The sequence below is a fragment of the Trichosurus vulpecula genome, chromosome 1, assembly GCF_011100635.1.
Source record: "Trichosurus vulpecula isolate mTriVul1 chromosome 1, mTriVul1.pri, whole genome shotgun sequence".
Lineage (NCBI taxonomy): Eukaryota > Metazoa > Chordata > Mammalia > Diprotodontia > Phalangeridae > Trichosurus > Trichosurus vulpecula.
In genome coordinates this window covers 111,225,067-111,367,539 of record NC_050573.1, presented here as the reverse complement: position 1 = coordinate 111,367,539, position 142,473 = coordinate 111,225,067, and the positions used below count along the sequence as shown (strand labels likewise).

General features: G+C 38.5%; 1 pseudogene; it reads right to left on the bottom strand.

The window, feature by feature from the left end:
- Positions 1-30,920: 30,920 nt before the first annotated feature.
- Positions 30,921-80,977, bottom strand: LOC118834336 (annotated as a pseudogene).
- Positions 80,978-142,473: the final 61,496 nt, after the last annotated feature.

Here is a 142,473-nt window from a genome sequence, read left to right as displayed (position 1 = left end):
ATCATTACAACTCCCTCCTAATCTGCTCCTTTCTTCCAATCTCTCCCTTCTTCAATCCATTTTCAACACAGCTGTCAAATGTATATTCCTTAAGCAGGGGCCTGATCATGTTTCTCCTCTACTCAAGAAGCTTCATTGGCTCCCTCTTGCCTCTAAGATAAAAAGTAAACTTCTTTCTTTTACCTTTAAAGTCCTTCGGAGTCTAGCTCAAATCTATATTTCCAGGCTGTTATCATTCCTCCCTCTTATTTACTTTAGATTCCAGTCCAACTGCTTTCCCATCATTTCCATGTACACAACATCCCATCTCCTTCCATGATGCATTTTTTTTTTTTTGCAGGGGGGAAGGCAGGGCATTTGGGGTTAAGCGACATGCCCAAGGTCACATAGCTAGTAAGTGTGTCAAGTGTCTGAGGCTGGATTTGAACTCAGGTCCTCCCAACTCCAGGGCCAGCACTCTACTCACTGCACCACCTAGCTGCCCCTCCATGATGCATTTGTACATGGTGTCCCATATCTGCAGTCCTTCCTCACCACAGCCTCTTGGAATCCCTGTCTCTCTTAGAGGCTTAGTTCAAATTATATCTTCTACATGAGGAATCAAATTCCTCGTAGTTATTGGTGTCTATCTGCTGCCCCCAAATTACTCTGCCTTTACTTTATATACGTAGTACCCCCTCTGGGGTTAAACCCTCAGCTCACACTTGTGTCAGCACGATGGGTCCCCAGAGGGCAGTATACGACTATGACCATCAGGGTTGTAGGAGTAATCCTGAGTGTTTCTATGCTGTCACTCATGAGCCCAGACTAGTGTGATTCTCACTGATCATATTACCACTAGCTACAGTAGTTTTTTAGTAAAGGGCATTTATCAAGCAAGCATAATAAGGCATAAAGCGTGAAGCACCAGTAGAGTTGTTGAAAATATCTTCACACCAACAACAACAGAGTATGTACTAACTCTTTATACATTCAATGTTCTTGGGGAGAGTATGCTACGTGGTACAATGTTAATGAGATCCACATGCAGAGCATACATGTGACAAAGGACCATCTCGTAGCTACTAGTTACTGGGACGATCCTCGGGAGGTTCCCTTTAGAAATAAGTCTCTGAAATTCTCCTTTGCCAAATCCATAACCACCCCTTCTTTCTGACAGAGTGGGATCTCTGAAGTTGCTACCACCCTTAGGTGACTGTCTTTCCACATAAGTCTTCATATATTATGTTATCATCCATTAACACCCCGATGGCCACTGTTACTTAGTTCACATGGACTTTGCTACTGTGGCCAGGCACCAGTTGGACTCCTGGTGGCTCTCATGGATCTCCCAACCCAAACAATAGCCTAAAAACCATGGAGGAAAAAGGAAAAAAAAACCCTTCAGTAGTTTGGAAGCTCCCTTAGAGCAGGGAATATTTTAAATTTATTTTTGTGTTACAGCATCTTGTACAGTGCTTTGCACATAGTAGGTATTTAATAAATGTGTTTTGAATTAATGAATAGACAGATGAGACTTAAAGTGGCCTAATTTCTGATAGAACCCTCCCCCATCTTGTTACATCACTACACAAAACAGCTTACTAAACTAACACTCCCTTTGCTCTGTCGGACAGCATATTTTAAGCCAGGCAAAGCTCAGAGCTTTGCTATATCTAGCCGTCTTATTCTGAGGTTGATTCAGGATGGATAACCATTTTCAGATTGCAAGAGGCTTCTTGTTAGCAATCATTGGTTGTGTTAATTCTCACTCTTTCTTGGACAACGACCTCTTGGTGAATCAGTTATTTGAGGGTGGGAAAGAATTTATGTAAACTAAAACTTCTAGTTGATGCATACATTTACTGGTTTTATTTAACAATGTTAGCTCAGCCCTACTCTCACCTCCTCTACTCTCAAACTTTTCCTTATCTCCTAACAAGTTAGGAAGACATAATTTCAAATTTTTCCTCCTTCCCTTGCCCCAACTTAAGACAAAGGTATTTTGAGCTTCACTGTCACCATAATAGTTCTTTGTAGTGGGAGTCCTTTTTTGTTTGTTTACTGATTTTTCCAGATATACTTCCCAAATTTCAACTTTGTGTGTATGCCAGGCTCTGAACGCTCCTAGAGGTTATGTCTGGGCTTTGTTTAGTTCTGTTTTGTGTTTTCTTGGGCCCTGCTTCTGTTTTTTCTGGATATTAAGTGCTATGCTTTTTAAGGATCTCAGGACTGACTCAGGTTGGGGCCCTAAAACTATCTAATCTAGAGTGAAGTCTGATCGCCACCCTCTTATTCTGAGCTTTGCAGTATCATGACCTTAGTTTGGGCCTAGGTGACACAATTGTAAGCATGTCCTTGGTTGGAGCCCTAGTTTACTATTGGTCTCAGCACCTGCAGATAGTTGGAAAGCTCTACAGCAATGGAACTATAGGATCCCTCTTGGTCTAAGCTTCCTTCCTGGTAGTTCAGCTGTGGGCCTTAGTATAGGCTGGGAGCTAAATCAAAGACACAAGCTGCTTACAGCTTCAGACTTGCCATTACTCCTTGTCCTAGCCCACCACTCTTAAATATGGGGATACTTTCCTCAGTTTACACTGAATCTGTGACCCAGTACTGGGGTATGAGCAAAAGAATTGTCAGCTGGTAACTGTTCCTGCTCTTTGCACAATGTCAGGCCTATCTTTGTTGAATCTGGGACCTTTCTTGCCCTAGTGAACAGCAGAAGGCCCCGTTCAGTCCATGGACTGTAAGGCTCCACATGATGCTATTGGACATACCCCCTTTCTATTGTCTTCAGACTTTAATTTGTTTCTCTATGCTGGCCTGGGCTGTAAAAATTACTGTGATTTTTCCTCGGGTTTTCCACATACAGCTCAGTCTGGTGCCCTCTTTTATGTCTTTACTGGGGTAGTTGTGAGAGAGAACTTGGCTGTATTTTCTCTCATTCCAACATAATTTCTAGCTTAACTCAGATTTTTAAGATGTATCAGATGGGAAAAAAGGGTTGCTCTTGAAGATGACTTAAAAAGCATACCTGTGGTGAGTGTTGAGAGTAATAAAACTCAGAATGAGCTGAAACTGTTGATGAAAGCTAAGGAAAACAAAAAGGATTGTGGACTTATTGTTGTGGTTATGGTTGTTGTTACACTTTATGGGAACAAAGGATCAAAGATGCGATAGAGCCACTGCTCTAGGTAGATGTAATGATGGTAATGGATGATAGAGAGAGGGCAGACTGCTTGACTTTTACTTTGTGTTTATTTTCTCCGCCAAAGAGAATGATATATAGATGAGAAAGGACAGAGGCTAGACGTGTGGTTTCATTGAACTGAATTTGGATTGAATTGGATTCATCGAACTGAAATCCTGAAAGAAGAGCCTCTACCAATGCAAGGGGGGGACCTTCTGTGCAACTTAAAATCTTAGAGTTTTCTAAAACATAGAGGTTAAGTGACGATTCAAGGTCACACAGCTAGTATGTGTCAGAGCCAAGACTTGAACCTGGGTCTTGCTGACTCTAAGGCAGACAACTTGCCAATATGGCAGGTGGATTTAAAAAGACATTGCAAAAATCCTAATAAAGAACTGATAACCAAGATAATAATAAGAAGGAATAATGGAGATAGTATGAGAACACGTAATAGCAGTGGGTTTAAGTCTTCAGGTCCAGAAAAATTGCTTCCCAGAGTATGGAAAGAAATGTTGGTTGTAATTATTTAAACTCCTATAGTGACCTTTGAGTGATCTTAAAGAGAAGTTGCCAAGAGCCTAGAGAAGGAAATGTCCTGACTTCTGAAAAAAAAGAAAGAAAAGGAAAAAAAAGAAGAAGAGGGTGGCAGGTGTTGGGAGAAGAAAGTGTGGTCTCCAAACTATAAGTCAGTGAGTCAGTAACCATAGTCCACATGATCCTATCTATCTCGTCCTCTTTCCGAGTAAGGAAACAGCTATGTTTCATAGAGACACATAGGAATGGTAAACCTTCCCTGGAAGACTCCAAGTTCAGCCCTAATACCAATGCTCAGCTGTCCATTCTCCTATTATTTACTGACACTTGTCATTAGAGTCTAATTTCAGAACATATAAAGTGAAGCTAGGCTACATTGTAGGTGACTTGAAAATCATCTTTTCAGGATAGAGCCAAAGTCGTAATTAAGGAGAGGTTGTATGCATTCATTCATACTTTTTACTAGACCCTTAGGTTATCTATCTCCTTTTATAGGAAAAATATTAAAAACTCATGTTTTATGGTCTACCCATACCAGATCTTAAGCTATATTATAAAGTGGCAATCATCAAAACAATCTGCTACTAGCTAAGAAACAGAGTGGTGGATCAGTGGAATAGATTAGGTACACAATACTCAGTAGTGAACAACCATAGTAATCTAGTGTTTGACAAACTCCAAAACCCAAGCTTTTCTTCACATTTTAATTTTATTTGTTTATTTTTAGTTTACAACATTCAGTTCCACAAGCTTTTTAAATTTTCTCCCCTTCCCTCTCCTCCCCCTCCCTAAGACAGCATGCAATCTGATATAGGCTCTACATATGCATTCATATTAAACATATTTTCACATTAGTCATGTAAAGAAGAATTATAACCAATGGAATGAACCAAAATAAAGAAGATATAAAACAAGACAAAAACAGAGAGAGAACAAATAATATGCTTTGATCTGCATTTGGACTCCATAATTCTTTCTCCAGATGTGGACAGCATTTTCCATCATGAGCCTTTTGGAACTGTCTCAGAACATTGCATTGCTAAAAATAACCAAATCTATCAAAGTTAGTCATCACACAATGTGGCTGTAACTATGTACAATGTTCTCTTGGTTCTGCTCCCCTCACTCAGCATCAGTTCATATAGGTCTTTCCAGGTTTCTCTGAAGTTCACCCGCTCATCATTTTTAATAGCACAATAGTATTCCATTAAATTCATATACCTCAACTTGATCAGCCATTCCCCAATTGATGGGCATCCCCTCAATTTCCAGTTCTTGGCCACCATAAAAGAGGTGCTATAAATATTTTTGTACATATGGGTCCTTTCCCCATTTTTATGAGCTCTTTGGGATACAGCCCTAGAAGTGGTATTGCTGGGTCAAAGAGTATGCAAAACCCAAGTTTTTGAAACAAGAACTCACTATTTGACAAAAACTGCTGGGAAAACTGGCAGAAACTAGGTATAGACTAACATTTTGCACCATATACCATGATAAGGTAAAAATGAGTAGATGATTTAGACATAAAATGCAATACCATAAGCAACTTAGGGGAGCATGGGATAGTTTGCCTAACAGATATGTGGAAAGGGGGAAAAATTAGGACCAAACAAAATACAAAAAGTATTGTGAGATATACAATGAATAATTTTGATTACATTAAATTAAAAAGGGGTTGCACAAATAAAGTCAGTGCAATTCAAATTAGAAGGAAAGCAGAAAACTGGGGGAAATTTGTTAAAGCAAGTATCTCTGATAAAGGCCTCATTTGTCAAATATGTAGAAAACTGAATTAAATTTACAAGACTATAATTCATTCCCCAATTGATAAATGGTCAAAGGATATGAAAAAATAGTTTTCAGACAAAGAAATCAAAGTTATGTATAGTTATATGAAAAAGTGCTCTAAGTCACTATTGATTAGAAAAATTGAAATTAAAACAACTCTGAGATAGCACCTCACACCTATCAGATAGGTTAATATGACAGAAAAGGAAATAATCAATGATAGAGAGGATGTGGGAAAATTGGAATGCTAATTCACTGTTGGTAGAGTTGTGAACTGATCCAACCATTCTGGAGTAATTTAGAACTATGCCTGGGGCTATAAAACTGTTTATACCCTTTGATCTAACAGTACTACTGCTGGGTCTATATCCCATGGATATTTTTTTTAAAAGGGAAAAGGACCTATGTGCACAAAATTATTTATAACACCTCTTTTTTTTGTGGTGGCTAAGAAATGGAAATTGAGTAGATGTCCATCAATTATGGGATGGCTGAATAAAGTTGTGTCATATGATTGTAATGGAACATCATTGTGCTATAAGAGATGACAAGCAGGATAATTTCGGAAAAACCTGGAAAGACTTACATGAACTGATGCCAAGTGAAGTGAGTAGAACCAAGAGAATATTGCATATGGTAACAGCAATATTGTATGATGAACAACTGTGAATACTTAGCTATTCTCAGCAATACAATAATTCAAGATAATCCCAAAGGACTCATAATGGAAAATGATATCTGCCTCCAGAGAAAGAATGGATGTTGTCTGAATACAGATTGAAGCATAATATTTTTCACTTTTTAAATTTTTTTCATGTTGTTGTTGTTTTTGGTCCATGTTTTCCTTCACATGACTAATACATGTTTCACATGATTGTTCATGTATAACCTATATTAAGTTGAATAACATCTCAGGGAGAGGGGAAGAGAGGAAAGGAAGGAGAGAATTTGAAATTCAAAAAATTTTTAAAAAGAATGTTCAAATAGTTTTTACATAAAGTTGGGAAAATAATAAAATAGTATTTTAAAAAATTCATATTTTTCAAAATCTTAGTGGATAGAGTTCCATACTTGGAATCAGGAAGACCTGGATGCAAATGCCACCTCCAGCACTTGCTAGCTATATGACTCTGGGCAACTCACTTAAATCTTTTGAGTCTTAATTTTCTTATCTATAAAATGGATTTAAAAACTGCCAGTAATGCCACCCTCTCATAGGGTTGTTTTAAACCTAAAAAAAGACAATGTATGTAAATCCCTTAGCAAACTTTTTCTGTGTCCCAACACTTAGCAAAGGATCTTGTGTATAGGAAATGCTTAATAATGTTTGTTGAATGAATGAACAAATAAATACTTTGTCCCTGTTTTATTTAGAATGGGCTCCTGACAAGAATTTCTTTGGAAGTGCAGCCAATTGAATGATAATCCTATCAAACAGCCTCTAGTTTTAAGTGGCAGTGGGTGGTTTTGTAATTATGAAGCAGGACCAGATAGACCTCTTAGTCTTCTTATTAAAACTCAGCCTCTTATCGGTCAAAGCACAGTGTTGAACAAGCCTGCATTTCCAAGTTTTTGATTGAAGTGGCTACAAAAACCTCCCTCCTATCAGATTCTGCTACTTATTTCCATTGCTTTCTGTCACCCTCTGGTATCCAAACTCTTGAGTAATGTGGTACATTAACAGAATACTAATTAATGACAGAACAGTGTAACCAGCTGTCCATTCTCCTCTTCTCATATCCCCTGATGCTTGTCATTATGGTCTGTCGTTTCAGAACACATCAGGTAGGTCTAGGCTCCATTGTATCTCTGAGAAGGTGACCTGAAATTCACCTTTTCAGAGTGGAACCAAAATTATAATGAGCAAATGGGAGATATCTTGCATCTATTGAAAATAATGAAATTGGCCACATCAAGGAGGGATTTCTGATCTGGAATCAGGTAATGGCAGATTTCAGATAAAGAAGTCTCAACTTTAAAAGAAATCTCAATGGCAGGAGATTGCTGGCCGTGTGCCCTCCAATGAGTCCCTTCTATTCAACACCATCACTAAATTGAGGTGCTTGGACTAAGTGATCTTTCATGTCTGTGCCATCCCTAATCTTCTGTGTCTGTGATCCTGAACTGAAAGAATAATCAGTAAAAAGGCATAGATGAAAGATTAAGGTACCATGCTGCCTTTCCCTTACCTGGAATCTTTCTCTTCACAGACCATATCCGTGGCCACCTTTCCTCTGATCCTTGAGACACGGAGTGGGAAAAAAAGAAAAAACACTAGACTTAGAGACAGGAGAATGATGAGTTTTAATCTTGTCTTAACAACTATGGGATCATGGAAAAGTCAATTAACTTCTCTGAGCCTCGGTTTACTCATCTGTAAAATGGGGATAATAATGCTGTTAGAATTTACAAACAGGTTATGTGTGGGGATCAGATAAGTTAATGTACGCCAAGAAATCACTTGAAAATTTAAAAGTTTATAAATGCTAGAAATTATTTCCCCTTTTTCCTCCCATCTGGAAAGGATCTCTTTAACCTTACCATTTGTACTTTAATACTGTCTGCTGGATCTCGAATGGATTGCCTTCTCTCTTCAGCCTCTTAGAACCCCTAGCTGACTTCAAAGCTCAGCTCAATAGAAAACTTCAGAAGACCTTTCTTGAATCCATCTCCAGGTGCTAGTGAATTCCTCCTATCCTCCACCAGAAATTATCTTGTATTGACTTTGTGTGTGTGTGTGTGTACACACACCACATATGCATCCATCATGTATATGATGTAGACACACATGTACATACACATGTGCACATATATAATATAGATGTATACATTACATGATATTTGCCCCAATACAATGTAAAAAGAATGTAAGCTACTTGAGTTCAGGGGCTGTTTTGTTTTTGTCTTTTTATTGCCTGGGTCTAGCTCAGTGCCTAGAACAGGATGGGAGTGCGATAACTGCACGTGAATCAATTGATTGACTCATCATTCCTCAGTGTAGGTTTTCGCTAGAATACTATAGCTAATAGATTCTCCATGTTTTAGCAAATGCCTTCATGATTTTCTGGACCTTACTAAAAGCCTTGCAATACTGGTGGAACCTTGCATATATGATCATGTTGGTATAGTCTTTGAAAACGAATTAAGAGTTACCTCAAAGTCATGAAGAGGCACAGGAGTGCGGTTTTGGTAGAGGAATTTGTACTGACCATTTTGTAAATTGGGTTACAATTATTTGTATGCGTATCTTTTCTTTCTCCTTCTCTACCAATCTCCAAAGATGACAAATTCCTTGAGGGGAAGAATTATGTCTCATTTCATCTCTCTATCCCTGAAACTGAGTAAATTTCCTTGAAAATAGGTGGTATTTAATAGATTTTTATTTGTTTTTGAATTAAGCTGATGACAGATTCTATCAACATATGCTATGTTCTAAACTTGAGTTAATTTCTGTAAACAGAAAACATAGGGATAGGCAAGATGGTATGGTGCAAAATATACTGGATTTGAGTTCAAATCCTGGATTGTCCTCTTCCTACCCACATGACCATGGAAATGTTCATTCACTTCTTTGAGCCTTAGTTTCCCTGTATGTAAAATGAGGTGGTTGGATTAGATAAGCTATTAGGTTCCTTTCAACTTAAAATCTAAGATCATTAGTAAACTAATTAGGGTCTTGTAGTGTTTTAGTAAAGGGCAATCTTTTATTATCCACAGCAAAATTCTGTCACTTTCCGAGAGCTGTCATTCTGTGGAAAAGATCGTTAGGAATTTATCTGGTCATGTGACTTCTTGAAACTCTTCAGTGGCTCCTTCTCTGCAGCCTAAGAAGTCAAGCTCCAATCCCTTTGTTGGCATACAAATAACACCACAATAAGGTACCATCTGAACTTTCCAATCAACCTCACATTGCTTCACTTCAGATACACTACATCTAGCCAAACTGACTTCTTTTTCTTTTTTGGTGTTATCTCTTTTTTATTTTTATTAATTAAATTTTTATTTTTAGTTTACAATATTTAGTTTTACATATTCTTGAGTTTCAAATTTTATTCCCTTCCCTCCCGTCCCCCCTCCTCCCCAAGATGGCATGCAGTCCGATGTAGATTCTACATAGACCTTTGCATTAAACTTATTTACACAATAGTCAAGTTGCAAAGAAGAATTATGACCAAGGGAATGAATCATGGGAGAGAAGAAAAAAAAAAACCCAAAAAAAGAGGAAAAAAAAAGAAAGCAAATAGTTTGCCTCAAACTGCATTCAGACTCCACAGTTCTTTCTCTGGATGTAGCTGGCTTTTTCCATCATGATTCCTTTGGAGCTGTCTTTGAGCCTTGTATTGCTGAGGAGAGCCAAGTTTATCAAACTTAGTCATCACAGAATCAATATGTCTGTGGTTGTGCATAATGTTCTCCTGGTTCTGTTCCTCTCACTTAGCATCAGATCATGTAGGTCTTTCCAGGTTATTATGCTCCTGGGCCCTCTTTCTCTTTTCTGGTGATCTCATCAGCTCCCATGGATTTTGTTACCATCTCTATGCTGAAGATTCTCAAATTTACCTATCCTGCCTGAAACTCTCTTTTGACCTCCAATATTGCATCTCCAACTGCCTTTCAGATATCTTGACCTGGATAGCCAGTAGACATTTTAAACTCAATATGTCCAAAATGGAGCACATTACCTTTCCTTCTAAACCTTCTCCTCCTCCTACCTTCTCCATTACTGTAGAGGAAACATCATCCTTCCAGTCCCTCAGGTTCACAGCCTAGGCCTAATCCTAGTCCTAGTACTAGTCCTAGTCCACAGCCTAGGCCTAATTTCTCACTGCCTTTCACCTCCCATAACCAAGCTGTTGCCAAAGCTTGTTGATTTTACCTTTGAAACATCTCTCAAATATGCCCCCTTCTCTTCTCTGACACTGCCACCACTCTATTACCGATCTTCATCACCTCATGCCTTGAAAATTGCAATAGCCTGCTGGTGGCTCCACCTGCCTCAAGTCTCTCCCCATTTCAATCTATCCTCCATTTATTCATTAAAGTGATTTTCCTAAGCACAGGTCCAACTATGCCACTCCCCTGTTCAATAAACCCCAGTGAGTCTTATTGCTTCCAGGATCAAATATAAAAGTCCTTCATGACCTAGCCCCCTCCTGCCTCCCCAATATTCTTACACTTTATTCCCTAGTATCTGCTCTTCAGTGCAGTTATACTGGCCTTCTGCTATTCTATAAACAAGGTAAACAATATATAAACAATATATAAACAATATATAAACAAGATAAACCATCTCTCAGCTCTGGGCATTTTCTCTTTCTGTTTTCCATGTTTAGAGCACTCTCTCTCTTCTACTCTGACTACTGACCTCCCTGGCTTCCTTTAAGTCTTAACTGAAATTTCTTAATTTTAATGCCTTCCCTCTGTTAATTATTTACTATTTATCCTGTATGTTTCTTGCTCTGTGTGTATACACACACTACACATATGCATACAAATATGTGTATACATACAGGTACATACATGTGTACACATACATACATATATATGCATGTATATGTCTATATACTTGCATGTTATCTCTTCCCATTAGATTGTGAGCTCCTTAAGGGCAGGGATTGTCTTTTGCTTCTTTTTGTATCTCCAGAGCTTAACATATTGCCTACCTCATAGTAGGCACTAAATCAATGTTTATTGATTGAGGAAGACCTACCTTCAAATCTTGCCTTAGATACTTATTAGCTGTGTGAACCTGGCCAAGCCCCTTGTTTTTAGTTTCCTTATTTGTTAAATAGGATAATAGTACCAACTGCTTGACCTGGTTTATTGTGAGGATCAAATGAGGTAATATATGTAAAGTGCTTTGCAAACCATAAAGTACTTTTTCAAGGGAGTCCTCTATGACTGAAATGCATTTCTTCTTCACCCTTGCCTCTCAAAATTTCTACTTTCTTTCTAGGCTTCACTTAGTTAACTCCTGCACATAAATACTCTTCATCACCCTTAGCATTCTTTCCTTTAAATGACTTTGATTTACTTGGTATTTTCTAACTGTGAACTAGTATTCCCATTCTCCACCTCAAGGTAAGCTCCTTGAGGGCAAAAGTTATTTCATTTTTGTCACTATAATGGTGGTTACACAAGGCATGTGCAGAAAATCTCGGCCTGTTTCTGACCAACCCTTTGTGTCATTCAATGCAGAGAATAGTTGATGCTTCAAGATGATGAGGTCTGCTATTTTTGGTCTGAGTAAGTCTGCACTGAAGGGCAGGAAAAGACTAGGACTAAACAGACTTTTAAAAAAGGGAGTGATTCTACCCCTATAGCTTTGTTCCAGCTGATACCCTGAGATTTCCAGAGAGGGGTGTTGGGAGGCTGGCGCTTCTTCACCCTGGTTCCATGGTGGATTTAATTAGGTAAGCTTGTTTCTGAGCTTCTGGCTGCTACATTTGGTATGTGTTTCCTTTCCTGAGGAGGTGACAAAACATTATTTTAGGGATAGATATGTCCAGACTTGAAACCCACCCATACCTCTAGAGGTATGGAGGTCCTGGATTCATGGGGGCTAGCTGACTGGCAGGAGAAATTGCTGCATCAGAGAAGATGCCACCAGTAAGAGAAGGAGCTCAAACTCTGGCCTAGCTTGCTAGAAGACATGGAATTTGAGGGACAGTGCAGAACCAAGGTGAAATGTAAAAGAACTTAATGTATGTGTGTATGTTACAATGAATCTAAAAAGAAATTCTAATAAAATGACCAGAATTTTATAAGATCATTCACCTCTAAAGAAGTTGCTGATTCTGATCTCATCCAACCTTCTCACTTTTCAAGGAGGGTATCTCAGAAAGGTAGTAATAATATTATATAATGCTTACTATATGCTGGACACAATGCTAAGCATTTTATAGATATTATCTCATTTGATCCTCACAATGACCCTATGACATAGGTACTATTATGATCCCTATCTTACAGTGGAGAAAACTCAGACAGACAGAGGTTAAGTGACTTGCCCAAGGTCATACAGCTAGTCAGTGTCTGATGTTGGATTTTAGGTCAGGTCTTCCTGGTTTCAGGGCCAGTGTTCTGTCCAGTGCACGGGGTAGCTTCCAGATCTCCTGATGCTCAGATTAGTATACTAGGCTGCTACTTTTTGTAAGTGTCCTTTTCAACAGCACAGCTTTGTTTTGCACTATCAAAATATAGAGAAAGAAAGGACCTTAGATACCACCTCATCTAACCCACTGTTTATAGATGAGGAAACTGAAACTCAGAGAATGCATTTGCTTAGAGTCACAGAGGTAAGTAATAGAGCCAGGGGTGTGCTGGAGCCAGCTCAAACTTGCTTGCAAGAGACAACTGTTCAATTTTCATGTGTGAATATTTACACTTTGGAAATTGACAAACTATAAATCAAGGGTTGATTTATTGTTTTGTTGAATGTCTGGACTGAAGAAAACAAGGGTTAAGATGTTAGTAATAAAAGATAGATTTGGAAGTGTGTCATGTGTACAGTTTGTGGAAAACTGGTTGTTAAATATTTAATACTTATACTGTACACCACTGAGGAGATCCAAGATTTAAACCCAGGTTCTCTGACTCTGGAGACGATGTTCTTTACATTCATTTACATTCATTGTAACTCCACCCTAAAGAGTGGAGGTAGGTGGATCTGACGCATTCTGACTGGTGAGTGAGGGAGAAAAAACTCAGTTTACCCATTATTATCTAGACAGCTCCACACCACTCTCCACATCCCATCCAGTCATCCATGAGGAAACTAGGGCCTACCTAGATGTCTTGTGAGGGATGAATTGCAAATGTTTAACAACTTGCTCCCCCTCACCAAAGAAAAATATCTGACACACTTTTAAGTTTAATTTGCATATTAACATTCTATCCATTACTTTCTTAAGTCTAGACAATAAACAAAATAATAAATCAAGGTCCAATATGTAGCATTTGTCTGTCTCTGGGCTGTAAATGCTTACATTGACACCCCTACATCTTTCCACTGGTCCTACACTTTATATGATTCTTAATACCCCACTTCCCCAGGGAAAAGTAATCAAATTAATACAATCTTTGGTTCTACAAAGGGTGCAATAATTGATTATCTTGTGGCTCTATTTGCCATCCCTGTTTCTCCACCCCCCCCAAAAAAATCCACCTTCCTTTACCTGGATGCCACTGTCCTGTATCTATTGTCCCTCTTATTTAAATGCAATTCTATGAGTGCAGAGACTGCCTCCCTTTCATATTTGTATTGCTGGTTTCCAGCATAGTCCCTGCTTGGCACATAATAGGTATTCATTGATTCATTCATTCCACCATACTTTTTCTATTCACTTACCATAGGAGTGATCTCTGGTCCAATACCATCCCTTCTACTCTGAGACTATAACCAAAAGTCTGCCCAGGTGGTAAGGAAGAGATAGCTTTCCTTGCAGTTAAGGGCTATGGGTACTTTGCACTCTGACATTAGTGGCAATCAATTGATTTACTGAAGAAGGTTCCCAGGTTGACCTGGGAAGAAGGGATCCGTGAGCTTCCTAATCCACTTGGCTGTGGTTGGTATTCAAATGAAGCTGGGGGCTGGATTAATGGGAAACAAAAACACCTAGCAAACAGGGCAGCATTATCCCATTTTGAGTCAATGGATTGCAGTTCTCATTTACTAGCTTTGGGACTTGGCTGAGAACTACCATCTGAAGATATATGTATATGAAAAGAAAGAGTGGGGAGTGAGAAAGAGGGAGCAGACAGGATTGTAAAGAAGAAATAATAAGATTTGTTTGTTGTTTCAAGGCTGGCTTTTAAATTCCAGCATAGCAGCACTGGCAATAGCTTGCAGATAGGTTTCAGACTGGATGGGGATAATACTGTATGATACATTGATAGAGTTGAAGAACTTTGCCACTGGGAATCCACCCACTTAAGTGACTGCTGCTTGGCTATGGCAAGCCTTATCTATTCTCTCAGGGGGTGAAGTGGTTTTGAGAGAAACTGTACCTATTTTCCATCAAGTATTCAATATAAGGGGAACTATTTCTTTAAAAGATAGCTCTAAATTAAGCATCAACATGATGCATCTTTTCAGTGGAATGCTTAGGGAATTTTCAACATAGCTATGGCTCTTTCTAACACAATTCAACAGAGGAATTCATTTTCTTTTGAAGAGCAACATAGGCTGGGAAGAAAACCATACTCCCCAGAAATGGATAAGGAAAGGAATAATTTAGAAAAGGAGACAGCATGGTATATGGGAAAATAGTGGAGATGGAGCCATGAGACTTGAGTTTGAACCCTATCTATGTTACTTACTGAGTAAACTTGGCCAAGCCACTCAAAGAAGTTAAGAAATATGTCCATGGTCAAATAATCAATAAGTGCCAGAGAGATCATGTTCCTGGAAGATTGATGAGGGTAGGGACTATTTTGTGTTTGTCATTGTAATCCCTGTGCCTAGCACAATATCTGGTATATAGTAGGTACTTAATAAATGTTTACTGAATTTGAATCTGTATCAAAACATAAAGGAGGTCTGCTTCCAGGCTTGGCTGTGGTATTTAAATCTATTCTAGTTTCTGAGTTCCAGTTTTCTTATCTATGAATTAAAGAGCTTGTACTAAATAATCAGCCTCCTTCCAGCATTTCAACAAATGCTTCCTGAAGCTCCAACCTCGACATCATTTTCATTAGAGGTACCTAAAGGGCGCAATTAGCAGAGTGTTAGGTCTGGAATAGGGAAAAATCTGAATTCATAATTTAAAATCAGACACTTAGCAGTTATGACTTTAGGCGAGTCACTTACTGTCTATCTAAGTTTCCTTAACTATAAAATGGTGATAGTAGCATCTACCTCACAAGGCTGTTGTGAGTCTCAAATGAGATAATATTTGTGAAGTGCTTAGCACAGTGCCTGGCACATAGTAAACATTTAATAAATGCTTGTTCCCTTCCTCTTCTCTCCTTTACTTGGACTCTTCCCTCTGTGTCCCTGAGCTTTCACTTTATTTAGTCCTGGTCCCAGGTCCAACAAGTCTCTTTTTAGCCATCTAACACATTTTCAACATCTGGTACCTCCTTCCTTTCCAACTTTAGGTGGATTTGTTGTCTTCTTTATTTGAATGTAATTTCCTTGAGAGCAGAGATTGTCTTGCTTGCTTATATTTGTATTCCTAGTATAGTTTTTGGCACATAGTAATCATTTAACAAATTATTTTCTATTCATTAAATGTCTAAAATTCTATGATTCATTTATCTTAACACAGCCAGCTCAGTTTATTGGGGGAAAAATAGATTTAGATTCAGAAGATCTAATGAAATTTAAGCAATTTAATTTCAAAGTAAGGAAGTAAACAAGTCATAAATGAACTTCCAAAGGAAAAAATTCCAGGACTGTATGGATTCATAAGTAAATTCTACCAAACATTCAAAGAACAAACGCTTTTTATAATATTGGAATAAATTATTTTTTGAATGTTTTATGGTATAAGACATTGCCAGTTTTTGTAAATATGCCATATGTGGTTGAGAAATATGTATACTTTTTTCCACTAAATAATTGGCAACAGTCTGTCATATCTAATTTTTCTAAAATTCTACTTAAGTCTTTAACTTCTGCCCTGTTTATTTTTAAAATTAGACTTATTTATGACTCATAAGGTAAAGTGAGTTTCCCCATTATTATAGTTTTGTTATTGGTCTATTGTCCTTGTAATTCTTTTACCTTTTTTTAAATAAATATTTAGGTGCTATTCCATTTGGGCATATATGTTAAATATTAAAATTATTTGTATATGTTAGCTTTCAGCAAAAATACATTTTCTTTGTTCATCTCTTTCAATCAAGTTTACTTTTGCTGTTGCCTTGTCTCAAATCATAATTACTACTCCTGCTTTTTTGGTGTTCAACTGAGGTGTGACATATTTTGGTGTTTTATTTAATTTGTTTTATTTCTGAGTTGTTATGTCTCAAGTGTGTTTCTTGTAAACAACATATTGTTGGATTTTGGTTTTTAATCCATTTTACTATCCTCTTTCATTTTATGGTTGATTTCATTCCATTCACATTCAGGCATGAAAGTTAATTGTTTATTTCCAGCCATTCTATTTACTTATACATTTTCTCCCTCATTCACTTAGTCCTCATTTACTGTTTATTTCAGGTTGTTGCTTGTTGGGTGTTTTCTCTCCTCAATTTATCATCTCTGTGAGCACAAGGTTTGTTTTGCTTATGACTAATCACCCCACCCCCTTACTTTCTTCTTAGTCTCTCCTTTCCCCTTTTCTTATTCTTATGTGTATGTATTCTTATGTATATGTGTTGAATTGAATGTATCTTTATGCCAGATTTTTTGTATGTATTCTATTGTCTTTAGAAAAGTTTGGGTAAAAGTGAAGTTCAAGATGAATGAGAGATAATAACAAAGCACCTCCCTATTAATAAAAAGAAATGCAAGGGAAGGTGGCCTAGCCACACCAGATCTTAAATTGCATTATGAAGCAGCAATCAGTGAAACTACTTGGTACTGGCTAAGAAATAGAGTGGTAGATCAGTGAAATAGGTTAGGTATACAAGACACAGTAGTCAATGAGTATAGTAATCTACTGTTTGAGGAACTCAAAGACTGTAGCTTCTGGGATAAAACACTATTTAACAAAAACTGTTGGGAAAACTGGAAAATAGTATGGCTGAAACTAGGCATAGACCAACATCTTATACCATATGCCAAGGTAAAGTCAAAATGAGTACACAATTTATATATAAAAACTTATTCTATAAGCAAATTAGGAGAGCAACCTGTCAGATTTTTGGACAGCAGAAGAATTTATGACCAAACAAGAGATATAGAATATTATGAAATGCAAAATGTATAATTTTGATTACATCAAATCGAAAATTTTTGGCAAAAAAAAGCCAATGCAACCAAGGGAAGCAAAAAACTGGGAAATAATTTTTACAACCAATCTTTGATAAAAGGCTCATTTCTAAAATATATAGAGAACTGAGTCAAATAAATAAGAATACAAATCCTTTCCCAATTTATAAATGGTCAAAGGATATGAGCAAGCAGTTTTCAGATGAAGAAAACAAAGCTATCTATAGTCATATGAAAAAATGTTCTAAATCACTATTAATTAGAGAAATGCAAATCAAAACAACCCTGAGGTACCACATCACACTTGTCAGATTGGCTAACATGGCAAAATAAGAAAATGATAAATGTTGGAGATGTGGGAAAATTGGAATACTAATGCATTGTTGATTGGGCTGTGAACTGATCTTACCATTCTGGAGAGCAATTTGGAACTATGCCCAAAGGGCTATAAAATGGTGCATACCCTTTGACCTAGTAATGCCACTTCTAGGGCTGTATCCCAAAGAGATCATAAAAATGGGGAAAGTACCCACATGTACAAAAATATTTATAACAGCTCTTTTTTTTGTGATGGCCAAGAATTGAAAATTGAAGGGATGCCCATCAATTGAGGAATGGCTGAACAAGTTGTGGTATATGAATGAAATAGAATACTGTTGTTCAATGAGAAATGATGAGCAGGCAGACTTCAGAAAAACCTGGAAGGACTTACAAGAACTGATGCTGAGCGAAGTAAGCAGAACCTAGAGAATATTGTACATAGTAACAGCAACATTGTGCAATGAATGACTAACTTTGACAGACTTACCTCTTCTTAGCAATCAAGGATCTAAGATAACTCCAAAAGACTCATGATGGAAAATGCTAATCCACATCCAGAAAAAGAACTATGGAGTATGAATTCAGAGTGAGGCATATTATTTTCTCTCTCTTTTTTTGTTTGCTTTTTCTTTCTTGTTCCTTTCATTAGTTCTAATTCTTCTTTATGACATGACTAATGTGAAAATATGATTAATATGAATGTGTATATAGGGCCTATATCAGATTGCATGCCATCTTGGGGTGGAGGAAGGGGAGGCAGTTGGAGAAAATTTGGAACTCAAAATCTAATGGAGGTGAATGAATGTTGAAAACTAAAAATAAATTAATTAATATAAAAAAAACCAGAAAGCACCTCCCTACACATAGTGAGTTCAAGTCACCAAATCTATATAAAATACAATCAAGAGCATCAATCCTCTCCTTCCCCCAAACACAAAGACACACAAAACTGGTACATACAACTCCTAAACTGCTATTAGTGGTCAAAGACAAAGTTACAGAGAACAAGAAAGTTGCCACCAGATTGGAAAAGAGCAAATATTGTCATGATTTTCAAGACAAGAAAGAATTTAGTCTGTAAATTATAGGACAATGAGTTTTACTTTTATTCCTTGAAAGATTGTATTGTGCAGTATTATTAATTGGATGATTCATGAACATTTAGAAAAGAAGGTGTTGATCACTAGCAGCAAGCAGTGGTTCATCAAATTTAGGTCATGCCTTGCATTACTGGTAGGTCAAGGAAATACCAAAAACATATATAATAGAAGCAAGTTGCCTTTAATGGAAGCTCTCTAATGCATTTGTGATGCCAATCAGTGATTAAAGGTCTTTCCTGCCCATTCAATAGACTTCAGGTGGGACCAACAAAGAGAAGCTTGATTAGAGGCAGGCCCACACCTTTGTCATGCCAATCAGTGATTAAAGACCTTTCCCACCCACTCAATAAACCTCAGGCGGAGCCAGTTAAGGGAAGTTTGATTGAAGTTTGTTTGTAGGCAGGCCTTTCCATACTAGGCACTAAGCCTCAGGCCCACATCCTTTTGCTGATTAGGTGTGAAGCCCTCAGGTCCTAAAATGAGTACATACACCCAGAAGGTAGCCATTGAGAACTGAGAACTCAGAAGTCAGAAGTGAGAATTCAGAATCCAGCCCAAGGAGGAGAAGTAAGAACTTGGAGACAACAGAGCTGCAGAAAGAGTACAGAGTGGAGAGTGGAAACCAGGAAGCTGCAGAGACCAGAGAACTGAGGCGGTGGGGAGAGAACACAAGTAAGCAGACAGTTAGGATTCGTGAGGGTTTAAGGGGAAGTCCCAGCAGGGAGGAAGGTTATAGGATGACTTGGTTCCTTGCTATAATACTATATTATAATTTTTTTGTTGCCTCATTGAGGTGGGCTTACTGGTTTTGGAATATAATCACTGCTACATCGAATTGCAATTATTGGTTTTGGGATTTGATATTCTGGTGTCTAAATAAATGTTATCTCCCTTATACCTAGAGCGTTTTTCATACTTTCTGATTCTGAACCATACAGGCATGTTCATGGTCATTCTTGAGGTCATAAATCTTGCCTTACTGATACAGCATCTTCAATTGCTATAGAGTTGTGAGATAAAGGAGTCGCTTCTAACTAGAGAAAGTTCCATGGCATGAAACTCTCAGGTTCTATATGTTTAGATGCAGGTAGGGAGGTGGAATAGCAATTGAGCTTATTGGGATATTTCTGAACAGTTGAAAGTAGAGAGCTGGCCATAGAGATACAAATTAGAAATGTAGAACTACCAAATCTGTAGAAGTAAATAGAGACAGAGAGACACCCTGGAAGAATCCTAATGATCTTGAAGGCAAACCTAAAAGTATCACAGATCTCTAGTCTTTCTTGACTTACGAACTGATCTTCATGCTAGAATCTGAGATAATAATGAGAAAAGTTGGGGAATGGTAGAAGTTAGTGAATTCTTTGCCCCATTTGCCCATTTACTGAAGGTCATTGTTTCCACATCTTTATAAGTTTTCTATGTGTGGTCTACATTCTACCACTTCTTCCCAACCTGGGAAAGTATAGAATATTGCACACATTTTTACATCTATCATAGAGTGACTCTATTATAGGATTAATTATTGTTATCTTAATTAAATGCTTTTACTATTTGATTTATGTACCTGGTGTATTGTACAGTAATAGAGAATCATACTGGATAGGAGCCCAGAATGAATAATTTATAACTCAGAGCAGCAATACTGAACCTGAAGTAATGAGGAGTTCCAGAATTACATGAGAGCTGTACTATACTTGGCATTAGGTTTTAACAAGACATTTGACAAAGCCTCTCATTTTATCTTTGTGGAGAAGATGAAGAGATGTGGGCTAAACAACTGTACTGTTAGATAGATTCAGAACAGATTGAATGGCTGGAGCCAAAGTGTCCTCATTAGAGGGCCAATGTCAAATTGGAGGAAGATCTCTAACAGAGTCTCATTTTAGGGATCTGAACTTAGCCCTGTATTTCTCAATATGTTTATTAATGACTTGGATTAAGGACAATGTTATAATTCCTTTCTTAAGTCAAGGGAAAGATATGCAGTTTATGTTCATGATCTCAACAGAACTATATTCCAAAGTCATATGCTAGTCTGTGGCATAGTCACCTTAGGTCTCTTTTGTCCAAATTCCAGGATATGCCATGGAACACGTGAAGTTCAGAGAAACTTGTCAACTCTACAAGGATTGGATTTGACCATAAGTAAGTCACTGCCCTCTCAGAGATGCCTTTACACTAGAGAGTAAGCAAAATGTGCAAGTATTTTTACAAATTCACCAATCTAGTCTAGGAAAAACTTGTATCTATGAACATAGGAAATCAGAAATAAGTCAGATAAGAAGAAACAATTTGGTCAGGACAACTTCTTTGGTCTATAGAACTACTATTCACTCTGCCTCTTTACATTAATGTGTCTCTGCTTTTCCCTTCCTCCACTTTGGGAGAAAGGACAGAATCTTGATTGTCCCTAGGGCATGCTTATTAAATTTGTAAATGACAAGAAGTTGGAAGGGATAACTAATTGATTGAACTTGTTTTATTTTTTTTCAAAATGAAACAAAACAACAACAAAAAGAACTTGCCCAGATAAAACAATGGGCATGATGATGAACACTTGAGTTCCAAAAGTCAACTGCAACAGTGCAAAGATATATGGGGAAAGGTCTAGTGAGACAGCAGTTTTTATGGAAAAGATCTGGGGCTTTAGTGGACTGCAAGCTTACTGTGAGATTCAGGGCAAGATGATAGTGAAAAAAATAACCAAAAAACTCATCACGATTGACTGGATTGAGTGATAACATTCTAGAAGAAGTGGGACACTGGCCCTGATGAAATTTTACCTAGTTCAGCCCAAATGTAAAATACTGTTTTCAGTTTTTGTGGCTACCACTTAGGAAGGACTTTGACAAGCTGTATCATGTCTAGAGGAGAACAACTAGGATAGTAAGGGGACTGAAGACTATGCTATGTGAAATTTGTTTGAAGAATCTTGGGATATTAACCTTGGAGAAGTAAAAACTTAGGGGAGGAGAGAGTATGTTAACTATCTTCGGGCCTTTGAAAGACAGTAATACAGAATTGAGATTAGATTTCTTTTGCTTCCTTCTAGGAGGCAAAACTAAGAGCAGTGGATAAGATTTTCAGAGGAGTAGACTTAGGCTTGATGTAAGAAAAAAATCCTAACAATTACAGCTATCCAACAAATCAAATAGGCTGCCTAGGGAGGCTGTGGGTTTCCATTCAATGAAAATCTTCAAGTGAATGTTGGATAAATTAGCTACTTATTGCAAAGAATTTGCAATGAATTCCTATTCAGGAGATGGTTGGACTAAATGGACTGTGTTATCTTTTCCAACTTTGATTTTCTATAATTCTCTAACTGCTATTTAAATGTTCTCTGAAAGATATATAAGTATAGCTATTATTAATATCTAATCTATTTCAAAATAGATTACTACAGTTTATGAAACACGGTAATAGAAATACGTGATGATTTGCCAGTGAATGATATTTGTATTATATCTACATATGATACGAATAAAAATTGTGTTCTAGTTAACCCCATATAGTAATTTTGGCATCATGAGAAACACGTGGGCCTTAGAGTGGGATGAGGTGGTTTCTAATCTTGTCTCCACTACTTACGATCTATGTGACCTGGGATAAGTCACTTCCTTATTTTGGACCTATGATCAGATCAATATATACCATGATTCTATCCCCTCCCCTTGCTAGTTGTTTCCCTAAAAAGCAAGGAAGTTATCACGTAAGAATTGATTGGCCCAGAGGGCTAACATTCAAGGGATTCATCTTTGATGCAGCTTCCTGGTCACCTAAGAGCATAAAAAGGCCAGCCCACATGGAGTCCTGGCCCTTCACATGTGGAAGATGTCACAGGGCTTAGGGAGTCATCACACCTTGCCTTGCTGATCAGAGGGATTTCCATATGGAAGCAAGGAAGTGCTCTATCCTTGCTGCTTATCCTTTTCATGATACAGTTAAGTAAAATGACATGGGTTAACTCTTGAATGACTTATTAGTGTCATTCCAATATTGAACCTAGGCCACTATAGGGCCTGCCTGAGTCAAGTTTGGCTCACAATAGGATCTTAGTTTTCTCTTCTGTAAAATAATATGGTATTTATTTTCTCCCTTTGATGACCTCAGAGGTCCTTTTGAATTTAAAATACTCTAAGTAGCTTCTCTACCCATATGAACCTACATACTGAAGAAGCTTGAGCTGGATATTTTGGATGCTCCTGGTGAACCATAGATTCCTTCCTATGTCCTCATTCAGAGAGAATAAGTAAGGTATGATGTCCCTTGAATGCTTTACAGAGGAGGATCAACTGCTAAACCCTCTCCATCTCTTTCTCTATGTTCCTGAGGCTGAGGGAGGATATACTAGGAGGGGGTGTGTTGGTAAGCAAAATGGGCTCCTTAGCACTTAGTTCAACAAGTGCCCTTGAATAGTTTGGCTTTTGTTCCCTTTGAGTAATTCATTGAGCCTTACTAGGTGCTAAGCCCCAGGCCCAAACGGCTATTAGGTGTAAAACCTTAGTGGGTGTGGATTGGCAACTAAGGAGGGGCCCAAGGTGGGGCTAACTCCAGGGAGGGCCTAGTTTACATGTCTGGGAGAGCAGAGGCTTTTAGACCACATGGGTTTAAGTCCGCCTCTTTGTGACGATTCTAGGTCACGTGGGTGAGTCGCATTTGTGACTCACCCCTGACGCTGAAAAAGATATAAAAACCAGGGGTTGGCTGTCTGTTCTTTGGAGCTCTTTGTGGCAGCACTGGTGGTGCATGACTCTGGGCCAGCCCTTGTTCTGAGCTCCCAGGCTGAACCTAGATGTTGGTAACTATGAGTTGTATTGGGTCTGTCTGTTAAAATTTGTAATTTGTTTGTATTTTGTTCTGAAGTTCAGGGTGCTTGTTTTTTCCCCTGAACTAAGTGAATGATATTTGTATGCTGAATTAAAGTGTTTGCCAACCCCTTCACCTTGCTTTCCTTAGTTAAGCAGATCAAAAGAACCTGTGCTGTTGGCAGCTTTCTGGGTGCTGGCTGTGGGTGGATCTTACACCCCCAGAGAAGCTGCTAGCTGGATTGTTGAAACAGGGGGATCTCTAGGAATTCCCCTCCACAAGGAATTTTTACTTTCCCCTTTCTCTCAGCCTCTGCTTTCCTCTCATAGGTGGATGGTTCAAGGACTGCAGCAGGCAGCTGCATGTTTGTTTGGTTATTTGTTTTTTTCATTTCATATCACCTGTAGGAGGGGAAGTGGGAAAGGTGGCAGGGGGATGGAGCTGTGCATGCCACGGGGTAGTGGGGCTTCCAAAACTCACAGAATTATAATTTAGGGCCGGAGGATACCTTGGAGGTAAACTAGACCAAACCACTCATTGTACAGAACAGGCTACTGAGGTTAAGAAAAATTCAGGGGATTTACAGAGGAAGGATTTGAACCCACATCCTCTAAAATCAAAACTAATGTTCTTTCCATTCAACTCTAGCTAGCTTATTTAGCCGAAGGAGGAACTTGAATAAGTAGGAAGGGTAGCAGGGTAGAGGACAGGAAGGGGATGAGAGACCAATCTGTATTAGCCTTCCCCTTAACTAGGAAAAAAATCCTGTTGATTTCCTAGGGTCAGAGTCTCCTGTTTAATTTTCCTCATTTGTAAATTGGAGGAGTTGAACTAGATATTTGATATGAATGGTAACCTCTTCATTGCTCAAGATGGGAGGAAAAGACTTGCACCCTTAGTTGAGGGCCATTCTAGAGCTTGAATCCCCACAAAATGTTGGTATGTGGTAAAGGAAAGCAAAGAGATAGAAGGAGATAAATTTGCACTTGTTCCTGGTGATGAGGTATTGATAAGTCAGCAGTGAGTAGGGTGAAGGTGTCATGAAAGGTGAGAGAATCCTGTAGGCCTATGGAAAAAAAAGGAAAAAGAGAAGGAAGGTAGGAAAGAACACCAGCACGTGCAGCAGGCTATTAGATGAAGGTGGGTGGGAGAGGGGGAAAGGATCAATCACTTATTAAATACCTACTGTGTGCTAGGCACTGTACTAAGCCAATGATGAATCAAGGCATTTCTTCCCCAAAGCTTATCTTCATAGAATATTACAGATTTCAATACAATACTGGTTTTATACTCAAGCTGAATAGGATGATTCTGAGATTATAAAATCATAGATTGAGAGCTGGGAGAGACGATGGAAACACCTTAGTTGAATCCCCTCAATTTACAAAAGTGGAGCTAAGAAGAAAGGTAAAGTGATTTCCTTAGATGAAATAGTTGAAATTTGAACCCAGGTCCTCTGACTTCAAATCTAGGACTCTTTCCATTATGCCATTCAGTTTGATGCAGGTTTCAGGAGATCTTTGTAATAGTCAAAATACAAATTGTTTAATGGTAGCTGAATGTATTAGCAAAGCAATAAGCACAATACAGATGATAATTGTCAGTATGCCCATGTTGTTCCGTATTGCAAAATGGAAGAGACTCTCCATATAGAAGGTAGAAGAAGTAAACCATTTATTGAGACACCAGAGAACCAGTTCCCCAAACCAATAAGCTCAATCCATCATAGCATCAAAGAAATCAATATACAACATCACAGCAGAGAACGATTCCATTCCATAACTTCCCCGGCCCCTGCTGGGGCCTTGCCACCAACAACCACTCACAGCACAGCTAGTACACATCTACACTTTACCTCAGCTCTAATTGCTCTCTGAGCATTTCCTGTGGCACATTTTCCTTTTCCTCTCAGCAAGCTCCTTTAACCACATGTGACTCAGGCTTCCTGTGATGTAAGCAGGTCACATGGCCTATTAATGGATGGGAAAGATCTTCAAATCTAAATTACCATTACACTGAGTTGTGTTCATTTCTACATACCAAAATACATAAGTACATGTGTGTATATGTACATGTACATGTACGTATGTATGTATATGCACATGTCTGTATATTTCATAAATACATACACAAAGCTGAGAATGATAGCTAATATGCTAGATGGTAGAGTTAGGACCCCAAAAGATCTTGATAAGTTAGAACATCAAGCCTAACCTAAATAAGATGAAATTAAATAGGCATATGTATAAAATTTAAGCTGTTATGAAGAGGAAGGATCAGGTTCTGCTTAGAGCTGAGGACAGTCCTAGGAGGGAGGGATAGAAAAGCTGGAGGCTTATTGAGTCATGATGTGAGGAGAACTTTCTAATAGAACTATCCTGAAATGGAATGGGCTGCCTTGGGGGCTCCTGAGTGAAATCTGTATGATTTCTTGGTGTGCATGCATGTAGCAAGGGAGAATCTTGTCCAGGTGTGGCCTGATTACCTCGGAGGTCCTTCCAAATTAGAAATTCTTCAATTCTATGATTCAGTTCAGATCTATGACTTTTCCTACCTTGGTACCTTTGCTCATAACTTTCTCTCCTTCCTACTGCCACCTTCACTGCTTTCCACTTATTGAAACCCTCCTCATTCTTCAGAGCCTCTCACAAACTCCACATCTTCCGTAAAGCCTTACTTTACTATTCCATCTTGCTCTTTCCTTTCTCTGAACTCTTATCACACTTAGTGTCTGTTACATTCATTTGGCAGTTAAATGTGGAATTTTTAAATTAAAGTTCTATTGAAGTTTCATTTGTATCTGTTATTTCTACTTTTCATATGTTCATGATGTATCTCCCTAAATATATTGAAAGCTCCTTGAGGGCAGCTGTATTATGCTTCTTTGAATGTCTTATAGCACCCTATCCAATGCTTTACATATAGTAGTTTCTTAATAAAGATTTGTTGTTTTAATTTGATTTAAGAATCTTTCTCTTCTCCCAAATTATTTTGTATCCCTCTTGCATATATTCACACAAAATATGCAAATACATGTACACATACGTATGTTCACACAATGCATGTTCACACGCACATACATAATGCACATATACATCTATGCATACATGTATGTTTGCACAATACATCTACACATTCATGTGTGTTTATGTGTGTGTATATATCTATCTCTATCTATCTATCTATCTATCTATCTATCTATCTATCTATCTATCTATGTTGTATCCCCCAGTAATCTCCTTAAGTGCATGAATTATTTCACTTTTATATTTGTATCCCCATCACTTAGCATGGTGTCTTGCAGAGCAGGCGCTTAACAAGGGTTTATTGATTGACTTGGAGATGGGCAATTTGTATTATCAACTTAAAAATTTACCTTTGATTACCATTATAACTTTTTGTTTTTCTCCATGTAGTATATTTTTCCAGCATACATCTCTCTGTCCACACCAGTTACCCCACCTTAATATGTGTTAGCAATAGGTAAGAGGAGAGACACAGATGGGAGCTTTATACGTTGGTGACACAATAGGCAGAGCATTAGGCCAGGGGGCAGGAAGACCAGAGCTCAAATTTAGTTTTAGACTCTTATTGGCTGTATGGACCTGGGCAAGACACTTAATACTTTCTGCCTCAGTTTCCTCAACTGTAAAAATGGGGATAGGACAATAGTAGTGCTTTTCTTCCAGGGTTGTTGCAAGGATCCAATGAGGTAGTATTTTTAAAGTGCTTAATATAGTGCCTGCTACACAGTAGGTACTTATTAAATTGTTTCTTTATTTCAGCAGATCTACCTTGAATTAAGTTAGTAAGGAAAAAGCACCTAGGCAAGGTGAATACTTGGCGGGTAAATACTAGGCAGGACAGGCATCAAATTAGAGAATTTATTTTCTTCCTTATGCAATGTGTGGGGGAATAGCCCAGTAAATCCCTGGAAAACTTGCAGCCGCTTGGGCACAGTGATTTAGTATTTCTTTGCATTGCCTTCTGTACTTTCTCTGTGTGGCCATGGGGGCAGAGCCTCCTGGAGAGTCAGGAAGTCAGAAGTTCATGGATGATGTCTATATGTTCGTCCCTGTCAGGTCAAATTATACTACAGAGTATGTCAAAGAGAGTAATGATTTATGTGTTTATAGAGTCAGCCTAATCTCAAGCTGCTAAAAAATCCATAATTCAAAGTTAGAAAAATGAGTTTCAATTCCAATAAAAACATTTACTAGCCATGTATGACCCTGGTCAAATTACTTAACCTTGTTTTGAGCCTCAGTTTCTTCATCCATGAAAAAGGAACAATAATTCTTTCTCTAGTTATCTCATAAGAAAAACTTGTGAACCCTAAATATATCAATATGTTATTTTCCTTAGTGACTGAACTCAGCACTGAGACAAAGGGTGCCAGACTGCAGACACCATAATATCGTGATACAATCTGTAAAGTTGGGAAGGAAAGGACTGCCCCAAGGGCTGAGAGGCAGCACCGCATAGTGTGTAGAACACAGTCCTTGGAGTTAGAAAGATCTGGGTTCCAATTCTTCCTTAGACACTCACTGGTTATTTAACCCTGAACAACTCAGTTAAGCTCTCTGATCCTCAGTTTCTCCTCAGCAAAATGAGTGTGATAACAGTACCTGTCTCACTGAGGGGGTCACTGTGAAGATCACGGAAGAGAATGTGTTTGAAATGGTCACTGTGAGTCACAAATTAGATAAGGTCTATAAAATGTAAACTATAAAGTCTTACATAAATGTCACTATTTATTATTTCATCTTTGTATGTTGCTCATCATCTATTACAAACCTCTGCATATAGTATGCTCTGAATAAGACACCGGTTGTTGTTCGTCCTACTAAGAATATATGCTATAGACAAAGAATAAATGGGGGTGTGCTCTGATAAAGTGTTATTAAGAAGGGAAGAGAAATCTGATGTCAACAACAATCAGATGGTAATTGTTAAGCCTCCATGTCAGTATGACTAGGTGTTGTACTGAAATAAATCTGAAATTAAAGTAATATCTGTTCACTAGAGCTTAGAAGTTATTGTGGAGATAAAATAGTCTGTTTCTACATGACAGCTGATGAAAATTTTGGCAAGGAATGACTAGTGCATATGGCTGTGGGTGGCGATGTCTTAACATAGGAACCAGTTCAACCCTTTTTAATATTTCTTTCCAATTTTTTTTAAAAAAGATTCACCTTCCCTACCCTTCTTCCACCTCTCACAATTCTGCCACATTGAAAGAGATTTTCCTAATCAAAGGCACTTACTTAGCTATAAATTAATTGGGTTGTGATATTACTTTAATCATTTCTACAATTCATCTAACATTTATTAAACCCCTTCTGAGCTACCACAAAATTTCTGATAACTATTTCCCTTTCTTAGTCAAATCCATAGCTCCTAAGCTTCCATGCAGTGAATTCATGTCAAGTCAAGAGATAATGTGAAATCAGAGCAAAAGTCATTTAAGGTAAATAGCAAAGAATTGAATTAGGCAAGAATGATTGGCAGCCATGTACAGATGGTTGCCACCCCCTATGCTTCTAAGGAAGGCTTCAAGTCAAATTCCTATTCTATTTCCTCACATTCCCCAATATAGAGGAAGAATGCAGTCCAATTTAATTACACACTGAGTGGTAGAAAGTTGTGTTTACAATCAGTTTCATCTAAATCACTTGTCTCCATTTCAATGCAAAATCTAATGAGAATTGTTCTCACAGTCTCAAGTTGTCACTTTTGTCTACATACCCTTACCACGCAAACCTGGCTCATCTAACTTGTGTCTGTATCCTTAATGTGATCTAGGCACTCTCTATCATTCCCATCCTACAGGCTACACTCGTGCCCATTGGATATTACTTTTTTGTCCATTCTGGCATCATCTTTTGTCCCAGAGGATTCTAAAAAATACATTCACATTTAAAGTTGTGATTAGTAAGTTTGTGTTTCTCACCACTTATTATTTTGGTTTGGGTTTCTATTCCCTTCTTGTAAATCAATACTTTGTTCCTATGGTCATAAAGGGACTGTGCCACTATCACTTTCCCTTGCCTCCTCTATTTTCTATTTACTTACTCTAGTCTAGATTCATTGACCATGTAAAATATAATTTCTCTTTTTATTTATTTTTCTCTCCTTTTTTTGACTCTTTTATTGCCCCTACAAAGTTAAGCAAATGATTTGAAATCTCCCCTTCCTGCCTCTCTCCTAGGTTCTTATTTGAAGCAATATCCTTTTGCTATACTCTTTTCTGAGAACTTTTTCTTTGCATTGTGCTCCTCATTATGTCTCTTCCTTTCCAGCATATTCAAAATTTTATTTTCTGCTTCATTGTAATAAAAAGCTGACAATTATATAGTGCTTACTATGTGCATGGCACTGTGCTAAACATGATTATTATCTTATTTAGGCCTCATGACAACCCTGGGAAGTAGGTACTATTATCACCCTCATTTTACAGATGAAGAAACTGAGGCAAACAAAAGTTCAATGACTTCCACAGGGTCACACAACTAGTAAGTGCCTGAGGCTGGATTTGAACTCAGTTCTTCCTGATTCTAGGTCCAGGTTCCTATCCACTGCACCACTGAGCTTTACTTGTATTCATTCCCTCTTTATCCTCTCTGTCTCTCTCCAGAGGATAATGTTTCTGAAGTTCTTGGTTTGATTGCCCTCTTCTATATTATTTCTATGCATAACTTTTGCAAGCTCTGAAAATGACTGTTGAGTCAGTTCTCTTTAAGATTACTGTACTTCAGGGTTCTGGGCATTCCTCTGGGACTTTGGGGACTTCTTTCTTTGATAGTATTGGCTCTAACCTCCACTCTAGTGTATTCTCCCCCAACATTAACCACCAGTGATTAGGACCACAGTTTCATGTAACCAATTAAATTCAATCAGATTTTATAAAGGGATATTTATTGAAAAGATTTAGAAGAAGTTGGAAACATTCCTATTCATTACCTCTCCCTACCACAAAAAAACAACAACCAGAGAAACTTTCTCCCTTAAAACACCTTGGTTTCAGGAGTGGGCATCAATCTGGATGCTATGAATATTTGTCTTGGCAAGTTCACTTCTTTTTTTAAAATATCTTTTATCCCTTCCCCCCTTACATGTTAAAACAATTTTTAACATTAAAAAAGTTTTGAGTTTCAAATTCTATCCTTATTTCCTCTCTTCTATCCTCACTCTCTGAGATGGCAAGCAATTCAACATAGGTTAAGTTCACTTCTGGATATGGCATAGTTGATGGAAGAATCACTGTTGCTCCCCTGCCAACTTGGCCTTTGAGTCAAACACATCAATCAGGACTTTACTCCCAGTAGTCTGACTCCTGGCGAATTTTCGCACGGACTCTAGTTCCTGAATTTCTGATTTCCTGGGTTTCTCTTTTGATCTTTTGAAGTTTGTAAGGTTGTAACTGTTGCCAATTCTTCTTCACCTGAAAGCATGAAGAATAGACACAATAGAGAAAGAAGAAACAGCAGTGCCATGTGTTCATGGGCCACACATTGGCAGCCCTGCTGGGGAGATGAAGGCTGTAGCTACTCATGACTTACTCGAACATAGCCCTCAGGAAAGAGGAAGAACTCATTTATTCTGCCTAGTACCTTTTGAATGGACACCAATTCTGGGCCAACAGCCAATCAAAAGTCCATTTGCTCTCTGACCCAGAGATACTGCTGTGAAACTTATGGACTAAGAGCAAAGAAAAATGAAAAGAGCACAGAAAAAGAAAAATTCCATTTACACCAAAATATTTATGGCACCACTTTTTTTGTGGTAGCCAAAAGCTGGGAACAAAATAATTGCCTATCGACTGGGGAATGCCTAGACAAATTATGGTACACGAGTGTACAGAATATTACTGTTCTATAAAAAATGGTGAATATGATGAATACAGAGAAGCATGGATAGATTTAAATGATCATTTTCAAAGTGATAAGTAAGCAGAGCCAAGAAAACAACATACAAAATAGTTACAGAATTATAAAAAGAAAGAACACTAACCAGAGAACAATTGAAAATAAACAGCGCAAAATTATAAAGAAAAAGCTTGGCTCCAAAGAAGAGACATGAGGAGACACCTCCTCCTACTCCTTTGAAGAGATTGGAGGAAGGATAAAGAATGAATGTAGAAAATTGCATGTTCTGTAAGATTTTTTCAATTTACATTAGTTGGATCTTGTTAATTCCCCCCCCCCCTTTTTTTAAAGAGCCTCAATTAGATGAGAGACCTATATGGGAAAAGGTGAGGAATGGATATAGGGGGAAATGTAAGTGATGTAAAAACAAAACTTATCGATCAAAATTTATTTATTTTAAAAGTCCATCTTTTTACACACTAGAACCATGTACAGAATATTTGAACATAACACAAATCACATTCATTATTGCCTCTGTAGATCTGAAACCACCTACACTATTGTCTTTGTTCCTTACTCTTACATATCAATTAATGAAGCAAACAAGATTTAATAGGAATAGTTCTATATGGTGGGAGTAACCTTGCAACCCAAGGCATTAAACCCACTCCTACCCTCTTCTTTTACCATTATCAGTCTTCATTCCTAAGGCAATATTGTGTTATTCCTGGTTCTATGACCTCTCTCCCACAAAACTCCAGAACTCTGGGTGTTGGCTGAATTTGGGGAATTGTAGGACCCTTCATCTCAAGTGGCATACTGTTCAAGGAGGTATAGTGTTCATCTTTTCTTTTTTTTTTGAAATTTTTTTTTAATTTAAATTTATTTATTTAACATATTTGGTTTTCAGCATTGATTTTCACAACAGTTTGAATTACAAATTTTCTCCCCATTTCTACCCTCCCCCCCACTCCAAGATGGCTTATATTCTGGTTGCCCTGTTCCCCAGTCAGCCCTCCCCTCTATCACCCCCTCCCCTCTCATCCCCCTTTCCCTTCCTTTCTTGTAGGGCAAGATAATTTTCTACGCCCCATTGCCTGTGTATCTTATTTTTTAGTTGCATGCAAAAACTTTTTTTGTTTTTGAACATCTGATTTTAAAACTTTGAGTTCCAAATTCTCTCCCCTCTTCCCTTCCCACCCACCCTCCCTAAGAAGTTGAGCAATTCAACCTAGGCCACACATGTATCTTTATGTATAACCCTTCCACAATACTCATGTTGTGAAAGGCTAACTACATTTTGCTCCTTCCCAACCCATCCCGCTTTATTGAATTTTCTCCCTTGACCCTGTCCCCTTTCCAAAGTATTTGTTTTGATTACCTCCACCCCCATCTGCCCTCCCCTCCATCATCTCCCCCTTTTATTTTTTTTTTTATCTTCCTCCCTCTTCTTTCCTGTGGGGTAAGATACCCAGCTGAGTATGTATGGTATTCCCCCTCAGGCCAAATCTGATGAGAGCAAGGTTCACTCATCCCCCCCTCACCTGCCCTCTCCCCTCCTCCCACAGAACTGCTTCCTCTTGCCACCTTTATGCAGGATAATCCACCCCATTCTATCTCTCCCTATCTCCCTCTCTCAGTATGTTGCTCTCTCATCCCTTAATTTCATTTTATTTCTTTTAGATATCTTCCCTTCATCTTCAACTCACCCTGTGTCTGCTCTCTCTCTTTTACATATATATATATATATATATATATACACATATATATACATATACATATATATAAAAACACATATATATACACATACATACACATACATACACATACACATAGATATATACATACATACACATTCACTTATATATACATAAACATATATATATATATGCATATTTCCTTCAACTACCCTAATACTGAGGTCTCATGAATCATACACATCATCTTTCCATGTAGGAATGTAAACAAAACAGTTCAACTTTAGTAAGTCCCTTGCAATTTCCGTTTCTTGATTACCTTTTCATGCTTCTCTTGATTCTTGTGTTTGAAAGTCAAATTTTCTATTCAGTTCTGGTCTTTTCACTGAGAAAGCTTGAAAGTCCTCTATTTTATTGAAAATCCATATTTTGCCTTGGAACATGATACTCAGTTTTGCTGGGTAGGTGATTCTAGGTTTTAATCCTAGCTCCATTGACCTCCGGAATATCGCATTCCAAGCCCTTCGATCTCTTAATGTAGAAGCTGCCAGATCTTGGGTTATTCTGATTGGGTTTCCACAATACTCAAATTGTTTCTTTCTGGCTGCTTGCAGTATTTTCTCCTTGATCTGGGAGCTCTGGAATTTGGCGACAATATTCCTAGGATATTTCTTTTTGGGATCTATTTGAGGAGGCGATCGATGGATTCTTTCAATTTCTATTTTGCCCTGTGGCTCTAGAATATCAGGGCAGTTCTCCTTGATAATTTCTTGAAAGATGGTATCTAGGCTCTTTTTTTGATCATGGCTTTCAGGTAGTCCAATAATTTTTAAATTGTCTCTCCTGGATCTATTTTCCAGGTCAGTGGTTTTTCCAAGGAGATATTTCACATTGTCTTCCATTTTTTCATTCCTTTGGTTCTGTTTTATAATATCCTGATTTCTCATCAAGTCACTAGCTTCCACTTGCTCCAATCTAATTTTTAAGGTAGTATTTTCTTCAGTGGTGTTTTGGACCTCCTTTTCCATTTGGCTAATTCTGCCTTTCAAGGCATTCTTCTCCTCATTGGCTTTTTGGAGCTCTTTTGCCATTTGAGTTAGTCTGTTTTTTAAGGTGTTGTTTTCTTCAGTGTATTTTTCAGTATTTTTTTGGGTCTCCTTTAGCAAGTCATTGACTTGTTTTTCATGGTTTTCTCACATCCTTCTCATTTCTCTTCCCAATTTTTCCTCTACTTCTCTAACTTGCTTTTCCAAATCCTTTTTGAGTTCTTCTATGGCCTGGGGCCAGTTCATGTTTTTCTTGGAGGCTTTTGTTGTGGGCTCTATGACTTTGTTGTCTTCTTTAGGCTGTATGTTTTGGTCTTGTCACCAAAGAAAGAATCCAAAGTCTGAGACTGAATCTGGGCGCGTTTTTGCTGCCTGGCCATATTCCCAACCCACTAACTTGACCCTTGAGTTTTTCAGTGGGGTATGACTGCTTGTAGACTAACGAGTTCTATGTTCCACGTTTGGAGGGGAGGTGCCAGCTCTGTCAGACCCGCACTACTCCTTCCCCAATAACCCCCAGTCCGGACTGGGCTTAGATCTTCAGCAGGCTGTTGCACTCCTGCTCTGATCCACCACTTCATTCCTCCCACCAGGTGGGCCTGGAGCCGGAAGTAACAACAGCTGTAGCTGCCCCACCTCCGCTGCCCCCGGGGCTGGAAGCCGAACCGCGAACTCCTTCCACTCCCGCAGCTTTTCCCACTAACCTTCTCCGCAGTCTTTGGTGTTTGTGGGTCGAGGGGTCTGGTAACTGCCGCAGCTCACATATTCAGGGCGCTAGGGCCCCCTCCCCCCGGCTTCTGGTCTGAATGGTTCACGCCGCTCAGGCTGGGCTCTGCTCCACTCCGTTCCCAGCTCCCAGCTCCCAGCTCCGAGCTCTGTGTGGGATAGACCTCACCCAGAGACCATCCAGGCTGTCCTGGGCTGGAGCCCTGCTTCCCTCTGCTGTTCTGTGGGTTCTGCCGTTCTAGAATTGGTTCAGAGCCATTTTTTATAGGTTTTTGGAGGGATTCAGGTATGGAGCTCACTCTAGTCCCTGCATACCAGCCGCCATCTTGGCGCCGCCCCCCGTGTACATCTTTTCTAAGAAAACATAGTCTCCTAGTAAATAAGCCAATTCACCCCAAGTAAAGAAGGACAGCTAAGTGGCACAGTGGATGGAGTGCCAAAAAGGCTCATCCCTGAGTTCAGATCTTGGCTCTGACACTCTGTAGCTGGGTGACCCTGTGCAAGTCATTTAACCCTGTTTGCCTCAGTTTCCTCATTTGTAAAATGAACTGAAGAAAGAAATGGCAAACTACTCCAATGTCTTTGCCAAGAAAACTCCAAATGGGGTCACAAACAGCTGGGCATGACTGAAATGAATAAACAACAACAAAATGACATAGTGGACAAAGAGCCGGCCTCAAAGCCAGGAATAACTAAGTTCAAATCTCAATTCTATCACTTATGGACTGCGTGGCTGGGCAAATAATCTAACATTTTAGTGCTCTAAAGTTAGTCAGACTTGTTGGTCTCAGTGCTACTTTGCAGTCTTAAAAATTATTGATGACTCTATTTACATGGGTTATATCCAGAAGTATGTGGTAAGTGTTTACCAACTATTTTTCAAAACAAACAAACAAAAAACACACACAGGACACACTTTTTTTTGGAGGGGGGAAGGCAGGGCAATTGGGGTTAAGTGACTTGCCCAAGGTCACACAGCTAGTAAGTGTGTCAAGTGTCTGAGGATGGATTTGAACTCAGGTCCTCCTGACTCCAGGGCCAAAGCTCTGCTCACTGCATCACCTAGCTGCCCCCAGGACACACTTTAAAACTGAATCTGCATGAGTGAGATTTTCTCCATCAATTTTCCTAAGTTGAAAAAAAATCAAGCAAACAGTAAGTAAAACCTTTATTTGTAGTGTTTGCTAATTTCCAAAGTCTAAATGCTTGCACTAAAATTTTAACAATCACCTCTTAACAAGAGTAGATTTGTACTGACTCCAGAATACATCTAGATTTATATTTACCACATAAGAAGTTAAAATTGATAAAATGTAAAAATTCTTATTCATCAACTCACTTAAAATAACAATAATGAACACATATGTTAACATAAATTATACATTTTATGACAAAAACTATTGAAAAAAAGATCAGAGGAGTGATATTTTTTTCCATATTGTTTACTAAGCACTTTAAATGTCTGGCTTAGTAGAAGACAACTATCAGTCAGTCAGTTGGTGAGCATTTATTAAATGTCTACCACATGCCAGGTACTGGGATAAGTTCTGGGGGTGCCAAGAAAGGCAAAAGACAGTCACAAGACTCAGAGAGTTCACAATCTAATGAGGGAGACACCATGGGAACAACTATGTATGCATGAACAAGAAATATAAAAGATAATAGGAAATAATTAATAGAGAGAAGTCATTAGAATTAAGAGCGATTGAGAAAGGCTTTCTGAAGATTGTGAGATTTTAGTTGGATGTAAAAGAAGTCAGCGAAGCCAGAGAAAATGTCTAGAGCAAGATTTGGAGTGTCTTGTTCTGGGAACAGCAAAGGGGCCAATGACACTAGGTCATAGAACATTTGATGATTACTAGTTGTGCGTTATTTTATTCCCTCAAGTGATCTCTATTTAAAAATTAATCTTTAAATATAAGAGGATTAATGTAAACATGAAACAACTGTCTTTTCTTGATAATTGTAATTTTTAACCATCCTTTTGATTTTTTTCTCCCCTTAGGGCATTCACTAGATGAAAAACCTATACATCTCAGTTTTTGTTTCATTTGATTTGATTTTGTTTTGCAGCAATGCTTCAAGTAACTTTATTTTGCATATGTAAATATATATGTATATATACATATATGCTTCTTTGATGTTTGGAATTAGATTTTCAGGCTGTATTTCAGGATATGATAACTTTTCTTTTGAGTTTTGGCATATGATTTTATAGTCTCTGATTTTTTCATGACTCCAGAATAACCCTTTGTTACCTGAGTTGTCTTTCCTTCTTATTGGAATGTCTTTCTTCTTACCACATGAAAAAGTTGAAATAATGAAATTTAACCACCATATCCCTTGGAGCTTGAAATATATTCCTCCCGTCCTCTCGGTGATGACCTGTGGATCCTCTTAGTTAATGTCTTGTTGTCTCTTTGAAAGTGCTGTACCACTTTCCTGAATTATTTCATGTATCATTATAATATTCCATGTATTATTAGAATACTCAGGTTTATTGATTTGTTATATTCTTCTAGAAGACCTATGATCCTTAAGTCTGTGCATCCTGTCTTTAAGGTCAGTTGCTTTGGCTTATGCAGAATTCATTTGTTCTTTTAACCGTATTGATTTTTGTTTCTTTTCTAACACATTTCCCTCCATTTCAGTATTTTTGTGTCCCAAATCTTTCTTTCTCTCAGAGACTCTACTATTTTGCAGAAATTCTTCTGAATTTTTTTCCTACTTTGTAATATGTACATTAAAGAAATCATGTGTTGGGGGGCTCTGATTTCATACCTAATTCCACCTCTAATATCTTCCTTTAAGACTTCTATTTCTCTTCTGAATCACTTTGGAATATCTTGTTGTTGGTCCATCATGTCTAGGAAAATTTTGAAATTATCCTTTATACAAAATAGTTTTTGTTTATTTTACTTCACGTCATAATGTAGATTCAGCGTGCTCTGGTTTCTCCTTGAATTTTCACTAATTCTTCTATTATTGTTGGTGTTCTTGTTTTCCTCTCTGCCAGTTTATCTTTTATGAGGTTGTTTTTTATTCAGACTTTTACTCTAGAACTTTTATTTTTTAGCCTTCTTCTTGTATTCCTGGTTACTTGTCTCCTCTGGTTTTCCTCTTCACTTATTGGGTTTTCAGCTCTGCAGTGGCTCCTGGTTATTGATTGGTTTAAGCTTCTTGATTTGAAATATGGGGGTTGACTGGATCCAGTTCCCTTCCCAGAGTAAAATTCATGCAGAGGGGATGGACCTCAGTTTAGATAACCATCACTTTTTCCTTCAGGGGTTGATGTTCTTCCCCTCCCCCTCTTGTTGTTGTTCAGTGATTTCAGTCATATCTGACTTGTGACCCTTTTGGAGGTTTTCTTGGCAAAGATACTGGAGTGGTTTGTCATTTCCTTCTCCAGCTCATTTTACAGATGAGGAAACTGAGGTGAACAGGGTTAAGTGACTTGCCCAGGGTTGCACAGCTGTCTGAGGTCAGATTTAAACTCAGGTCTTTCTGACTCCAGGCCCTGCACTCTATCCACTACACCATCTAGCTACCCTTTTTCCCCCCTCTAGCCTGTGGCATTTTGCATCACTTTGAAATGCTCACATCTTCTATCCTGTCTGTATCTCCAACCTGACCTCCTCCATCCCTTTCCCTCATTCACCTAATTGGGTGGAATCAGTATATGTGGCCTTTGGTGAGTTTTGCCATGGGAGGAGTGGGAAAGCATCTCTATAACCAATTGCAAGCCTCTGACTTGGTGTGCATTCACTGCACCTGATGTCTGGAGTGAATTGGAGGAGTGGAGATACTGAGTGCTTATTATTTCATGAGGCTTTTACCTTGTGCTATGTTCCTGTCTTCTTATCATTTGATTCATTTTGGATTGCTATATATTTGGTGCATAGTTCCTTTTCTGAAGCTTTTGTCATTTAGTGTCACTGAACACAAGTATTCTATCGTTTTACCAGTCAGATGATATCCCATCATCTATTGCAATGTTGAGTCTTGTTATCTCCTACAAAATTATTGTCTCCCTTTTAAGCCCCATATGTTGTAAACATGTCTATGCTGAGTGTTGTCAACACGTTATAGGTTCACACACAGGCTTGTGGAAAATATAGTCCAAATACAGAAAATTTCTCTCTCTTCTCTCTTCTCTCTCTCTCTCTCTCTCTCTCTCTCTCTCTCTCTCTGTATGTGTAAGGGGTCTCCATGATATTCCCCCCACATATATGCTAGGTATCATAATATCACTAGGGATATAAAAGTGGATAATGATTTTGTCCTTGCTCTCCAAGAACTGGCAATCTTATGTGGAAATATGATATGAAACCAACAGTATGATATCAGATAAAATGAGGGATCATTTATATTTGGCAGTCTGGTAAAGCAAATGGACCCCTTCTCAGAAGCAGGGGTCTATAAAATAAAATGCATAGGATTATAAAGAAAACCAAGTATCTTGAAATATAATTATTAAAATGTTTGAAAACAGATTTATGATATAGTAATATATCTAGTATCAGGTGTAATAACTACATTAGTTTCATAGTAGTGATGAGCATAAATGATACTTTGATATATCTGCTATAATTATAACATAATCTGGAAATAAGTATAATTTCTGTTGATTACAAAGACATAGATATTGCTAAAACTACTGTAATTTGTCACCTATGTTCACAATGGAAGGAAATGCTAAATTTCAGGTAGAAGTTAATGAAAATACAGATATAAATTCCCCTAGATTTCATAGACCCCTTGAAAGGTGCCCATGGACTCCAAATTAAAAAATCCTAAGAAAGAAGAGTGTAATATTGGCAAAGAAAAATCTAGACAAAGAAAATGAGAGGAGGAAGTCACTTTTGGCCAAGGAAACTTAGGGAACGTTTCATGGTGGAAGTCATATTGGACCTTGAGGGAAGAGAAGTATCCCAAAAGGCATTCAGGAGGATGGAATATATTCCAGGAATAGATGATGACTTGCATAAGTACACTGAGGTGGGAGGGTAAAAATGACACAGTTATTGTTGTTCATCCATTTCAGTTGAATCCAACTCTTTGCAAACCCTTTTGGGGTTTTCTTGGCAAAGATACTGGAGTGGTTTGCCATTTCCTTCTCTATCTCATTTACAGGTGAGGAAACTGAGGCAAACTAAGTTAAGAGACTTGCCCAGGATCACACAGCTAGTAAGTACCTGAGGCTAGATTTGAACTCAGCTCTTCTTGACTCCAGACCTGGCACTATATTCTCTGTGCCACCTAACTACACTTAAGGACAAGCTTAGAGAACAATTAATAGTCTATTCTGGCTAGAAGGTAGAGTAATATAAAGAAGGATAGTATGAAATAAAACTAAAATAATAGACTATGGGGCAGATTGTTGAGGGGCTTAAATTCCAGAACAAGATGTCTTTGGGAGATAGGGAGTTTGAACCATGGAGTAGTATCATCAGACCAGTAAATTAGAAAAATTATTTCTACCACAGCAGGGAGGATGGGAGAAGCAACACAGCAATACTGCCTCTGATACATGCTGACTATGCGACCCTAAGCAAATAATTTACTCTTTTGTTCCAGGCAGCTCTCTAATACTGAACACTACTTTCTCAACTGCATTGGCAGAGTGAGTTTCCTATATCCATGAAAGTATATGTTTGGGGAAAATGAAGGACAGATTGGAGAGGGAAGAAATTGGGGCTGGGAAATACTGGAGTCAAGGAGATCATTTATAATTTTTTTTTTTTTTTTTACAAAATTCCAGGTGAGAAATGTTAATAGCCTAAAAGGGGCAGTGATGGCCTTTTGAAAAGAGAGTTGGGTTGAATGATGGAAATCTACAAGTCAACAAATCAGTCAATAAGCCTTTATTAATCACCTACCATGTGCCAGAAATCGTTCTAAGAGTTAAGGATAAAAAGAAAAGCAAAAGAAAGTCCCTGCTCTCAAGGAGCTCACAGTCTAATAAAGAAGACAATGTCAAGACAACTCTGTAAAACAAAAGATATGCAAAATAAGAGATTTCCTGTCACAGGGAAAAAAGTCTTTACCTAGAGAGGCAAGGCTATTGTAGTTGTCCAGCATTACATTCCTGAACAAGTTCATCCGGGCAGGGTCCAGTCACAGTAATTATGGTAACTAGTTGTATTTGTAAGGTAAAGCTGATAGAAAAGTAGATTATTCTGGCTTCTGAGCATGGGTATATATGTATATGTGAGTGTGTATATATGTATATATGTATAGACAGATAGCCAGCAATGGACCTTATGGGAATGGATGTATATGTGTATGTATGTATGTACACACATACATATACACACGCATACATGTACATATACACATGTATACATATACATATACATACACACGTACATATATATATATGTGTGTGTGTATATATATCAAGACAGACAGCAGACAATGGAAGTTGTGGGAATGGATAAATGGATATTCCTATCACCACAGGGACAAATTTTGACTTTGAAGGGTTTATTTACCACCCACCAGAACTGATTCGGTTATCAAAGTATGCTAGCATTAGTTCATTATGTAATCATGTGTGATGCGATCAAGATGTAATCAACTTCAAGGCTTAAACCATGGAATTATAGAACCTTAAATCATCCTGTTCCTGAGTAGGAATCCTCTTGAAAATATTTTCAACAATTCACAATGATGTATCTGTTTAAACACTTCTAGTTTCTGCCTAAACCCTTCCATGGATAGAGAAATTATTCTCCCCCCAAAGCAGCTCATGCTTTTCTGGACCCTTCTAAACATTAACATGTTTGGTCTCATATTAAACCAAAATTCTCCTTCTTGTAACTACCACTAGCTAGTTGGTGCCAATATTTCCTTCTGGGGCCAAGGGGAAGGCACCTATTCTCTTAGACATGTGACAGTTCTTCAGTTATTTGGAAGCAAAGATTCTGTCTCCCCCTGACCTTTTCCTATCCAGGTTTGACATTCTCAGTTCCTTTAACTGATCTTCATATGGAATCATGTCAAGCGCTCCTAATTATCCTTTCCCAGTTGTTAATTTCTCTTCTAACATGGGAGTCAGATTTGAACATAGTACTCAAGATGTAGTCTGACCAGGAAACTATAAATCTCAAAATTGGAAGGGATTTTCATGGCCAGTAGTCTAGTCCTATCCAGAAGCAGGGCCACCCCTTTCAATATACTCTCCCATATTCTGAACACTGAAAGTCTATAGACACAACATAAGATAAGATGGACAGTTTTGTTTACTCCCACATTTCAATATGCCTATATGCAGGTTTCAATTAGTGTGAATTTCTAATAATTGTTGCATCGTATTTTATGGAATGGGACAAAAAATTGCTGACCTCTGCCAATGTGTCTTCAACATCATTACAAATGACCTAAAGAAAACATCTGTTTCACTTGAAAGGAAGCATGATGTGATGGCTGTAATGTGGAACTTGAAGTTTGGAGGACCTGGGTTCAATTTTGACCTTTAATACTTATTATCTAGGTGATTAAGATAAAGTCACTTAGACCCTCCGAGCTTTGGTTTCTTCATCCATATAGTGAGAACAATAGAATGTACCTCATAGCTTTGTTTTAATGCCCAAATAATATAATGTATGCTAAATACATCACAGACGTTGAAACACCATATAAATGCCAGCTCTTATTGACCTGCACTAACTCAAACAAAAAGTAGAAATATATATATATATATATATATATATATATATACAGTTAGAAATTTTCTCCAAATGCCAAGGGAAAGAAAGGATTGAAAATGAAAGGCTTTGTATTTCATTTGAAACACAGTTAGGCTTTATGAAATGATATTCCATACCTTTGGACGCTTGTAAATCCAAAGTAGGCAGGAATGGGTCTGGGAGATTAGGCCATGGAGCCGGATTGTAGCCAAAAGGACATTAGGCACTGTTTCTCAAATCTTTGTTTCTAGACATTCATCAAATCATAGAACTTTAGAGTTGGAGTAAACATTAGAGAACATTGAATTTAACACTCATTTTAAACACGAGGCAACTGGGGCCCTGAGAATTAAAGTGATTTGTCCAAAGTTAAATAGCAAGTTAGTGGCAGAGTCCTGACTGGATTTAGGGATACAAACAGGTAGCTGATCTTTACCAAGAATAGAATAATTGACCTGGAGTCAGGAAGAATCTAGTTCAAATCTAGTCTCAGACATTTGCGAGCTCTGTGATTTGGGGAAAGTCACTTAACCCTGGTCTGCCTCATTCTCCTGATCTGTAAAATGGGGATATTAATATGTAGCACCTACCTCCCAAGGTTGCTGTAAGGACAAAATGAAATAATATTTGTAAAGTACTTTGTAAACCTTAAAGTAGAAGGGGGCATTGGTACAGTGGATAGAGTGCCAGGCTGTAATGTTCATGGAATAGGAAGATCTTCCCTTTCCATTGATGGGCCTACGTGACCTGCTTTGAGCTCTGGTCCAGTTCACAGCTGTGATACATCCTGAGTCACTTGAAGCCCATTGTAGGAGGAGCTTGCCCAATGGAAAAAGAGTGGGAGGAGCCTGCCTAGTAGAAAAAGAATGTTTACTGAAATAGAATGTTGGGGAGAGAGGCAGAGCAGAGAGTGAGAGCAAGATAGAGCTCAGAGAGAGGAATTTTCCTGGGGGAGCTTGTTTGTGGGGAGGCCTAAAAGAAAGAATGCTTAAGATTCTGGTTTTCCCTGGATTGGTGATGAGTACCTTGTTAAATCTTACCTCCTGGTATCCTAATAGTGATGTTCCAAGGAAATATTTTGGTTTTGCCTTTGAGGAAGGGAGTTTATTATATTTTGCAAATCTACCCTGGAAATATTTATGTATATTTGTAGCAGTTGCTATGGGTATTCCAGGCTTGGAGTCGGGAAGACCTGAGTTCAAATACAGCCTCAGAAACTTCCTAGCTGTGTGACCTTGGGCAAATCACTTAATCCCTGTTTGCCTATGGATCCAGTGATCCAATGGGGAAGGAAATGGCAAACCCCTCCAGTATCTTTGCCGAGAAAGCCCCATGGACTGAGATCCAGAGGGTCCAGGAGAATTGCACACAACTGAACGACAACAACAAACCTTAAAGTGCAGTGTAAATTTCGGTTATTATTGTTATCATTATATGAAGTACTTTAAGTTTTGTTTTCTTTCCACTCTCTGGAGATACCTACATGTCTTTACCTCGTAGAGAAAGGATCTCTTTCACACACACACGCACACACACACACACACACACACACACAGAGACAGAGAGAGAGAGAGAGAGAGAGAGAGATTTGATCCCAACCTAAGGAAACAAAAAACAATAAATCGCTCTCTCATTGATATAGAAGATAGTTTTGCTGAAATTATTTTCCCCTTTCTATTCTTCATTATTAGCAATGGGTCTTTTGGTAGGGGAATAGGGGAGAGAAAGATTGGGAAATTAAGTTGATATCAGTAATTTAAAATGGGCTGTTTTGGAAAGCAGTGGGTTCCCCTTCACTGCATCTCTTCAAGTGGAGGTTAAATATCACTATGGGTATGTTTTACAAAGGACTTCTGACTAGGTACCAGTTAGAATTCTAAGGTAACCTCTGAGATCCCTTCCAACTATGAGATTGAGTGATTATGAAGGTGTGTTTTTTTTTGCTAAGGTCACACACACATATGTTGTGGATGATAAATACCAGGTCAGGAAAGGATTTAATGAAACTAAACCTGCTTCAGCATTAGTGCTGGAGCTTTGAAGGCTTATTTAAGCTTTGTCTGCCCTTTTCTTTCAAAAGCCAAACATTCCTCCTGATTTTTCTTTCATTGCCCTCCTGCCACCTCTGATGAAGCAATAATGCACCTTCAAATCTTCTACAAGAGCCCTGTGGTTCTAAAAGAAAACACAATGCTGCAATCTTGGGCTAAATGGGCTTCCTACAGACAAAGTTGAAGTGATCAGAATGAGGGGGAAATTTACTAGATGGGAAAAACACTATTTTAATCAAGAGCAGCCAGGAGGATTTTGAGAAAAACTGGCAGGGATCTGTCCAGGAGAGTTATTTGGGACACAACTTACACAGTGCTGGGTGCAGAGCGGGTGTACAATACTCAGCATCACAAAATCTCAGAGCTGGAAGGCAACTCAGATGTCACCCAGTCCAAGCTGTACCTGAATAAGAATCATATCTACAATACACCAACAAATAGTCAAGTGTTTGTTTGAAGACCGCCAGTGAAGAGATGAACCTATTAACTCCTGAGGAATCTCATTTACTTTTCAGATTGTTAAAAAGTCACTTTACTGAGTCTAAATCTGCCTCTTTAAAATTTAATCCACTGCTACTAGTTTTGGTCTTAAAGTTTCAGGCTATAATCCAGACTTCTCGTTATGCTCCAGAAACCTCTTCATCCTGCATGATCACTCTAGGCTTGGAATTCACATATTGGAGGTACCCTCCACACTTTCTGTCCATCCATCTGATTAGATGGTTTCTTTTAGAACCTTCCATTGAAGGAGAGTGCCCAAGTGAATCATGTCTTCATTTTCTACCAAGCTGTATGACTGACTTCTCTGCCATAACTTCAAATTGAACACCTTCATTCCCATTTTCACTTTTTTTGTGTTGTTTTCTCCCAATCAGAATATAAGCAGTAGTCTGCTGTTGGCTCTACCTACCTCAAATCTCTCCCCATTCCAATCCATCTTGCATTCAGCTACTAAAGTGATGTTCTGAAAGTGCAAATCTGATCATGTTACACCCCTCCATACACACACACACACACACACACACACACACACACACACACACATCTCAATAAACTCCAGTCACTCCCTATTGCCTCCAGGAGCAAATAGACAATATTATTTGGCATTCAAAGACTAGCATAATCTAGCCTCCTCCTATCTTTGCTGTCTTTTTACAGCTTGCTCCCCAACATAATGACACATACACTTGGATCCCATGATACTGATCTCCAGGACATTCCATAAACAAGACACTTCATTTCTCCTCTGGGCATTTTCTCTGGCTGTTGTCCATGCCTGGGACACTCTCCTTCCTCCATGCTGACTGCTGACCTCTCTGGCTTCCTTTAAGTCCCAACTAAAACCCCAACTTCTACAGGAAGGCTTCCCTAACCTCTCTTAATTCCAGTACTTTCCCTCTGTTAAATATTTCCTATTTATTCTGTATATAGCATGCTTTGTATATATTTGTTTGCACAGTCTGTCCCATTGGATTATAAGCTCCTTGAGGGCAGGGATGTCTTTTCTTTCTTTTTGTATTTCCTGTGCTTAGCATAGTGTACATAGCACTAAGCCTGTAGTAGGTGCTTAATAAATGTTTATTGAGTTGATATATAGTGATAAAATCTGAAGTAATAAGGAGTTCTTGGGCATAAGGTACGAGTAGCATTTAGAGAGGGCCCATGGAGATCCTCATGTCATCAAAACCAGTAAGAAAAATATTGACTATGTGACCCTGGGCAAGTCACAGCCTCTCTGTGCCCTAGACAACTCTCTAACATACTATAAGCTGCAGAGATTTCTACCTGCATTGGTGAAAGAGACTTTCCTCACCTGGGAGCACGCTATTTTTCGGCTTCAGTCCTTCTCTTTCCATATCACATACACAAGAAAAATACTACAGCATATTGGAAAAAAAGATAAGACATGAAGTCAGAACACTTGGGTTCAAATCTGGCTCTAAAATATACCTACAATAAGATCTCGGATAACTCATTTCAATTTTCTAAGCTTCAATGTCTTCATCTGTAAAAAAAAAATGTATAGTAATACTTAAACGACCTACCTTCCAGGATTGGTATAAGTATCTTGAGAAAAATTGGCTATAATGCACATTGGGAACCACAAAGTATAATATAAATGCCAGCTGTGAATAGAAATAAATACCAGCAATGCTATGATCCACATACAAATTTAACACTAAAGCTCTATACCGTACACATGTTTCCAAAGCACGACTCAGCCTTACCTGTAATGCTTCCCCCACCTTTCCCTCCACCTGTCCAATTGTTGCCCATCTTCCAAAATCAGCTTCTGGTGACATCCTCTCCATAAATCTCTATGTGATTCCACCAGCTTAAAGTGATCACTTAATCTTCTGAACCAACAGCACTTCAGAGTTCTAGTCTACTACATACGTTGCACATCTTATCAACTTCTAGTCTAATTCAAATTATTGCCACCTGTGTATAAGCATATTATCTCTCCTAGTATATGATCAATTTTTTTAACATTTATTTTTGAAATTTTGTGTTCTAAATTCTTTCCCTCCCTCTAGCCCTGCTCCAATCCCTTGAAAAGACAAATAGTATAATACCCATTATACATGTTAAATCATGCAAAACTTATGTCTATGTTAGCCGTATTGCAAAAAAGCAAGAAAAATAAAGAAAGTGAAAAAAATGCTACAATTTACACTGAGAGTTCATCAGTTCTCACTCTGAAGATGGATAGCATTTTTTATCATGAGTCTTTGAAATTATCGGATCGCTGTATTGATAAGAGTAGCTAAGTCACTCATAGTTGATCATGATATAATACTGCTATTACTTACTGTGTACAATATTCTCCTATTCCTGCTCACTTTACTCTGCCTTAGTTCATATAAATCTTTGCAGGTTTTTTTTTTCCGAATCCACTCCTATTATCATTTCTTAAGCACAATAGTATTCCATCACAATCATATATCCGACTTGTTCAGCCATTCTCCAACTGATGGACATCATTTCAATTCTTTACAACCACAAAAGAAACTGTTATATTTTTGTAAATGCAGGGTTCTTTCTTTTTTTCTTCAATTTTTTTTGGCATACAGTATGCACAGTTTTATAACCCTTTGGACACAGTTCCAAATTGTCTGCAGAATAATTGAACTGGTTCACAACTCCACCAATAGTGCATTAGTGTATCTATTTTTCCACATCCCCTCTAGAATTTGTCATTTTCTTTTTTTCGTCATGTTAGCCAACCTGATAGGTATGAGGCAGCATTTCAAAAAATATTTTAATTTGCATTTCCCTAATTATTAGTAACTTAGAGAATTTTAAAATATGACTATTGATATCTTTAATTTCTTACTTTGAGAATGGCCTGTTCATATCCTTTGACCATTTATCAACTGGAGAATGACTTGTATTCTTATAAATTTGACTCAGTTCTCCATATTGAAAAATTAAACCTTTATCAGAGAAACTTGCTATAAGTTTTTCTCTCAGTTTCCTGCTTTCCTTCTAATTTTGGCTGCATTGGTTTTATTTATGCAAAATCTTTTGAATTTCATGAAATCAAAATTATTCATTTTACTTCCTGTGATCCTATCTGTCTCGTGTTCAGTCATAAAATCTTCCGCTGTCCATAGGTCTTACAGGTAATTTTTCCCATGATCCCCGAATTTGCCTCTGTTATCACTTTTTACATCTAAATTATGCATCCATTTTGACCTTATCTTAGATTACAATATGAGATGTTGGTTTATATTGCAAATTCTTCAGGGATAAGGGCAGTGACATACACTTCTTTGATAAAAAATGGCATTATTCGAGAGATAGCATAGTTTAGTGAAAAACGTTCTAGGTTCAAATAGTGGTTCTAACACTGGGTGACTACGGGAAAGTAATTATAGCCTAAATTTCCTCATCAATAAAATTAGGGTAATAATATTTGCCCTGTCTACATCATAGGGTTGTGCTGAGGCTCCTCAAATGACATGTACATGTTTGTGTATATATACACATACAGATATAAACACCTGTATTTTTGACATTTTTTGTTTTTATATCACCTTCATTTCAAAATATATCCATACTACTCTTCTACTTAAAGACTAAAAATGAAAGCATAAACAAAATATTTCAACAAAACTAATCAACATGTCTACTAAGTCTTATAATACGTGAAATTTTCCAGGTCAATAATCTCCTACTTCTAGGAAAAAAATATTTCTTTCCTTCCTCTTCTTCTTCGGGTACAACCTCGATCACACGGTGCTCAATTTCTTTTTGCTTTTTACATTTACATTGTTATTGTGTACATGTAAATACATATCTAATATATATTTTAATAATATACACAAACATATAAGTGTGTGTATACACACATACCCAGATACAAAGTTCTGATTGTACCTTCACTGTGTCAGGACATATAGGTCTTCTGATGTTTCTTTGTATTCTCCACTTTCATTGTTTCTCACAGCACACAAATATTCCATTATATTCAGGTACCACAATTTGTCAAGCCATTCACATACAGCATATATTTCACATTTTTATAAATTATAATGCAACACATACACACACTCACACAGTCCAGATTTGTAAGTTTGTCAGTGTAGGGAATTACAGACATGTAAACTGACTCCACCAGTGCAGATTGGTAACTGGTCTATAATTTAAAGAAATGTTAAGAGAAACTAAGAAGGTTGAGTGACTTGTCCTTGTTCTCAGCAGCAAGGCTTGAACCCAAGTCTTGTTAAGCTCAATACCTGCCCTTTATCTACTTTGGCACCTTGCCTCTTTAAAACACAATAATTTGTAAGTTATTATTATTGTAAGTTGCTATAATTAGGAGCCTCTAACTTTAGCGTTCTATCCACAATGTCCCTTTGGAATGTAGAGAAATATCAGCCAAAAAAAATGTAACCCTGAAGGATAGGCACAGATGTTAATTTTCTAACAAGGACATGATAGGGAGCTATAACCAAGGAAGTGTGTAAAATAATGGTTGAGACTGAGAATTTCTCCAGTTTGCAATCTTCTGGGACCAAGCAAATTCACAAGAATACTTGATGAAATTCAAAGGTTACCATCTCCAGGCAGGGAAGTTAATTTCATTGAATAACATTTGTATTCATCTCATAGAACATGTTACCCGGGGACATTATTGAGACAAACAGTTTAGTAAGATTGAAAAATGGAATTAAATCTTTGCTTGAAAAGAAAAAAAAGTGAAATTGACTGAAATAAATCTCAAGTCCTTATGGTGATATTAATCACCTGTGGTAATCAGGAAGAAATGACTTTGTCTTTTTTTAAATAAAATAATGTAAAATATGATAGCATTATCATAAGAGGGTACTCAAGCAATGACTGTATTGTAGAAGCCATTCAGCCATAGCAATTATTATGAACTATCTTTACATCTCCTTCATCAGGTCATCAGAGGCATTAGCTTTGTAAGACACTGAAAAGAGGAGGGTGGCAGCCAAAAGCTCAGCCACTTAAAATGGTTATACGCTCATAAAACTCCCATCAATGGGCAGTCCACCATAGCCATTGTTATTCTAACTGCCTAGCTACTTTAACTGGCTTCCCTGTGGCTCTGACTTAGAACCCCTTTCTTTTACCAACTGGTTCTCACTCAACCCAGTCAACTCTTAGCTTTATTTATTCTTGTACTTGAATTGACACATTCACTTCTTCCCCCACCCAACTTCCCAATATTGCCAACCCTCTGATATAGACATGGTGAAGGAATCCAACCATCAAGTATTTATTAAGTCTTAAGTAAAATCCTGGTACTGGGGATAAAAATGAAAGAGAGAGAGAGAGAGTGAGAGAGAGAGAGAGGGAAGGAAGGACAAAGCAAATGAGATGGAAGGAGGAAGGCAGGAAGGGAGGAAAAAAGAAAGAGGAAGGAAGGAAGGAAGGCACACCTGTTTTCAAGGAGCTTACATTCTGCTAGGGGAGACAACTGTACACTTACAAGTACAGAAGAGGGAACAGGTCAGAAAGTTCTGCTTAAACAGAGTTGTCAAGCATATGATTCATGGGCTTCATGATACCCACAATGCTCCAGAGTATGGGGCAATCCAAATTAAAATGCAGTTGGGAAATATTTAACTAAATAGATAAAAATACAATAGAACATATGTAATGTTACATTTTAAAATCAAGTTAATATGCAGCCTTTGGGGATCCTTATGTATGAATTAGTGGCCCTCATTTCTATTTAAATTTGACACCACTGCTCTGAAAGATTCAATTGTATCTGACTTAGTGATATAAGAGTCATTCCAGAAATCTCTTTGATGGTGCCTGTACCTTAGCCCTTGCCCACTCGATAGCAACACCTGATGCACAATTTAATTAGGCAGCACCCAGAGACACATGGGGACAGACATCTAGGAATACCTGTACTCCACAGTGGCATTGCTTTACTGCAACAAAGCCCTGCCTTCTCCTATCACTCCCCTCCAACAACATATTCTTTTATAAAAACAGTGTGTAAAATCTAGTTTCAAACACATTCAAGCATTGAATGCCCTACTTCTTGTTTTTCTGTGCTGGGTATAGAAAGTCCCCAGCATAGGAAATGGGCTGTTGTATTCATCTCGGCTCTTGATTAAAGCAAATGCCTTCCAACCCCCAAAGCTCAGCTGCTTTGCCTTCCTTCAGTGATGACAATTGTAACCCTTGACTCAAAAGGCCAATTGAATAGGGCTATCATCATTGGTAAAGACATTGATAACTCAAGGCTACATGCCTGCATGAGGGGCAGATGTGGTGAGAGCTGAGCAGAGGAGAAACCCTGATCTTTGACCTTCCAGCACTGAGAGAGGATATGTGCTCTTCAGGTTCCTGAAAAAATACTGAGAAAAATTGTCATGTAGAGAATCCAACACTTGGATCATGTCCTTATTCTCATCTTTACTACACTAGAGACTTTGAGGAATTTTTCTGTGGGTCAGATCTTGGACTTTCTCTCTTGGTTGAGCTGAGTTATTTTCCCCCTAATGGGGAACTCATCATTCATTCTGTGTATTGTCTGGTACATATTTATTTATATACATCCATTTGTATGTATATCTATCTATCTGTGCATATCTATCTATTTCTCTACCTATCTATACTGTATCTGATGACTATTTGCTCTTTGGATAAATGGATTTGTTTGTTATTTTCCATAGGTGTTCAGTGTGGAACTGGCATCTGGTAGGAAGGGAACCTTATAGCTTGGGATGCTGCTTTCCCATCAAAAGATAGCAATCAAGAGTGAAGTTTGAAAATAAAATATTATTTTCCCTGGACTGAAAATATTTAAGGGAATAGAAAGATATAATTCTAGTCCAGTACACCCTCTCTCTGAATAGAGCAGAGTGGCCGCACTATGTTGTCCATCTTCTACTTTATCTCCTGGTGGGAATCACCCTTGGAGAAGGAGGAGGAGGCCAAAGATGTCTATTCTTGTCTCCTTGTGGGCTGCATCTAGAGAGTAGCATCTGGATATATATAACCCACAAAACAATACAACACACTAAATAACAGCCCCTAACACAGGTATCCAGGTGATACTATTGCCTTTCTTCTAGATTTCATGCTTTATTCTCCAGATCTCCTCCTTAGAAATTGGATCCATGATAAAAGCATAAAACAATGGAGTTAGGCTGGAGTCAGTGAAGATACTCTCTTGGTAATGTTTTTATGAGAGATTTTTTTCAAGTCCCAGGCTTTTGTAGCATATACTCCTGGTTGAGCTTTAGTCTTAGAAAGGTTGTTGATGTAATTGTTGGACATTTGCATTCATTTATTCAATACTGAATTTAATAAACATAAATATCATACACCTGTTTGGGACAATGTGGCGTGTTAAGGTACTAGGGAAACAAACAAAAAAGATAGAGCCTGGACTTTGCTCTCAAGGACTTTAAATTTGAAAAATATACACTAGGAATGATGATGCAAGGGATACTTTAGTGAGATTAATTCAAAGAAGAAGTCAAAGTAGAGTCCTGTGAGAAATTTGAAAAGAAAGAACTACCTCTGTAACCACAGTAGAATGTAAGCTCCTTAAGGGCATGACTGGCTTCATTTTTGTTTTTGTATCCCCAGCGTATAGATCTGTGTCTTGAACCCAGCAGCTTACTGGATTTATGTTAAAATGAGCATTTATCTGATGGACTCAAGGAAGGCTTTGAAGTGACTTCTTAATTGGGCCTTGAAGGAAGTAAAGGAATCTCACAGATGGAGAAGTCCATTCCGGGTGTGAGGGATGGCCTGAACAAAGACATGGAGAGAGGGACTTATAAAAAAGATGACTGGTTATGGCTCAGGATGCAGTGTACGACCTTGGCTTCTCTGATGTCTGACCGAGCTCTAAGCATTCTACAATGCCTGCTCTAGCTGCTTCATGGCTACTGGAACAAATTGCTTGCATCTGCCCATTCTACCAAGGAAAGTCTTCATATGCTTGAAGTAGACATCACTCGAACTCACCAACAGGTTTGAGGCCTATCTGTTACCCTCAACTTGGTGGAAGAGAAGAGGGCCTGCGGACTGGCATAGGGGTGTTGGTAGTGGAAATCAATAGGGGAGGCCAGATTGGATAGATGTTGTAGAGTCAGAAATTTTAAAGCTTGGCAATAGTGGGGTGTTTCTCAGCCTGATTTCCTTGAGAGCTGAAAGATAATGATGATGATGAGAATAACAATAATATTTATGTAACACATATTGTGTGCCAGGTACTGTTCTAAGGACTTTACAATTATTATACAAATTGATCCTCACACTACTAAGTGTCTGAGGCTCAATTTAAATTTAGGTCTTCCTGACTCCAGGCCTAGTTTCTATCTACTGTGCCACCTCGCTGCCACATGACTAGAGGTCAAATAAAAGAGTAGCCAAAGGAAAAGAAATGTAATACTTCACTCAAGAAGACCATTTGCCTGTAGCACCTCCAGCTTCCCAGGTTACACATTATAAGGCCCAACTCGGGAGTCACCTCTGAAGCCTTCCCTGAGTCCACCAGGTGAATGTTCAGTTTAACACAAATTCTTCAAGCTGCTAGGTTCAAGATACAGCTCTATATGCTGGGGATACAAAAACAAAAATGAAGCCAGTCATACCCTTAAGGAGCTTACATTCTACTGTGGTTATAGAAGTACTTCTTTCTTCTCAAATTTCTCATAGCCCTCTCCCTTGATTATAAAGTTTTTTCAGGTCTAATGATCAACAGCATTTTGCAGTATTTGAGTGGATGAATGGGATACAGTCTGTTTTAAAAGGAAACTTGATCTTAAAAGTCCTCAGCTGCATGTTGAATGCACTGTATGTGGAGTCATGCTCAGCTAAAGGGTGATGATTGCAGCAAGGTTTTCTAAATTCAATATAAACAGGATAGAGGCAGTTGAGCTAGGTTTTATTATTCACTCCACAGCAGAAGGACAGACAATTCAAGTGGAGTGGGGGTGGGAATGGTAATTCAGTCAAATAGTACATTCTGATAACAAGGTGGTTTTTCACCAAAAGGTTGGAGATGAGAGTCCTGAGAGAGGAGAAAGTTGGCAATGACTTTAAGGTTACATGTCTGGGTACCTAGTGTGAACCAACAGAAAGAGAAAATGGAAGGCACAGGTTTCTGGAGGAATGATTATATTTGAGAGGCATGGGAGCCACCTAGGAGGACAAACCGTATGCAGTTGGTAATATGTGACTGAAGATCCCTGGAGATTTGGGAGTCAAGAAGATACATGAAATCACTAAATGAAAGCATATAGAAATAAAGAGAAGCTCAGAATAGAACTTCAGAACACAATAAGGAGATAGAAATGGAATGAAGAAGAGGCAGAAATGTCTCTCCAAAACAGGAGAGAATATCCAAAGGGAGGAGGTGATAGAAAAGTGATTCTTCAATTGAGTGGCAAGGAGGTCATTTGGGACTTTGTGAAGAGCTGAAACAGTTTCAGTAGAGTGATGAATATAGAAGCTAGGTTTTAAGAGGGGGAAGGCTTGATAGTGTAGCTGAAAGAGAACAGGATTTGGAGTCAGAGGATGTTGATTTGGATCTTGCTTCTGCAACTAACTTCTTGTGTGGCCTTGAACAAGTTTTTTAACTGCTTTGAACATCCCTTTCCTCATTTGTACACTGAGAAAGGTGGACAAAATGATTTCTGTGGTAATTTCCAGCTACAAATCTCTGATCTCTTGGTTGTATGGTAAGTTAGTGGATAGAGATAGTATAGAGTACTCTTTTTAGAAGTTTCATGATGAAGAAGTGAAATATAGGGCAATAGTTTGAGAGGCAGAAGAGAGAGATGCTTTTGTTTGTTTTAAGGTGGGGAGGCTTGAACATATATGTAGACTGAGGGAAAAATCAATAGAGAAAGAGAGATTGAAGATGGATGAAAAAGAGGGAGGGAGAAGGAGAGAGAGGGAGAGGGAGAGGGAGAGGGAGAGGGAGGGAGAGGAGAGGAGGGGGAGAGAGGGGGGGGGAGAGAGAGAGAGAGAGAGAGAGAGAGAGAGAGAGAGAGAGAGAGAGAATATAAGCTCTAGGAGGAGATAGAAGTGAATGGGATATAGAAGAAGGGGTTCCCCATTTGGAAAGGAAAAGAGTCAAGTCCTCTTCTGAAACAGTAAGAAAGAAAGAAAGGAAGATACAGACAATGAGAAATTGAGAAGACTTAAAAGATTCCATGCATAATGGTTTCCATCTTCTCAGTGAAGTAGGAAGCAAGGTCATGTCCTAGGAGTGAAGTAGGTGGAGGAAAGATGGGGACTTAAAGAGATAAGAGGAGGTTTCTAACAGCCATTGGGGTATTATACCGGCACTTAAATTCAATTCACTTGCAAGTCATGGAATCACCTTCTTGATGTCGTGGCCCTCTTCGGAATGAAGGACAAATGACAACCTGTGAGTCGTGTTTCAGTTGGCCAATACAGCTCCTCCCCTCCCCTCCCCTCCCCTCCCCTCCCCTCCCCTCCCCTCCCCTCCCCTCTCCTCCCCTCCCCTCCCCTCTCCTCTCCTCTCCTCTCCTCTCCTCCACATAGGGTATAATCCTCTTACCTGTGGGTGTTCTGCCCAAAGGAATTTAAGTTTTGATAGCTGGGAACCACCCCCCAAGATATCTTTGGGTTTATAGGCTAGATTTATTTCTTAAGGACCATACCTTAAACCCAAATCACTCAGGCTCTCATTGATTGGCCAATAATATATGCTTTGTCCAAACCCCAGCTGGTTAATGTTTGGGCGCTGATGGCTCAGAGTGTATGTAAATAGCAACTGTTTCCATTTTGGCCAGAAACCCTGAGTGTCTTTCCATTCTAGATTGAGTTTTTTTTTTTTTTTTGACTAAGTAAAACAGGCCACTCTTTGCCTCATTTCTTACCTAGCCTTAGTCACTGAATGGTCATTGCCTCAGTCAAACTGAGACCTGGGAAAGACCTTAGCTTAAAAAAAGCCAAGGTCTCCCACTGCATTCACCATCTCTAGTTGTCCTGATCTATATCTTGCCACTGGGCCCAGATGACTCTGGAGTAGATAGTGAGATGACTTTGCATAGCCCTGCTTACTTAAATCCAACTCACTTGGAGGTCATGGCATCACCATCCTGATGTCATGGTCCTCTTTAAGAATGAAGGATAAACAATAGCAACCAGCACAGTGCCTAGCAGGAAGTAGGCACTTAAATGCTTGCTTGATATGATAAAGTCAATAAAAGGTAAAGTAGTCCCAGCTACTCTTTCCATCTTCATGGCACAGTACTATCTTGATTTTTCAATGACCACTTTGGTCACTCTGTTTCTGACTCCTTCACTGGCTATTTTTTCCCCTTCTGTTGCTAAATCTAAGCTTTTATCAGGATTTTGTGTTAGGATCTCTTCTGTTCTCTTGTTGTCATTTTCTTTGTTGATAGTATCTTTGCTCATAGTTTCAACAATCACCTCTAGGGAAATGGCCCTTATATCTCGCACTCTAGCTTCGTGATCTCTCCGTGGTCTAAGCCTATACTTTCAAATCTGTACTGTACCTACCAGGATTTCACTATTACTTTATCACTTCCTATAAATTCCTTCTCTTCACCCTCTGTTAAAATAAATCTTGGTTTGGAGCTTGCCATGATAAATGAGACAAACTCAGGAAAAAAAATGTTAAAAGGATTTTATTTAGCACACCAAGACAGTTCAGTTAGATATTTGGTGGCCCAGAATTGAAACAGCACAGCTGCTTTTATAGACAGGAGAAAACAGCTTCCATATAAGGGCAAGACAACCCTTACTGATACACTTTTCAAGGCAGAGATGGGATTAGTGAACTGCCCCAAGGGTCAGCTAGGCAGCTCAGTGGATCAAACACTGGGTCTGGAGTCAGGAAGACCTGAGTTGAAATCTGCCTCTGATACTAGCTGTATGACTGGGCAAGTCACTTAACTCTGTTTGCCTGAGTTTCCTCATCTGTAAAATGAACTGGAGAAGGAAATGGCAAATAATTCTAGTATCTTTGCCAAGAAAACCCCAAATTGGGTCAGGAAGAGCAGGACACCACTGAACCCAACAATAGCAACAATCCCATAGCTAGTAACTGAGGCAGTTTTGTGTCCTATCCACGACAACTGGCTGCTTTTCCAGTAGCTCTTTGTTTTACATCTAATTCATTCACATACTACTTTATCTTGCATAATGGACTTATTTTGAAATAACCTATATTGTTATCCAAATATTGTATTTATTTGTGTTTTACTTATAGCCTACTAGGTTGTAAACCCAAAAGATCTGGCATCTGGTCATATCTGAACTTTGCATCAGCTTCATTGTCTTAACTTGAAGCTCTACTCCTAAGAGATAAAAAAATGCTTAATTGAATTGAATTGAGTCAGAATACCCTGGGGACATATAGATAACTGCTACCAATGGAACCCAGGTGCTATATTCCTCTAGAATGCATCTCAAAAGGACATTGCTGAGTGATGGTGTCAGAGGAAGGGTATCCAAGTGATAATGAGGAATAAGGTGCATGAGTAGTCTTCCTCCAGTATGTGAGAGTATGTAGAGTGGAAGAAGGTCAACAAAGATTCAGTGTGTTCTGGAGGAATCATATTTTCATGAATCCATGAACCTGAATGAGTGAATGAGGGAAATGTCTAAAATGAAGGGACACTTGTCAGTGGTAAGAATGGGGTTCCAAAGATCACATTGGAAAGGGAGGGCAGAGTCAGATAAGGAATTGGAGCTGATATGGATACAGATGAGCTTTCATTTAGGCGACTGGTAACTGTTTCATTACGATTAGGATAAGATGGAATAGGATTTTACCGGCACAGAATGGAGAAGTACTGTTTGATTGACACTCATATTCACGGGCAGCTAGGTGATGCAGTAGATAGAATTTAGGGCACGGAATCAGGAAAATGTGAGTTCAGATTTGGTCTCAGACACTAGCTGTGTGACCCTGGGCAAGTCACTTATCCCTATTTGCCTCAATTTCCTCATCTGTAAAATGAACTGAAGAAGGAAATGGCAAACCACTCCAGTATCTTTGCCAAGAAAACCTCAAATGGAGTCACAAAGAGTCAGACACAAATGAAAAATGACTGAACAACCCATACTCAAACATCCTTTTATGGTATCGGGTGGTATTGATCCTCTCACAAGTATATAGGGACATTGGGATAGGAATTGGGATATTGGGTCTATTATTCAATACCCTACTCCTAAACAAGGACATTCGGGTAAGGGGCCTGGATCCCTTTCACTTCCTGGGGGGAGGACCTGCTGTCTGAGGTTCTGGCCCTGGGCTGTGTCTAATTCAGCAATGACAACTCTGTTCCATCTCAGCTCACTAGTTATGCAGAGTTGTGATCTTGTTACAATAATTGAGAATAGAGTAACAGTAGGTTAGAGGTAATAGGTTGGCCAGGGAGGAAAGGAAGGAAAAAGAGTGGAGGAGAAGTTGCTGGGGGGTCCATTCACATAGAGATGCCACTCTACTGTGGTGACACACATCAGCAGAGATCTCTCTTGTGTATATATTCTGAAATATATTTGGGCCGCAATCCTGCTTGGCGATTCTTAGGGGAGAAGGGGAGCTGGTGTGGCAGAGCTTGCTGTGTAGAAGTAGCTCTGAAAATAGCAGCGCAGCCCCTCAAGCTTGGGACAAAGTACTTTCTACTCTACAAGCAGTCATATCCCGACAAAAAGTTCAAGGGTCACCACAATGATGATGACAGATAGCTAACATTTGTATGTCTTAAGTTTTGCAAAGTACTTTACTGATGCTGTCTCATTTTATCCCCACAAACTTGAGTGCTATTTTTATCCTCTTTTTGGGGTCAAGGAAACTGCATTTAAGGGAAGTTAAGTGACAGGGTCACATAAACATGACATAGCCACATGAAACCAGATTTGAACTCAGGTTTTTTGACTCCAAGTCCAGTGCTTTATCTATATGAGCCCCCTATGTATTTCTACAAGATTACACACACACACACACACACACACACACACACACATATATATATATATATATATATATATATATATATACATATATATATATATTTATATGGAGAGAGAGAGAGAGAGAGAGAGAGAGAGAGAGAGAGACGGTGCTGAAAAGCAGTGAAGTATAGTAATAGAGTGCTGGACTTAGAGTTAGGAAGTTCCAGGTTCAAATCTTACCTTAGGCACATCCTAGATATGAAATTGTAGGCAAGTCATTTGACATCTTTAAGGTTCATTTCTCTAATTGGTAAAATGAGGGGGTTGGGGAAAGGTTTAGACATATTGGCCTCTTAGGTCCAATCGAGCTCTACATCTATGATCTTAAGATACATAAAGGCAGGAGAGATTACTTTTGTTCCCTGATGGCAATGTGATATAATGGATGGAGTGCTGGTTTGGGCACCAGAGGACCTAAATTCCAACTCTGGCTTTTCTCCTTACTGATCGGATTATCTTGGGGAAGTCACTTCATTTCTCTGAATTCCTGTGTCTGCAACTGTATCATGTGTGGGTTGGATTAGATGAGCTCTCAGATCCTTTTCAGCTCTGATATTCTATAAAAAACAGTCCTGCCCACAGACAGGGAGGGAGATTGACAACTAGCACAATTCCTTTCAAGTCTTTATGAAGAGGCATTGAGTGGCAGGGAAAGAGCAGAGATTTGGGGGTCAAAAAAGATTCTTTCAAATCGTAATTTGACCACTTACTACCTGTGTAACCTTGGAGAAGCTACGTAACTTCTCTGGACCTGTTTGCTCATCTGTAAAACAAGAAGGTTGGACTAAATAGAGTTTTAGGGCTCTTCTACTTCTGTATTTTATGAAATAAAAGTACGTGCCTTTAAGTATGGAGGGAGGAGAGAGATTGAGAGAGATGGACAGAGACACAGAGAAAGAGAAAAGGGAGATAAAGATAGAAATAGAGTAAGAGAAAGAGACAGAGAGACAGAGATGGAGACAGAGTCAGAGACGGAGAAAAAGATAGAGACAGTGTCAGAGAAAGAGACAGACAGAGATGGAGTCAAACATACATAGACAGAGACAGAGAGAGGCAAATAGCTAGAGAGAGGACTTGGTAGGATCATAGAATTAGGATCACAGATCAGGAGTTGGAAAAAGTGGTGTGCTGGAGCTAATTGTTAGCTGATTGTTAAATGTTCAATGCAAGGATTTATGCCTCAGAAATTGGCAATTGCTACAAACCAGGGCTTAATTTATTGTTTTTTTTTTATTATTGATAAAGTGTATTGCGGGTACATTGTATTTTTTTTTAATTTAAAATTTTTCTTACAGAGAGCCAGTTTTTAAATATTTACCAGCCCATTTCTGATTGGAAGGGACTTCAAAAAGCCATCTTATTGAGGGGGCAGAGCCAAGATGGTGGCTGGAAAGCAGCGACTTGCTTAAGCTCCCCACAGCCAGGTCCCTCCAAACACCTATAAAAATGACTCTGAAAAAATTCTAGAGCTGCAGAACCCACGAAATAGCAAAGGGAAGCAGGGCTTCAGCCCAGGACAGCCTGGATGGTCACGGGGAAGGGTCTGTCACACAGAGCTGGGAGCAGAGCGGAGCAGAGCCCAGCATGGGCCATACCAGGACCAACCAGACCCAGAGCTGGGGGGAACAGGCCCTAGTGCCCTGAATCAGTGAGCTGTGGCAGTTACCAGACTTCTCAACCCACAAACACCAAAGACAACAGAGAAGGTTAGTGGAAAAAGCTGCTGGGACAGAGTGAAAGGAGTTCACGGTTGGCCACTGCTCCAGGGGCAGTGGAGGTGGTGCAGCTCTGAGGCTGCTTCCATAGCTGCAGCTGCAGTTGCTGCTGGCCCCAGGCCCACCAGGCGGGAGGAATTAAGCAGCAGCTTAGAGCGGGAGTGCAAAACTTGCTTTGTCCTGCCTGGATCTGGGCCACAATTCTGGTTGGCGATTCTTAGGGGAGAAGGGGCACTGGTGTGGCAGAGTTTGCTTTGTACAAGTAGCTCTGAAAATAGCAGCACAACCCCTCAAGCTTGGGACAAAGTACTCTCTACTCTACAAGTAGTCGTATCCAGACAAACAGCTCAAGGGTCAGGTAGTTGGCTGGGAACATAAACAGGAAGCAAAAATGGTCTCAGATTCAGACTCAGACTTTGGAATCTTTCTTTGGTGACAAAGAAGACCAAAACATACAGCCAGAAGAAGTCAACAAAGTCAAAGAGCCTACATCAAAAGCCTCCAAGAAAAATATGAATTGGTCTCAGGCCATGGAACAGCTCAAAAAGGATTTGGAAAAGCAAGTAAGAGAAGTAGAGGAAAAATTGGGAAGAGAAATGAGAGTGATGTGAGAAAACCATGAAAAACAAGTCAATGACTTGCTAAAGGAGACCCAAAAAAATACTGAAGAAAATAACACCTTAAAAGAATAGACTAACTCAAATGGCAAAAGAGCTCCAAAAAGCCAATGAGGAGAAGAATGCCTTGAAAGGCAGAATTAGCCAAATGGAAAAGGAGGTCCAAAAGACCACTGAAGAAAATACTACCTTAAAAATTAGATTGGATCAAGTGGAAGCTAGTGACTTTATGAGAAATCAAGATATTATAAAACAGAACCAAAGGAATGAAAAAATGGAAGACCATGTCAAATATCTATTGGAAAAACCACTGACCTGGAAAATAGATCCAGGAGAGATAATTTAAAAATTACTGGACTACCTGAAAGCCATGATCAAAAAAAAGAGCCTAGATATCATCTTTAAAGAAATTATCAAGGAGAACTGCCCTGATATTCTAGAACCAGAGGGTAAAATAGAAATTAAAAAAATCACTGATCACCTCCTGAAAAAGATCTCCAAAAGAAAATTCCTAGGAATATTGTCACCAAATTCCAGAGCTCCCAGGTCAAGGAGAAAATACTGCAAGTAGCCAGAAAAAAACAATTTGAGCATTGTGGAAACACAATCAGGATAATACAAGATCTAGCAGCCTCTACATTAAGGGACTGAAGGGCTTGGAATACTATATTCCAGAGGTCAATGGAGCTAGGATTAAAACCAAGAATCACCTACCGAGCAAAGCTGAGTATAATACTCCAAAGCAAAATATGGATTTTCAATAAAATAGAGGACTTTCAAGCTTTCTCAGTGAAAATACCAGAGCTGAATAGAAAATTTGACTTTCAAACACAAGAACCAAGAGGAGGATGAAAAGGTAAACAAGAAAGAGAAATCATAAGGGACATACTGAAGTTGAACTGTTTTGTTTACATTCCTACATGGAAAAATGATGTGTGTAATTAATGAGACCTCAGTATATATACATATATATATATGTATATATACATATATATATATATATATACACACATATATACATATATAGATAGATAGATAGATAGAGGGCACAGGGTGAGTTGAATATGAAGGGATGATAACTAAAAAAAAAATTAAGGGATGAGAGAGGAATATATTGAGAGAGGGAGAAAGGGAGGGATAGAATGGGGTAAATTATCTCACGTAAAAAAGGCAAGAAAAAGCAGTTCTATTGGAAGGGAAGTGGGGGAATGATTGAATCTTGCTCATGTGGGATTTGACCTGAGGAGGTAATAATATACACACTCAATTGGGTATCTTACCCCACAGGAAAGGAAGAATTGGATAAAAAGGGGGGGGATGATAGAAGGGAGGGCAGTTTGGGGGAGGAGGTAATCAAAAGCAAACACTTTTGAGAAGGGACAAGGTCAAGGGAGAAAATTGAATAAAGGGAGACTGGATAGGAGGGAGAAAAATATAGTTAGTCTTTCACAACATGAGTATTGTGGAAGTGTTTTACATAATGATACATGTGTGACCTATGTTGAATTGCTTGCCTTGTTAGGGAGGGTGGGTGGGGAGGGAAGAGGGGAGAGAATTTGGAACTCAGAGTTTTAAAAACAGACATTCAAAAATAAAACTTCTTTTTGCATGCAACTGGGAAATAAGATGTACAGGCAATGGGGCATAGAAATCTATCTTGCCCTACAAGAAAGTAAGGGAAAAGGGGATTGGGGGAGTGGGGTAACAGAAGGGAGGGCTGATTGGGGAATGGGGCAATCACAATATATGCCATTTTGGATTGGGGTGAGGGTAGAAATGGGGAAAAAATTTATAATTCAAACTCTTGTGAAAATCAATGCTGAAAACTAAAAATATTAAATAAATAATTTATAATTTTTAAAAAGCCATCTTATCCATTCAGGATGTTGTGACTGCATCACATTTGCACAGACAGAAAGCCTCAAAAGATGAGGCTTGAACTGAGTTCTTCAGAGACTAGAGCAGGGTCTGTGGATAGATTTCATGTGGTCCATGCCTTGGATGACAAATATGAGACATCTTTATTTTCATTAAGATTTAGCTAAAATTTGGCATTTCCTTCATTTAAATAAACAACATTATTTTGGTAAGGTGCCCAATGGCTTTACCAGACTGCCAAAGGAGTCGATGAAATAGCAAAGGTTAAGAAAATCTGCTCTAAGCCATTACTCTTTCCAGTTTTCCATGAAGGAAAGGGCCCCCTTTTTGTTGTTATTGCTTAGTTGTTTTCCAGTCATGTCTGATTCTTTGTGATTCCTTTTGGTATTTTCTTGGTATAGTTACTATAGTGGTTTGCCAGTTCATTCTGCAGCTCATTTTAAAGATAAGGAAACTGAGGCAAATGGGGTTTAGGATCACACAGCTAATAAATGTCTGAGGCTGGATTTGACTCCAGGCCTGGTACTCTATCTATTACGCCATCTAGCTGGTCTGTCTTCTCCTTTTTCTAGGAAAGGGCCTTGGACCAGGAGCTAGGAGAACGTGGGTTCTAGTTTTTGCTCTGCTAGTAGTGTGGCCTACTTTAGTCCTCCGGACTTCAAAGTCCCGGGTGTACAATGGAGCATGGTGGTGATGGTGTGGTGATTAGATTTTGAAGGTTCTTTCAAACTCTATTTTATGATTCTATGATTCTGTGGCTTCTAAAATCCCTTTCAGCTTAATGTTCTATGATCCTATAACCTCTGAGGTTCCTTCTGGCTGCAGGATTCCATATTCCTACAAGTGAATGCAAATGCTTCTGTTTAAAAACTCCTTTGATCGCTTTATTCATCAACTTGGAGAACTGTGAGGATGGATCACTTTGGGTGTTTGCATGAGCAGCTCAGGTTGCAGTGACCTCAGAGCCCTCCCTGATGCTACCTGGCCACCATCATTTATTGAACTGCAACTCCTGGGGCTGTTTTCATTTGGATGTGCTTAAGTGCATTGCTGGTGCACCTGCAGGTAAACATTATGGGTTAACAACTGTCAGAGCAAGCGTACATGGGCTTATTTATGTCCAGTAGTCAATTCATGAATTCCCAAAGCATCCCAGTTTGGGGAGAAAACTCCCCAGTTGGCTTTGCAAGAGTGTGGGCCACTGAAGCAAGCACAGCTAGTCATCTTCAGCGTTCCTAATAGCACAAGAGTATGAATATGTACACAGAGACATTACAACCAACAAGCAGAATTCCTGATGAAAGCATGTCGGAGATGAGCTCAGTTACTTCTTTTAGAAAAGCCTGATTGCTCTGAGGGAAAATACTAACAGCTTATTAATAACAACAATCTATTTCTCAAGTTCTCTGCTCTCAAGAAAAAATCAGCTCTTCTTTCATTAACCAGGTACTCATTCTATAAATGTGCTTTATATTTCACAACTTCCTAATTTCAATAGAATTTTGGCTGAAAGGGGATAGCTTATAGGGTTCACTTGCCTCAGAGAGTAGAGATTTGTGGTGGTGGTAGATTATTTAATATTTGGTAATTCCACACTTCTCTTTGGAAAAACAACTCTCCTGGAAAGTAGATTCAGGAGAGATAATTTAATAATTATTAGACTACCTGAAAGTCATGATCAAAAAAAGAGCCTGGGCATCATCTTTCAAGAAATTATCAAGAAAAACTGCCCTGTTATTCTAAAACCAGGGAATAAAGTAGAAATTGAAAAAATCCACCTATCACCTCCTGAAAAAGATCTTAAAATGAAAACTCTCAGGAATATTATAGCCAAATTCCAGAGGTCTGAGGTCAAGGAGAAAATATTGCAAGCATTCAGAAACAAACAATTCAAATATCATGGAGCCATAGTCAGGATAATACAACATTTAGCAGCTTCTACATTGAAGGAGGAGAGGGCTTACAATATTCCAGAAGTCAAAGGATCTGGAATTACAATCAAGTAAGTGATTACAATCACTTACTCAACAAAACTGAGTATAATCCTTCAGGAGAAAAGAAAGGATATTCAATGAAATAGAAGACTTCAAGCATTCCTGATGAAAAGACCACAGCTGAATAGAAAATTTGTCTTTTAAATACAAGATTCAAGAGAAGTGTAAGGTAAACAGGAAAGAGAAATCATATGCAATTCAATAAGGTTAAACTGTTTACATTCCTATATGGGAAAATGATATTTTTACTCCTAAGAACATTCTCATTAGTAGGGCAGTTAGAAGGAGTATACATAGAAGACATGGATGTGAGTTGAATAAGATGGGATGATATCTAAAAAAATAAAATTAAGGAGTGAGAGAGAAGAATGCAGTTGGAGATGGGAAAAGGAAGAGGTAGAATGGCATAAATTATTTCACATAAAAGAAGTAAGAAAAAACTTTTACAATGGAGGGGAAGATGGGGGAAGTGGAGTGGGAGGTCTTGAACCTTAATCTAATCAGAATTGGCTCAAAGAGGAAATAACATACACACTCAGTTAGGTATAGAAATCTATATTACCCAACAGGAAACTTGGAGGGGAAGGGGATGAGAGAAGGGGGAGGGCTGTCAGAAGGGAGGGTAGCCTGGGGGATGTAGTTGTCAAGTTGTTAGGAGCAGAACACTTGAAGATGGATAAGTGAAAGAGGAGAGAGAGAGAGAGAAATGGGGTGATAGAATGAAAGGAAAAATGAAAAATACAGCTGGTAATCACAACTGTGAAATTTTTTTAATGGCAACTTTCTCTGTCAAAGGCCTCATTTCTCAGACAGAGAATTGAGTCCAATTTATGAAGAAAAAAAAGAACCATTCCCCAATCGATAAATGGTCAAAGGATATGACCAAGCAGCTTTCAGTTGAAGTAATCAAAGCTGTCTATAGTCATATGAAAAAATGTTCTAAATCACTAGTGATTAGAGAAATGAAAATTAAGACAACTCTGAGCTACCACCTCACACGTATCAGATTGGCTAACATGACAGAAAAGGAAAATAGCAAATGTTGGAGAGGATGTGGGAAATTTGAAACTCTAATGCATTGTTGGTGGAGTTGTAAACTGATTCAGCCACTCTGAAGAGCAATTTGGAACTATGCCCAAAGGGCTATAAAACCATGAAATAGTACTACTAAGCTTGTATCCAAAAGGGATGAAAAACAAAAAAGAGGACCTATATATGCAAAAATATCTATAGTAGCTCTTTTAGTGGTAGCAAAGAATTGGAAATTGGGAGGATGCCCATCAATTGGGGAATGGCTCTACAAGTTGTAGTATCTGATTGTCATGGAATAGTATTGTACTATAATAAAGGATAAGAAGAATGCTCTCAGAAAAACATGGAAAGACTTCATGAACTGATGCCAAGTGGAATAAGAACCAGGAGAACACAGTACACAGTAGCAGCAATATTGTACAATGATCAGCTGTGAAAAACTTAGCTATTCTCAGCAACACAATGATTTAAGATAATTCTGAAGGACTTACAATGAAAAAATGTTATCTACCTCCAGAGAACAAGATGATCCAATCTGAATGCAGATCAAAGCATACCTTTTTAACTTTCTTTATTTTTCTTAGTTTTTTGGGGAAGGGGGTAGGGTTTGTGTTTTCTTTCACAACAGGGCTAATGTGGAAATATATCTTGGATGACTACACATGTATAACCTATAATAAATTACTTGCCTTCTCAATGAGGGGGACAGGGAAGAAGGGAGAGAATTTGGAACTCAGAATTTAAAAGAATATTAGAAATTATTTCTGCATGTAATTAGGGAGAAATTAAATATAAAATATATTTTAAAAAATTTTTGTCTATCACATACCAATAACAACAAAACTACAATGACAACAACAACTACTACAACTTACTCCAATAACTCTGTGTTCACATCAATGTATTCAGCTCAGATCAAAATTCATACATGTTGTCTGTATCTTGTGTTATTACTTTCTATATCCTCTAGTAAATACCCCCCCAGAGGATCCACCCAACATATTTGAGGGTTTCTTCAAGCTTTCTTGACATTGCTTATATAGCCATCATAATCATTATTGTTATCGTCATGACCAAAATCTCATGCTTATAGTGCCAACAGTTAAATTCATATTTTTGTCGTATGTAAAAACCATGACTCAACACGCTTTGTACACTTGCCATCACCTTCCTCCATCCCTGCAGGACAAGCAAGCCAAAAACAATTGAAAAAATGTCTTGTATTTCTCTTTGCTACATTGTTTTCCATAGCCAGAGAATTCATTGCATAGTACCCAAGTTACTGGTGAGGAGACCCTCTCTATTGAGCTAGGCTGGCGTTTGGTCAGCAGACATGTTCTGTAACTGACATCTTTTAGGAAGCCTCTCCAAGCTATTAGATCTGTTAAAATTTGTAATCTACTTACATAGCCTTTGAGAATCTGGAAGACACACCCATGCCTCTATGAATCATTAAAAAAGGCCATTTCTGTCCATATTCTTCAGAGGTTGCTAAATGGCTATGAATCATGAATTGCTACAATATAAGAGGGATTACAATTGTGGGTGGTTTACAAGGCATTAGAAAATCATAGTGTGGACACAATTTAATTGTAATATGTAAGCATCAATAACTCATGCACAAGAAATGGCATTAAAGATATCATCCAGAAAGTATGTAATCATAAAATGCAGGGATCCAGTTATGGGCCAGATGCCCAAGTGCTAAATCAGTACATACAAAAAAGTAAAACAAAACAAAACAAAAACCTAGATAAATATTTTTAATTGCTTAAGTAGATGCAAGATGGAGGATATATGAGAGGAAATAGATAAGAATTATAAAGAATTTGAACAAAGCAAATGAACATGGATAGTTTGAGATCTGTATTATTGGAAGGAGTAACTATATGGGGGAGATTATAGATCCGTTGAACTGAATACATTGAAATACATTGTTATTGTCATTAGAAACTTACATTTATATAGTATATTATGACTACATATTGTTTCATTTGCATGTGACAACGACCCTGTGAGTATAATATAAGAATTGTCTTCATTTTCCAGATGAGGAAACAAACTCAGGGAAGTTGTGATTTACTTATAGTCACTGAACTAAGAAACAGAGGGGCCAAAATCTGCTATACCTGGTGTCCCACTTTCACCTATGCGTAATACACTTATAAACTCTATCTCTTCTTCTGTATTCAGTGATTACAAAATTCTGCTGGGTGATCACACTTGGACATTATTATTTTTTTGAAGGGGGAGAAGGTGTGTTGGAGATTTAGATCCTTAATTTCATTGATCTGTGGAAATTTCCTCTGCTGATGAAAATCACTTTGTCTATATCTTGTAGTTTCAAGAGACTTTGCTGACTGGTCTTGTCTTGGGGTTTAAAGGTCACACAGTCAGAATATTTAAAAGGTGGGGTTTGAATCCAAGGTTACTTAATTCCAAGGATAATCCCCTATCCACTAGGTCATGCTTTGGTTACTAGTTGATTCTTTAGTTATTCCTGTCATGTTTTCCATGTCTTTTAACAAAATCCTTATTTCTCTGCTGTTTTTTGTCTGTGCTGGAAGAGCAGACACAACAGTAGCTGATTAGTCGGAATGTAGCCAGCCTTGTCTTCCCAGCATAAAATTGCAGATTGCTTTCCAGGATGGAGCAAAACAAATTGCCTGTTGGAAGTCTATACTTAGATTCTCTGGTATTTGGTTTTTCTCTTTGAGTTCAGTACCCTTTGTTTGCATTCCTGATAAGGTCTCTACTATTCTCCCTTAGACTCTGGTTACTTGGCTTTATTTACCCTCTATTAACTTTGTGGATAAAGCCTCTGCCTCGGCCACATAGCTTCTATCTGCTCTTTCCTTCTGGTGACATCCATTAGTGAGCTCATTTACTCACAGAAGGTGACACAATGTAGAAAACTGGGGAAGGACTATCTCCCCCTCTCCTTAGGCTGCATAGCCCTAAAAGACAGTCTTGTTTCATTTGTCCTAACCCTGATTCTGAGGGAGTAGAGTCTCTGACCCACTCTATGTTCCAACCAGTCCATCAGGAAAACCCTGAGAAGCCAGAGTCCTGGTATACTAGACTAAGGGGGAAGAGGGTGGGGTTGTATGTGGACTTGGTGAGACTAATGCTAGGCAGGAACTGAGCTGAGCCTAATCATCTCTTCCCCCTTCCCAGGGACAGGAAAGGGATTATGTCTCTGAAGCTCCATTTTGTTTGGTTTTTGGAGGAAGAATATTTGCATGTTTTTATTAGAACTACTTATCTCATATAAACTGGGGTGTTTAGACCCCTAAAATTGGTAGAACCAATAGCCAGAGAACTAAGACTCTCCTAACCTCTCAGGGTACTGGAGAACTCTGGGAAGAGGGGTGGTATAACAGACCTTGTCCTCAGTCAGAGTAAATCCATGTTATCTTTACATCTGGTCTAAATCTACCAATCTGTGACTTGCACTCTAAGCTCTTTCTGGGGCCAAATCAAACAATTCCTCATCCTCCTGTTAACCCTTAAAATTCTTTAAAATAACTATCATGTCCTACTTCTAGCCTCCAAATATCTCTTCCCCAGTTCCTTCTATTAATCCTTATATAGCCTGATCTCAAGGCTGCTTTCCAATCTGGGTGCCATCCTCGGAATGCTCTTCAGTTAGCAACTGATGGTACTGTGGATAGAGCCCTGGGCCTGAAGTCAAGAAATCTGGCCTCAGACATTGGACAAGTCTCTTTATCTCTGTTGCCTCAGATTCCCAAACAGTAAAATGGGGACAGTAATAGCAAGCTAACTGAAGTTAAGTGGTTAAATAAAACTGGGGTGTTAGTGGCACCTAGCAGTGTATGTGTGTGTGTGTGTAAGGGTAGGGATAATCTATATAGGCTCTGGCCAATAGCAATAGGGAAGAGAAACTCCCTACTACTCTCGGCACCCTAGAATCCTCAGGAACAGATGTAGCTGGCCCGACAGATAGTTAGATAATGTTTGTGGCACCAATATGAAGACACATCTTTTGCTTTCAGTGAGCTCACAATCCAATGGAGGTTGGAGGAAAGAATTTATATGCAAGCACCAATAATACAAGTTGGACAGAAGAAAAGCACATCCAAAGTTCTAAGAGAAATACAGACCAAAAAGAGAAAGAGGAGAGATCACTGCCAACTAGGTTGAAATCTCCTCAAACATCTGCTAGTTTTTTGAACAGAAACTTCTTTCTGTCAAAACCTTACAGGTAACAAAGTGGTCCTAGGTGAACCAGAGTCTTTCATCCTCTTGAATGGTATCAGAATTACATTTTCCATTTCAATATCTCCACCCCCATTTCCCCAGAGAATCTATGTTAAACACATAACAAAAAAGTTTCTTACCCTCTAGCAAAAGACACTAAGTTAGTGTTGGCAAACAAAGGTCATTGAAAAGATCAATTGTTCACCTTAAATGGACAACTCATATTTGCTTCTCATTGTATTGGGAGCTAAAAAGTAAAATGCCCTTTCCTTTCTCCTGTCAGTAAAGTGGAAATTTCCAGAATCTTGCTCTTCGTGGCCAAAAGAGAATGATGGAAATCATGCCTTTTCAGAATTTCCAAGGCATGTGTTATGTAAGATCCCTACCAGGTACTATTAATATAAAGCATGATGAAACTCTCCTGCCAATCCCCAGTAGGACTTACATCTTCTGTCTAATGTTTCTTTATGTTATGTCTTTCTTTCCTTTCATCGCTTTTCTATGTACGGTTTATTAAAATCCTGTGAAATGTTTGCCACTTATTATGAGATGGCTTTGCAGGCCTGTCATTGCAAAGGCCCATCTCAGTTTAATTTATTTCTTGTGCTGTGCTAGCCTTCCTGGGATTTGGTATGCTGGTTATTGAAACAACTCAGCTGCCATCAGAAGATGGCAGAACCACACATCATAATAGTCCCTCCACATGCGTACCCCCAATTTTTAAACTTTACTTTACTTTTGCTGTTCTTTGTATCTATGAATGATAATGCCATGTATTTGTGTAATGTTCACCTATAAGTAAATACAACAGTAGCGATAACAACAGTAATGGGGGGGAGGAATAGGAGGAGACTAATAAGCGAAGGTACCAGGAAGGGCCTCTTGAATAAGGTCAACATGATCTGAGACTTGGGAGCTTGGGGTTATAAACACTAGGAATGAAGAGGGAGAGATTTATAGGCATGAAGGGCAGTCTGTGTAAAGTAAAGAAAGCAGAAGATGGAATGTCATGTACAGGATGATCATCATAAATTAGCATTTTGGGAAGAATATTAATTTATATATTTTTAGTTTTCAACATTGACTTCCATAAGATTTTAAATTTCAAATTTTCTACCCCTCTCTCTTCTCCTGACTCCCCAAGATAGCGTGCAATCTGATATAGACTCTACTTATGCATTCATATTAAACATATTTTCACATTAGTCATGATGTAAAGAAGAATTCTAACTAATGAGAAGAACCACGAGAAAGAAGAAACAAAACAAAACAACAAAAGAAAAAGAGAGCAAATAGTATGCTTCCACCTGCATTCAGAGTTCAAAGTTTTTTTCTCTGGATATGGATAGCATTTTCCATTCTGAGTCTTTTGGAGTTGTCTTAGATCCTTGAATTGCCGAGAAGAGCTAAGTCTATCAAAGTCATTCATGGCACACTGTGGCTGTTACTGTGTACAATGTTCTCCTGGTTCTGCTCACTTCACTCAGCATCAATTCATATAAGTCTTTCCAGGTCTTTCTGAAGTCTGCCTGCTCATCCTTTCTTGTAGCACAATAGTATTCTATTACATTCATATACCACAACTTGTTCACCATTCCCCAGTTGATGGGCATCCCCTCAATTTCCAATTCTTTGCCACCACAAAAAGAGCTGCTATAAATATTTTTGTACATGTGGGTAATTAGCCCTAACAAATAGGCTGGAAGAATACAAATGAATCCCATCATCAAAAGCTGTTATGGTGACAAGGAAGTTCAAGACACAAACTAGAACAAAAGAATGACTCCAAAACATCTACAAGTAAAGCTTCAAAGAGAAACACAGCTTTGGCACAAATTCATCTAGAATTCTTAGAAGAGAAGAGTTTTATCATTTTCTTGATAGTTTTTTTTTAAATAAATGAAACAAGAGTAGTAGTAATAGTGGAAAAGAAATGAGAGCTGTGGAAATTGAAAAGGGAATTAACAGCTTGGTCCAAGAAGTGTAAAAGTATGTCAAAAAAAAATTATGATTTCATGAAGCAGGAAAAAGTCAAAGAAAAAAAAATTTTAAATATGGAAGAAAATGTAAGGTCCCTCATAGTAAAAATGGCCACATTGAAAAAAAGATCAAGGAGAGATAAATTTGAGAAAATAGAACTAGCTAAAAGCCACACACACACAAAAAAGAGCCTAGACATATTTCAAAAATTTTTTAAAGAAAAACTACCCAAATGTCGTAGAACCAGAGAACCAAAGAATAGAAAGAATCCACAGATGGTTCCTCTGAAAGAAACCCCAAAATTAAAACTCCTGGTAACATTATAGCCAAAATTGATGGCTTCAAATACTGCAAGCAGTAGCCTTAGTCAGGTTCATAGTAGTTTAGTAACTACCACTATAAAGGAGCGGCACACTTGAAATATGAAATTCCAAAAGGCAAAGGAGATAAGCTTACAATCTAGAACAACTTATCTAGCAAAACTGAGTATAAATCAATCTAATAGGAGGAGGGCTAGGTGAGAGGAGGAATTTCAATTTCATTTCATTTCAATGAAATAGAGGATTTTCAAGGATTCCTGATGAAAACACCAGAGCTACATAGAAACTGAAACACTGGAGTCAAAAGGAACATAAAGAATTAAATATAATCAAGCAGTCATTAGAGGCTAAACAAGGATAAACTGCCCATATTCCAATATGGGAAGATGATCCATGTGTCTTCTCAGAACCCTATTATTAGGGTTCATGGGGAAATCTAAACAGACAGAAAGCCTTGGAGTAGTTCTGTTATGTGTTGATGATCTTAAAAGAAGAATGAATCTTTCTCTCTTGAGAAATATCTCTTACGGTATTTAATTTTTTTTCTTTTTTATTATGCATTTGACAAATACGAATATTTTAATACACAAAGGAAAGAAAACCAAATTTGCTATACGAAACTTCAAATTTCTATTATGTATTTTGTTTGTTGATATATGCTAAATTTAACACAATAGTACCAAAACAAGTTATGTATTAATGAAGCACCATGAATAATAAACTTTGAAACTGAACAGTAAACTATTCATCTAGAGAACTCAGGTAATAGAACTAATGGTGAACTAATTAATCTGAGGAGTTTCAATGTGTCTCAGTCAGATGGCACATGGAGAAAATTAGAGGATTAGAAACATCACTTGCTTGGTGAATGAGCCAAGGACTGCTCACATGCACCAGTGCACTTCTCACTTAACAGATATTTATTAATGAGCTCTCCTAAACCAAGCCTTCGCTATTCATTGTAGGAAACACTAATGAATGCATGATAAAGCACTTAGTTAGTTCTACCATACTATGTACCAAGTATTGTGCTAAGTGCCAGAGATGCAAATAGGAAAAAAAAAAGTTTCTGCTCTCCATGACATCACACTCTAATTTGAAGAGACGAGACAACACATATAACTAGAGTTCAGCTATAAGGCAGATAGAAATGTCCAGAGGTCCTAAGAGTTACCATCTGTATGACATCAGGAAAACCAATTAATCTCTCTGCCTCAATTTCCTCATCTGCAAAATGTGCCTATTTCACAGTGTTGTGAGAATGATAATATGTAAAGCAGTTTACACACCTTAAAGCACTAAACATAAATGCCTGCTATTATTATACCCAGCATACATCTTCCTTTTCTTCTTTAAGTTACCCATAGTTTTTATTCTTCTGAGAAACCAGAAGACAAACAAATTACAGATAAATGGAAGGATGGTTCATGGACTCTCTTCAGAGAAGTTAATAAAAACCTGATGGAGTAGATTCATTATATATACAAAAAATTTAAAATTTCAAGGACATTCGGTCATGTCATCATGAGATGATAATGAGATGATGATATGGTTGAAGGGGTTCAGGGACCCACCAAGGACTGAAGTATTGGACAGGGTCATCTGGAATGAATTCACAGACTCAAGCACTCTTTAAATCAAGGCGGCAAAGGTTTATTGTAACGCCAACATGGCGGGCAGAGCTCCTTAAGGAACTTGCCACTTAACAGGAATGATGCTAAAGCTTATATAGGAAAAGTAGCGGATTATCTGGCAGATATGCTAATTAGGTGATAACTTACAACCTTGATCTCAGATGTCATTCGCTTCTGGAAACCAGGGGGATTGGTTTCTCAGGGGTCTGTTATGTCTGTAGCAAGATAGCTTTGAGAGTTGATGTCTATAGTTCGACCTCTGGATTGAATGTGATAACTTGGGGAATCAATACATGATAATTCTGTGGTTACAAGATAGTCCTGGTTTTTTTTTTTTTACAAGAGAATTTCTCCAGAGGTCAGCTTGTTCTTGTAATAGGGAAAGATATTTGTTTTACTGAGCCCACTCATGAGTAATTGTGAGGAAAGGTGGTTTGTCTTACTGGAGCTCACTCATGAGTTATTGCTAGACATAGTGTCCTTGGGCTGGGGAGAAAACTGTCAGAGATAGTGTTTTGAGGCTAGGGAGAAATGTGATCTTGGAATTGGGGTCCAAGTGCAAGTATCCAAGCACCCCATCGATGACATAATAGCCCTTTATATTCTACCTTCCATTACAGAGGCTAAAGAAGGAGATAAAATCTTTGAAGAAATTAACAAGATCATCCAAACTAAGTTAACATACAATTTAAACTAAAGTGTGTATGAAGTATCGAAAGCATGAAGATGGAAATTGAGAATAGCATAAATTATATAGTAAAAGATGATTCTGGACCAAGAGGTAGAAGGGGATACAGTGAATAAAGCTCCTAAGAGACAGAGTTTCCAGGTAAGTAATAATTTATTAATTAAACTAGCTAATAATAAATTGATGGTTATTGGTTTCTCTTGATAATCAAAGACGACAAGGGAGACTCCGAAACACCTTAAGTAAGGTGTGTACCTTCTGACAGGGAACTCCCCTTGATGAGGTTTAGATTGTGGGAGGCCCCTTGAAATCCCCTTGAATCTCCCCACTAGATGAGGCATTTGCCTAAGGCCATAAGCCTTTCATTATTGCTAGGCCCAAATCTCTAGGCTCAGTTACTCTTAACCTAGCCTAGCCCTCCATTGTCTGGCTAGTTTCCACTCTTGATCCTATCAAAGTGTCTATGCCTAAATCTGTTACCCTTAAACTAGCCTAGCCCTACATTGTCTGTTATCTCCAGGTAGCCTTCAGCTACTTCCCACCCTTAATCCCATTCTCTTGGTTCCTGGAGTCTGACCTCATCCCAGTCCCATCAAGCTCCTCCTTAGATTCCTCCTCAAGACCCTCCCTAAACTCCTCTTCCCACCACCCCAGGACCACCCTTGATCCCTCCTACAATCTTTGTGTATATAAGTTTCATCTTGCCTCCATGAAGGTACTCAGATCCCATCTACCTCAGATGGAATCTGGCCCACTTGTGAAAATGAGCATCACGAAGGGTGAGATTTCTCAAGACAACCCAACATGGCGAATGTGTAATAAACTTTGTTTCTCTTTGGCTATGAGAAGGCTTAAGTCGAATTCTTTCGAGCAGGACCCAGCATGCTGGTATTTTGGGGTCTTGACCACCCCTAAAAGCATGTAATTCCCTGATCTCTTCACCCTGACAAATGAACCTCAACTCTGATTGGTGGACATTTAATGAGGAGGTAGGCTAAAAGTAAGGGTAAGGGCTTGTCCAGATCGGATTCTGCTTATACTTTAAACAGAAATTAGATTTCTCAGTTGGTTGGGGTCCTACCTAACCTAGTTAATGAGCAGAGAATGTGCCTTGGGATTAGGATTAATCTTTTCACTCAGTCATGTCCTTCGGAAACTGACTTAGCTTTTCAGGAGTTAGAAATAAGAGGAAAAGGGTGGATCACAAATTAATAATCAGTTATTAATATAATAGTATAATATATTAATTTCTATCTGGGGTCAAAGTTTTATAAATTACTCAGGACCCTCTTCCTTATATATCATGAATAATGTTTAAGAAGAAAACAGGAAGGCACTGTGTATGGTGAGTACCTAATGACATCTTTCAAAGTATGTCTTAACCAAGAGGAAAACAACTGGTTTCATATTTAATAGTCTCATCAGCATCAACTGTGTCCAGTCAGGTTAGATAAAAGGTCAAAGAAATACCCAAATAAAAGAATGAATAAAAACTGAAATGACACTATGTATAATTATAGCATTTTTAGAATGATCTCTTTAAATAATTACAACATCTGACATGTATAATTTTTAAAAGTTAGAAAGCATTTATACGTATCATTTCAAGCAAGCTTCCAGATTTAAAAAAAATGGGAAATATGTAGAAGTGAAGAATTGACTTGTTTCTATAATTTCTTAGAGACATTTAACAAGTGTAAAATAGTCACCACAATGCAAGGGCTGAAAAAGAACAACAACTAGTATCAGAAGTGGATAGATCACTGACCCTGGAGCCAAGAAGATTCATCTTCATGAGTTCAAATCTGGCCTCAGACACTTACTAGCCATATGACCCTGGGTAAGTCACTTAACCGTGTTTGCCTCAGTTTCCCCATCTGTAAATTGAGTTGGAGAAGGAAATAGAAAGCCACTCCAGTATCTCTGCCAAGAAAACCCCAAATGGAGTCACAAAAAGATAGACATGACTAAAAAGTTCAAACAACAATCAGAGATTCAGATATATATGAGATCTTTGAAGTCAGTATTCCAGAAAACTATAACAACACATTGGTCATGTCTGAGAATACCTGCACATTGTATATCTAGATTGCTACCTCTTTGTCAAGAGGTGTGTTTCATCAACAGTCTTTTCAAGTTTGTTGCTTTTGAATTGTTTACTGATTTGAGGTCAGTGTCCTGAATTCTTTTTTTGAGGTTTAGGGGTACTGGGAGCCCAAAATATCCACTGGTGGGTCCTGCCCAAATGAATTAGACCCAAGCCTTCTTTCAGACAAAGACAAGATTTATTAGAACACTGTTCAGGGTGGGATTCTAAAAATCTGCTATATTTGCGACACTTGTATTGACAAGTGGGCCAGACTGAATCTGAGCCATTGGCCAGACTCTTAAGGAATCTGAACATTTTAATGGAGGCAAGATGTACCATATACAGAAAGACTGTGGGAAGGATCTAAAAGTGGCCAAGAGAGAATAGAGATCAGATGGAATTAAGGGTGGGAAATAGCCTAGGGTGATCCAGAGGTAACAGTCCATGAAGGGCTATGCTTGGTTGGTTGGGTTGAAGTCCTTCATTCTCAAAGAGGACCCAAATGACATCACTATGCTTGAGTCAAGATTCAATGCTTCTGACTGTGGCTGATCAGGCCAATAGGAGCTCAGAATGCTCTACCACAGGTCGGGCACAAATAGTCAATGTGAACATTTGGGGTGGATGCTCCAAACTTGCACATCCTGCATTTCCTTTGAGCTGTTTCAATTCTGCTTTGCTTATAGAGCAATAGAAATTAATATATTATACTATTATATTAATAACTGATTATTAATTTGTGATCCACCCTTTTCCTCTGATGTGGGCACGCCATGCTGAGAGGTCCTGTGCTAATGTCTCCTATGTCACACAATCAACTCCAAAGTTCTTGAGAGTGTCCTTTTATGGCTTCTTTTGATCATGATGTGAACACTTGCCCTGTGTGAATTCTCCATAAAATAATCTTTTTGGCAAGCATACATTTTGCATTCGAACAATGTGGCCAGCCCAACATAGTTGCACTCTCCGAAGAAGAGTTTGAATGCTTGGCAATTTAGTTCAAGTAAGGACCTCAGTGTCTGGTACCTTATCCTGCCAGGTGATCTTCAGAATCTTCCCAAGATAATTCAAATGGAAGTGATTCCATTTCCTGGCATGGCATTTGTAGGCTGATCAGGTTTCACAGGCATACAACAATGAGGTCAGCACCACAGCTCTGTAGACCTTCAGTTTAACACTCAGTCTAATACCTCTTCTCTCCCGTACTCCCAAACACTGAGTTAGCTCTGGCAATGTGTGTGTCAACCTCATTATCAATATGTACATCTCTGGAGAGTACACTACCAAGGGAAGCAAACTTATCCACAGCATTCAAAACTTCTCCATATGCTGCCCTCACACCCTCCCGCCCTGGGTGCCCGTTGAGGGGAGCTGGGCAGTGGCATCCTTGGCCTCTCTCCAGAGAGAGAGAGAGAGAGAGAGAGAGAGAGAGAGAAAGCCTGAAGGGAAAAGAAGGTGGGGGAAGATCAACAGTGGTAGGCAGTTTTTGGTGGGCCCCCATTGGGGGCGGGGGGGGGGGGGGGGGAGGCGGGGGTGGGGGTGGAGGTGGACTTCTTCCTCAAGGTTTGGATCATTGCTGGAAGGGCTAGGCTAGGTTAGAGGAAACAAAGAACTGAGAGATTGGGCATTGTTGTTGTACATAGGCCTTAATGAAAGACCAGTTGAGAGGATTACTGTGATGGGTCCATGCCTCCTAGGAAGACCAGAGATTTGACCACATGGGAATATTCAAGGAGAGTTCAGGGGTAGGGGAGGTGTTTCTAGGGCCTATACCCCTTCACTTTCTTTTTCTTCCATTTGAGGTAATTTTATTCTGGGACACCTCAAATAGTTGCAACTATTTTATAGCAATGAGAACAGATAATCCAAGCAGTGACACTGGTGGGACAAAAAAAAGATGGATCTTTTCGTTTCAGGAAGTTGTATCTTTCCATTAAGCTGTGTGTACGTTTTCCTATTGCTGTCACTCACTGGACAGAGTGTACAGCGCTGGACAAAGTGTGGGTACAGGCACACATCTCAAATATATTCTGTTCAAAATCTAAGTTAAGAATCATTCCAAGTTCAAGCCATACCCTCCATGAGAACATGAACCATATTTTCTCTGATCAGTGTACCAGTAGTAGGGAGTGGGATCAATGTCTTCTCTCTTGTATCCCTTTAGCAGTCTTCACCATCCCAGGTATGCATGGAACCTCCCACAATCTCACCAACATTTGGCATCAACACATCTACAGATTCAGTAATCTGGGAATCCTCAGGACATCGCAGCCTATAGAAAGACTTGATCTCTGCTGGAAATCAACACTGCAAGATTGGTTCATTAATGATGTCTATTGTCAGTCTCTCAGGGGCTTCTGGGATGTCTTCTCCAAATTCATAGTAGGTGCCATCCTGCTTCTTTATTCTTTACATCATGTTCCTTTAGCCACACTGGCATCTGAGTAGTTCATCCATTTGAAAGGTCTTTTGTGGGGTGTAAAAGTTGGGTTGAATTCATACAATAAACTTGCTGCAGGTGATTTTAATATCCTGTCTACTACATCACAAACCAAATCTTCCAGACAGTTCAGAAGGTCATCAAAAGTCAGGAAAGGGCATTCAGCTTCAATGTGAGCGTACTCTGCTAGGTGTCTTCATGTCCTGGACTGTTCTGCCCTGTGTGACTGAGAAATACAGAAGATATCCCCTAAAGCTGGGAGGTAAGTCTCCAGATATAACTGTGATGACAGAGTTAAAAATGCCTCTTGTCCAAAATAGTCGTTTGAAAAGTGTAGCACCTCCTTCCACCTGTATTTGTACTAATGTTGGAGGAGTGACTTCATAATATCTCCTATCAAAAAAGTGATCTCTAAAACATCTGGTGATCACTGAACATACTTTCAAGATTTTGGACATGTTCTCTCCTCGGATCGTCATGTGTCTATTATTAAGCTGAACATCTACATCAGACTTCCTTTATCAGGTTATCAGCTCCTCCTGTAGGGGCTAACCCAATAAATTCCCAATAGTCCCAACTCAACTCATGGCCTCCTGGTTCCTACTTGCCTTCTGGGGTAAGACTGAGTGTTCCGTATACTGCCATGCTACTCTCTGTGGACAAGACCATTCTACTGTAACGCTGACACAATTCATCTGACAAGACACACTGACGATGTCCTGTACCATCTCTTAACATAAGAAACATTAAATTCTTCCCTTGCCTACAGTAACCTGTGCACCCAGCAAAACACCTTCACATGTTGGCCTTGATATGCTTCTAAAGTACGAATCTTTGCACACTTTGCTCCTGGAAGACTTGGATCCTGTTTAATGGTAATCTTCTTTGCTTCCTCTAGGTTTTTTTCCTCTTCTTAAACTGTCTTCTGCCTCTTTTTTATCTCGGGAATCATTCTTCATTTGTTCCCTGTGCCATATTTTTTTTTAATGTTCTTCAGCTGTGATTTGGAAATGATATCCCATCTCTCATTTTCTTTTTGTGAATCCACATAAATGATAGGAAATGGCTCCTTTCCTGCTGTCATCAAAGCCTTTAGGCTGGTTTTAAAAGGTTTCTCTTTCATTCCATCACCAGTTGCATCACTCCCCTCTCGATCTGAGACACAGAGTTCCCCCAGCCTGAGCCCGGCCACTGCGTGGGTCACCTCCAGAGCCATTTCAACCCAGCCTCAACCTCAAAGGGAAATGTGCAGCAGCAGCAACTGTGGCAGCGGGGGTGGCACCTTTGCGAATTACTCTGCATCCCATGTGTTGCGTCAGACTGGAGGTGCCCTGGTCCCCCAGAGACTGATCACCAAGTCCCAGCTCCACTGGACAGGAGGTCCCCTTCACTTTTACAATTGTTTTCCTTCATATTATTGTTGATGTTATTGTGTATTATTTTTATCCTAGTTCTGCTTTTTTCACTCACTGTCAATTTCTGCAAGTCTTCTAATGCTTCTCTGAATCTGTAATAATAGTCATTGGGTGCAATAACTTACAGCCAACCCACATGCCACAATTTGTTTCACCATTTCCCAATTGACAGACACTCGTTTTGCTTCCAGTCATGTGTTCCTACAAAGAACTCTGCTATTCTCCTACAGAGGGCTTTTTCCCTCTGTTCTGAACCACCTTGGGAGAGATACTTAATAGAATTTTATCTTCATGAAAGGGAGTACCCAGTGTTATGTAGGAGAAAGAATACTAACCTTGGACTGAGAAGATCTGAGTTCTAATCCTGCTTCCACTCACTATCTTTCCCTTCCCTGAGGCCCAGTTTCTTCAACTAAAAAAAAAATGAAGATTAATCAAGCAATAGATACATTTATTAAAGGCTTATTATGTATCAGCCACTACTCTAGGCAATGGGGATATAAAGGCAAAAAATGAAGTAGTTAAAATAGTTGCTGCCTATAGGAATAAATATAAGTATACATAAACATATACAAAATATGTACAATATAATAACGCCTTTAAGATTGTTTTGGGGAAAATGCCTTGTAGATTTTATAAAGCAGTAGAGAAACCTAAATTATTATAGTTTCTATTTTAATATTAAATTACATGTTTTTATTAAAAATTTGAACTGTCCCTGCAGCCAATTTTCTAACTAATTCAGTCTTTGTTTATCCTTTAACTGTTGATTCCAATATTGAGCATGATTTCAGTATCAGCAGCTTCAGAAAACTGGCACTGTCCACTCAGATAATTTTGTTTTGTTGTGTTGTATTTTAAAAATGATTTTACAATATGCCACCAAAACAGCTTTCATGCAGTCTGGCTTTAGAGAAGATTGGTGATCAAGGAACAGAAGTCGAACCAACTGACACACACATATCCTTGGGCATGTGCTTTAATAAGTCTTTGCTTACCATTGATCAGCTGTAGATTATATAAGATGAACTGTTAATGCGCACAATAAAGTTTAATGAAAATTGAAGGTCTTTTGTCATGTTTCCTACCAAAATAACAATAGCAGAAATGAAATAAGTTTGAATTGAATTTGATTAAATGCACATTAGTTTCTGAATGTGGATTTCATTGAACAGAGTGTGGTATCAGAGAGTAGTTATCTTGCTAACCAAAAGTAATTCATTTTTTTTTAACCAATTATCCTATTTTGAGGTATCTGGGCTCTTTGAATTTTAAAGCCATTCTGCAAAGAGAGGGAGGAAATTATATTCAATTGTAACTCATTAAGGTTCAAAAAGCAGCAATATGATGTAATGGAGAGTAAGCTGGCCTAAGAGACAAAATGACCTGGGTTCAAGGCCTGCCCCTGTGTAATCCTTAAGGCAAGACCCTTAACTCCTCAGTGACTCCAGGAAACTCACTAAAACTATAAATTTTAGAATAGTTTCCAATCTATACTGGTATATGAAGTTTCATCACCAGAGAGTTCTTTGCACTGACAAAAATGAAAATTCTCCATGAAAAAAAAGACAATGAAGTTTGACAAGTTTTGATAGCAACTTACTCTGATATGTGTGACAAGTATCCTCATCCATGATTTGCATTTTTGTATTGCTTTTGTCATTTCTCCATGTAATGTTAATACAATTTGAACATCTTCCTGCCCATTAATAGGCCTCATGAGGAGCCATTAAGGGAAGCTTGATTAGGGGGAGGCTTGTTTGTAGGAAGGCTCACACCTTTTGCTAATTTTTAATTAGGCACTGGGTCAGGAGGGTTGTGATGCCCTCTGCCTCTGAAAAGTGTATATATACTCTGAGCTTAGCATTTTGCTTTGGGGGCTCACTCATTGGAAGAATGTTCATCTTATTTGGCCAGACGAGATTCTGAATAGCCATTAAGGAGTCTCCCTTGCTTTGAAAACCCAGATGTTGGTGCTTCTCTCTCTGGTAACTATATATGTATAGCTTTGGTCAGACAGTTGGATATATCTGTTGATCTGTGCTAATTTCTCAGACAGTTAGAAGCCTTATCTGTTGGTCTTTGCTGTTTGTATTTGCTCTGCTTGTAATCTCTGTTTGTATTTTCTCTGAAGTTCAGGGTAAAGACTTTTCCCCTGGACTAAGTGAATGATATATATGTTTAATTAAAGTAAGATTGTTGATCCCTTTAACATTGATTTCCTTTAGAAAAGCAGATCAAAGAACCTGTGCTTGCAGCCCTCCTGTGTGCTGGTGTTATTGGTCTGACACCTCCACAGCAGCTGCAAGTAGAATTGTTGTTACACTCCCAAATACAATTTTAAAAAATTGTCTCACTGTAGTGTTCTAATAGAGCAATATTGTTATTAAATCTCAAGTTTTTTAGAGAGACTGTCCCTGAGTTAGAGATAAATTCCAAATTGTATCTTTTAAAAATTCATAAAACATTACATGAAAGACAGTAATGGTTAAGTCAGTAAGACTAGGGTTCAAATCCTGATTCTAACACATGCTGGTAGTCTGATCTTTGGCAAATCTCTTAATCTGTCAGTATTCTAAGCAAATCTCTAAGACATGGCTCTAACTTACAAAGAATTACAAATAGAGGGAGTTTTAACATCATTAAATCCAAAGGTCTAGAATTCTCCCAAACATAAGCATAACAATTATATCAATCCATGATATATAAAACAATATTAAAATGAACAGCATAAGTTATGTAGGAAAAGATGATTCTGGACCAGGAAATGAAAAGGGAGGGGGTGGTCAGAGTTTTGTAAACTTTGAGGTAAGAAGAACAATCCACAATCCTATTGAGGAATAGCCAGGGGCAAATAATTAGGTCAGGCGATTGGACATACCATCAGAGAAATTACAGAAGGCCAATGTGACTACACCACATGCAGGAGATTAAAGTATAAGAAGACTGGAAAGGTAGGTAGGAAGGGGTTAGATTGTGAAGGGCTTTAAAAGCCAAAAAAGTAATTTTATATTTGATCTATATGTAATAGGGAGCCACAGAAGTTGAGTAGAAGGTTACTGGTTGGAAGCAGGGTCAGACCTACATTTTAGGAAGATCACTTTGGCGGCTAAGTGGAGGATATAGAGAAGACAGGAGAAACTTGAGGCAGGAAGACCAGCTTAAAGACTAGTGCATTAACCCAGATGTGAGGTGATGAGGGCCTATTCCAGGGTGGTGGGTATATGAGTTGGGAAGGTAGAAATCATGAGATTTGGCAACAAATTGCATATGTAGGGTGAGCAGTTGAGGATAACACTGAAGCGCTGAGTCTGGGTGACTGGAAGTATGGTAGTGCCCTTAACAGTAACTGGTCATCTCTAAAGAAGAAAGGGTTTGGTGGTGGTGGTGGAGGAGATAATGAGTTCTGTTTTTGACATAGTTGTCTATATGTAGGACTTCTTAATTATTTTCGACCCCTTTTTGTATTTCAGCAGCATTAGTTGGCATTGCATGGCCTGAGGACATGCACAGTGCAAAGTGAGAATGCTTTGTGTTCAGAACCAAGACTATAATGAAGTTGCATGATGCAACACAGGCAAAGGCTGCCAGAAACACCTTGGATTCATTATGCATTTGATTTTTAATTAATTTTTGGTCGTTGTACATTCAGAAACCTTTTTGCTGTTGCCAAATTTTTCATGACTTCAAATGGGGTCATGACCCACAGTTTAACAAGTACTGGGGACATCCAGTTTAAGATGTCTAATAAGCAGTTGGTGATGCAAGACTGGAAGTCAGAAGAGAGGTTAGGGCTAGATAAATCAATCTGAGAATCATTTGCATGAAGATGATAATTAAATCCATGGGATTTCATGGGATCACCTAGTAAGGTAGTATTTAGAAGAGAAGACAATTGGCCAGTTGGCCTTGGTATAGACTATATGAAGGAATATAGTAGGTTTGGAAAGACAGTCTGGATCCAGATTATGAATGGCTTTAAATGTTAGACAGAGGAGTTCATAATTTTTCCTAAAAATAATAGGGAGCTACTAAAGCTTCTTGAGGGGGAGAGTGACATGGTCAGACCTAAATTTTAGGAATATCAATTTGGCAGCTGTGTGGACAGACTGGGGAGTGGGGAGAGGAATGGATACTGACAGACCAGATAGGAGACTATTATAAAAATACTAGGTAAAAGTGCTGAAGGACTCTTAAGTCATTCAATAAACTTTGCAGGGTATTATAGTTAATAATCTAATGATTCTGGTTTTTAATAAAGAATTTGCAATAAAATTGCAATACCCATGGGAGAAATTACAAACCAAGTCATTATTGTGAATGGGTTTGTCAACTACTTTCCTTTGACAGAAGCAAACAGCTTGTCATATCACAATAGGCCCCAAGGGCATCATTCTAACATAATGAATGCCCATTGGCTCTGCAAAGGCCGTAGAATATGGGGAGATATTCACTCTCTCCCCTCCCTATTTAACTCAGTAATCACTGCAATGTAACAATAAAAGCAAGAATTATAAAATCCTGAACTGTACACTATGCTTTCCTCACAGCAGCCTAGTGAAGAAGGCGGCACAAGTATTTCTGATCCCATGTGACAAATGATGATTCCAAAGCACAAGGAGAATAAATGGTTTGCCCATGATTTCATGGTTTGCAAGTAAAGGAGCTGGGACTCAAACCTAAATCTCCTGGCTCCCAGACAGGTACTTGTCCCACCATGCCGCAGTTGATATCTACAATCAGCCCTGGATTTCAAATATGGAAACCTGGAATCAACTCCTGTAATTAAGACTCTTCAAAGGAGCATCCAATCTCTCCCCTGCACCCCACCCCTACTTAGAGTCAACAAAACCATGGGAAATTATGTAAATAAATCAGGCAGAATCAGCAACCACAACAATAAAAAATACTAGTGCATAAGGAAGTCTATGTAGCAATAGCAAAAAGATCTAACGAAAACAAAACCCTACCTAGGGTAGAGCAGGAAAGAAAAAGAAGCCATGCCTGGGTCTCTAGCCTACATGGCTAATGGTGGAAAAGTCTCCTCCTATGCTTCACTCTTGGTGTTGTTTGCTGGTGGTGAGTACTCAATTGCCCACAATAAGCATGCTCTGTCTCCACAGAGCCAGCTAGGAGCTAAGAGGTGCAGGGCATAGGGCACTGGGTCTTGCGTCAAGAAGACCTGAGTTCAAATCTAGCCTCAGACACAGGGAGAACATGTCAGGCATGGGAGAAAATGCCTGGACCTAAGAGGTGGAGTTTCTTGTTGGTGGAACAACCAGAAGATCAGTGTCACTGGATTGGAGAGTATTTGTCAGAGATTAAGGAGTAAAACTAGAAAGCTAAGTGGTGACTTGATTATTAAAGGCTTTACATATCAAGTAGAGGATTTTGTATTTAATCCTAGAGGCAATAGAGAACCACTGGAATTCATTGAGTGGGGGAGGTGACATGATCAGATTTGCATTTTAGGAAAATCCCATTAGTAGATGAATGGAGGATGGATTGGAGTGGGAAGAGACTTGAGGCAAGCTGAGCTGCCAGCAGGCTATTGCAATAGTCTAGGCATGAAGGATGATGGCCTGAACTAGAGGAGTGGTCATATTAGTGGAGAGAAAGGAACATTTTGAGAGGTGTTGCAAAGTGAAGTTGGAAACAGATCACCTGTGAGGGGTGAGAGAGAGTGAGGAATCAAGGATGACTCTGAGGTTGTGAGCCTGATGGATTATGAGGGGAGGAGGGTTTGGGGGAAAGATTTTGGATGTGTTATGTTTAAGATGTCTACTGGACATCCAGTTCACAATGTCTAAACATGAGATTGGAGGTCAGTGTAGAGTTTGGGGCAGGAGAAGAAGATTTAAGAATCAATAGCATAGAGATGATAATTAAATTCATGGGAGCTGATGAAATCACCAAGCGAAGCAGCGTAGAGAGAGAAGAGGACCCAGGACAGAACTCTGTGGGACAACTATGGTTAGTGGAAATGATCTATTCTAAATGAGGATCTAGCAAAGGAATCTGAAGAATGGGTCCAATAGGTAGTAGGATAACTAGAAAAAAGTAGTGTCCTGAAAACCTAGAGAGATGAGAGTAATGAAGGAGGAAGGAGTGATGAACAGTTTCAAAGGCTACAGAGAGGATGAGGAGAAGGAGGATTGAGAAAAGGCTGTTGGATTTGGCAACGAGGAATTCATTGCTCCCTTTGAAGAGAGCAATTTTGGTGGAATAATAAGTTCTGAAGCCAGCTTGTAAGGGGTTGAGAAGATTGTAAGAAGAAAGAAAGTAGAGGCACTTAAAGACAACTTTTTCAAGGATCTTAGCCACCAAGTATAGCACAATAGTTAATGGGGATTGAAGGATAAAGTGATGGATTTTTCATAATGAGGGAGGCATGAGTTTATTTGTAGGCAGTAGGAAATGACCCCATAGATAAGGGGAGAAGCTTCTATATGAAGTCTTTCACTCTGTCCCCTCCCTATTTAACTCATATTCAGAGGTAACTATTCCAATTCCCATTCACCTTGATGAGTTTGGTCCCCCAGAATTTGGTTTCCAAATCTTTTCCAGGTTCTAGGGGTAGCCCTTAGGGGCTGAGCAGTTTTTCTAGTTTTATTCATCATGAGCCCCAACCTGTAAGCTTCCTTCAAGATTATCATCTAAGATTCAATTTAATTAGCCAGACAACATAGCTTTTAGAATATGTATTTACTACTAGTAGGTCTGTATCCCCAAGAAATCATAAAAAAGGGAAAAGGACCTACATGTATAAAATATTTATAAAAGGTTTTTTTGAGGCGGCAAAGAATTGGAAATTGAGGGAATGTTCATCAATTGGGGAATGGCTTTACAAGTTGTGGTATATGAATGTAATGGAATACTATTGTGTTATAAGAAATGATGAGTAGGCAAATTTCAGAAAAACTCTAAAAGACTTACATGAACTGATGCTGAGTGAAGTGAGCAGAACCAGGAGAACATTATACATAGTAACAGCAACATTGTAAGATGATCAACTATGATGTACTTAGCTCTTCTCAGCAACACAATGACACAAGACAATTCCAAAAGACTTGTGATGGAAAATGTTAACCACATAGAGATCAACAACTATGGAGTCTGAATGCAGATCAAAGTTCACTATTTTCACTTTTTTTTGTTTTAAGCATTTTTCTTTTGTTCTGTTTCTTCTTCACAACATGACTAATGTGGAAACATGAATGCACATGTATAACCTGTATCAGATTGCTTGCTGTCTAGGGGAAGGCAGGAGGGGAGGGGAGAAGGGAGAAAAATTTGGAACTCAAAATATTATAAAAATGAAATATTGAAAACTATCTTCATATGTAATTGGAAAAATAAAATACTATTTACAAAAAGAAAAAAGAATAGAATATTTACTAAGCTGAATCTGTTGCTATATAACATCCCGTCTAAAAGTCTCTGACTCTTTCACCAGTACCTACAGAATAAAGGGGAAAGTAGGCTCAAGTTTAGTGGGCACATATGGCAAAGAGGTAATAGCTCCTGTTGGGAGCTCTTTGCTCTCCTTTGTGGGGTGCTCAGTAATTTCCCCTTAGCAATGGTGTAGCTTTTTTTTTTCCTGGACTCTACATAGAGCTTGAATCTGCATCTAGTCTGTTCTTGGCTTATATCCCAGAGAATAACACTAGGAAGATGGCAAATCTAAATCTTCTGGACCTTTTGCAGCTCTTAAGGTTCTTCCCTTTCCAGGAGTGGAGTAAAAAAGAGTCCAAGGCCAAATCTAAATCCAAAGCTTCCCCAAATGACTCTTTCTTTAAGGGGGGTTGGGGTGGTGGTAACTGGACTATTCTCTTCCCTTTTGGTGGTCTGCGAAATCTGCATCTCTGGTAAAATTTGGTTTCTGAATTAGTTTTCTATTTTATAGAAGACTTATAAGGCATAACTAAGTTATTTCAACTAATTCAAATGTTCCTCTTATTTCACTCTAGTTCATCCAAGCCCAATTTCTCATTTAGTCTTTGATTGAGCCTTTTTATCACCTCATTAAGGTATCAGGGCATCTTCTCATTTACTTTAACTGGCATGTGTTTACTTGATTGATTTACCCAATTAATCCCAAGTCTTTCTGTTTCCTTTCTCAATGAGCTAAGGCAGCCATGCTACCCATGGCCTCTTCTGGCTCCTCTTGTCACTATGACTCAGAAACCTTTCCTCCTCTGAAGTTCACACCATCTACCTATATCATTCTGGATGTACATATCTCCTTTGCTATTAGCTATGAACTCCTGTTAACCCTCCTTGCCTTTTCAATAAGTTCCTATTCTGGATCAATTTTTTTTCTCCTCTCCACTTCCTGCTTTCAGTTTTGGGGAACTTAATATTCGTGTGAATATCCCTGTGAACAGCATGGGTTGGCAGTTCATCAAGCTCTTAAACTTAATATCTCCATTCCACCTTAACTACCCACAGAGATGGTCACATCTTGGACCTCATCATCACTCCAAGTTGTGACTCATATAACCTGGAACCTGGAAGTCTTTTCACTGATCATAATCTCCCTTATTTCTATTTCTCCCACTCTTTCACTCCTCCAAAAATTATTCTTTATCCTCTCCACAAAAGCCAGTCACTCTTTCCTTACTTTTCCTCCCAGATGATCACACCTCTTCTGGCCACATTTTTCTTCCTTCAAGTAAGTCATTCTTGAAACATTGAAGGAAGCTAAAGATTTTCATGAGGTGAAGGTAATGAGGGAGTACATTCTAGGCATGAGGGACAGACTAAAGAAAGGCACATTGTCATCACATGATAAATATTTCTTAATGTCGTTGATCACAAAGGAATAATGAGACAAATAATGCTCTCAAAAATTTCACAATTCATTGTAGGCTATGGGGAGAGGAAACATGTATGTATGCATATGCAATCACATTACCAGACAATATTATTTGGTATCTAAGGGTTGGCATAAACCAGATACAGTTACAGTCTCAGAATGTGGAGGAAGTGCATTCCAGGTATAGAAGCCTGCCTGGTCAAAGACATGGAGATGAGAACTAAAATGTTGTGTTCAGGGAACGGGGCCAGTATGACTAGGAGATAGAGTTTGTGAAACTGGTAATGTACAATAGAGCTGGAAAGGTATATTGCAGCCACACTGGGCATAAAGCCCCATAATCTCCAAAGAATCAAAATTGGAGGTGGGCCAAACTGGAGAGATGTATGGTAGATGTAAAGTGGGCTACACCTTATTAGTGTTGGTGATTTGTGTTCTAGTCTGGTTCTGATTCTCAGGAAATACAAATATAGTCATACGCATCTCCATTTTCACTAGAGAGTTTATTAATACTCTATGAGCCACCAAATCCATATTTAATTAATCCATATCTACAAACAATTTCGAGCTAACAGACCAACACTGCAAACACACTAAAAACTTTAGAAAGCAGGATTAAGATATTCTTCAGTTCCATGTATGTACAGAAATTCTTCAAATAAAGACACTTTCCCTGGCCTATAAATTATTTTCCTATACTGTAACAACCTTAAGATTAAGAAGCATCATCCTAGCTGACAAGGCCTTGGAAATGAGTTGCTGAAACTTCATAACATAATGTTAATAAATGTTAAGCATCAATTTCCAATAAGTCAATTCCCTCTTTTTATTCCAACTCACTAAAGTTAACTGAAGCTTAAACTCAGTTCCTCACATGGACAGAACCAATGACTGCTCTCTATATAGTTCACACTTTGTCCCCCTAGGATGGCAAAGTATGCACCCTAGGTCAAATTAATTCAAGTGCCTATACTAAAAGACATGTCAGTAATACACACATTTCCAGAAATGAATGTCCTGCTGCACACACACACACGCACACACATTCAACATGGCACCAGAATACTTATAAAAATGCTCATTCATTGTCCTTCAGACTTTCTAAAATTCAAGACATTTTTTAGTTGGTTTCCATGTGCTGAATTTGAAGAGAAACTCATCTTTGAATTTATCTCCCTCTTTCATACATTTCAGGCCAAAGGGCAGATTTATACACACACACACACACACACACACACACACACACACACACACACACACACACATCTACACACACAATACACATTATATATGTATATACACATATATGTATATAGGTATATATACATATATCACATATATACACATCATATAATATATACATATACACATATTAAACATACATATACATATCAATCATGCATGTGTATACATATAAGTGTATGCCTCTGTGTGTATATACATATATGTATATATACATATATATGTATGCACACACACACACACACACACACACACACACACACACATATATTTGCCAGAATTTGGACTTTCAGCTTAACTTTCTAAGTTTGGGCTTCCATTAATATTTGAAGAAGTATGTAATTAATGTAACTGGCTTTTCCTTGAACCCTAAAGTTCTCTAACACAATAGGGCTTAACTGTTCTGAAAGCCTCCTGGCTACTGTTAAAAACAACCAACCTAACCTGTAATTTGTCTATTTTCTTCTGGAAATCAGTGTCGTTTGTTTGTTTATTATATTGTAAGCTCCTTAAAGTCAAGGGCTATCTTTTGCCTCTATTTCTTTCTCTCTTTCTTTCTTTCTTTCTTTTTTTTTTGTTCTTTCTTTCCTTCTTTCCTCCTTTCTTTCCTCCTTTCTTTCTTTCTTTCTTTCTTTCTTTCTTTCTTTCTTTCTTTCTTTCTTTCTTTCTTTCTTTCTTTCTATCACTTAGCACAGTCCCTGGCACATAATAGATGCTTAATAAAGGTTTATTTATTGATTGCTCACAAGGACTACTATATCACAACATGGGTTGTGATTGAGATTGTAGCCACTGAGATCTCTAATTCTTTTTTTTTCAAATACACTGGTGGCTAGCTAACTGCACTCCACTTTAATTCTCTTACCCTCCAGATGCTGATCTTTTAAAGTTGTACTTGTTGGCCATAACCACATGAGCATTTGAAAATGGTGCTCAGTCGGGGAAACGTGGGTCCAGCTGGTAGTTTCTTTGATCCCAAACCCAGTGACCTACAATGTAAAATGACTTAGAAAGTGTGAATTCACATGGCTTCATTGATTTCCTCTTTTTGCATGCCCAGCACTTAGTACAGTGCCTGGCACATATTAAGCACTTAATAAATATTTATTGATGAATTGATATATGCACAGGTTCTTCATTTGGCCCTTTAACTGGGAAGCTTATGTGAAGGATTAAAGGTAAATTCCCCCTGTCCATTGTCAATATGCCACAAATACCACAACAAAATGTTGCATGCCCACTGTATGACAGGCCCCATGCTAGGTAGAGGTGGGAGATAAAAAGTTTAGCTGAGACATGTTCCCTCCTATATAGGGAGCTGACAATCTGCTTACAGGGGATGAGTCACCAACATAGACAGTAACAATGCACAATATTACATGATAGGTACATCAAATATTTACAAAACAAAACATTTTTTGAAGTCTGAGAAGGAAGTTCCACATGAACTAGGTGGGAGTGCAAATCAGGGAAGGCTTTTTAGAGAATAGGAGCTAGACTTTTGATTTCATTGCAATAGGGAACTCCCAGACAAGGAAATTATCTCTACTGATGGAGGCCTATACCTTCTGTATAACACACAGTCTCAGAAAAATTGCCTATTGATTGGTTAAGTGATTTGGTCAGGGTCACACAGACAGGGTGTCAGGGTACAGGAAGTGAATCCATTTCTTCTTGCCAAAGCCAACTTCCTTTCCATCGGGCTACCCTGAAAAACTAGAGGAGTTAACTTTAAAATAGACTTTGTAAAAGCTTACTGAGTTTCTGGAAACAGTTTGGAATAATACAAAAGAAAATTGATTTGATACATAGACCCCACTGCTAGGCATTTACTATGAGGAGGGCAAAGACAACCAGAAGGAAAGGTCTCATATCCACCAGCCCTTATTAGAGAGTAAAGAATTAAAAACAAAGTAGATGCCCATTGATTGATGGCTGGACAAATTTTGGTACATGAATATAATGTAATATTACTGTGCTGTAAGAAATGATGAATATGTAGAATTCAGAGAAGCATAGATAGGCATATGAATGGATGTAGAGCAAGCAAGGAAAACCAGGAAAACTGACAATAGCAATGTAATTAGAAGAACAAAAACAATCAAAATTGATAGACAAACAAAATTTGTAATTGTAATCATAAGTTTAACCCTAAAAAAGACATGAGAAAATATGTCTTTCTATTTTTGAGGGAAGTGGACAGTTGATTGAGGTGGGGGAGGATGGAAGGGTGGGAACGGTAATAAAAATGGTGAAAGAAAATAAAGAAAAGGAGAATCAATGAAACATTTAAAAAAATACACCTAGGAGAGTAGAAGGAAGTTTAAGGACACAGATATGTAGTGCTAGTCCCATTGAATTAAATTATATATATAAAATACATAAACACATATGTGTACATATTTAACAGCTACATATGTTACTATGTAATATATACATATAGCTATATTTTTAAATGGAAGCTTACATAATAGAGATCTACGATTTCATGGGAGCTTTATATTGAAAAATCTATCATATTAATTTTCTTAGCTCTTATCATTGGACTTAGAAATTGAGATTGGAAGAGAAGCAGCAGGACTGGTAAAGGATAAATGAATCTGCAAACTATAAGCTAGTAAGCTTAATGCTGATTTCTGACAAAATTTTATAATGCATTATTAAAAGGGTTTTTAGTACACATATGGAAAAAGAGAAAGTGATCACATAGGGACAACAAGGATTCACTTAAAATAGGTTATGCCAAACCATCGCCTTTTCCTTTTTTTTTTTTGACAGGGCTACCAGACAATTGTGATAAATCAAGTGAATACTTTAGATAGTCACTGTTTCAGCAGACTATCTGACAAGTTCTTTCATGATTTTCCTGTGGAAGAATTGAAGAGTTGAGGGTTAAATGGCTGTATGATTTGGTGGATTTGGGACTTGAATGGTCAGACTCAAAAAGTAGTCATCAATGGTTGGATGTTAACTTGGGAGACAATGTTCAGTGGAATGCCAAAGAGATTTTCAGTGGTGTTGTTCTGTGTACCATTTCTACAAATGACATAGGAGGCAAGATTATCTAATTTGGAGATGACAGCAAAGCTAGGAGAGAAAACTAAATCCATGGATTATGTAGTAAAGATTCCAAAATATTTAACAGGCTGATCTAAATGAAAAAAGATAAAATTTAATAGAGACATAAAATCTTGAACTTTAGTGCAAAAATCAACCTCACAAGTATAAGCAAGATGGGAGAGGAATGGGTGAATAGCAGTATCTGTGAAAACAAAATCTAGGAGTTTTAGGGGCTATAAGCTCAATCAATGTGAATCAATGGTACCTTTTGTTAGAGCTATGATTTCCTTGCTGTCAGGGAAACTCCTGCCAATGCAAGTCTACAACTCCTTGGCAACCTATGTAAGATTAGAGAGCTGACTGGGGATGAATTTCTGAGGACCATATAGCTAGTGTGTATCAGAGATAGAGCTTCCTAAGTCTAAGACTAGCTCCCTTTTTAAGTCTAAGACTATCTGCTATGTTAGCATGAAATGGCAATCAGAAGAACTAGCATGTTCTTGGGCTGTATTGAGAAAGGTATAATGTGCAAAAAGAAAAAGGTAATGTTTCTTATATACCCTGGTCAAATCACAGCTGGCTTACTGTGTTCTGTTGTTTCAGCAAATTTGAGGAAGGAGTTTAAGAAGCCAGAGAACATTCAGACAGGAACATTCACCAATCAGGGTGGTTGCATAACACAGGAGGGAGGGAGGGAAAGCAAATAAGTACTTAATAACAAAAAAATATTTTAAATGATAGTAAATTTGTCCTTCATGTTCTAAAAGGATGGTATTAATAATTTTGTTATCATAAACTTCCATGAGATGGACCAGCTGGCTGAAATGATTGTTCGGACCACAAAATAATACTGGAATGGGATGTCTTAAGTTCATAAAGCCCTTATGTGCTTCTAGTTACTGATGACACAAAGAATTATAATTGCAAAGAAAGAAAGAGAGAAAGAAAGGAAGGAAGGAAGGAAGGAAGGAAGAAAGAAAGAAAGAAAGAGACCAGACACATAGGAATAGGTATCTGATCTGAGCTGAGCCTTGAAGGGAGAAAAAGATTATAGATTATAGAGATAAGAAAAGAACTCATTCCAATTGTGGGGCACATATGGTCTGAAATTCATAATGGCATATATGATATGGGAAAGTTTTAGTGAAATGGAGAGTGTTTGGAGAAATAATGTGAAATGTTGGAAATGTGAGTTGGAGGGAGAAAAAAAATCCTGACAGTTAGAGCTGTCCTAAAGTGGAAAAATGGACTGCTTCTGTTGTAATAGATCCTTTATCGATGGCAATGTTTGAGGAAAGACTCTGCAGCATGTAGTAGGTAATAAATGTTTATTCATTGATTTATTGATTAATTGACCAATTGTTAAGGATGTTATAAAGTGGATTCCTTTCAGGTTATGGGTTGGGCTGGATAATTTCAATAATTCCCTTCCAACATGATTCCGTAATTTACAATAATATTTTGAAACTTACAATACAATGCTACATTGATGAGACACCTACTGTGTGTACAATATTATTCCAAGTGTGGGGTGGGGAAGAGGGCAGGGAGGATAAAAATTTAGATCAAACACAGTCCTTTAAGGGCTTTGACATAACTGAATGCCAGTGCCCCAGTAATTTTACTCCCTTGCAAAAGACAAAGAAATGATTCTGAATGAAAGAATTCAGTCCTAAAGAAAAGTAATGATGCTTCACCACCTAGTGGCCATTCTGAAAAACAAGAGCAAAAAGGTGCATGTTATTTGGTCTTAGTGTGAAATCCCAATTTCTCCACACTGTAGTCACTAGGTCTTTAGGAGTTATTGTAGGAAAAAAAAAAATTACTCTCTAGTGGCTTTCTAGTGTTGATACTTGTGATGAGACTTTGTCCATCTAACTCACATTTCCAACATTCCACATCGACTTCCATGCACTCTCCCCATTCCACTGAAACTTTCCTGTAGCATATATGTCATCACCTGCCTCCATGAATTTCACATGTCATACATGCCCCACAATTGGAATGTGTCCCTTCCTCATCTCCTAGGCAAGGGGCTCCCCAAGACTTCTAAGATTAAATACAAACTTCCTTGCTTGGTGTTATTTCATAGGCTCATAGATCTAAAGCTTAAGGGGAACTTAGAACACATTTAGTCCAACCCCTTCATTTTTAGATAAAGAAGTCCTTTTCCAAGGAGATAAATTGACTTGTCTAAAATCATGCAGGTAAAAAACTCCGAGGGTGGAATTTGAACCTAGTTCCATTGACTGCAGTCTTTAAAATGTGCCATAATCTCTCTCTTTACCACCTGATCCCAATCTACCTTTCCAGCTTTAGTATAGATTACTCCCTTTTGTGCATTCTTTGGTCTAGCCAAATTGTCTTTTTTTGCTATTCTTCACACAAGACATTGCATCTGCCATCTCCACCTTTGCGCTGTCCCCCATACTCTGCTTCTTACAGTTTCTTACCTTCCATCATAGCTCAGCTCAAGTCTCACCACTGACATAAGATCTTTTGAGATTCCCCCTTCCCCAGCATCTAGTACCTTTCCCCACCAAAAAACCTTGCATTTATTTTGCATGTGCTTATATGAGTACATCTCACTGATAGCCTATACACTCTTTGAGAGCAATTTTTCTATGCTTTTCTTTCTTCCTTCTTCCCCCTTTTTCCCTTTCTTATTTTCCTTTTCTCTTTTTATTTCTCTTTCCTTCCTTCTTTCCTTTCTCTCATTTATTTCCTTCCTTCCTTTTCTTTCTTTCTTTCCATCTCTTTTCTTCTCATTTTGTTGTATCCCCAGCACCTAGCATAGTGCCTGAACATAGTAGATATTTAATAAAGCCTTGTTAATTGAGTGACCTTAGTTCTTATAAAGAGATGTCTAGTTTTTCTGCAAAGAGAGGAACAAAGCTAGGCTCTTCTACCTAAGCAATGAAGGAAGGTTTTAGGGAAGAAGAGATAGCAATCCAACCAAACAGCTCAGCCCCTAATATATTGAAACCAGTGTTTCTAATCTTTCCCTCATTTTCCATGTGGTGCAATAGAAAATGGTCTGGACTAAGAGTCTAGCTTTGGATACAAGTTCTGCCATTAACTAGCTGCATCATCATCATAGAATCATAGATTTAGAGCAAGGAGGGACCCTAGAGATCATCTGGTCCATCCACTCCCTTTTCCAGATGAAAAAATCATGGCCCAGAAAAGTAAGGCAACTTGGACAAGGTCAAATTAGGAGCAAGGTGAGACATGGGCCTTGATCCTCCAACCCCAAATCCAGGGTGCCTTCCACTTTACTTTTCTGCCTCTTCACCTAAGTCAAGTCATTTCTGCCCCCTGGGCCTCCGTTTCCTATTCTGTTAACCACTTGACACAGAAGCTAAGAAAGAGGAAGAATCAGCCTTACTTTAGTCTGTGTGTCTTTTGAATGCACCCCAGTTCCAGCTGTGCAGCCAATCAGCACCTTGCCTCTTCAACACATAGTGAGAATGGAGCCAATTATAGCATGTCTGAGTATTCTCTGAATCAAGAATAGGAGCCTTGCATTCCGTAATAATATGCCCTTCCAGAGGTAGGCTATCCAGTCTCTTCCACATGGGACTGAATCAGACGGGCTTATCATCCCTACCCCTTACAAATGTTTTCTTCAAATCTCTGCAAAGTAGGAAGAGGAGGTATATTTATTCCCATTTTAGAAATTCTTACAGATTAAACAAATGGTTTCATAGAGGTAAAATGAATTGTCAAAAATCACATTGTTTGTCAGGCCTGGGATTGAAATCCAAGTCTCCCCTGTGTTGTAGAGTATAGGAAGGGGACTAATGTGTAATAAGTCTGAAAATGTAGCCTGGATTCTGATTTTTGTCAAAGAATATCATATATTGGTAATTTATATGGACAAAATTCTGTCTCATATATATATATATATGTACATACGCACACACATACACACACACACACACACATATATCATATGGCAAAGGCCTAGTGGATATTGGATATTGAGTAATAAGACACTCTACTTGTCCAAAGCATTACTGACCAGCACATAAAATATGGAAAAAAAAAAACCTCTCAAGGATTAAGAACATGAGAACTGTCCATTCTAAGTTAGGCCAATAGTCAGTACAATATAATTATTCTAATGAGTGTTTTATGTCACTAAGAATAGCAATGAAAAAGTTTATCTTCCCTAATGCTAACTTGAAAATCTGGAGATTATCTCAAAAAGATATAATTTCTCTTACCAACATTTATGGCTCTGTCATCTATGAATTTAATAAGTGAATTTTGAAGACTGCTTATACTTTCAGTCTATAACACTTGAGGAAATCCTAGGATCTGAGTTGGAAGAATGAATTGAGGGAATTGAGGAGATTAGAACAGCAATTAATTGTGGAATTTGAATGAAGCACACTGATTCCATCTTGTGATTCAATTCTGGAGCTAGCTGTTTCTATAATTACGGGTCTAGTTCAATTTTTGTCTTGTGAGTAAACTTTACACAATGGTAGGAATTGAGGGGAAACCTTACTGCATTGTTTGAACCTACCCCTGTGTGACTGGAAAACTGGACAACCTTTCCCTGTTGCTTACATACCTTTAACTAAGGACCTAAGTTATGTTAACCAGAAATCCGGTCATATCCAAAGACTAATTCAAGAAGTTTTCTCACAGTTATACACCTCAAGCAACCCACATGTCTTATCTGAATACTGACCCCATACTGGTTAGTCAGTTATTGTTTCTATGTTGCTTTGATTGAATACAGACACTTGGGGGGGTGCCTCTTTTTCCGATTTCAGGGAATTGCATCTGTTTACTTTCTCCCTCCAAATTTGACAAGTCCCTCATCTTCTCTCCAGTTAGAAATCAGGTTACTTAATGTTGCATCCTGGTTGTTTCCTTTTAATTAATTGACCTTATTTGATTAATTTTTTTTAACAGAGAAAAATCTGTATTTAGGATCCAGTACCAAAGCTGAGGAAAAGGCCTGGTCCCAATTTGTTGGGCAATTGGCAATTCATTGCTTAATAAATTGGTATGCTTGGAAGATTGAACCTTCGTTTCCTGTCATTTCATTTTTTACTCACTACAGAATGAATGAACAGATAAATTAATGAAGAAAGCATTTACTACTTACCATGCTTACCATGTTCAAAAAACTCTGCTAAGTGATAGGGATATGCCCAGAAAAGTAAGACAGTCCCTACTCTCAAGGATATCACAGTCTAATGTCTGAGACAACATTATATGTATGTATGTATGTACATACATACATACATATATATACATATATGCATTCAGCTATAAATCTGGAAAAGTCCCATGGTCCTTAGAATATAACAGCAAAGCACATTTTAATGCCTCCTCTTTAATGTCATTTTTTGTCACTATAGGAAAAGAATTCTAGTCATCCAAGTCAACCTCTAGCCAAAGGAATTCAAAGCATAAATCATTCCTACAACAGAATTGATAATTCAGCAAAACATTTAATAACTTGCCAAGCATTCATTAAATGTCCATTATATGTGACACTTGGATGGCTTCTGGTATTCCAAAAAGTTTTTTTTTCTTGCCAATGTATCTGCTTTCCAGGAGTTTCTACTCTGGAGATTGCAGTGGGGTGAAGAGATAGGGCAAATATAAAGATAAGCATAACACAACATAAAGTCTTTGTGAGATTGAAGGAAAGATCCCCAGAAATTGCTGTAGGAAAAAAACTAATAGAGAGAGAATACTTTCACCTAGAAGATGAGGGAAGGCTTCATAAAGGAGATTGAACCTGAGCTGAACATTGAAATGTATAAATGATTCTAAGCTCTGATATCTATGATGAAGAGTTCCCAGAGGAGGATCTCTGGATTGAGAGACCAAAGAATGCAGGAGCTATGGATTTAATTGGACCAGAATCACCCATGGCACATGCCTCTCAAGACGATAGACCTTTGAAACATGGGAATGCTTTGTTGCCAGGAGAAGGTGCGGCAATAGCTGAGTATGTCAAAGCTGGAAAACACATCCCTTGAAGAGGAGAAGTTGGCCTGACTAGTGAAGAGACTGCATTATTTAAATGTTCAGGCTATGTAATGAGTGGTAGTGAATACTGAAGAATGGAAGTTGTGTGACTTCGAAAAGAAAACCAGATCTACAACGCTGATGAGAACTGAGTTCTAGCATCCTTTAATCGAAAAGAGAGAAAACAAGATTCTAGCTAATTTCTGAGGGGAAGGAGGACAAATAAGGACTTTATTGTCTTTATAAAGCACTTTACTTGTTGTGCAGCCAAAAATGTTGAGAGAAAGTGTCTTTAAAACCATATCTTTTTTCTTATTGAAATAGAAACAAAATTTACAATGCAAAAATAAAAAAAAATAAATAAAAGGCAGAGATAAAGAGAGGGATTCCAGGTATAAGAGACAGTCTATGTGAGTACCAAGAGACAGAAAATTGTATGTTGAGTTTAGTAAGCAGGGTGAAGAGGGGGCTAATGTAAAATAAAGTTAGGAAGGTAGGTTAGAACCAAGTTATGTAGGTTTTAAATGCCAGGCAAAGGAGTACAAATTTTTATGCTAAGATAGAATAGAAACAATTTGGAGTTGCTAAAGGCTTTTGAACTGGAGAGTGACATCATGCCTTTTTTTTCACTAAGAAGATCTTTCGGCATAGCTATGAAGGAGAGGGACTGAAGGTGGGAAAATCAATTGGCAGATTGTTACAATAATCTACATCAGATGAGAGATGATGAGAAAGTGAAATAAGGGGAGCAGTGTGAGAGTTCCTGTATAGATAGAAAGGACAAGAACTGGCACTTGATTGGCTTTGGATACGTTGGGGTAAGGAAGAGTAAGAGCCATGAACTATCCCTAGTGTGTTGACCTCAGTTACTCTGAAGATGACATTGCTCACCACGGGGAAGTTAGGAAAAGAGGTGGGTTTGGGTGAGAAGTTGAGTTTAATTTAAAAGGGGAGAGATAGAACTAAGGAAAATCATCAGGTTATCTGAACCAAAACTCTCAGAATTCGGGATGGTAAATTAATTTAGGTAGTATCTTTCCAACTGCCTTCTATTTAACTACTTCACATTTATTCTCTTAATAGTTAGTCTGTATATACTTATACAAAGTGTCCCAGAAGTCTTGGTGCAGTTTTAAGCTTTAACAAGTTAGAAATGCTCTTAGACTTTTTGAATACCCAGCACATGTACTGTTGCCTCACCTGCTAGAATTTAAGCCCCTTGAGAGTGAGAGTTATTGTATTCTTTGTATTTGTATCCCTACCAACTTGCTCATGACTGACATTTATTACACACTTAATAAATAGTAGTTTACTGGTTGATGGATGGAATATATTCTACCCCCTTCTTTGCTCTGCCAATTCCAATCCCTGATTAAGCAAAACACACTAACACAGGACAACATATACAACATTTAGCAACCATAGCTCCCCAACCCCCGCTCCCCCCACCCTTTCCCATATTTTCCCATCTCAACTCTAGGGCCAAGGTTGGTTATTAAAATTACAGTGTTCAGCTTCCTTTAATGCTCTTTTTGTATAGATTATTATCATAATAATATATATATATTGTTTTCCTTGTTCTGCTCACCTCCCTTTGCATCAATTTATGCAAACCTCTCCTCCCCCATGCAGGCTTCTTGTTAGCTTAAGCAGAGGAGGAAGTGAAGAAATTGATAGAGAGTATCCCAATAGCATAACTAGGACACACCTAAGAGAGGACTTTGTGGTAGACTTCAATATTTCAGATGCTGAAGAGCTTACCCCATCTAGGTTGTCCTAAATGTGAATGTAGAGTCTGGTTGTATATTCTCCTACAGATGCATTTCCCTGGGGAAAAACCATCATCTTTGCCTTTCAATCACCTAAGTTCAGTTTTATAAAAATGGATACATCTTAATGGAGCAAAACAAACTTCGTATCTCACAAGTCCAAGCCTGGCCTATGGACATACAACCTCAACTCTTTTTTTTCTTTCAAAATTATTATTTTTTTTACAATCAAGTAAAATCCATCTTCTCGCTCTCCAAACACCTCTTCCCCACACCCATTGCAAAAGAAAGAAAAACAAAACCTTGGTTACAAATGTATTTTCAAGCAAAACAAATTCTCACATTGGCCATGTCCAAAAAAAGATAGATCTCAATCCCCACTCTGAGTTAGTCATATCTCTTTGAGGAGGTTGGTCATATATCTCATCAGGCATCCTCTGGAATTGTGGTTGATCAGTGTGCTGATCAGATTTCCTAGATGTTTCAGAGTTGTTTGTCTTTACAACATTGTTGTTATTGTATAAATTGTTCTCCTTGTTCTACTCACTTCACCCTGTATCAATTCATATAAATCTGTCCAAGTTTCTCTGAAACCATTTGAATCATCATATGTTACAGCACAATATTTCCATTGCATTCTTATACCATAACTAGTTGTCATTTCCCAACTGATATGCACATACTGTTTCCACTTCTTTGAAGCACGAAAAGAAGTGTTATCAATGTTTTTGTACATTCCTAGATTTTGTTTTGCTTAGGAATAATCCTTCCCTTGATGTACCCTACCTCTTGTTCTCCCCCTCTCTCCTCCCCTTTCTATCCCATTTCTCTGTTGAGTGAAATGCATTTCCATACCCAATTGTCTCCATGTATTTTCCCCTGCCTTGACCAGTCCAGCTGAGAGTAAAGTTCAAGTTCAGCCACTCCTCACACCCTTCCTTCTTGTTTGTGTAGATTTTCACTTGAGTACCTTGATTATATAAGATAATTTTTCCATCCTTGTTCTCCTTTTCTCTTCACAGTGCATTCCTCTTCCCCTCCCTTTCTATTTTTTTCCCCAGTGAGATCATCGAAATGCAACAGAACAACTTCTAGGCCATCTATCCAATTAAACTCCCCCTATGACTTTCGATAATGATAGGATTCTGAGAAGACTTATATTACATCTCCTCATATTAGAGTGTAAACAGTTTGTCTACCTTTTTATATTTCTCTTGACTCCTATGTTTGTACTTCAGAGTTTCCACAAAGCTCTGCTCTTTTCATTTAGAATGCTTGCAAATCTGTTTTGTTAAAGACCCATTTTTCCCGGGTAGGATTATACTCAGTCTTGCTGAATAAGTTATTCTTAGTTGTAAATATATACATATATGTATATATATATATATACATATATGTACCCTTTATCTTCTGGAATATCATTATAAACTGATTCTTAATAGTAGTGAATGCTAAATATTGTATGATTCTGGCTGTGGCTAGCTACTTTGTACTCATGTTATTTCTGTTTGCTTGTAGTAGTTTTTGACCTGAAAGCTCTGGATTTGGGCTATAATATTCCCAGGAGTTTTCATTTTGTGATTCCTTTCGGTAAATGACTAGTGGATTCTTTATATTTCCACTTTGTCATTGAGTTCTAAGAGATCTGGGCAGTTTTCTTTTATGATTTCTTGAAATATGATATGTGGGGCTTCTTTTTGTGTATCTCCTCAAATTATTTATTTTCTAAATGAGTTGTCTTTGCTATGTGACACCACATCTTTTTTTGAGGGGGAGGGAAGGTAACACCATCTCTCTCTCTCTCTCTCTTTCTTTCTCTCTCTCTCTCTCTCTCTCTCTCTCTCTCTCTTTCTTTCTCTCTCTCCCCCTCCCTCTCTTTTTCAGGCTTGTGATTTTGTTTTAATATTTCCTCCATGGATTTATCATCTTGTATTTTGTCAACCTTCACTTTCATGGTATTTTAAAAAATTATTATTTATTTATTGCAAGCATTCTTTTTCTTTTTTGATTTTGAGTTCCAATTTTTCTCCCTTCCTACCACTATTCTCCCACCAAGAAAGCTAACATTATGATATTAATCATGCATGTGAAATCATGAAAAACACATTTCTATATTAGCCATATTGCCAAAAAAAAGCAAACAAGAAAATTACACTCCAATTTGCAGATTTCATTAGTTCCCTCTCTGGAGGTGGATAGAATATTTTCCTCATGAGTCCTTTGGAATTGTTTTGGATCACTGTATTGATCAGAGTTGCCAAGTCTTTCACATTTAATCATCATTGCAACATTGATGTTACTGTGCATAATCATCTCCCAGTTCTTCTCACTTCACTTTGGATCAGTTCATATAGGTCTTCACATATTTTCCCCCTGAAACCACTCCACCCATCATTTCTAAAAGCACAATAGTAATTGACCATAATTATATGCCACAACTTGTTCAGCCATTCCCCAATTGATGAGCATCCCCTCAACTTCCAAGTCTTTGATGCCACAAAAAGAGCTACTATAAATATTTTTGTGCATATAGGTTCTTTTCTTTTTTCATTCTTCTCTCTGGGGTACAGACTTTATAATGGCATTTCTGTAACAAAAGGTATGCACAGTTTTATAGCCTTTTTGGCATAGTTCCAGATTATTTTTCAGAATGCTTGGATCACTATTTCAACAACAATTCATTAATATTCCCATTTTCTCCCATCCTTTTCAGCATTTGTCATTCCTGATAGCTGTGAGGTGGTATCAGAGTTATTTTAATTTACCTCTTTCTAATCAATAGTGATTTAGAGTCTCTTTTCATATAATTATAGGTAGCTTTAATTTCTTCTGAAAACTGTTCATATGCATTTGACCTTTTATCAATTGGGGATGGCTCTTAGTTTTATAAATTTGACTCATTCCATATATATTTGAGAAGTGAGGCCTTTATCAAAGAAACTTGCTGTGATTATCTATCTATCTATCTGTTTGTCTATCTATCTATCTATCTATCTATCTATTCATTGTCTATGGTACCTTTTAGCAAAATATAGTTTCTCTGATTATCTCTTTTCATTTGGGTCTAATTTCACTTTTGCTTTGTCTGAGATTATAATTGCCATCTATGCCTTCTTTGCTATAGCTGAAGCATAATAGATTATGTTCCAGTCCTTCATTTCAATCCTATGTGTGTCTTTCTGTCCCAAGTGTGTATCTTACAGACAACAGTTTGTTGGATTCTGATTACTAACCCATTCTGATATCCACTTCTATTCTATGGGTTAGCTCATCCCATTTACATTCACAGTTATGATCACTAACTATACATTTCCCTCCATTCCATTTCTTTGTTTATACTTTTATCCTGTACCTCAAAAGTCTGTCTTGCTTCCAGCCACTGCCTTTCACAATCCTCTCTCCCCATATCACTTCTCTCCTACCCCTCCTATATCCCTATTGGGTAAAATAGATTTTTATACCCAACTCTGTGTGTGTATGTGTGTGGTATGTGTGTGTGTGCGTGCGTGTATATTCTTCCCTCTTTAAACTAATTCTGCTAAGAGTGAAGTTCAAGCATTGCCTGCCATCCCCTTCCCCCACAAAGCATTTTCTCCTCTACTATAAAAGCTTTTCTCTGTGGTTTCCTTTATGTGAGAAGGTTTGCCCCGTTTTACCTCTCCATTTCTGTTCTCACAGTGTACTCCTCTTTCTCACCTCTACATTTTTGGTTTTGGGAGATCATCTCCATGTAATTAACTCACACTTGTGTCCTCTATCTATGCAGACTCCTTTTAATTGCCCTAATGATGATAAAGTTCTTAAGAATTACATGTATCCTCTTCCTATATAATAATGCAAACAGGTTACCTCCATTGAGTCCCTTATGATTACTCTTTTGTGTTGACTCTTATGCTTCTCTTGAGTCTTGTGTTTTCTATTCATCTCTGTTCTTTTCATTAGAAATGCTTGGAAGTTCTCCATTTCATTAAATATCCAATTTTTCCCACGAAGGATTATACTTAGTTTTGCTGGGTGGGCTTATTCTTGGTTGTAATCCTAGCTCCTTTGCCCTCTGGAATATCATATTCCAAGTCCTCTGATCCTTTAATGTCAAAGCTGTTGAATCTTGTGTCATCCTGACTATGGTTCCATGATACTTGAATTGTTTCCTTCTGTCTGCTTGCAATATTTTGTTTTCCTTGACCTGGGAGCTCCAGGATTTGGCTATAGCATTCCTGGGAGTTTTCCTAACTCCTGGGAAGTAACCAGTGAATTCTTTAAATTTCTATTTTATCTTCTGGATCTGAGATTTTGGGGGAGTTTTCCTTGATAATTTCTTGAAATATGATATGTAGGCTGTTTTTTCATCATAGTTTTCAGGTAGTCTAATAATTCTTAAATTATCTCTCCTCAATGCATTTTCCAAGTTAATTCATTTTTTCCAGTGGAATATTTCCCATTTTCTTCAAATTTTTCCTTCTTTTTCATTTTGTCTTAATATTTCTTGAAGTCTCACAGAGTCAGTAGCTTCCACTTGCCTGATTCTAATTTTTCAGAAATTATTTTCTTCATTGAGCTTTTACGTCTCTTTTACCATTAGGCCAATTCTGTTGTTTAAAATGATGTTTTCTTCAGCATTTTTTGTGCCTCTTTTACCAAGCTGTTGATTCTTTTTTCATGATTTTCTTGCACCACTCTCACTTCTTTTCCCAATTTTTCCTCTTCCATTGTTATCTCTTTCTTTAAATTGTCTAGGAATTCATCCTGGCTTTGGGTCCAATTAACATTTTTCTTTGAGGCTTTGCTTGTAACATTTTCACATTGTTATTTTCTTCTAAGTTTATGTCTTATGTTTCCCTGCCAGTGTACTAGCTTTTTTATGTCAAATTCTTCTTTTGTTATTTGCTCATTGTTGCAGCTTATTTCTTGACTTTGAACTTTATCTTAAAGTTTGGTTCTGTTCACCTAGGGGTAGGGAGACACTATATCAATTTTCAGGCTCTTTTGTGCTGCTGTTTTCAGAGTTAGTTCTGGGTGTCTGCAAGTTTTTGGTGCTTTCAAGGTGGCATCCTGGGAGAAGGGTAGTCATCACTCTCCTGATCCAGGAAGGGCTCCTGTTCACCTGCAGCCACAAATATTAGTGCTCCTCTTGGCCCTGGAACTGTGACCAAGTTTTCTGCTTTCTTGCAGCCACAAGTTCTGGCTCTCCTCTCCATCCTTGAACTATGGCCCAGAACTGGTTATTAGAAATAGAGTTGCCAATCAGTGCCAGCTGCACCTAGTGCCAGCAAAAAGTGCCCTGGAATCTCTGTCTGACCAGTTGTCTAACCCTATACTGTCTCTGGGATAAGTGCTCCTGAAGCTGTGGCTGCTGCTGATGTCATAGCCATCTCCAATGTCCACCACTGGTTTTGCTGCTGTGTTTTGGGGCTGCAACCACCGCAGTGTTACCGACTCCTTCTGTGCACTTCCTGAGTTGTCTTAGGCTGGAAAAATATTTCTTTCTGACCTTTTCTTGGCTCTGTTGCTTCAAAATTTGATTTGAGGCATTATTTTAAAGTTATTTGGAGGCAGAATGTTGGGAGGTCCAGTTGAGGTCCAGCTTGTACCCTGGTATCTTGGTTCTGCCCCCCCTCAACCCTCATTTTCAAGGAGTTTGTTGCTCAGATATAATTTTGTATCTTTTGTGATAAGCCTATCACATGAAAAGTTTGAGAGACATAATTTCTGGGTAAGTAATCATTTTGTTAATATGACTAGCAAATAATTACTAAAAAGATTGGTCATTTAGTCCATCTTTTATAAACCAAAGACAGATCATGGCAGCTTCTTGACACTTATATGCCCTTGGAAGAGTAGGTGTTCCTGACAGGTAGCAATCAACTCTGATTGGTTAACAATTAAAGAGAAGAATGAATATCATAATGGGAGGTAGACCTGTTCTAACCAGGGGTTGAGGGATGTGACTTTGATCATGTCACTTTCACTCCCAGAGTACTCCTACCTTAGGCAATCTAGACAAAAGATCTTACCCCCTCCCCCATCCACCCAACCTTGAGTAGAACACAATGGACCAGAGTTCACCTAAACTAAAATTTCTTTACCTTTTGATCAATCAGATCTAAGCTTTCCCAGTTGAGTAGGGTCTGAACAAGATTGAGGAGAATGTCAAATCCAATCTCATTATCAACTCTATTCTTCAAAGGCTGATTTGACCTAATAGAGAATGAGGAAATAAGAAGGAAAAAATTCCTGAATCTCCCCAATAGTAAATGGTTATTAATATAATACAGAAGTAATCATTTCTTTCAAGCCCTTACTAAATCTTTTCTAATTTTCCCCTCTAGATCTCTTATATTACACATAAAACTATTTTTTTAAAAATTCCTACTTCATCTCTTACAAGAATTCTAGTTGAACTTGTGAATCAGAGCCACAGAGCTGCTGCTTACTTCTAAACTTGTTCTTTATTTACTGCATAGCCTAGGACCCACAACAATTTTTCAGTCTAGAAACACGGCCCATAGATTAAAATCTTAGTCCATTCTGGATCTGTGACCTAGAACTGAGTAATAAATGATAGAGCAGTCAGTCGGCACCCACTTAGATCCTATACAAGGTCCGACCCCTTTATCCTGGATCAAGAACTTCTCTCCAGGCATGCTCTTTCCTTGGTCTGGAAGGCTCCTTATGATGTGTACCTTTGTCCAGACCTTGTTTCCAGTGACCACAGCACTCTCTCTCTTTGCCAACTGCAGCTGGAAAAATGACTGTGCAGAAGGTGTGTAGAAAGGGCTTTCCTGATTAGGACTTGGTCTGGTGTATTTTCTAGATCTCCCTGAAAGAGTTGTACGGTAAGAACACAATTATAGTTCTTCCTACTACTCTGTGAACTTGGCTCCACACCTCCATTCTCAAGCTTTACACTTCATCTTAAATTACAAATCTCAAAATCACCTTTAGGTGATATTGATCTAGATGACCAAAACTTCATTTAACATTCAACATATATTTTTTTACTAAGATCTTATGAGAAAATGATTTCATGTTTATATGTAGTACTTTAAAATTCATAAAGTGCTTTATATACATTATATTATAATGTAGAGAGGGGTTAAATACATTGGTGTATTAGAAGGAAAGGCATCTAGGTGATGCAGTGGGTAGAGCACCAGGGGTTAGGAAGACCTGAGTTTAATTCTGGCCTCAGAAACTTACTAATAGTATGACCCTGCGCAAGTCACTCAACCCCGTTTGCCTGTTTCCTCATCTGTAAAATGAACTGGAGAAGGAAATGGCAAACAACTCCAGCATCTTTTCTAAGAAAAACCCAAAATGGAGTCATGAAGAGTCTAACATGACTGAAAAAAAAAAAGACTGACAGCAACTAGAAGGTACACTGGATTTGGAGTAAAAGAATCTGGGTTCTAATTCCACCTCTATTATCTACTACCCAGTTGATTTGGCACAAGTCATTTAATTTCTCTTGGCCCCAGTTTCCTTGTGTATAACCAAATGACCTCTAATTTTCCCATTGACCTTTAAATCTTTGATCCTAGTATAACCGGGAACTGGCAAATAAGCCTAGCCCTTATGAGCATGTGCAAAATACTCAGATGATGGAGTCCCCACATGGATTTTGGAGCCTACCTAGACATTCCATAACTGGTTCTAGTCTCCTAATAGTCACAAAGAGGACTCCTTTGATTGGCTGTGTAGCCAAAACTGGAAGAGGGAGAGCATACAAAGAAGCATTGTTCAACCTGAACCTTGTTCTTCTTCAACTGACTCCTTCCTACAGAGTGGCATTCTGGTGAGAGAAGAGAGACAATGCTCTAAGAAGAGACACCTTGGACCTTTTCCATTTGAGGCCAATGTGTGGCCTGTGCATAGGGGCCTTGGTTCTTTGCCTGTATGTTTGTTCTTTTGTTTTTACATGAAGAAGATCAGAGAGGGATATCTGGGAGATGAGGCTAGGCCAAGTTTTGAAACCAATCAAAGTTTATCAATTGATCAATTAAGGAGTGAGGAAGGGGCTTTGGGAGCCAGCATATTGGTAGCTAAGATAGGGCCACATCCAGCAGTACTGCTGCATTTGGCCCTGACTTTGGTGTGAGCAATTATATGTAGAAATCGCATCGAAGTCTGTGCCTGCTCTCTCCAGGGACTGAGGTTTACATCGCCGCTTGGGCACATTCCATTCTCCTGACCTTAGTATCAGAGAATTCCTGACCTCTAATACATCAAGGATGCTTCACCCCCTGCCCCCACTGTGCCTGGCCCACTTCGACAGCTGGTGTCCTATGAACAATTACTTTATTTAAGACCAATAGGAAGGGACTGTTCCTTTGTTGCTTCATGTGAACTGTCAATTCAAAGTCTGCCGATCTCTGGGCTGTGTTATGTGTCTGTAAAACTATACAGCTTTTTGTTTACTCTGGGATCTCCACCTTCTGCACAATTACTGGCTAAACTTAGCCATGGTCCTTAACTCCTAAACAAACCATGATTAGGGCATCTGGAAGCACTAAAGATTCTTCAGTGGGAAGAGGAATCAAGTAACCATGAAGGGGAACCGACAAGCAAGAAAGGAAGCCTATGAAGGTCTAAGAGGAAAATAATTGATGTAGACAGGAGTGGAAATGGCCAATGTATGTCTGCTGTTTTATGTCAAAGAAAAGCTGATATGGGTGTTGGGGGAGGTTGGGGGAGGGAGGGAGCAGGGATGGGGAAGAACAGGCAGAAGTTCTCAGTCTTTTACAAAAGACTGTTACTAGAGGGTGAAGATTACACACACACACACACACACACACACACACGTATACATGTACGTATATCTACATGTGTGCATGCGTGTGTGTGTGTGTATGTGTGTGTGTGTATGTGTGTGAATAAAATCTTGCCTAGTTCAGCACTGGTCACAAGAGGGAGCCCAGAGAAAGGCTAGAAATTAGACCTAATGTAGTATAATAGAGAGAACAAGGGAATTGCATCAAAAATCATGGTCTCGGATTAGGAAGAGATTGTAGAAACTGTCTAGGCCACGGATTTAAAAAACTTCCTTCGTGGTATGAATTCCCTTTCTAGGTTGGTGAAACCTACCCTTTTTTGGAATAGTTTTTAAATGAATGAAATGAAATGTACAAGATTACAAAGAAAACCAAGTATATTAAAATAAAGATTTTTTTCCCCCATCAACTTTTATAGACTCTGTGAAATCTATCCATGGATCAGGTTGGGGTCTTTGGACCTCAGGTTAAGAACCCCTGATCAATTCAATTCTTTCATCTTACAAAGAAGGAGAGTCCTAAAGAGGTTAAATGGTTTGTTTATGGTCACATGTAGAGTAAATACTATAGCTACTGTAGACCATGCGAACTAAGATGCCCTATTTCCAAATATTTAGTATGCTTGGCTAAAAGACTATTTTATGAAGAATTCATACAGGGCAAACATTCACATGATGGTCAGAAGAAGTGATACAAGGACATTCTCAAGGCCTCTCTTAAGAACTTTAGAATTGATTGTGTGACATGGGAGACACTGGCACAGGACTGCCCAGCATGGTGTGTCCTCCTCAGGGAAGGTGCTGCGCTTTATGAGCAGACCAGAATTGAAGGGGCTTAAAAGAAACACAAGATGCACAAATTTAGAGAATCCACCCCAAAGGTTCATGTGGACTATTTGTGTCCCACCTATGGTAGAGCATTCCGAGCTCACATTGGTCTGACCAGACACATTGTAACTTGACTCTAACATAGCGTTGTTATTCTGGTCCTCTTTGAGAATGAAGGACAGCTATATTTTGCCCACAATACCAGATGGCCTTTACTTTTGAATCTTGTCTTGGCTATTTGTAACCTACATGGCCTTAGGCAAGTGTTTTAGCCTCTCTGGATCTCAGTATCCTTACTTGCAAAATGAAGGCTTTGGATCTATTAGTTTGATGCAAAGGAAAATTTCCTAACAAAATCAAAGCTATCTCAAAGTGGAATGAATCATTATAGGAAGACAGGTTTCCTCTCCCAGGAGGTCTTTAAGTCAGTATACAAGGTCTTCAAGCTGGAGAAACTTTGCACATAAGATCAGGAATTGAATGTCAAGGACTTGCCTCTGAACTAGCTAAATTCAGAGGTTTGTCACAATTTGGGACAGTAGGCAGCACAGTGGATAGGACTCAGGGCCTCAGAAAGACTTAAGATCAAATCTGGCCTCAGGTTCCTCATTTGGGGTTTTCTTTCTAGATACTAGAGGGGTTTGCCATTTCCTTCTCCATCTCATTTTACAGATGAGGAAACTGAGGCAAACAGGGTTAAACGACTTACCCAGGGACACACAGCTAGTAAGTGTCTGAGGCCAGATTTAAATTCAGATCCTCTTGACCCCAAGCCTGGTTCTCTATCCACTGTGCCACCTAGCTTCCTATAAGAAGGTATATATGGTGGTTAATCCATATTCCTGCTCAGGAAATTGGATTAGTTTGTGGTCAAGGATTTTTTTTTTCTTTAACGTTTGCTATAAACTAGGCAACGTGGTATAATAGAAAATAAAACAGACATGCAGTTAGAAGATATAGCTTCATCTGGAAGCTGAAGTTCTAATCCTGGGGAACTGTGTGACCTTGGGAAGTCACTTGGTCCCTCTGAGCTTCAAGATTCCACTCTCTAATACAAAAATAATGTTTCACAGGGTTGTAGTGAGGTAGTCTATAAAGTCTTATAAAAACTGAAAAGCACTCTGCAAATGAAAGTTATTATTAAGTCAACAGGCATTTATTAAGTGCCTACTATGTGCTGTGCTACAAGAACAAAAAATAAAACAGTCCCTGCCCAACATGGACAAGACATTGTATGTATATACGCAATATATATGCAAAATAAATGCATACTATATATACTTATAAATAGACACAATATGGCCCATCTCCAGTCATCCTGATCTATATCTTGCCACTGGACCCAGATGACTCTGGAGGAGAAAGTGAGACTAGTGACTTTGCACAGCCTTCCCTCACTTAAATCCAATTCACTTGCAAGTGATGGCATCATCTTTCTGATGTCATGGTCCTCTTCAAGAATGAAGGACAAACAATAACCACCAAAATATATACTGGAATTCAACAGACACACCAAATGAATACAATATAGTTTAAGGAGGAGGCACAGGGAGATGGAGGAATCTGAGGAAAAGGCGTCATGTAAGAGGTAGTAATAGAAAGAGGGTGGGCTTCATAAGAACAGGTACAAACTTTGAAGTAAAGCCACCTATTACTGTCTGAGAACCATCTGATATTAAGCAACAGAAGGAATTTGAGCTCAGATCCTCTGACTCCTGAGCCAACATTTTTTCCATCATTTTGGTAGATACAGGAGCTTCCCTCCCAAGTTTAGATATGACGCAGGTAGTATCCTTATCAACTAACAATCAATTTATCAAGGAGCCAGGCTGCATAGTCCAATTCAGCCTCAGATGCTTATTATCTGTGTGACACTGGGCAAGTCACTTAACTGCTGTTTGCCTTGGTTTATTCATCTGTTGTGAGGATCAAATGAAAGGATAGTTGTAAAGTGCTTAGAACGGTGTCTAGTCCATAATAAGTACTCTGTGCATTTAAGCTGCTATCATTACTATTATTTATGTTATTGCTGCTGTTATCTGCTCTATCCCAGGTACTGCCAAAATAATTATTTTTCTTAGGGGAAATATCCAGATTCTTTCCCATTTTTTCACTTTAAGTCCTGCCTGACTGGATCCTGGCAAGTCTAAATCATTCAGGTATCTTTTAATTCATCAATGTTAGCACATTTTTCAAGGCTCAACTCAAGTTCCAATTCTTCCAGGACACCTTCTTGGTTCACCCTAGTCCTCAGTGATTTTTCCCTTCTCTGAATTCTTTCAAAATTTGTTGCCTACCACCATCATTTTGGAATTTAATCATAACTCACCATAGTTTTGCATGTGTGTATGTGTGTATGAGAGACAGAGAGAGGCAGAGATGGGGAGAGAGAGAGAAAGAGAGAGAGAGAGAGAGAGAGAGAGAGAGAGAGGAACAGGAACTGGATCTAGACCATATATTACCTTGTGTGATCTTGGTCAAGTCATTTACCCTCAGTTTCCTCACCTGTAAAATGAGGATATTGGAATAGATATCTTCAAAAAGCCCCTTAAACTCTTTATCTAATAAATGAAAATTTTTTAAAAAAGCAAAAAAATCTCTGATGACTTCTGTTCTAACAAAAACTGACCAAAAGAGGGCACCAGATGGCTTTGAAATCTTTCTGCTTCCTCTCCATAGTCACAGCTTCTTCATTTCACAAAGCAAGGATACATTACTGAAATGATACTTAAAAGTTTTTTGTTTTTGTTTTGGGATTTTTTTTGAGGGCTCTCTGATTGCTGCTTTCCCCCACCCTTAAAAACACACGTAACATTTCATTAAATTGTAATAGATACCTAGTCACGGCACTTGTGGCTCGAAGCAGGGCTTATAGATCCAAATGCAATTAAAACCAAGCTCTGAGATGTTTATCTCCTCGTGGGTGTGTGGCCTCCTCTTGGCATCTCCTGGGGGACTATTACTTTGAAAACAGTAATACGTGTCTAAGGCCTATGAGGTGAGATCTGGCACCACTGGCAAGGGACGAAGAAGCTGGTCTGTCCAGCAGGAGTCAACACAATCTAAAAGATAAGAAAAGCTGCAGAGAAATTCTGTGGGGTAGAGAATCTCTGAAAGCTTCACTCCAGAGACCGAGTCAGACTGAACTCTCACCTATCCATCTTTGTGCCTTTCATCCAGAGAATCTAGAACTAAGTTACCCAAATAGGCCACCCTGCTTCCATTCACTCCCAGCACCTAAGGCTACAGGCAGCAGTCAGAGCTGGATTCCAAATCAAAAGACCTGGGTACAGATCCAGTTTCTGCTACTTACTATGGATGTTCATTTTTTTTTTTTTTTTTTTTAACTTCTCTGCACCTCAGTTTCCTCATTTATAAAATGAAAGAGCTTAACTAGATGACCTATGGGCTAGATTCCCTTCCAGCTCTAAATTGATCATTTCAAAAGTAGGTAGTCTCCTTTTTATTATCTCTATTTTACAGATGAAGGAAATGCAACTTGGAGTTCAGATGGCCAGTAAGTCCACAGACCCGGGAATGAGATCCCAACCTTTTGATTTCAGTTCTAGGCAGATTTTTTTTTTTAAATAGGAACTTTTTTTTATTTATTGAGAGGGGAAGGCAAGGCAATTGGGGTTAAGTGACTTGCCCAAGGTCACACAGCTACTAAGTGTGTGAAGTGTCTGAGGCCGAATTTGAACTCAGGTCCTCCTGACTCCAGGGCCGGTGCTCTATTCTAGGCAGATTTTTTACTACACTATATCCCACTGCCTTTCTTGTTTTGGCTCTCTGGGGTACAATAGGAAAAATTCAGGACCTGAAGAGTCCTGAGTTTGGAGGTTATCTCTGGTTACTGCTTCTCAAAAGGAAACTACATTTGCGCTGTCCACTTCACAGGATTAAGAAGGAAGTCAGAAAGTCAGGAAAGAAACATTTAGTAAGTGTTTCCTATGTGCCAGGGCACTTTGTAAAGCTTAAAATATAATAGAAACGTAAACTGATAATAGAAGTTTTATAGCACTTTCATCTTCTAGAACAACCTTTAACACAATCACAGGATAGCTCTGAGTCAATCCACATGTAGATTAAAATCCAGGTGGCGAGTCGGCTCAGGGAATGATAGAGCACTGGGCCTGGAGTCAGGAAGACTTAAGTTCAAATCCAGCCTTAGATATTTACTAGCTGTGTGACCTTGGGCAAGTCACTTAACCCTGTTTGCCTCAGTTTCCTCATCCATAAAAAGAGCTAGTAAAGGAATAGCAAACTACTTCAGTATCTCTGCCAAGAAAACCCAAAAAAGGTCACAGAATAACAACAAGAAAATTAAATTTCAAATTCCATGTTTTTGCAGGTCCCTCCCTTGAAAGCACCTGGCATGCACCGGGGACAGTATCAGGCCCAGGGGCTATGGGCTAATGAGGAGTATTTGATAAAAGTGACCCAGGGACACACACTGATAGAGGCAGCTAGGATGACTACATTACAAATGCCATGGGGATTGGTTCACATTTACTTGCTAAGAGCAAAGGGGAAAGATAAGCCACATGCTGGTACAGGAAGGCATCAGTTCACTGGAATGCTCAGAAAAAGGGATCCTTCTAGAACTTCCTATTTTCTGGTTAAATGAGAGTATTCCTAAACTGTCTCTTTTCAGTAACAATGACAAGGATAACAACTCCTCCCCCCTCTCCCCTACCACTTCAGTCGCCACATAACACTTCGCTTTGTGTAGCGCGGCACCGTAGATTTGGAGTCAGTAAAAACGAAGTTCAAATCATATCCCAGACCCCAGGTTAAGAACCACTGCTATAAGCAGGTTTCTTGAAAAGATCTCTGCCATGAGGCTGTTTTCTTATCTCCAAGTCGAACTTAGGGTTGGAGGTGAAGATCCAATGAAGCAAGGATTCCTGTTATTGGGTTCAGAGTGCTAATCAATCACTCTGATAAAATTGGGCATTTGAAATCATAGCCCTATTTGGTACCGTTGTGTCCCCCCTCCCATAACTATTCTTGGGCTAGGTAACTGAGGCCTCAGAAAGTGAACATGGCCAGATGTTTCCTAGGAAAGAGAACCAGGATGCATCTTATTGTGTAATACCCTTGTGTGGGAAGAAGAATCTCTTCTTATGCCAGGATATGGTTAAGGTCCATCCCACTAAAGTCAGAATGTGCTCAAAGTAAGAAAGCCTGATTTGAATAAGGGTGTGTGTGTGTGTGTGTGTGTGTATTTAACTTGGTTTTAGTTCAGTTTTGTAGCTGAACATTCCTCTGGCCTAAAGTCATGAGGAAATTTTCAGATTTGCCTCTGTAACTCTACCCTGCTTTCCCTTTGAGAGCTCCCTCTTTTCCCTTGGGCTTTGGAGCAAGTCCCAGCTAGCCTGAGCAAAGTACCTGTGGCTGCAAAGAACTTTCTCAGGCTACCTCTCTGGACATCCTGTCATTCTATAGCCACAATTCAAAGAACAAATCAATGGAGGAGATGGAATGGTCTTGTAATGCAGGGAAGTGAGCTTGACTGCTTGGTTCCAAGGTTCTAACCTAATAAAGGGAAGAGCAAACTCCCAACCCCACCACTTTCCCTCAGTATGTAATTCACACACTCCACCACCTGTTACTCTCCACCTTCTAAAACATCCATGCAGTTTTGTGTATATCACACGAAAACACTCTCACCTGCGAACCTCAGTCCTAATTCTTACCTCTAACTTTTTCTAGGTTGTCCCTTCTGAGTTCTGTTTTGCCCAATAAAACGGCTCAAATGATAGTAGTACTTTTAATAGAGCATCTCATAAATGAGGGAACTAAGGTCCAAGAAAGCTAAATGATTTGGCTGAGATGACGAGGATAGCAAGAGGCAGACTCAGGAACAAAAGAGATCTTAAATGGTATCTAGTTCAACCTCCTTGTTTTATTGATATAGAAACTGAGACCACAAAGTTTAAATGAGAACCCTGCCTCAGACACTTGCTAGCTATGTGACCCTGGGTAAGTCACTTAACCTATCTCACCCTCAGTTTTCTAATCTTGTAAAATAAGGATAATTATAGCAACTACTTTACAGAGGTAGAAAGATCTGATGTGATATGTAGAGAACCTGGAAAATCTTAAAGTGCCGCTTTAGCTATTATAATGTTGTTTTACATAGAGTTGTTATAGAGATGACTTAGAAATCATGTATTTTAATCTTTTCTTTTCTTTTTTGCTAATGAGGACATCAAGGCTCAGAGATTTGTAAAAACCTAGTAGCTTGGAGGTAGTAATTTGTATTGGTGGGATTGGTGCCTAATTCCTCTTACTCCAAATCCTACATTCTTCCTACTCTATCACGATTTCTCCTCATTCAAGGTAATGTTACTACGTAGTAAATGATCTAGGATTAGAACTCTCAGCTCAATTTTCCTTTCATTGAACCAGCTTCCTCTCATGGGTGAGAGCTTGTCTATCTTGAATGTCCAGATGATTTCCTGATAATTTAATACTAGATTGACTACGCTGACTTTGAGTTACTGATTTATCTAACTTGTTATTCCCATAAGGTTAGCACTCTAAATAATTTGGAGGGTATGGAGAATATACATCCATGAATTTACATCCAAATCCTGACCTTTTCACAAGATCCCAGAGGCCCAGAATTGAATGGTACCTTAGAAATTATCTTATCCAACCAGTACATTTTACAGAAGAGAAGACTGAGACTTAGAGAGGTATAGGGAATCAGCCAAAGTCACACAGCTGTTGATTAGCAAAATGAGGACTCAAAGCCATTCTTTTGAAACCTGCTTTATGTCTCTGCCTACTATTCACTACTCTGAAGTTCTGTAGGTATAAATTAGTGAATAGATATACAGATTTTCTAGGTTTACAAACTTGGAACACACTCGTGCATGTTTATGTTTGGTTTTTGAAGGACACATAAGGGTGAAGTACCTAGAGTATAGAAAAATCAGTACAGTATAGTGCTGGCCTCACAGTCAGATGGAGCTTCACATACCACCTCTAGTCCTTATTAGTCTTGTGACTCTGGGCAGATCACATGTCTCCCAACGTCCTCAGTTTCCTTATCTGCAAAAGAGACATAATAATAGTCAGAGTACTCACCTCTCAGGTTTGTTATGAGGGTCAAATAAGAAAGTGTCTGCAAAGCACTTCACAAATTTACCATACTATGTGAATATCAGCAGCCATTCTTAAACAGTTGTTGCTTGGACTTATTATGTTGGTCATTGGCCTTGGATTTATAGAAGTTGGTCTCTGAAAGATTGGGCAGTAGGTGGCACTGATGGCACATTCCAGAGAAGAGCCAAACTGTGTCCTTGATGCTGAAGGGCTCCTTGGAATTCCACCCTTCTTGCCTTTTCACTATTATTTCTGTCTCAGAGATTTCCTTTGAATTTCTCTCCTAAAAGGCAGACTTCAGGCTGTGTTGCCCTGGTTTGTTACCTGAGCACAAGGTTAGGTTTCTGCTTTACTGACCTAAATTGGGTACAGACTTTCTCTTCTCTCCCCTTGTTTTCCCTTCCCTTCCCTTGCTTTCCCTCCCCCTGCTTTCCCTTTCTTCCTTCCTTCCTTTCTCCCTCCCTCCCTCTCTTCCTTCTTCCCTTCCTCCCTCCTTTTCTTCCTTCCTTCCTTTCTTTCTTTCTTTCTTTCTTTCTTTCTTTCTTTCTTTCTTTCTTCCTTCCTTCCTTCCTTCCTTCTTCTCTCCTTTTCTTCCTTCCTTCCTTTCTTTCTTTTTCTTTCTTTCTTTCTTCCTTCCTTTCTTTTTCTTTCTTTCTTTCTTCTTTTCTTTCTTTCTTTCTTTCTTTTTCTTTCTTTCTTTCTTCCTTCCTTCTTCCCTCCTTTTCTTCCTTCCTTCCTTTCTCTCTTTTTCTTTCTTTCTTCCTTTCTTTCTTCCTTCCTTTCTTTCTTTCTTTCTTTCTTTCTTTCTTTCTTTCTTTCTTTCTTTCCTTCTTCCCTTCTTTCTTTCTTCCCCTTCCTTCCTTCCTTCCTTCCCTCCCTCCTTTACTTCCCCAGTAGATAGAGTACTGAAGTCAGGAAGACCTGAGTTCAAAACTGTCCTGAAATGCTCATTACCTGTGTGACCCTGAACAAGTCACTTAATCTCTCTACTTCACTTTTCTTATCTGTAAAATGGGGATAATAATAGTACCTACCTTTCAAGCTCGTGAGGATAAAATGAGATATTTATAAAGTGCTTTGCGAGCCTTAAGGTGCTATATAAATACAAACTATTATTAGTATTATGAGGGTAGTGAGTAGCAGGTTTCCTGCTCATGGGGTAGGAAGAGTGCTGGTTATGAAGTCAGATACTCTAATCGAATCTCAGCTCTGACACTTATTATCTTAAAAAGTTTATTTCATTTCTCTGGGCCTCGGTTTCCTCCTCTATAAAATGATGAGGTTGTATTTATTGACCTCTAACATCTCGTCAAGGTCCAAGCCTAGGAGCCTATGATAATCCAGCATTTGTCTCAGTTAAGAATTCCCAGACAGACCCTCTCACTCAGGAATGTACTGTACCCAGCTCATATGAGTTCTGAGAGCTAGTTGTCAAAATTTCAGTGTGAGCATTTACACCTTAGAAATTGGAAAACTCCAAATGAGGTCTTGATTTCTTATTTTGTTGCTGATTTAGACTTAAGAAACCCAAGGGGAAAATGTTACTAATCCAGATTAAAGAACAAAGTCTTTTTGGAGAGCCAATTTTTAAATATTTAGTCACATGCTCCTCCCACCAATTCCGTCAATTCAGTCTTTATATCCTAACTCTCACATGGCAGTTTCTGGTGCTGACTCATATGACAGTAGACTGAAGTTTTGAGAAAGGCAATTTGGTTTATGGATAGAACTTTAGACTCGTGGTCAGGAAAGGTCAAAGCCTACCTTGGACAGTAGCTGTGTGACCATGGGCAAGTCACTCCAGACCTCCATTCTTCATCTGTAAAAGGAAAAAGTTGGATTTGATGGACTCTGAAGTCCCTTCCCCCTCTGAATCTATGATCCTTTGATAAGACAATAGTAGTTAAACTTTTTTCTAATTCCTGTTTCATTAGGCTGGAGTTATGAAAATAGATTGGGTTTGGAAAAGTCCACCCTTCAATGCTTCAGTCTATTATCACATAAGTCAGGAAGAGACTGGAACCCTGGAGCCAGGAACATTAAGATTGGACTGATGGAACTGGTAAAAGCGGGAGTATGTGGACAAATGTTTGATCATTAAAATCCTTCCAGAGTTTGAGTTTTGACTTTTGCTTAGTTAATGCTTAGCACAGCCTGGCATATGTTGTTTAGTAGTTTAGTCGTTTACAATTCTTTGTCACCCCTTGAACCATAGCACACCAATATTGTCCATGGGATATTGCCACATCTTGGCAAAGATACTGGAGTGGTTTGCCATTTCCTTTTCCAATGGATCAAGGCAAACGAAGGTTAAGTGATTTGCCCAAGGTCATACAGCTAGTAAGTATCTAAGACTGGATTTGAACTAAGGTCTTTCTGACTCCTGGCCCAGTGCTCTATCCACTGAGCCACCTGGTATATAGTAAGGACTAATAAATGCTTTTTTGACCTAACTTGAATTGAGAGTGTACCTATGATCATTTGCATTCTTTTCGTGTATGTGATTATACCTGTGATTCCATTGGTATAACTCCTGATGAAAAGATTTCCCCTAACAATTCAGGTTGGCATGACCTCCTTAACCTTAGAGAGTCATCTAGGTTACCAAGGGGTTCAATGATTTGCTCAGATTCACACAGCCCGTGTGTGCTTGATGGGGTACTTGAACCCAGGTCCTTTATACCCCCAGTCCTCTGTTATATCATGATGCTTCACCTGTGGCTCCAAGAAACTGTAGCATGTGCAGTGGCCACACCTTGGTAAAATCATTTCAGCAGATGGGCTAAACCAGATCGAGGGTAACCAACAGGCTTCATTAGGGAGATGTATATCCTAAGCATGTGAAGGCCATCAAGGTGGCTGAAGCAGACATTGTGAAGTGCTTAGGGCTTGGTCAGACCTGAAAACACCAAGGTCATTCACTGAATCCCCTAAGAGGGTAAGGTGTCATGCTCTTTTATTCTTAAAAATAAAATTAAATACACACACACACACACACACACACACACACGAGTTTTCTTCTCTAGTCTGTTATACTGTCTGTTAGATAGAAAAAAAGAAAGATTCTTCAACATGCTCCCCTAATTACTTGTGAAAACCTATCTACTGCTCAATACTCCAGGGACCCAGTGATTCTAAACTGCTGGCAGGGATATTGGCAAGTGGGTAAACCTGGCCATGCCCCTGCTTACAGGCAGGATGTGAAAACCACCCTAATGGAGAAATGTCTGTCGCTAGAAGTCCCTTACTTTTTCTGGCTCATGCCCAGTACTGCAGGCTGACTTATTAACAAAATATAATCATTTAGACTGTTTATAGAACTATAGCTATACTTTTTTTTCCCTGTTAGCCTCAATTAAAAAATAATAATAAAAAGACCTTGGCAGAGTCCACATAGGATCAAAATATGATAATTTGGTTTCCATTCTTAAGACTAGTGATAGGAGGGAGCTGTCATCTGATCCACTCTATCATTTCATTTGATTCAACAAATTCCCCAGTTTCAGTGGAAGTTAATCTCTCCCAGAGAGGAATGGTTAATTTTAATGCGTGATTCCCACAGGCTCTGGCACTAAACTCTTAAAAAAAATATAGCCTGTATGACCATCCATTGGGAAATGTGTGTGTGTCTGTGTGTGTGTGTGTGTGTGTGAGAGAGAGAGAGAGAGAGAGAGAGAGAGAGAGATTGATTCAGTCATGGTGGCTTTCTAAACTAATTTCCTGGTTTTCTTCTGAGCTGTGGGGAGAGGTAGAGATGGTAAGATATTGCCACATCTAAGACTGCGAAGGTGGAAAGGGGGCAGTCTGATCACTGGGCTAAGGTCCCTCTCTGGTTTTCTCAGTATCCCTAATTGACGGGAGCGGGGTGACAGCTGTACTATGCAGGCCTCCCTCTGTTTTTCCATTCTTTTAATGACTGTTAGGTTTTCTTAGTCCCACTAATTGTCCCCTCTCCTGTTACCAATCACAAGGGCTGTGTCTGTCTCACAAGTGATCCCGAGTTGGGCTGACAAGGCTTGTGATTGGAGGCAGGCCCTCCACTCTTAGAGTCCACATCAAGCAAGCTTGCTTGGCCTTAGAAACTTTATGGTATCTCATTCCACAAAGGAAATTCTATTCCCCCGGGAATGTAGGCTCTGGCCACCCGAGCTGCTGATAACAATCCTGACTTTCATCCCAGGGTGTGGGTTTTTTTTTTTTCTCCTTCCCTCCATTCTTGGCTTTCAGTAACAGCAGCAGCTGTTACAAGCTATATGGGACTTTTTTTTTTTTAATGCTTCTTTACCTTTCTCTGTCTGTGTTCACTATGAGAGAAACCAAGAGATTAAACTGCCTGGGGGTAACTCAGACCCCACCAGCTGTTGCTGCCAGCATTCCATGATCCTCTGTGACTTCATTGAAAACGTATGTCTGATCTTTCAACATGGTCACAAGTGGGGAGAAAACTGCCTCTGGGAAGAGGTTTTCTGATATGTCACTAAGTGTATACATAGAATGTAATGTGATCTCAGAACATTCACTTTGAATAGGAGTTCTTAACCTTTTTCCTGCCATGGACTCTGTCAGTCTGGTGAAGTCAGTGGACCCCTTTTCTGAATAATTTAAATACATAAAATAAAATACATGGAATTACAAAAGGAACCAATTTTATCGAAATGCAGTTACCAAAATGCGTTGCTGGTTTGTTTTCTTTTTAAAGCTCATGGACCTTAGGTTAAAAAAATCTGACTTGAAAAGATGTCCTTCCTCTCCCCCCTCCCCTCCCTTCCCACCCCTACTTTTCCCCTCTTCTCTTCTCCTCTCCCCTCCTCTCCTCTCCTCTCCTCTTTTCTCCTCTCCTCTTTTCCCTTACCTTCCCCTCCTATATAACTTCTGAATTCCCTTCGATCTCTAAATCTATGATCCAAACATTCTGATCCTCTACTTCCCAATGGTCTCTCTTTTTCTTTCCTTTTCCCTCCAGTCCCATTTCTTATTACTTCTCTTTTCTTCTTCTCCCCTTCCTTGCCCCTCTTTTTCAGTACAAGCATTTAATAAATACAAGACAATCCTTGAGAGGCAAAGACAAAAGGAAAAAAAAACATTTATTGCCCTCAAGGAGCTCACCCTTTACCAAAGGGGTACAAAATATAAACAGATACATATAGTCATGATAATTCAAGGCAGGAAGGAATGTAAGCAATAATAACAATGACTATGATGAGAATTAAAAACCTAAGGAGATCAGGATGGAGAACCTGAGTAATCTTCAATGAATTTCAGGATTCTAAGAGGCAGAATTGTAGAGGAAAACACATTCAAGGCGTGGGGGGACATAATAGTCCAAATCACAGAAGCAAAAGATGGACTGCCAAGTAAAGCACCCCTGTATGATTGGAATGTAGAGTGCATGAAAGTGAACAATGTGAAGTAAGCCCCCCAAAAGGATACTGGAGGTGGGCTGTGGAGGATTTGAAATGCCAACCTAAAGCATTGCGATTTTATCCTAGAAGTAATAGGGAGTCAGTGATGTTTCTTCATCAAGTGAAAGACATGGTTAGACGACATTACAGAAAGATTAATTTTGCAAATGTAGAGGCGATGGATTGAAGAGGAGACATTGGAATCTGAGAGTCTCATGATAAGAGGTGTTTGTGTGAATGACTCCTCTTGATGTCTTTTTTTTTTTCTACAGAGGGCAGAAACTTTTGGACATTTTCAGGCTCACCCTACACTTTATCTGCTGCTCTACCTGGTTTTAACTCCATGGAATCAGAGCTCCCCATACCGGGTGCCACTCCGTACTTTCTTGTCTCCTTTTGTGTATTATCTCCCCCCATTAGATTATAAGATCCTTGAGGGCAGGCACTATCTTTCTTTTTATTAATTATATCCTTAATACTTAGTATAGTGCCTGGCACATAGTAGGCACTTAATAAATATTTATTGGATTATTGGAGATGGAATTGTAAGACTAAACAACTGACTGATTATGGGAAATGAGATATCGAGAAGTAGAAGACTGAGTTTGTGAAACTGAATCAGGAAGACTGGAAGAATGTCAGTACCTTAAGCAAAAATAGGTAAATTTGAAGGCAGGGAAGGATTAGGAAGAACTAATAACGAAAGTTAACCTTTATATAGTGCTTTATTGCCTGTTAAGATAATTGCCTTGTAGATAATTTCCTTCCTCTTCAGCCACCACTATTGACTCTGGGCTTTTTCTACCATGCCACAGAAGTCTCCTTACTCTTGAAGTTCACTCTACCCCTGGTCTTCTCACACTGGAAGAACATTCTGCCCTGTAGGTCCTTCTTCTCCCTTGCTGTTTCCCTCCAAGAACTTCCATTTTAAGGACAGTACCCATCCATGTCTTCATTTCTCTCTGGACTCTCCTCCTAATTCTCTGGACTTTCTCTGCCATGACCTTGAGTGAATGTGTAGGTACCTTCTTCCTCCTTTATGATTCAGCATCTTTTTATGTGTTATCTTTCACCTTTGTAAATTCCTTATAGGAAAGGACTGTCTTTCTGCTTGTATTTGCATTCTCAGAGATTAGCACAGTTTCTGACACATAGTAATCACTTAATAAATGTTTGACTTGCCTTTATAGATACTAATTTGATCCTCCCAACTACTCTGTAAATAGGTGCTAGTATGATCCTTATCTTGCAGATGAGAAAACTGAGGCTGAGAGAGGTTATGTGACTCACTTAAGGTCAAATAGCACCTAAACATTTGGGGAGGTTTTGAACTTCTGTCTTCCTGACTCTAACTCCAACACTCTTTTTCACTGTGTCATGAGTTCTATTTGGATATGTTGAATTTGATATAGTTTGATATAGTTACCCAAGACATCGAGTTGCTGATATTCAGTATGCTATGCATGACATAAGGCTAGAAAGAAGGAAAAAAGTTTGGTAATATATAATAGACATCTGGGAATCATAGAGGCAATAATTGAACCCATGGGAGTTGTTGATATAACTTAAAGAAGGTATGTAGACAGAAGAGAAAACTTGGAACAGAGCCTTGGGCCTACCCAACATAGATGGGGTTGGAAATAGATTATGACTTAGCCTCCAAAATTAAGACAGAGATGCCAGTGAGGTTATAGGAGAAACAGGAGGGAGTGGTGCCATGAAAACTTATGGAGGAAAGAGTACCCAGGAGGAGTAGGGTCAATCATGTTAAGTGCTGCAGAGAGGAGAAATAGAATGTGACCTGAGAAAAAGTCCTATAATTTAGCAATTAAGAGAGCATTAATGACCTCTCTACTTTATTGCAATGCTTTATGGAGCAGAAAATGGGGAAAGTCCTTTCCTGAAATATCAGCCCAAGAGCCTGTCATCTGTTTTAATAATCTGGCTAGCTGCTGCTGTGGGGAGTATAAAACCAACAACAACCAGCTCACAGAATGCTGCAAGCCCAGGTTCTTTTGATCTGCTTTACTAAGGAAAATAAAGTTAAGGGGTTAACAATCTTACTTTAATCCAGCATACAAATATCATTCACTTAGTTAAGGGGAAAAAGCCAGCACCCTGAACTTCAGAGCAAATACAAATTACAAACATCAACAGACAGACCTTGTCTGATTCAAATCCCAATTCATAGTTACCAGAATTTAATCAAGTCTGAACATCTGGGCAAGCTGGAGGGCTCTTAGCTAGAGCTGCCTGGAGTCTCCACATCAGCATGCCACCACGAGTGACAGCCCTAAGCAAATAGCTCTGTCTTCTCTTTTTATGCACTCTTTAGCCACCATCAAATGTCATCTGAGCCACCAGAACTTAAGCTCTTACTTTTGGCTCTGGAGTTAGCACCTCCCCCAAGGACCTTGAGGGCTTCATGCCCACATCGGTTTAGCACCTAATAGCTAGAGTGAAGATATAATCAGACCTCCCTTCATGGGCCCCACCTGGAGCCCCACCTTAAGTTACCTAATTTAATCAAGGAAATAAAGGCCAAACTCTTCAAGGGCATGTGATCGAATTAAGTGCTAAGAGCCCATTTTGATAGCCAATACAGCATCATATGTGTTTTATTGATCCTGTTGGAAGAAGTATGTTTGTAATAGAGAGTGGTGCATGGAGAGTGCACCATTTGAAGTGGTGGAGAAATCTAGGTTTGAACTGGGCCTCAGCCATTTAATAACAGGATGTCTACAAGGAAAGCACTTAACCTGTCTCATACTCAGTTCACTTATGTGTAAAATAAATAACATCTCATCTCCTGTTTCCATTTATTTGCATTCTTAGAATGTCCTCCCTCTTTATTTCCTTTCTTAGACTCTCTAACTTCCTTCTGGGCTAGGTTAAGTCTTACATTAGGCCTCTCTTGATCCCCACTTCTGCCTTATCCTGTCCTCCCATTCACTTCTGCCTCCACACCAAATTACCTTGTATTATTTTCTACATGTTTTGTATTTATTTACATATGTGTAGGCTGCTTCCCTATCCTCCCCCACCTTAGAATGTAAGACTCTTGAGGACAGAGAGTGATTTCTTTTAAAATTTTGTCTATGTATCTCTCGAACGTAGTACAATGCTTGACACAGAGTTGGGTGCTTTAATAAATACTCATTGAACAAATGAATGAATGCAATATGGCCTGAATGGGACAACACTTGTAAAAGGCTTTGCAAACCTTAAAAAAATGTCAGAGCCAGCTATTATAGAAAACAGAATACATTTTGGTTATTTTTTGTTCTTTAAAATATTCAGAGAAAGGCAAAGGCCTTTGGATAAAGTAGGGGTTCATAAATATTGATTGGTTGATGGATTGATTGTTTGGAAGACTGGACTGGGAAGGAAAAGAAAGGCAAACAAGAAAGGGCAAGAGGAAAAGAGTTTGAGATTTATTTCATTTCCGCTATGTGGCAAGTACTGTGCTTTTCACAAATACTATTTCATTTGATCCTCATGACAACTCCTCAAGGTAGATGTTGTTATCCATCTATTGCTATTATGTTGGGGTATTTGGAGGCACCGAGCCATGTAGAGATGCCTACATCCTGGTCCGAATTATTTCTTTTTATATTATTTATTTGTAATTATTTATATTTTAATGTGCCCCATAACTATTTCGGAGGACTCATTAATTGACACACAGTTCTTCATACTACTTCACAGGTAGGTCTTATTTCATGTCCAAGATGCATATCCATGGCTCCTGGCTAAAGATCCGTAGAGTAATTAAGCTTCATGGGTTCACTTACCAATATCAACGCCTCCAAACTAAGGATTACAGAGACCAGGAGACCAGTTTGTATCTCCCACAATACTTATTGCAGTGTCTTGGACTGTTGGAGTTCAATACATTTTTGATGATTGATTCATTGGCACCATTGTTACTCATCTTGAATGAAGTACTCTATGAAATTATACTTCCATGTTATTTAAGAAACATTAATTTCAATCCCATGCCATTTTTAGACTATTTTGCCTCCACTCTGACCATAATCCTTGACCTTCTCCCTCTGGAACCGCATGAACTAATCCCCTGAGTACCAGGCCTCTGATAGGTGGAGTTTTTCTTTATCGGTCCAGGAACCAGACTTCCTCAAAAGTCCCTGGAGATTTCCAGACTGAGCTTGCAGGTAGGTACCCTCTCCCCTTTCTAGATCTCCTTTATGAATTGAAAATTTATTAATGTAAATAAATTAAATTTTATAATTTGTAATTTTATAATAAATAAGTTAAAACTTATCCCCATATATATTTATTGAGGACATCTTACTTGTTTGTATTTGCATTTCTAGTGCTTAGCTCCAGGAATAGTACATAGACAGGAAGTGCCTGCTTCATAAATGCTTTACCATTCATTCCTTCATTCATATTCTTCTCACTACCCAGTAAAACAGACTTAAAAAGCAAAGCAAAGGAGCACAAACAAAAAAAATCAGTTCAATCAAACTTACCCATCACTATGTATCAAGTCTCACGGTAAGTAAGTGCCTGGAATGTTCCATACCCATAGTTCCCCACTTCAGTAAAGAAGGGAAGGAGGTTCATTTTCTCTTTCTTCTCTCCTTTGGGGACAAACCTATTCATTATAATTACAAAGCATTCAGTTTCATTCTTTCCATTTACATTGTCACGGTCTTTGTGTATGTTGTTTTCCTGGTTCTGTTTACTTTGTTCTGCATTTACTATGTACAGCTTTCCTGCTTCTTTATATTCATTGTTTCTTAGAAGATAATTATATCTCATTATATCCATGTGCCACAACTTGTTTAGATGTTCTCAATTTAATAGACATTCTCTTTGTTTCTAGTTCTTTGTCGTTCCAAAGTGCTATAAATAGTTTGATTATATTTTGGACCTTTCTGTCTTTTATTTTTTAAGGTATATTCCTAATAGAAGGATCTTTGATTCAAAGGATAAAAATATTTTGGTCATTTTCTTAGTGTAATTCCAAATTGCTTCTGAGAATGATTGGATCCATTCACAGCTCCAAAAGTGTATTAATGTGCACCAAGTATGGAGGTACACACCTGTAATTCATGCTCGTAGGGTAGGCCGAAGCTGATAGATGACTTGAGTTCGGAAATTCTAAACTGCAAGATTGCTAAAGCAAAATTGTGGTGCTACAGTAAGTCTATCACCAATATGGTAAGCCCACAAAAACAATATAAGGAGGGGTGAATCACTTGTGGGATCAGAGTCATGAGTGGTATCTGTACTTTTAATCTGGGAGAGATAGGGAGATGAAGCCACAAACAAACAAAACAGTGTCTTAGTGTGACTGTTTTCCATAACATCTTGACTAATTCCTATCCTCTTTTTTTCATTCTTGCCAATTTTCTGGATGTAAGGTAGACCCTCAGAGTTATTTTGATATGTATTTCTTTTATTACGAGCAATTTCTTCTGTCACCTTAATTCTGATTTGAAGCATCTTCCTCATGACTATGTTTTCAACGTTCAACCTTTCCTATCCCACCCACCACTTATAATTTCTACCAAATTGACTGGTTTTGGGGGAATTGGAAATAATTATAGAATTTCAGAGCTTGAAGACCTTCATTATATGTCCTGAAGTCCAACCCATACCTAACCCAGAATCTTCTCTAGGATATCTCCAGTGAGTGATCACCCAGATTCTCCTTGAAGACTTCTGGACATGGAACATGTACAATTTCCTCTAGCAACCCATTATGATTTGGGAAAGTTCTCATTATTAAGAAGTTTTTAAAAAATTGTTTTTGTTTTAGCTTATATTGAACAGAAATTTGCCTATCTGCAATCCATCTGTTAACACTAATTCTACCCTCAGACCAATAGGAGTAAAGGAAGTGTAGGTTCTGAGAAACTCTTAGTGGATTCTGAGCACCAAATTCTCCTCATGTGCTAAGAGGCTACTTAGAACTTAACTGCAAGTCAATATTTATTGATGGATTAAAACCAAGCCCTAACCAATGATAGTCTGGGATTAATTTCCGAGAGCCAGGGCATCATCTTCTTTTGGAAAAGCAGGCCAATTAAGACATACATGATGGGCCCAAAACCTGTCCATTCATAACACCTCTGTCAGCATCACTTCTCTCCTCTCCCCTTTTTCATGTAATGAAATGACAGTTCAGAAACTGGGAGTGTTCTATATTTCAACAGTCCCAAAATAAACAGCCATTGATCTTTATGTTGGGAGACTATAGTTAGGGAAAAGATCAAACTGATCCTAATGACTTCTATTCCCCATCACAGCATAATGGAAAGAACACTGGATTTGAGGTCAGAGGGTCAAGGTTTGAAACCTGATTCTTCTACTTAGGATCACAGATTTAGTGTTGGAAAGGATCTTAAAGGTCACCTAGTTCTGACCTCATCTCAAATACTATGTTCATTTCTGGGCAGCATTATTTCAGAAGGGTGTTGATAAGTTGGATGATGTCCAGAGGAAAGCAACCAAGATGGTGAAAGACTTTGAATCCATATTACATGAAGATCATTTGAAGAAACTTGGCATGCTTTTTTTAATTCTTTTAAATTTTTTTCAAGTAATATCTATTAAAAAAATTAATCTGTCCTTTCCACTATCCCTGCCTTCCCCTGCTCTTTCAATGAACAAATTTAAAACAAATATATTTCATAATAGGTAAATACACAGTCTAGAAAAATAAATGCCCACATTAGCCATTTTTGCAAATGTGTATCTTTTTTCTACATTTTAAACTCATTACCTCCCTAGCCGGAGGTAGGCATCATTTTCATTCTCTTGGACATATGGTTTATCGTTGTGTTGAACTTAAGTTCTAGATTTTTGAAGATGCTTCCCACCCAATATCAACACCATCATACTAATTGTTCTAGTTTTGTTCATTTCACTCTTCATCAGTTCATAAAAGTTTTCTTAGTTTCCTCTGAAATTGCCTATTTTATTATATTTTTGGCATAATAATAGTACATTATATCTGCATACCACAATTGTTTAGCCATTCAGTTTCCAGTTTTGGAATATCATGAAACGAGGTGCTACAAATATTTTTTTCATATAGATCATTTTCTTTTCTTTGATTTCCTTGGGGTGTAGGTCTAATAGTGGTATAGCTTAGGCAAAGGGTATGCATAGTTTAGCGACTTTCTAAGCACAGTCACAAACCGATTTCCAGAATGATGACAAATTCATAGCTTCAGCACCAGTATACTAATGTGCCTTCTTTTCTACTGTACCACCGTCATATTTCATTTTTTCCTTTTGTCATCTTTGCCAGTCTGATTGGTGTGAAATAGGACTTTAATTTCAATTTCTCTAATTATCAGTGACTTAGAAAATTTTTATAGGCTTATTGATAGCTTGAATCTCTTCTTTTAAAACTGCTTGTTCAGATACTTGTATTGGAGAAGGTCTCACAAATTTGAATTAGTTCCTTATATATCTTGTAAATGAGACCTTTATCAGAGAAACTAGTTCAAAAGATTTCAAATAATTTCCTATTTCCCTTCTAATTTTTACTACATTAGTTGTTATAAAAACTTAAATTTTACATAATTCAAATTGTTCATTTTATCTTGCACAATCCTCTCTTTCTTTAAGTGTCATTGTGTTTCCTTATGCATAAATCTGAAATATAATTTCTTTCTTGCTCTTATAATTTGTTTATGATGTGACTTTTTATATCTAAAACTTTTTTACATTTGGAACTTATCTTGGTAGATAGTCTGTGCTTGTGTGAGTTGTTGGTCTAAACCTAATTTTCTGCCATTTTGCTCTTCAGATTTCCCAGCAGTTTTTGACAAATAGGATCTTTGGGTCTGTCAAACACAGTGCTGCTGTGTTTGTTTGCTTCTTTATATTGTGTACCTAAACTGATCAACTCCCTTCTCTCTCTCTCTCTCTTTCCCTCTCTCTCTCTCTCTCTCTCTCTCTCTCTCTCTCTCTCTCCCTGTATCTCTGTCTCTCTCTTTCTGTCTCACTCTGACTCTGTCTCTGTCTGTCTCTCTTTCTGTCTCTGTCTCTCTCCCTCTGCCTCTCCCTCCAAATTATTTTATTGTTCACTGCTTTTCAGTATCCCTTGAGATGTATTTCTGGTTGACCCCTCTCCTTCCCACTTTTTAAATTTTTCTTACTCTTGACCTTTTGTTCCTCGATATAAATTTTGCTATTATTTTTATAGCTCTATAACATTTGGGTGGGGGGGTTTTGATTGATACAGTAGTGAATAAATAAATTAACTTAAGTAGGATTGACATTTTTGTTATTTTGGTTCTACTTACCCAGGAGCAAATAGTGTTTCTCCTATTACCTAGGTCTGCATTTATATTTGTGAAGAATAGGAACTGGAAGTGTTTAGCATGGAGAAGAGAAGATTCAGGAGGGAATTGATAGTTGTCTTCAAGTATACGAAAGGTCGTTATGTGGAGGAGATACTAGATTTGTTGCAATTAGCACCAGAGGGAAGAACCAGAACAAGGAACAACTTGCAAAGACACAATTTAGGCAATAATGTAAGGAAAATCTTGCTGAAAATTAGAGGATAGGAAGTAGGAAAGGTAGAAAAAAAAGAAAGAAAAGATAGAGACAGAGGAAGGAAGGAATTAAAGAAAGAGGAAGGAAGGAAGGAACGAAGAAAGAAAGAAAGAAAGAAAGAAAGAAAGAAAGAAAGAAAGAAAGAAAGAAAGAAAGGAGGGAAGGAAGGAAGGGAGGAAGGAAGAAGGAAAGAAAGGAAGGAAGGAAGAAAGAAAGAAAAAGAAAGAAAAGGAAAAGAGGGAAAGGTAGTGGGACAGAGAGAGAGAGAGAGAGAGAGAGAGGGAGAGAGAAGGAAATAAACAGAAATAAGGGTAGTCTCTACTTGAATATCTACAAGAATTATTATTATTATTTTGTCCAGAGAGATGAACCTACTTAAAACTGAAACCTCTGCTTTCCATTACTCATGAAGCCTGTGAGTTTTGCTAATGAGGGTATCCTTTTGAATGTCAAGGTACCAATGCTTTTCACCCAATTAATCTCCCAACTCAAATTTTCCCCCATTTGGGCCTTAAAAAGGCTCTAGGCCATCAGACCACATTCCTTCTAGCAATTAGTCTTTAACCTCTCTGGCCTTTGTTTTTTCAATTGCTGCTGACATAAGGGTCAAAAGTAGAGTTTTTTTTTTTCAGCTTTACTTGGTTGTCCCGGAAGATGCTTCTTTGCCCCCTGCTGCCCAGGTGCCTATTTAAGGAAATTATTTCCAAGAAGTATTTGGAGGCTTCCTTAGCTACTTTAGTTACCACTTGTCAGGTTTCTAGTCAGCCAGGTAGGTAACTTGGAAAGTACTCCCCTTTTGGAGTCATATTCTGGTGCCTTTGAAGGGAAGAGGGAAGCCACAAATCAAGCAGTTGGGTCCTGTTAATTAACAGACCTGACAAGCCATAGGCTAGGGAGATGGAGGAAGCCAGAGGGGTCATCAGGTCAGCTTCTAAGGAGAGAAAAGAAGGGTTAACATTCAGACTGATGGTTAATTTTACTGCAAACTTGGAACATAAAGTTGAATCCCTTTGAACTGTGAAACAACTAACTCATTACTACCTCATGGGCAACTGTAAATGTCAACTCAATTCACTTCAACGTTTGTTAAACACCTAACATGTGCAAGTCCCTGTGTTAAGAAAAAACTCAAAAGTTTGCCCTCAAAGATAAGGGCAGGTATGGCTGAAGTAATGGTGGTCTATAAACGTAATAAAAGGTTATTGGTTCCCTTAGGCCTACAAGGAGTGTGGGTCTATGCTTTGATATCCTACCCCTGCCTTACCCCATGAACAAGGAATATGAAGAACTCAGAGAATCATGGGAAGATTTATATGAATTGATAAAAATGAAAAAAGTACAACCAATGTGTACATATATATCTCATATAAAATTTTATATGTGTATATATAAATGTATGTGTGTTATATATAGATATATATTGTATGGGTGTATATATATGTATGTGTATGTATACATCTACATATATACATATACACACACATATATATAATATATATATATACACATATATATGTTGCAACAACATAAAGGAAAAGAAATTTAAAATGAAATAGAACCCTGAGTGATTGGCCCTGAAGAACAGAAAGACATTTCCCTCCTTTCAGTAGAGAGGTAGGGGACTAAAGGAAGATGTTGCATATATTATTATACAAAGTCAGTGGGTTGATTTGACATTATAAAGGGAGTTCATTGAGTGGTGGTGGAGAATAGATATAGAAATGATTATGATATAAAAAATCAAAGACATTATTAAATTTTCTTAAAACAACACCTTTTTTTTTAAAGGTAAGAACAAGGACTATTTTAATACCAAGTAATACCAAAGTATTAAAATAAAATGCTATGAGGAAAAGGGACTTTTACATTCTCCCCTCCCCATTTTTATTCTCCCTTGCTATTGTGAAAGGATGGACTCCTTTATATCCACTCACTTCCATCTAATTCAATGACTATTTTCATATTTTGGATTTATAGCCGGAAGAGATCTTCAATGTCATTTAGTGATTTGTCATTTTAGAGAGGAAGCAATCAGGGCCTAGAGAGGGAAATTGACTTCCCAGATGACATTTAGATAATAAGGAGCAGAACTTGGAATCAAACCCAGATCCTCTCTCCTCAGTAGATATGCAATATTTCAGTTGTGATGCAAACAGTATGGCATCCATTCACAGAGTTGTTGTGAGGATCAAATAAGATATTTGCTAAACACTTAGCACAGTGCCTGGCACATGGTAGGCACTTAATAAATTCCTGCTTTCTCCTCGTAAACAATAGCATCAGTATAAATGGCCAACAGGTCACAGAAGCATAGATTTAGAGGTAGGAGGGACCTTAGAGGTCAAATCCAACACTTTCATTTTAAAGAGAAGGAAGCTGAATGGCAGGAAAAGTGCCTGGCCCAGGGAAACATAGCTAGTAAGTTTCTGAAGTGGAATTCAAACTCATGTCTTCTTATCTTCAAGTCGAATGCTCTATGACAACCACACTGCCTCAAAATTAAATACAGTGGCTCCAAACTAAGCAGGAGGAGGAACAATGAGATTGCCCTTAGGAAACTACAAAGTTCTTTCAAGTATCCAAACTTCTCCTAGAAATACAGGGCGATCTTTTTAATAACACTTTGAATACCAGTACATGTGTGGAATACAATCCTTTTTTGTTCTTTAGTCTTTTCCTTCAGTCCTGTTTGACTCTTTGTGACTCCTTTTGGGGAATTTCTTGGCAAAGATACTAAAACAGTTTGTTATTTCCTCCTTCAGCTCATTTTAGAGATGAGCAAACTCAGGCAAATCAGCTTAAGTGACTTGCCCAGGATCACCAAGCTAGGAAGTATCTGAATCTGGATTTGAACTCAGGAAGATGAGCCTTCCTGACTCCAGGCCTGGCATTCTATCCATTGCACCATCTAGCTGTCCTATACAATAATCTATGAAGAATTAAAAGTCAATAATAATTTTACGGAGTTTTAAGGTTTGCAAAGTGCTTTACATTTACTATCTCATTTGCTCCTTCTTTACAACTTTGGGACATAGATGTTATTATCACCATTTTATAGAGCCAGCTAGGTGACACTGGACCTGGAGTTTGACTCCAGCCTCAGATACTAGCTATGTGACCTGAGGTACATCACTTGACCTCTGTTTTCCTTGGTTTCCTCAAACATAAAAATGCGGAGGGGGAGGGGAGCTCAAGGTGGCACATGGATGGAGCACCAGCCCTGGAGTGGGGAGGACCTCCATTCAAATCTGGGTTAGACTGTTGGCACTCACTAGTTGACCCTGGCCAAATCACTTAACCCAGATTGCTTTGCCAAAAAAAAAAAGATTGGGATAATAATAGTAGCGACTTTGCAGGGTTCTTGTAAGGATCAAATGCTATAATAACTGCAAAATGTTGAGCACGGTGCCTAGAACATAGGCACATGTTCTTGTAGGTGCTATATGAATGTTAACTATTATTATTATTATGAATGAGAGAAGTTAGATGACTTGTCCAGGGTGATACAGCTGCTAAGTATCTGGAATAGAATTTGCACTCTGGTCTTTATGATCCCAAGTGCAGCACTTGATCCACAGTCCACCTGACTCCATGAATGAGCAGGTTGTAATATAATAAATAAAAGCCTAAGAAAAAATGGAGTCAAAGAAAACGTAAAAGTGCAATGAAAGGAAAAGATGGCCTAGGACCCCGGGTAAGAAGAAGACATAACCAATAGATAACCCATGCTCCTGATGTCAGGAGAAAGGGTGGAAGCCTCTCAAAACATTAGATGGGCTGCTCATGGGAAGCATGAAACTGGTTAGTTGTTGTTTGTTTCTATTTGAGGAAACCTCCATATTAATGAAATCATGACCCCAGTAAAGGGGCAGCTAGGTGGCACAGTGGATAGAGCAGTGGGACTGGAGGTGAGAAGTTCTGAATTCAAATCCTAGTTCAGATACTTACTCATTTTGTGACCTCTGGTAAATCAGATAACTTCTCTGTGCCTCAATTTCCTCAAATGTAAAATGTGGTTAATAATGATACCCACCTTACTGCGTTGTGGTGAGAATCAAATGAGATAATATTTGTAAAACACATACCAGTTGCTTAATTACCTTCCCCTCTCATCTGAGCACTTGAGTATTTGAGCTTTGCACCAAGATGTCCCTCAGTTCCCAGTTCCCACACACAGTTAATGCTAGGAATTATATTTCTCAGCTTCTCACAATATTCAAAGCCAGAAAAACAAATTTTGGCCTGCCTATCCTCCCCCAGTCTCTTTAATACTGTGCTGTCAACATGTGAAATTGTTCATCATTTCAACGATCTTATCTTGGACCTTTAGAAAATATTTCATAAGAGAGGATTATTTGGCTCTTGGAGGGGCTGTCCATTCAAAAATACTCTCTTCTTCCCTTAGGCTAATCAACCTGGTAGGGGAAAGGATTTTAGTGTCTGAAATTATCAGTCAAGAACGCACTGGCTTCGAACCTGCAATAGGGGCTCGTGGCCCAAATGTGGGGAAAGATGGAATTGGTTCAAAGAACAAATAGCCCCTGGGAGAGGGAGGCGGTGGTTCAATCAGATTCAAACATACAAAAGCCCAAACAAGATGGACTTGGCCAAGAGTGGGCCACCTTTCAGAAATAGCTTGTCAAAAAGTGTGTGCCTAGGAAACAGAGACAGTTCCCTCCCACTCTCACTCTCTCTCATCTCCTTCTCAGGGCTTCTGAGACTACTGAGGTGTGAAATCTCCTCACTCTTCTGGAGTTCCCTTTTCAAATGTAAATAACCTGGGGTAGGCCCAAACCCCAAATCCTTATCAGCCAAGACCTCAATTATCAGGGATTAGTTGACAGCCAGCTGAAGACTGGAATGTGGTGCCTGCAGGGTAGGTAGTGGTATTGAGGAGGAGACAGAGGAACTGTGGGGGAGATGAGAAGATTTCTGGATTAACTCTAGCCTACTTCAAAACTCTCCCCTCAACCCCAAATCATCTTACATGATACCATTAGCACCTTTTGTCGGAGGGGGGGGGGTGGGCAACTCATAGGCTAGGTACTGAGCAAGACAAAGCCATAATATGGAAAGTTAGAATCAGATCCCAGCTCTGTAGCACAATGGGAGGCCACTGCTAGGTATAGAATCTAAAGAAATCATGGAAAGAGGAAAAGGTACCATATGTACAAAAATATTTAAACAATCTCTTTTCATAGTAGCAAAGAACTAGAAACTAAGTAGATGTCCACCCATGCAGGGATGACTAACCAAATTTTGGTACATGAATATAATGGAATTATTATTGTGCTAAAAGAATTTATGAAATGGACAGTGTCAGATGAAACTGGAAAACCTATGTGAACTGCTACGGAGTGAATCGAACAGAATTAGAACAATTTATATAACGACAACATTATAGAGAAAAACAACTTTGAGTATATTTGAATCTTATCAATGCAGTGATAAACCATGATGACAGAGGACTGAAGATGAAACACACTGTCCATCTCCTGCCAGAGAGACGATGAATTTAAAATGAAGAAAGACTTGCAGTTTTGGATATGACCAACGTAGAAGTTTGTTTCACTGATCTATGTATATTTGTTATGATGGTTTAATTGGGGAGGGGACAATGGGAAGGATATAGAATAAATGTTTTCAAATAAGCAATTTCTTAAAAAGAAAAAGAAAACCTATTGACTAAAGCAAGCTTAAATTTGGACAAATGGACTATTCATCAAAGATACACTTAATATAGAATGTGATGTGTGATTCTATGATGAAGAATTAAAGTTTTAATCTCTCTGTAGTTTTATTTTCTCAAATGTTTTATACTTAAGTGTCAAAGATAGTGTGAATTATTCAAATTCTCAGTATGCTTCATGAGTGAATCCTCTAAATAGCTTTTTCTTCAATGCAAGTAGAAAGCTAACATAAATCTAAAGAATTAAACTTCCTCCTCTAATTAAGAAAGCATATGAACTCTGTTTTAGTTGCAAAATGGGTGATTAAGATAAAATTTGATCTATTTACATGTGCTGCATTATTTGTGTTATCCAATCTGGACACATATAAAAATCTTATTATATGTCATTTGGGGGTACTATGATTTGAAGGGAATAAAGACCATTCACCAGATTGCTATTTTGACATGAATTAATTCCCATTCTATCCGTGCTATATAATAGATCTAAGTCTATCATCAATTATAAGATTTTTTTTAAAGTAAACTATCTCATACCATAACAATATAGGAAGAATTGGAAAGAATGTGCAATTCTTTTTAGTACCCAAAGGTTGATTTTTAAACGTCCAATAGAAAGTTACTAATAGAAATCTGAAGTTCAGAGGAGAGTGAAGAGGCAAATTTTGGTCTGGAATTCATTTGTATATGTTAATTTAACTTTTAGGGATTGATAAGGGGAGATAGAGAGACTGAGACAGAGAGATTAGCAGAAAAAGGAGGACTAAGGTCAGAGTTTGGGGCATTTATCCCCAGTTTCTTGTTGAAACAAACTGTCATCCATTTTCTCCCTCAACTCAAACAAATTTTAGTAGTATATCCTATTATATGAGGATCCTGCTTTCTTCTCCACTAACCTAATTCACTAAATCTCTATATAGTGGTAATGTATGGTCTTGGTGATACCTGTCTCAGGTAAATTCAGTACTTCAAAGATCCATGAATCTGGTTGTGTGAGTGCTTCCATCATGTATGTACTTGTCAACTCATCCTATAACTTCATGGACATCAGGAGAGCATTTTTCTTGCTGAAAAGTGAATCACTTTATTATCAATGGTTCACTTCTAAGTAGTTTGCCTTATTTTGGGCCTTCCATTCTGAATATTCTGGGTTTTTTGTTTTTGTTTAGTGAAAAGAAGAGAATGAGTAACAGCTCTTTCTATATGACAAAGAAGCATTAACACCCTGAATATGGGAGTGATAATAAATTTCAAGAGCATGACTTACATACAGTACCTAACCTACGTAGACTATTTACCTTTTAATTCAATGCATTGCAGTTACTTCACAAAGAACTTATTAGGGTCTGTGCCTGCCACTGCTTTTGGCATACTATTTGCCTTTATTTAAGGCAAAAAAAAAAATATGGGAACAATATTTTCCCTCAAGTAACTTACATTTTACCATTTTATATTTCAGCAGGCCCTTTTTTTTAAGATTTGAAAAGATATTCAATATTCTAACCAATCAACAAGTCTCTAATACGTGGGGTCCTTAACTTTTTGTGTTGTGGACCCCTTTGCCTGTCTGGTAAAGCCTTTATAGACTCCTCAGAATATGTTTAAATGAATAAAATTAAATAAGAGTTCCAAAGGAAACCAAATATAGTGAAAGAGTTTTGTGTATATATGTATATATGTGTGTACATAGGTATACACATACACACATATACATATGTGTGTGTGTAAATATATGTATGTGTATATATACATATATGTGTATGTATATATACACATATGTATATATGTGTATGTGTATACACACACACACACACACACAGAATTCAGTGACCCTAGGTTAAAAATCCCTGTTCTAATGATAGGCCAGGAGGTGAGGTTTTGTTTTGTTTTTGGAGAGGAGAGGAGAGGAGAGGAGAGGAGAGGAGAGGAGAGGAGAGGAGAGGAGAGGAGAGGAGAGGAGAGAGAACTTTTGGTCCTCCTCAAACTGGTGCAATGGAAAGAAGTTTGGATTCGGAAAGAAAAAAAGGTAGGTTTCAAGCATTTATTAAGCAACTCCTACTATACTAAGCACTCTACAAATATTAGCTCCTTTGATCCTCACAGTTATCCTGTAAGTGCTATTATGATCCTCACTTTACAGTTGAGGAAACTGAGGCAGATAAAGATAAAGTGACTTGTCCAGAGTCACATAACCACTATGTTTCTGAAACTGGATTTGAACTTAGATTTTCTGAATCCAGACAGAAATCCAGTGCTCTATCAACTGTGCCAGCTAGCTGCCTCTAGCCAGTAATCCTGGAGCCAGAAGACCAGACTTCCCGTTCAGACTGAATCACTTATTACTGGGACAATCTTGGGCAAGTCAGTCCTCTCTACCTCAGTGTTCTCAGCTCTTAAATGGGGGAGAGGGAGGGGTGTTTGGATATAACCTCATGTCCTTTCCAGTTCTAAAGCTATGCTCCTATGAAATTATCACCTAATCAGTCCACTCATGTTTTACTTTCCTCCTCATGTTGAAACTTCTTTGGTAATATTTGATCTTTAGAAACCTAGGATTCCTAGTCAAAGAGCTTGGGAGAGGTGCCTGAGCCAGAGGGCTTTAGAATTTAATTAAATCACTGGAGCCTTGGGGGTGCAAGGGTTTTCTATGTAATTGGTCTTAAGGCCCCAGTAGTGACTACCTTATTCTGTCTTATCTCTTAAGTAGATGGACTCAAGCAATAGGGTTTTACATTTCTATTCTCACTCACTTCCTAATTAAAATGAGTCTCCTCTCACTAGTTTGCCTATTTATGGTCTCCCTTGTAGCACATTCTTTGTCTCTCAAAATAAGGAGAAAAAGTAGCACCTTTTAGTAGGTGGCAAAGAAGCATTAACATCTTGAATATGTAAATTGTCTTCAACTTCCAGCCTAAGACTTGCATCCCCTGTGTAACAAGCCTGTCTTCCATTGATTGATTTATTGCTGTACTTATGTGAATATTTTAAATAGGTTTGAAGTGGGGGGTAGGGAGGGAACAAGTGGGATGCTTCAGTCTGTGGAGAGTGTCTGCTCTACCTCTCTTAGAGACACGTCTCCTGGAGAAACTGTAAAGTGGGATGGTCTCCATGACCACTGTTCCGGTTCCTCCACATTCAATGTCCTTCTTTGCCATTCAAGGCTCTGTCAACCATTATATCGGATATCAAGGTGGAGGGGGGGCGGCGGATAACTATGCATCAACATGACAGTCCTTTTTGTTGTTGTTGTAACTATAAATTCCTGGCACTCATGGATTATACAATGCCTGGAACCTATCATGGGTAAAGGCCTGTGATATTACATGTTGAAAGCTGAAGGATTCCATTGCATTTGGGGCTAAAGACTAGACATTCCCATGCAAGGAACATTATTGGAGAATGGATTGGCTAATAAATGAGTTCATTGTCGAATGCACTTACACTAAGCAATAAAATGTAAGGTACTTAAGCAAAGGTCCTGTTTTATTTTTGTTTTTGAACCACCAGAGCTTGGCACATAGTAATAATTTAATAAATGCTTGTTGATAGATAGAAGGGCAAGAGGCAGAAAACACTTTACCACAGAGGCAGAATTTGTATCCTCATACAAAATGGAGTTTGAGGTGGTAATCAAAGAGACATTGTCTAGGGTTAGGCTACAGGTTCAATAATGATGAAAACTAGGTTTTCCAACAGATTTCACAAGTGTTGCAACACTGGGTTTTCTATTGGCACAAGATGTTTTGTTCTATTTTATTTTGTTTTATGGCCAGCCCAACCCTCCAGCACCCTCTACTAGACAGCTCCAGACCTGATGTTGATACAACTCACTAAAGAAATACCTTTAAGTGTCAAGACAACCTTTTACTATAATGGTTTTTTTGGTAACTGCAGGGGAAAGACTAGATCCTGGTCCATTATCTGTGATCTCAAAAAGCATTGCCAATGAAAAGCATCAGATGGTGGAGAAGATGGTATATTGGGGGAAGATAAGGGAAAAGAGAACAGCTACATGTGATGATAACAATGAATAAAACATCTTGATTTGAATAGAATAAA